The following is a 144179-nucleotide window of genomic DNA, read 5'->3' as shown; positions in this document are numbered from 1 at the left end:
TAGTAGGTCCTGCCACCTCGTAGACGTTCAGAAATGAATTTTGTGTCCAAGAAGCTGAAAATTTGGATTTTGTGAGGTGTGCCTTTCCCCGTAGAAAGACCACAGTCTCACAGAAGCATTCCCAAAACGTTATTAGTAGGGCAATGTGGATTCTGGGAAGGTTTGTTTGTATTTTCTGCATACATAAGGGGCAAGCAAGAATTCAGGGCAACCCTTTATTCTGTTAATTGATTTATGATCCCCTGAGAGTTGATTTATAGCCCACTGGTGACAATCCATCCTTCTGAGAAACCTGTCACCCTTCCCCATTCCTCTCCTCCAGCTATACCTCTGGGAAATCCCAACCCAAGTTTTTTTTTTAAAAAAAAACATTACAGCCATATTTATTAATGCACAAATCTAAAATTTTGGATGTGTAAAGCAAAAAAGCTATGTTTTGACGGAAAAATACACTAGAATATGCAAGATTAATATTTTGCCAGAAATTTGAATTTTTAGTTTTGTTTATTCTCTTTTTTTTATAAAAAGCCATAGCTCAAATTCTAATCATGCAATTAATCTGAAAATTTTATTCTAGTATTCTGAGAGGGTTAGAAGACCACTGAACTACAGTTATTAATTTATAGCACAAATTGTATCATTAACAGTGTTTTTAATTTTGCACATCCAAAATTAACTTTTTTACTACATACAAACATCTAAAATCTCGAATGTAATTGCAGCATCTCGTATTTTTTAGTTCCAGTTGCTGAAACTTTCATAGCGTTAGCGCATTTACTTATTGATAAAAGACTTCTAATAACGTATAAAATGCAAAACAGAGAAAATGAGGTTCCAAGATTTTCTTCTCATACTTCTACATGTAATAAGCTTACCTCAATTTTAAAATCCTCCATACTGATACTCTTCATCCTGCAGGATTCTCTTCTCTCCTCTACGAATCTGCCTGGCCTGTATTTGTAGGTAAGACACTGATCTGTTAGCATTCTTGACCCTGTTCTCATTGATGGAGTAAAATGCTTTTGTTGTAAACACACCAGGATTTATACCAACTCTCTCCAGCACTTCAATTCTACCATTATTTCCGTTATTGTAACATAAAGGTGCATCATAGACACCTATTTTGAGTACTTCAAGCCCACTGAATCAGTTTCTTTCAGAGTATGCCTGTCTTTTCCTCCTAGTGATTTTCCAACCTCAAGAACTTCATCTATTTTCTCTTTCAGCAAGCGACGAAACCTACCGCGAAGCCTCTTTTGGATGTGGCCAACACATTACTACTTTTCTATTGTTGTATTGTATCGATTTTTATCTGTTACAGTTTTGTACGAAGAGGATTCCGCATCATCAAGGTATTTAGTGTACCTAAAACCATACTGGTCCTCAGATGTGGAGAACATCCTCACAACTGTAGCAGCCTCCATGCCCCCACTTGAGCCACTATCATTTTTAGAGCATGCTACTACATGCTTTTCTTGCCACAGTTTCTCACTGTCTTCATTGTTGGACGTTTTCCTTGTTGCACACTGGTGGCAGTATTTAGACATAATTTCTACTTCTAAAACTTTACCTGAGTCGATACCAATAACAGATGCAACTATATACAGAGATGTGTGATCCCTTTTCATCCAGGTCCCATCTACAGACACACACAGTTCAGTAACATTTGTAAGAGATTCACTGTCACGAATATCTACCCCAGGATCTATTTCTTTGTGGTTTGTTTTCATCAATTTCTCCTCTGCTTTCTTCATAGAATCTTTGGCAGTATCACATACAGCATCAGACATTTCTTTATTTATTTTTTCAAACATTGCTCAAGGTGAAGGCACGTTCAGAAAATCACACAGTAAATTACCTCCTTTCCTGCCCTGTCGAAGGCACCTCAGAGCATATGCTAATCTAAAATTGCTTTCATTGGTGCCAGTGTCAATTTTTTTGGAGGAGGAAACTGAAAATTCATTGCCACACGAATTACAAATTAATTCAAAATCACAAGCTATTCACACTCTTCTTTCTTCAACAACAATCATGCATTCCGTATTTTTACAGCTGACACATGAACATGAAGACTTTACAGCCTGGCAGAGAAGCTATAAATCAATAAGTCTGAATCCAGTGGAATCCATATCAACATCATTCACCCACCTGTACAGTTCCTCTGTCCAAACTTTCGATGCTGAAGCTGAGAGCTTATGTTCTTCATTTCGAGCTGCTTCCTCTTTCTTTGTTAGTAAACGGATTTCCATGAAACCTCCATTGGGTCTAGTGAAGCAGGGGATACAACCCGTCAGCTTTGACCAATGACGTCATACATTACTCATAGATAGTAATATCTTCACTTTCAGCCATAGATAATAAAACAGTTCTGTGTTCCGGATAAGCGCTATCATTGTACATTAAAATGATTGAGTCTGATTTTAAAAGAGATAGCTACATATTGTTCAAAATATTCTTTGTGTGCATTTATTTAAATAATTGGATGTTTGCAATTCATTCGGTACTTAATTTCATTCTTAGTGATACTGAGGTAATTTGGACTATTAGTTTTATGGATTTATCTGTTTCGATGAACCTGGATGATTTGAGAGAGGCTATGGGCATAGACATGTTGCCCAAGATTTGTTTTTTACAAATGTGTGGTCTCATTGCCGAGTATGTTGGTTGTCGTGAGTGCGGCGAACATACGCGCCTCACAAGTGTATCTCGACGCCGTACTCACGACTTATTCATATGGCGCAGCAGCAAAGATCGGTTGTGGCGGTCCATAGACGAGGGATGCGGTTTGAAAAGTCTAAGCTCACCTTGAGAGACATTATGAAAATCACGTACTGTTGGTGTTTGAGATATCCTGTGTGGCTGTGTGTCCATGAATATCTACATCTACATGATTACTCTGCAATTCACATTTAAGTGCTTGGCAGAGGGTTCATCGAACCACAATCATACTATCTCTCTACCATTCCACTCCCGAACAGCGCGCGGGAAAAACGAACACCTAAACCTTTCTGTTCGAGCTCTGATTTCTCTTATTTTATTTCGATGATCATTCCTACCTATGTAGGTTGGGCTCAACAAAATATTTTCGCATTCGGAAGAGAAAGTTGGTGACTGAAATTTCGTAAATAGATCTCGCCACGACGAAAAACGTCTTTGCTTTAATGACTTCCACCCGAACTCGCGTATCATATCTGTCACACTCTCTCCCCTATTACGTGATAATACAAAACGAGCTGCCCTTTTTTACACCCCTTCAATGCCCTCCGTCAATCCCACCTGGTAAGGATCCCACACCGCGCAGCAATATTCTAACAGAGGACGAACGAGTGTAGTGTAAGCCGTCTCTTCAGTGGACTTGTTGCATCTTCTAAGTGTCCTGCCGATGAAACACAACCTTTGGCTCGCCTTCCCCACAATATTATCTATGTTGTTTTTCCAACTGAAGTTGTTCGTAGTTTTAACACCCAGGTACTTAATTGAATTGACAGCCTTGAGAATTATACTATTTATCGAGTAATCGAATTCCAACGGATTTCTTTTGGAACTCACGTGGATCACTTCATTCTTTTCGTTATTTATCGTCAACTGCCACCTGCCACACCATACAGCAATCTTTTCTAAATCGCTTTGCAACAGATACTGGTCTTCGGATGACCTTACTAGACGGTAAATTACAGCATCATCTGCGAACAACCTAAGAGAAATGCTCAGATTGTCAGCCAGGTCATTTATATAGATCAGGAACAGCAGAGGCCCCAAGACGCTTCCCTGGGAACACCTGATATCATTTCAGTTTTACTCGATGATTTGACGTTTGTTACTACGAACTGCGACCTTCCTGGCAGGAAATCACGAATCCAGTCGCACAACTGAGACGATACCCCATAGGCTCGCAGCTTGATTAGAAGTCGCTTGTGAGGAACGGTGTCAAAAGCTTTCCGGAAATCTTGAAATACGGAATCAACTTGAGATCCCCTGTCGATAGCGGCCATTATTTCGTGTGAATAACGAACGATGTTTTCTGAAACCATGTTGATTACGTATCAATAGGTCGTTCCCTTCGAGGTAATTTATAATGTTTGAATACAGTATATGCTCCAAAACCCTATTGCAAACCGACGTCAATGATATAGGTCTGTAGTTCGATGGATTACTCCTACTACCCTTCTTATCACTGGTGCGACCTGCGCAATTTTCCAATCTGTAGGTACAGATCTATCGGTGAGCGAGCAGTTATATATGATTGCTAAGTTGCTAAGCGTACAGTTGTGGATTGGTACCCTTTTTGTAGGGAAACACATGAAATATAGGGAGCCGTTGGGGCCGGGAGGCGGGTGTTATGGTCGAAATTGACGAGTCGCATTTTGGCAAAAGGAAGTACAACAGGGGGGAACCTCCGATGGGTTTATGGATTTGGGGGGGGGGGGGGGCTGTAGTTTCATGACAAGAGTGTGACGATGTAATGTTTAAAGTAGTACCCAATCGAAGGAAGTTTTGGTCAGCTTAATTGAAGATCACATTGCAGAGGGATTCATTGTAATTTCAGATGGTTTTTCTTCATATAGGGATTTAGGGGAAAGGGGTTATCAACATCTTGTAGTTAATCACAATACTGAGTTCAGATCATTATCCACAGGGGCTTGCACAAATAGCATAGAGGGTTATTGGTCAGGTGTGAAATCTCTTGTAGGGAAGGGGAAACGCTGGATTTCTACACTTCAAAGTCACTTAGACGAATATTCATGGAGGCGTAGTATTCCCCAAACATATTGCTCGTTTAAATGTTCATTATGTATGTTTTCGTGGTACTCCAGTATGTAATGGAAATTTCGTAGTTGTCGTTCTTCTTTCGTTTCCCTGCACTACTATCAGTACGATTTTTTCGAATCTGTACTAGCAATATTAATGGCGAAACACCCGACACAACTCAAATTTGTATCCCGTCCTTCATTTGACCTTCACACTGATACTACCTACTCGAAAAGAACGACATATGTAACATTGATGAGATTTACTTATACAGGGTGAAAAGTATTTAAACCGACAAACTCTGGGAGGTTGTAAGGGACATCAAAACAAATATTTTTCCTTAATGTCATTTTTTCCTATGAGTAGTATTTAAACCGGTAGAGAAAGATTTCTCTGGTGGCAAATTTATTAAACCAACAAACACTTTTCCATTTTTTTAAGACCAAGAGGCAACACATTAACACAACCCAATTTCAGTTACAGTAGATTTTCAAAAATGCCTCCAGTAACACGTAAACAAAGGTTACACCGTCGAACCATGTTCTGTCTGACACGGACAAAAACCCCAGGAGTATCCTGAATTGTTCCTGCTGCTGCTACTATCCGGGCAATCAGATCCTCTTCTGATGCAACAGAATATAGGGGACTCTCTCCCCATACAAAAAAAGTCCAGAGGAGACATATCTGGGGATCGAGCAGGCCATGGTACAGAACCACCTCTGCCAATCCACGTTTCTGGGAACCGTCGGTGCAGGAATCGACGCATACGATGACTGAAATGTGCTGGCGCCCCGTCATGTTGGAGCCACATGCGTTGTCTTGTAGGGAGCGGGACGTCTTCCAGCAATTCTGGCAATGCTCTGGAGAGAAAATTGTAATACTGCCTGCCATTTAATGGCCTAGGTAGCAGATACGCCCAATTAAACAGTCCCCAACAACACCGACCCACACATTAACGAAGAACCGCATTTGATGAGCGATAGTAACTGTGGCGTGTGTGTTATCTCACTCCAAACATGAGAATTGTGCATGTTGAAGACTCCATCACGCCTGAACGTTGCTTCATCGGTAAACAACACAGAGGATGGAAATGTAGGATGCATTTCACACTGTACCAGGTACCACTGCGAAAACTGTCCTCTGGATGGATAATCAACTGGTTCCCACTTGTGGACACTGTATGTGAAATGGACGTAACAATTGGTCTCGAAGGACTGCTCTTACATTCGTCTGATTCGTCTCCGCGTTACGTGCAATTGCACGAGTGCTGATTGAAGGATCGCGCTCCACATGCTGCAAGACAGCTTCCTCAAATTGCAGCGTTCTTACCGTGCGACGACTTCCCTGTCCAGGTAATCTGCTAAGTGACCCGGTCTCACACATACGTTGGTACACAGCAGCAAAGGCCATATGATGCGGGATGCGGCGATTAGGATATTGTTGTTGATAAATCCGCTGTGCAGCTCGTCCGTTGTGGTGCGCTACGTAGTACGCACCAACCGTAACAGTGTACTCACTTCAGGTGTATCGCTCCATTAGTAAACAGAGACAATGCACTACTACTACACTGGTGGAAAGCAGTTGCCTACAACTGAAGAGCGTAATACGCCCTCTAACAACAGAAGATCGTAATACGGCCTCTAACAACTGAAGAGCGTAATACGGCCTCCACCGGTTCAAATAATCCTCATAGGAAAAAATGACATTAGGGAAAAATATTTGTTTTGATGTCCCCAACAACCTCCCAGAGTTTGTCGGTTTAAATACTTTTCACCCTGTATATGTGAACTGGAAAGCAGGGTACAAATGTTGTGTATAGCTGTACAGCTCAACTAAAGAATGGGATACTATTGTCACTCCTGTGATCAAAACTATAACTTTCAGTCGATACTATTAGCATCGAAGGCGAAGAAAAAACTGTACACAATAGTGAAGTACGGGATACAAATTGTATACGTGTCGTATTATTGCCTCTTCACGTAGTTCAACTGAGGTACAGGTTGCAAATGTAATGTACGTCCATTTCCACGTTTTCGTTAGCAGTGTATATACATGTAAGAACATACTATTAGTGGTAACGGAGGCGAAAGAAACAACACATGTAAAATTTTTATCCCGTGCTTCAGTTGCCCTGAACAACAGGACGTTCATACTAACGAAAACGAAGAAATCGACTTACGCTAAACTTGTATCCCATACTACTTGTATCCCAATACAGTTTGAATGAGGTTCGAGATACAGCCCATATATATGTGACGTGAAGTATTCTATGCTACCAATATTTCCATCCATTTTTCCCCTTCATTTTCCACAGAAATAATACGATACAAACGCGCGATGTCCTTAACATGAAAATACTACTTGCCTTGATAGCCTATATGTCAACTATATTTTTCATCTCTCGCATTCCTTTGTTTCTGAACAGTCTTGTCAGCTCTTTCATAAGTGTAATAAATACTCTCTGGCCAATACTGACGTCATTGGTCAAATCCGATGGGTACAATTCTCCTGTCCAAACTTTCGATGCTGAAGCTGAGAGCTTATGTTCATTTCAAGCTGCTTTCTCTCTTTTGTTGGTAAACGGAGTTCCATGAAACCTCCATTTTCTAAACACAGTCTTTCCACCACCCATTATGACTTCCATGTAAACGGTTGCGAATTCAACATACTAATATGTGTTAGTATTGTCAAAACGTAAATAAACCATTTGCAAGAAAGATTTCAGGCAAAGATATAGAAGTAAGCCAGAGATATAGATGTCAGCCAAAGATATCGAAAGAAAATAGCCTTCACACTGACAAAAATTCCACTGAAGCAAGCAGTTTCGCAAATGTCAGAAAAGGTGAGAGTGGCCGCCAATGCAGAGTTAATCAGTTTAACAATTTAAAGGCATTTCTAAAGCTGCTAGGACGATAAATGGAAATTTGTGGGAAACGCTCAGTCTGTGATGAGCTACTGGATTGGGAGATGCAAGCATTAACTTGTCCAGCAATTACCTTCCCTAAATACATAATTAAACTGATAGGGATTGAGGTGTTGTCTTGTTAGAAAACTTTCGTGCGTGTGTGTGTGTGTGTGTGTGTGTGTGTGTGTGTGTGTGTGTGTGTATGTGTGCGTGTGTTCACCTTGATGTGCAGGGATTGACTGCACAATGCCATTACCAGAGTACGTCCCAATCCCCACCCCTCGTACCCTCCCTCCCAGAAAAAACTGGAGGAAAATCGATGAGCTGGTGGACTGGAAGGATCCCAAGACATGAAATTCAGCTGCAGTGCAGAGGACATAATAATATATTCTTTATTTATAAGTTCTACTGTAGTCGGTTCCACACTCTTGCTATATATTAAAACAATCCCGCGATTTATTTGAATGACTATGAAAACAAAAGTTGTCATTTTTATTTCCTCTTATTAAACGTGCCATTCGTCGTGTTTCAACAGTCGACATCGCAAAGCTGTACCAAAGATCGGCGCGATTTGTATATCTATATACTCTCTCTAAGTCATTGCCCAGTATGGGATAAACATATCTGCGGGACATTTGCGACGATAGCATTGTTCTCTAGTATTCGAATCTTCGATTTCTCAGTAATATACTTACGTAGGGAAGCGTATCTGGTACCCAGCCTGTTTCTGTGAACGTCAAATAGTAGGACTGCTACTACATAGTACAGAGAGCATTATTTGCAAACCGATCCGCCAATAGCATTTCTGTCTTATCACGCAACATTGCATATATCGATCCTGGAAATGTGCTTATAACCACAGCCATCCTCTCGCTTAATGGCAAGGGCTACGGCAAACAGTGGCCGGTGCCAAGACATCCCCTAACTCTGTGCACAGCGGTGTGAATGGGTCTTAATAGTCTTTGAGAAGTTTTGCCGCCGTGCCTAAACGCCTAAAGCTTTTGGTGAAATATGTTTGCAACAGCGCCCATCTCGCACTTCTTTCCACAACGAGAGTAATCCCGATTGCTTAATAAATCAGCTATGTACGCTTCACTGACCGTGCACGAGACTTTTGAGCGTTCCTCTACCTCCAATCTCCTCCTCACCCTCCACATCATGGCTCCACTGGCGTCTGCCAGGATTCCGTACTCTCCACCATCTGTTAATGTCTCCACCTCGTATTACGCAAAGACTGATAAGTCTGCTTCGTCAAGGGCATCTGCATTGTAGAGACCACGCGTGCAAAAATTATGAAGCTCGGGACATCGACCTTTGCTCACTATAGCAAAGCCGATTACTGTTTAACATGTAAACACATGATTAGAGAAATACTGTTTCCGAAATTTTGCTCATCTGAATGTTATGTTCCGTTTTGTCCTCGTCTCTGTCGTATCGTTCATCTTGACTGCTCAATACAAACATGGAAACTTGCTGCAGGTATCAGATTCCTACATGGAGGACTTCAGGCAAATTTCACATTTCAGTACAGTCAAAACCGTAAATAAATAGAATATAGTTCGCCTTTGCCAGAAGAACAAATCAGGGAAACTTGGTCTCATAGGTTACTGTGTCGCAGGTATATATCGAGATACAGAGAGCAGTTGATATCAGACTATTCATCGGTCTCTGAGTCATCACTTCCACATCACAGAAACTATAAAATTAGTTCGTCTCTACTCACGATGAGCAATGCGACCAACGCCATTAAAAGTTGTGTTTCATTTTCAGTGCATTGGGAACCGAGCAATGGTGCATTGTCTCTCTCGTTCCATTAATACCGATGCTGTAGGGGCTCATAATATGATGCCCCATAATAATGTGCCAGATGCTTTTCTCGTGACATTTATACATTTACTACTTTAGTCGAGGACTTTTTGTAATTTTACATCTTACGTAGTAGCACTTTGGTTAAACGTATCGCATTTTCTTTGACGTACTTACCGTCTACTAAATTTTATAGTTCTATATCGCTACCAACGCATTCCGTCATTTTGTTGTTTCCAGCACTTTCTATGGAGTCGTGAGAGTTCGACTATCATTATGTCATTTGCTACGACATACTTACGTTAGTTAAGAAGTGACTCATTTTTCATTTGCTTTCACCTTTTTAAGACATCTTCAAACATTAAACATGGATATGTGATTGTCTTCATTTCTAAGGAAGTATTGTCTGGTACGTCACCTAAGTATGATGAACGTGTATGTGATGTTTTAAGGTATTCTTGTTCTCATCCCGAAGACTGGTTAGTCCAAAGACTGTGTTCACCCGTACATTTTCTATAAATTACCTCTCATTTTGGGTAAAGACGTCCCCATGTCAGATTTTAATTACACTCCTGAAGCGACGAAATTACGCATTTGCAACTCTTACTTGCGGTACTCAAATTCCTATGATTCTTACTGTCTTTCTGCCCTGCACTTTTGGTCAAATTGTTTTCCTGCACCCTGTATAACATTCCTGGATGGCAAACGTCGCTCAGCCAGCACCGTTTTAATTATTCACTTTTTACAGACGCTACACGTATCTCAATCAATGACACCCAGCCAGGTTGTCCCCCTATGTTCCGCCACGTCACTGGAAAGCCGGCATACGATCCACAAAATCACGAAACCAGCACCAGATTCGCATGGTGACACCGTACTGATTGTAAGCACACTCAGACATTAATCGCAAATGCAGATCGTAGTATGTAGAAGCCGAGTTTATCTTTCCGTTACTTCTCCGTCTCCTGCAGCCCACAGAGCTCTGTCGCTGCATCAGCGTTCTATTGTTGCTGTTGGTACCACGGAATGATGGCAGTTAGATCCAGACTTTCTCCGGAGTAGCTGGGATTCTATTAAAGAAATCAAAACAGAAAGGAGTAACGAAAGCGGTAACTAGCAGTCAAACAGTACGTTTCTAGTAGTTTAATGCAATGACAATTTTGAACGATAACGTTCGTGATGCGATTGAGTTACCAGCAATTACAGAAACCCAGGTTTTTAGTTGAGTCCACCACAGACAAACTCAATAAAGATATCGTCCTCGCCACGTTTCATTTTACACACAACTAAAGTAGACTATTTCTTACGAACTATGTACAACTGAGCCTGTAATGCATGACGAAGTTGACTATTAATTTTACTAGTCACGTATTTTTCTTAGGTAAAGAATGAGCAATATGTTCACACGTGATAGCAGTCTTACGTCTATCATGCAATCATGCAGCAGACAATTGCTCCAGCCAGAGCAGGAATGATTTTACAATTACCTCTGCATGTAATTTATATTTTTCTTTATAAACTGAACATTTAGTAATAGGGCGAACCGAATTACATACTGCAAAGTGTGAATAAATGTTTCAATTTTTTTCAGCAACAGTGATAAACAAGAACAAAATACCAAGACTTCGCTACAGATGTCCGCCATCATAGGGCTGTAGTGACAGCTAAGTCGTTCGCGGAATCTTAATGGCGGTCACAGCGGCTGAGGCGCATCTACAGACGTAGCAGCAGCCCACACTGACGTGTGACGTCACATGGCACCCCTGTCTCCGTAGACCACGCGCGACGTGTTTCGCTGTATCTAATCATTTATTTGTCTTTAACCAGCATTTCCATAGTTTATCACCTTTCAACATCAGTATATTTTCTCGCTATCAGTATAATCAATTCAAACGCTCTGTGTAATCATACAATGAAGGCTCTCACGACCGGATGGTCCTGTTGTTGATAATTCTTCCCGGTTATAAGGCCGTGGTCCATGGAATTCTTCAGTTCCTAACGTTTTTCCTCATCTGAATGTTGTTTCCCGTGTAGTAGTCGGCTCTGTCCTACCGTTCATCTTGATGCTCGGTACAAACATGGGAACTCGCAGCAGGCATCAGATACCTTGATGGAGGACTAGAGGCAAAATTCACCACATTTCAGTACAGTCAAAACCGTAAATAAATAGAATATGGTTTGCCTCTGATCAGAAGAAGAAATGCGGGCTGCTTGGTTCCATAGGTTAACGTGTCGGGGGAGTTGATATGACGCTATTCATCGGTCTCTGTCATCACTTACACATCACAGAAGCTATAAAAATACTTCGTCTTTACTTAGGATGATAGGAGCAACGCGACCAACACAGTTAAAAATTGTGTTTCATTTTCAGTGCTTTGGGAACTGACCACCGGTGCACTATCTCTCGTTTCAAGAATACCGATGCTGTAGGGGCTCATATGTTGCTCCATAGTAACGTAACGGAGGCAACTGTCACGACATTTATAGATTCACTACTGCAGTCGAGGACTTTTTGTGTTCAAGAAACGTATTTTACATCTTACATTCCAGCGCCTTGGTTAAACGTATCGCATTTTTTCTACTAATTTTAAGGTTATGTACCGGTACCAACGCGTTCCGTCATTTTGCCGTTTTCAGCACTTCCTATGGACTTCTGAGAAATTGACCATCATTCTGCCACGTCTTGTTTGGCACATACAGTGTGTGAAAAAACAGTCTGACCCAAAGTGTAGGGCAGAAAGACAACATTTAAAAAATTAATCCGAGTATAGCAACTAGAGATCGCTGTTGAATATTTACAGCGCTATGCCAGCATGAAAACGGTGGGAAGTTTGATCATTTACTGCGACATACTTAACGCTAATTATGTGGTGGATCATTTTTCCTTTACTTTGACTTTTGAGGACATCTTGAAACATAAAACATGGACATGTGATTGTCTTCATTTGTAAATAAGTGTTCTCTGGAACGTCGGCTAAGTATTATACACGTGTATGTGATGCTTTGGAGTTTTTCTTGTTATCGTCCTGAGACTGGTTAGTCCATAGGCAGTGATTACGCTTACATTTTCTGTGAATTATCTTTCATTTTGAGTAAAGACGGCCACATGTCAGATTTTAATTACGTTCCTGTAGCGCCGAAAATACGAATTTGCGACCCCAAGTTGTTGCACTGAAATTACTATGTTTCACACTGTCTTTCCGCCCAACACTTTTGGTCAAATTGTTTCTCCGGACCCTGTATAACGATGCTGGATGGCAAAACCTTGCTCAACCAGCACTGCTTAAATTTTTCCTTTTTACGTACGCTACACATATGTCACTGAATGTCTCCCACCCCGGTCTTCCGCCCATATTGCGTCACGTCACTGGAAAGCCAGCACGCGACACACAAAATCACGAAACCAGCATCACATACGCATAATTACTCTGTACTGATTGTCAGCTTATTTAGACGTTAGTCACAAATATAGATAGTAGTAATGTAGAATTTGAATATATTTTTCTGTTAATTTTCCGTCTCCTGCAACCGACAGAGCTTTGTCGCTGCGTCAGAGACCGATTGTTGCTGCCAGCACCGCGGAATGTTGCGAGTTGTGACTCTCCAGCGAGTAATACGGTTTTCGGAAATAAGCGGAAACGGGAGAAAAATTTAGATGCAGGTGTTTATCATCGAAATGAGAGTGAATCCCTACTTGACGCATGTCTACCCACAGCGGGCCTCGCGTAGGCGTGTGTCCTTCCCCACATGTGAATCACACTCCTAGTCGCTGGCCAGTTGTACCACTGTAATGAATCCGAACTGTGCTGTTTGGCACTCCGCACGTTCATGGGTGGCCTTCTGTCACAGCTGCCTCCAGCTGATGTTACCCTACACCCCCGAGAAGGAGGCGATTGAGTGAAAAAAATCTCCCGGTAAACGTGTAAAGAAATCGTAAAGAAGTACCGTCAAAACGTTTTTATCCAAGCCAAATAACTCACTGATGCTGTTTTATTACGCTTGCGTAGATGGCACGCGTCGTGTGAAATATGTGAAACAGTAACAGGGGGAACATATTTACACTCCACGGTTTTGAAGACGTATAATGGATAGAAAAATTGCTCTAGAGTCATTGCGAAATTTTAATCGTGTACGTAGAATTAGCGAATGTGTTGTCACCAGGCATCGCTTATGATGACGTAATTAAATAGTTGACAGCATCATCTGCTTTGTATCGATGTGAAATTAAACCTCAGTGTGAGAACCTGTATTACTTCCTGCCAACGTGTCCAACAGTTCGCCTTCTGTTTCTACAAACTGCATTCGTTAAATGGTAACAGATAAAAAAGGATTCGTCGAGGGTTTTTACACACTGCACATGAGAGGAGGACGACCGCATTCAAATCAACAATTAATTCACAGAAAAGGCAAAGAATAGGAAAAAGCTTGCGTCAGCGATATTATTCTGTCTTGTAGCTGGGTAGGAACCGCGTGACCGCTACGGTCGCAGGTTCGAATCCTGCCTCGGGCATGGATGTGTGTGATGTCCTTAGGTTAGTTAGGTTTAAGTAGTTCTAAGTTCTAGGGGACTGATGACATCAGTAGTTAAGTCCCATAGTGCTCAGAGCCATTTGAACCATTTTTGAACTGACTTGAACATCTGATCTTTTTGTATTAGTGTCACACATCTAGTAGTTAAATTAAACTATTTTCCCAAAGAGTCTCGACGTTAATGCAGTAACTGTCCTTGTTACGTTTGGCCACGTGGAACGACAGCAATCGTTTCAAACACTGTCCTGTAATGTCTTTATTTTCACAAATGGCAGAATTACAGTAAAGCGACCAAGTCCTGTTCTTGTTGGACTGTGGCTCATTTAGCTGGCCGCTTCCACAGAATCGGTTGGCGGGAAGCATATAGTTTTCTGGCGGTTTCCTTACTATTATGTGTCATGTGTGGCATTGTGCTTTAAGAAGTGACATCCGTAACGTCCTATTTTTATACGGAATAAAAAGCTACTACTTCTGCTTGATCTAGTACAGTTGCAGAAACAATATCGAGATAAGAAGCGTGATGTACCAGAAAACGTTGTTTGCAGAGTAAATTCATAACAGTGGGTTAGAGATTAACGCTCTGTCGTATCAAAAATTTTCGCCATTCGTAGAGTTTTAGAAATGACGACCGACATAGCCTACATCCCTACTTTCATCCAACCCAAGGATTTTGGAAAATGTTTACCGCGTAGCTTGTGCTGTCATTTGGGTTGAAATTCCTCCTTTTGAAAGAGAGTGTCCAAACATCCCTCAGTGCTCCGTCAATGGGCAAACTGTAACGACTATTGTTTCACGTGTCTTTGTGATGGTCGCAAGCACCTCCATCATAAGCCATAGCGGGAACTCACCGATGTCAGCCCAGCCCTAGAAACGCATATGCAGATGTGTGACTTGCTGTGGAAAATTTACGTATGTTCCATAGACATCGCGTTCCATGATACACAACCGAGACGTTACAACATCTACACTCGCGTCCTGTTTATTGCGACACATTTTCACACGCCACATATGCAGCCCCTACCCTATCCTCTGTTCACCAAGATGATGCGTTCAGTGTTCCAAAATGTTCCTCCTATTATAAAATTTGAGCGTTTAAAAGGGCTACTCTTTGTTCAGCTAACATCTCATATACTCTTTTAACATACAAATGGCGTATAAATAACAGATCGTTTGGAACATTGCGGGTTACAAGTGCCAAACGCACAAATTTCCATCGCTTTGATTTCTGCCTCGACAATCGAATTGCGCAACTTCTGTTGCCAACGTGTTAACGTTGTAGTTGCATCTTTCTCCGCAAAGTAGTTCTGCTACATCTCATACATTCCGGCCACGTGTCAAATCAGTATCAAAGTTGCCTTCATGACGACACAGAATAAATTACTCATTAATGTCTGCTTTTACAAAATGCGTTGCCCACTCTCCGTCGTGTTTAAATACTCCTTAGTAGAAGATTAGTAGAAATTGGAGCCAGTCGCACATGTACGTAATTTGAAAACTGTGGCCCAATTACGGGAAACACAGTTGCTGTACTAGAATCACTGTGTACTACTGGAATTTTTAGTTTGTCATTGATACACTGACTTTTTCGTAACAAAGCGTCTGTTGTACTCAGCAGATTTGCACAAATAATGCACTCCACGGCTCTTCTGTTTCTTTCAGACCGATGCCTCGACGTAAACATCGAATCTTCCAGTTGCTGGCTAAAATGGCTCTGAGCACTATGGGACTTAACATCTGTGGTCATCAGTCCCCTAGAACTTAGAACTACTTAAACCTAACTAACCTAAGGACATCACACACATCCATGCCCGAGGCAGGATTCGAACCTGCGACCGTAGCAGTCGCGCGGTTCCGGACTGAGCGCCTAGAACCGCTAGACCACCGCGGCCTTTCCAGTTGCTATTAAAGTTTTAGAGCCAGTGCAGATGTGATTCTGGAGGAAGTATTTTGCTCCTTTCAGTTTAGTCAGTATTGGTAACATATGTAGCTACGTTGTCTTCTGGTCAGAAGAAACTGATAGCACCTCTTAATTCCGACAGATTATACTTTACCCTTCCTGCACGTAAAACCACCACGTCACACAGTGTGTGTTACTCTTATGCAGTAGGTTGATAGGGAGACAAAAAAGAAAGAAAAAGACACCTGATATCAGTATATTTAACAGAGTCATTCATTTGTATGTATGTTATCACCTCTCGCTGTGTGCACTGCTCTATTTGGGAACGAAGGAAGCGTCAGTAGCAAACTTTTGTCAACTTCTGAACCTCCATTTTCAAACTGGAGGTCGTCCGTACTAGCGAGATGATAAAGCGATTTGCGAGCTAGGGGTAAATCTGTTGTTTTTTGTTTTTGTTTTGTTTCATTGCATAGGGGAATAGACAGAAACAGCATAGCGTGGTCTCCCCTAATCCACAGAAAACACCATAAGAAATGTTACCTTCTTTCGATTTATCTACAGCTAAGAAAAACCTTCAACTTATCATCGTAATCGCAGTTCCTTCCAGTTCACCGCCGTGTAATTCGGTAGAAACAGATAAACGGACAATTAAAATGACGCGATGTTTACAATAAACTGCTGCGAAAACAGCTGTAGGATGAGAATTCCGTTACAACGGGGAACGGAGTTGCTCGCGGTGGCAGTCTTGCGTCAGACGCTGTCCGTGCTCTTGTCGAGTTGAACTTCAGTAACAGTTGAAACGCGTATGTATTCATTACCAGCGATGGCGAGGCATGACAGAATCTCTGACCAGAGAGTTATTTATCGTTGCTAGTCTGCGCTTGACCGCGCGAGTGTTCAGTTGCAGTCTGTCTGCAGTAGTCAGTAGTTGCGTGTAGTCAGTCGACAGTAGTAGCGAGTGGACGATTGTTCTGAGCGGGCGTCGGCATCGTCGGCGGCGTGCTCTTCTCGCGACTCTGGTCACGGTTCGGGACGATGTATATTGTTATAGAAGGTAATGAAGCAGCATTGCGCAAATCTAATAATGTATGTTAATTGTAATTAATTTGTTCAAAAATGCCCCAATAATAATTTTTTTTATAAAGTAACTTTTTTAAAGAAAAACATTCATTTCAATTTAAAGAATATTTCCTATGCATTTCCTCCAAGAATCAAAATTAAATATAAGCCAGCATTGCACGAAGCTGTGTAGAAGAGTGGATAAATAAGAGCAGATATAGAGATGCAGTTTTTTTATTGAGGTAAGGATATTTTCTTTTTTTTGTTTTGAATACAGGGCCGAAGGTCAGCGCTGCTGTCATAAAATTTATCAGGTTTAATTAATTGTGTTCAGATGTTACATTCAGTTCATGATTCATTATTTGATTAAAATTATTGAGGGTTTATGATCAATCATCATTCTTTAATTTTGTAGGGAAGTTAACATTCTGGCACATTTTTATAATCATTGATTTTTTTACTATTTCTGCGGGGAGGTTATATTTGGCTCCATTTCCATTTACATTTATTATTGATACACATTATTTGCTGGGAGGTTACACTTGGCGACATCGGGACCAGGATCGTATTTCTTTGTGAATCTTCTGAGAAGTAGTCATATATCTGCTCTTACTTACTTAAATATAATTAGGATTTGGTGCAACGCATTTACTAATTTTGTCACTTTCTTCCACAGATCATCGGCAATTCGTTGCTTCTTGTTGTATTTGTGTTTGTTGCTTTTTGCATTGTGCTTATTTCATTTGTGAATAATTGTGATTTGTGTAAAAATGCCGCGAAAAACTGTTAATAGTACATCGCGAGGTATAATGAGTGAAATAGCCGACTTAAACAACTTGACCGATAGTACTTGTGACACGCAGTGTAATGATGACAATCCTCCGTTTACTGACAATCAGTGCGTACCGACCACTAATGATGATTTTTATCTTAACGATGAACAAACGAATTCAATTGCGTCCTCTGTTAATTTGACGACAATCGATGAGGCGGGACGTTCTGTTGCAATGAGCGCTGCGCAGCTTAATACAACCGCTTTGCAAAATTCACGTGACGAACAGACAAATTTTTCTAACGAAAGTGAACAGGATACTCAAAGTAGGTCAGATTTATTTAATTCCGATTTAGTGACCAACAGTGCATATTCGTCTGGCAAACCTTTTCAAGAATCACAGAATATCCAAATGGATACACAAAACGTGACAATTGCAGGTACGCCATCAAACAGTACAGAGAATAGAGTAGGTAATATTGGGTTGGATCAAATTATTGCACTATTGCGACAACTGAGTGAAGATAACAAACAAGTTAAGGAAAGTTTGAAACAACTTAATGAAAATTCCAAACAACAGAATGAAAGGCAAGACGACAATCTTAAACAACTTAGTGAAGATTTCAAACAACAACTTAATGAAAATTCTAAACAACAGAATGAAAGACAAGACAACTATCATAAACAACTTAGTGAACAGAACAAACAGCTTAATGAAAAATTAGACAACAATTCCAGACAGCTTAGTGAACAGATTAGAGCCGTTGCCGCGCAGTGTCATGATACTAAGGAACAATTACGTGAGGAAATTGAGGCTTGTGCTAGGAAAAGTAGTGAAGAAATTAGATCTGTTGCGCAAGAATTAAGGGATATGTAAACAGCTACAACAGAAACACTTAGAGACGAAATTAGTGCAGTTGGTAAACAATGCTCTAAAAAAGCAACACAATTACGCGAGGAGTTTAAATTAATGACAGCAGAACTTTCGCGCACAATGGATGCAAAGATAGACGCGAAATTTGAACAACAGAACAGTCAGACTGACGAGCGTTTTAATCATCACGTACAAATCAGTGATACGCGTTTCCGTAAATTTATACAGGAACAGAATAAAGTAAAACGACAAGTCATGGAAACAATCACCGCACAGAGACAGGAAGATAAACGTAAATTGTTTGCGAAAGCAAAAACATACGTAGACAACAATATTGCTACACTATCGGACAAAATTAATACCATCGAACAGTTGAACACCGAATTGCGTGATGAAATTTCCGATCTTAAATCAAAAACAGATACACACACAGTAGATTTTTCAAACAGTGACCGACAGACTCGAACAATTAGAACTAACACAGGATTCCGATCTCATCAAAGCCGACGTTAAAAAATTGAATGAAACCACACGTAAATTACAAAAACAGATTAATGCTTCTGACACTAAAAACGATGATCAGGTAAAAATACTGACTGAAAAATATGATGAATTGGCCAGTCGTATTGACGTTATTGAAAATAATAATGACAGCAAATCAGACGATACTGCACCGATTTTGTTTAACCAAACACCTGTATTCCAAAATTTACAGCAGACGATCAATGAGATAGATTCGTCTAATAATAAATTACGTAGAAAATTGTCAAGTTTACAGCAAGAGGTAACAGAGATAAAAAATATTTCAGTTAATAACACGTCACAGCATACGGCGAAATCCGAACATTTCTCACACTCACACAGCCAGTATAATTTAGGTAATCTACAGAGAGTACGTGAGTTAGATTCCGAACAGTCACAGTCAAACAGATTCCCATACAATCCTGAACCTGTTCCGTCATACAGAGACGATAATTTTGATTACAAACATTTTCTATCAGTGAGAAAATTTAAAGTATTTAAAAATGACAGAACACAGATTCACCCACTGGATTGGATACAGCAATTTAGCTTTGCTTTTCTACCGACTTGGCCCGTAACACATAAACTTGAATTTATTTACAGTTTTTTGGAAGGCGAACCAGCAACTCGTATGAGACCGATCGCGAGGCAATGCTATTCGGTAGAAGAGTTTCAGAATGCTTTTCTGTCAGCGTATTGGTCGAAGACGACACAGCGCGGAATTAAGGATCAACTAATTAGTTTACCGAATTATGAGAACTCAAATTTTCCCAGTGTCACGCAATTTTTTGAGCACATGGTCCAACAAAATCAGTACTTAAGTGAACCATACAGTGAATCTGCACTTATACAATTATGCATTTCTAAATTACCACGGTCATTAAGAGTGTCACTTTTATCGGGTCAACAGAAGGAAAATATTTCGGCATTCAGAGATCTGCTACAGCTTTTGGAAGTACAGCAGTCGGATTATTCCTTTATAAACAAAAATGTTTCTTATAATAACCAAGGTCAACAAACGTACAGCAATTACGATAAGCCACGCAATTTCAATAGCAAAGGTAATAGACGCTTTAGGAACGACAACCACCAGAACTTTAATAACAGGCAAAATTTTAATTATCAGTATCGTCAAAATTATCAGCAACAGGAACCCCATTTTGGTAACAATAGACTTTTTTCACCGCAACAGCGTGAAAGCCAGCCGGTTAGCATACCTAACCAACAATGCAGTCTACAAGGTCAACCAAACTTTAATGTTTCGCCGCGTGAACGTATAGTCTCAGCTCCAACAAATAGTAACGCACGGCAGCAAGGAAATAACTACGTACAGAAAACACAGTATTTGAATTCCTATCGCAATGCGCCGTATAGAAATGACTATCACGACAGACGTAAAAACAATGAGCACAATTATCAACATACGTTTAATAATAGTCGGTCTTACCAGCAGCAAAATGATCAGCAACAACATATTCTCATGAATGAACCAGACAGTAGGTATCATCCAGAACGTAATACGTCAGGAAGAAATAATAGAACAGTTCAAATAGTCGAAATGCCACAGCATCCTCCTGAAAATAATAACACGTCTGATAGAATTTGACTAGATACTATACAGGTCGCATCTTCCAGTAACACAAGCACTACTTTAGACACGCAGAATGTTGTTCACGAAAATGTTATTACTTTTGACGACATCAGAGACACTCTTTTGCAGGAAAGACCAATTGTTCAAAAAACCGTTTTACACCCTGTCATCGAAATTAAAATTGGATCATCGAAATTTTCGGCAGTAATCGATTCTGGATCACCTATGTCAGTTATAAATAAAGAAACTTTCAACGAGTGTAACAAAGAGAATACCTATCCTTCATTACCATTAGGCAAAACGAAAGTGAAGGGAGCAGTATCGAGTAAAGGAGTAGACGTTAAATTACAGACACATTTATCATTTTGTATTCCAGGTCACACATTTCACTCAAATTTTTGGATTGTTCCTTTATTGACAACAGACGTTATTTTAGGTATTAATTTTCTGGTACAACACGATGCAGTTATTGACTTTCAAAATTCCTATTTAATGTTGAAGGATGAAAATGTACAACTGGCTTTAGAATTTCAGCACTCATTATCTGCGGAAGAACAAACAATTAATCGCACAGAGGTCATTTCCGAATCACGTAACATAGATTGTAATTCCACATTGTTCACAGATACGTACGTACATAACTATAATACTCCAGACGAAGCTGACTATGACGTTATGCAGATGATTTCTGATAAAGTTAAACAGAGTAGTGCAAATACAGACGACGAACGCACGCAACTACACAAAATTCTTTTACAGCAAGCTCCAGTTTTTGACAACGTTCCTGGTACTATGTCCGGTTTTATATATGAATTTAGAGTTAAGCAGCATGACACATTTAAAGCCAAGCATTATCCCATTCCATATATCCATAGAGAACAAGTTAAGAAAGAATTGCAAGCTATGCTTGACCAAGGTATTATTGAACCGGCAGTTAGTCCGTACATAAACCCGCTCCATATTGTTAAGAAAAAAGATGGTTCACTTCGCCGCGTACTTGATTCGCGTCACATCAATGACATTATTATTAATGAAACAGATCGCCCACAGACACTAGAAGAACTTCTACAGAAATTTCATGGTACTGCTATTTATTCTACATTAGATTTGAAATCGGGATTTTGGCAAATTCAACTCCATCCGAACTGCAGAAAGTACATAGCTTTTCTCTGTTTTGGTGACTGTTATCAATTTTGTAAATTACCATTCGGTTTAACAATTTCTTCAGCAGCGTTTATTCGCGGATTGAATACAATACTTCCGACAGAACTTAAAGACAGAATCACAACGTACGTAGACGACATTCTTATTGCAGAAGCTAACTGGTCTGAACACAATCTGATTCTTGAACAACTGTTGCAAACTTTTCGTGCACAAGGACTCACAGTTAATCTCAGTAAATCGCACTTTGGCAAAACTTCTATAAAATTTCTTGGACATGTAATTTCAGCAGAGGGCATTACGCCTGACCCGGAAAAACTTCAAGCTCTACGTGACATTATTGTTCCTACGACGAAGAAACAACTACGTAGCTTTTTGGGTTTAATTAACTTTTTTCGTAAATTTATTCATTACTCTGCTTTAGACACCCCTAGATTATGTCAATTGACAGGTAAAAACACTATTTGGTCCTGGGATAAGCAAGCACATTCTGAATTTGTGAACCTGAAACAAGCTTTGTTGAATGCTCCACTTTTATCGCACCCAGATCTTACCAGAAATTTTTCTATTGCCACCAACAGTTCTAACACCGCTTTAGGCATACATATTTTTAAGGAAATTGAAGAAGATGGTTGTACTGTGATTAAGAACATCGCATTTGCAAGTCGCATTTTGTCGCCTGCTGAACGAAATTATTCTGTTACAGAGCTTGAAACATTATGTGTTGTATGGGCATTTACGAGATTTCGGCATTTCCTTTACGGAAGACATACGACCGTTTACACAGACCACAGAGCTATACAATTTTTACTTTCGGCTAAATTTACTCACGACAGATTAAGCAGATGGAAACTTTACTTGCAGGAATTTAATTTCACAATTGTTCACATTCCCGGCACACAAAATATTGTAGCAGACGCACTATCCCATTCTCTCAGCAACAATCAGCAAGACATCGCAACCAACTTCTGCAAAGCAAATTTCAGCGTCATCTACATTCAACAAGTAGCATTTGAACATTTTATTTCGTCGTCATTACAGGACATAGCACAAGAGCAAAGTAAAGACAACGTGTGGAAAGAGATTAAACACCTCTGGCAAGATAAGAATAATGTTACTATTAGAAACGATTACACTGTACGCAATGACATTCTGTTTCGCCGCTCTCATCCTGACAGCAACAATTGGTTATTATGCATTCCTGACGAGCTTGTTAACAAATTAATCTGGCATACTCATTTAAGTTACGCACATTACGGAGCCAGAAAATGTTTTCTTATACTGAGACAGAACTGTTATTTTACCAACATGGAGAAACGTATACGACGAGTTTTAGCGTCATGTAAAATCTGCCAGAAAGCTAAGTCAGACACAACTTCACATATTCCTCCATTATATCCCATTGTACCTGTTAAATTGAGACATATGGCCGCTGTAGACATTTTTGGTCCGATTCCCAGAACTAATAGAGGTTTTTGCTACATCTTTGTCGCTGTTGAACTCACTTCAAAATTTGTTACCTTCACTCTGTTACGCAAAGCTACTGCTAAAACTGTTTCGAAAGCATTTGTAAAACATTTTCTGTTTCATGTAGGGCATGTATTGAAAGTAATTTCCGACAATGGTTCTCAGTTTCGATCTGCTATATGGACACGTATGTTACGAGCTAGAAACATTTCTCCGATCTATATATCCAGGTACCATGCTTCTTCGAACCCTTGTGAATGATTAATAAAAGAAATTGGTAAACTGTGTAGAATATACTGCCATAAAAGACATATTGATTGGGACACACACATACTCTCATTCCAAGATGTAATTAATTCCATACCAAATGAATCCACTATGCTATCTCCGTCTGTTATACTGAAAAATGTTGAACCACCTAACAAAATTAAAGAATTAGTAAACTTTCCTACATCTCGTCGACTACAACACCATGAAATAATTGACATTGCGCTGAACAACATCAAACGTGCCACAGAGCGCCGGAAAAGACAGCAAAAACAGGTTTGTACACGCCGTGACTTTCACATTGGACAGATGATATTAGTACGTACACACTATTTATCCAACAGAGCAAAAGGTAGGTGCAGTAAATTTGAACTTCTATACGCAGATCCATATCGGATTCGCAGCATTCCTCACCCCAATGTTGTACACGTTGAAACTTTGAGAACCAGAAAAACCAAAGGAAACCACCACATATCGAATATCAAACCTTTTATTGAATGAAGATATTTATGATTTAGCATGCTGTAATGCCATTTGCTAATTTTTATGATCACGTATGCAATTATATTCACATGAATACTTACTGATGATTATCGTATTTTTTCTTGGCAAGTGCCCGGGCAAGGTAAGGTTAGCAGGTCGCTCTTCTTGTCGCTACACATTAGACTGCATATTTTCCATTTTTTTATGTATGTACGATTGTTTTCCTGTTTTGTTTGATTGCATTATGAAATAGTTAAGATATAGCAAACACCAGTTGACTTTGACATTTTGCCTTACGATATCTCAACATCATGACTACTTTACCTTTTTTTTTTCTTTCCTGCTACATTGTGATACACTGGGTACATTTTTGCCTCTGAACACTATGTATGTTTTTCACATATTACGTTTTCTGTCATGCTATGCTGTATGCTCAATTATGTTACTATAAACCAATTTTTATTTAGTGAGTATATGATTTAAATGCAAGACATTAATCTTTGTTCATCATTTTCAGAAAGAAATAACGTGTAAAAGAAATAAATTAAACAGAAATGGGAATTTCATCTTCGGAATGAACGAAAGAAGATGCAAAAACCTCGTGAGGAAGAGTAAATGGATCAGAATTAACAAGCATTAACAAGAATATACTATACACATCATAGAATAGCAGTCTTAACTAATTTTTTCTTTCAGAATACAAGGCGATTGATGCAGGCTGTCAAACAGAAGTACACATCTTAGTTTTAGTAATGAAATATGCTAGAAATAAGGAATAATTGTATAATGAATAATGAAGTGACTTTTTTGCAGATGATAATGAATGATGAATATGGATAATGAAGTTTTTCTTTGCAGATGAGGATATGGATAATGAAGTTTTTCTTTACAGGTGATGATAATAATGGAGTTACGATAATATGGTTAAAGTTATGTATTTATGCTATGTAGTTATTTTAGTATTTGTTGCAGTTCGTTTTGACAGTATGTCTTATATCGTTTAGTATGATGACTGAAGATTTTGGAAAGGACAGCTAGAGAACACATATATTTTTTATACACATTCCACTACCTGTTAATTCGAAGTTCACTACTTTTCAGCTTAATATGCGTTTCTTCTTTCAGTTTAATAATCCATTTTTGTATTTTGCAGGAGAAATTATTTATGAAATTAATGTGCTATAAGCAGTCGTTCATTAAACCTATGTCATTTATGAATGTGATTACATATACTCTACTTGTTTCATAATTTTGCTACAGCTCACTCATGACGAATGACGTTTCACATCTTTATTTGCAGCAACAACTCAAAAGCAAATATTTTCAATCTCCCAGTAATTACCCAACACAATGAATTGCTAGCAAAAAAAAGAAAAAAAATGTTTTGTAACTGGTCAGTGAATGCCAAAGATTACTATAATTAGATTAATTATGAACATTATTATGTAATACTATGTCATTTATTAGCTCCTATTTTCAATGATGACTTTTGATGATTTATAATTAGGCAATGAGTGCCAATGTTCTGTGTAAAAACAATTCCTGAACATTATTCTGTAATACTATGTCATTTATTACCTCCTGTTTTCAATGATGACTTCTGATAATTTGTAATTAGGCAATGAGTGCCAATATTCTGTGTAAAAACAATTTATGAATATTATTCTGTAATACTATGTCATTTATTAGCTCCTGTTTTTAATGATGACATTTGATGATTTATAATTAGGCAATGAGTGCCAATGTTCTCTGTAAAACGCTTCATGAATATTATTCTGTAATACTATGTCATTTATTAGCTCCTGTCTTCAATGATGTCTTTTGATGGTTTATAATTAGGCAATGAGTGCCAATGTTCTCTGTAAAACGACGCATGAACATTATTCTGTAATACTACATACATGGTACAGTAATGTTCAATGAGTGCCACCAACTACTAGTGTAAATCTCAATGAAGACTAGTATGTGACTTAGTGTCCTTCACCTTCTGACCTAATTACCTGGAATTACTGCAATATCCATTTGTCCTGTATATCCTCTTGATCATGGAGCACTATATTTGGTTTGTGCACTAATTCTACGTTGATGTATCTTACAAGAACGTGGTGTTGACACGACATGCTGTCCACCATCGTGAACGATGGAGATGTTATTATGGTCCCACTGTTTGGTGTACCTAATGTACTGCCAAAATGATAACATGGAATATTACTACGACATTTCAGTGTCTTGGCTATGCTGATTAACACTTCTGGGAAAAGAACTGCAGATTGTCTCACTTGGTGTTGTGCTTCTGTAGAAAGATATGGACTTTCAGTGCAGCTGCGTGCAACCTAAAGTGCTACAACCATGATGCAATCCTTCCCTTTCCTATCCTAATTCTTGTAACATAGTGAAAATCATTTTTTTGCTAACATGATTTGTATTCATGACCTATACATTTTTTGTGATTTGTTGATATGTTCTGAACTACAATGCGTGTGCACCTTCGTCATTTTTTTTAACATGATTTCTACTCATTCCATATACATTTTTTTGATTTGCTGATATGTTCTGAACTACAGTGCATGTGCACTTATGTCATTTGTCAATATGATTTGTACTCATTATGTTTATTTGTTGTGAAATGCTAAAGAATTTTTCAGTGTGTGTGCACTTATGTCATTTGTTAATATACTTTGTACTCATTGTATATATATTTTGTTATTGCCAGATATGTTCTGTACTCGGTGCATGTGCACTATATTTACTTCATGTTCTACATCTGTATATTCTGTGATTGTAAAGTTAGTTAGTTAAGAAAAATTTGTTGCTCATGGCAAGTCCAAATGACTCACCATCGCTGCCAAATTTTTGCCCCCCCCCCCCCCACCCCCCCAGTGGAGGGTTATGAAACGCGTATGTATTCATTACCAGCGATGGTGAGGCATGACACAATCTGCCCTGAAGGTTTCTCTGCAGACCTTGCCCGAATAACATTTTTATGAAAAGTGGTAAGATACCATAATCCGTTGCACACTACAAGTACGGTAAATGAAATTTGATTTTTGACAGCTTCATCATTACCTTAATAGTAAGAGGTTGCAGAACAGGTGAGTCTTCCGTGCGAACAGGTCGGCCAACAAATTTAATTACCGTCAAAGTTCATGTACGCTGTAAGGTAGAGTGATTGTCAGAATGTGTCTGTCGAAATACCACATCACTTCAGAGGTTTGAAATCGGTAAATGACTTCGAAAAGGTGTTATCTTGTGAATTTTCAAGCAATTTTGACACGAAGTTAAATTTTATTTTCTTTTTCTCTATAATTAAAATAACAGTTCTAATACAGTCATTGTCTGCACGTCTAAAGATGAAGATTAACGGCACGTTAATATTCGCTTTAATTGTACCAAACATAACAAGAAACGTACTTTAACAGTACTACATATGGCTAGCAAAAGTGTTTCTCATAAGGCGGTCTGTGAGTACGACTTCTGGTTCGTCATGTGAGCACTTCCGAGTCGATTATCGAAATGCGTTTTCAGATGCCGGATTTGTTATTGCATTTTACAAGTGGAAGTCGATACCACAGCAGTCCATCACTATGCGGTTTTGAAATACGTTCCATATTGATAAACACCAAGTACTGAACTTCTGAGAATGCGGTTAACACTCTTGTTACGTCATGTCCGGCATATGTGACGGTACTCGATGGCCAGCCTCGCTCAATCAGCACTACTGAAGTTACTCCTTTTTTTGACGTCCGTTACACGTATATGTGACCATTGCTTTTCGCAATATATATAAATGACCTAGTAGATAGTGCCGGAAGTTCCATGCGGCTTTTCGCGGATGATGCTGTAGTATACAGAGAAGTTGCAGCATTAGAAAATTGTAGCCAAATGCAGGAAGATCTGCAGCGGATAGGCACTTGGTGCAGGGAGTGGCAACTGATCCTTAACATAGACAAATGTAATGTATTGCGAATACATAGAAAGAAGGATCCTTTATTGTATGATTATATGATAGCGGAACAAACACTGGTAGCAGTTACTTCTGTAAAATATCTGGGAGTATGCGTGCGGAGCGATTTGAAGTGGAATGATCATATAAAATTAATTGTTGGTAAGGCGGGTACCAGGTTGATTCATTGGAATAGTCCTTAGAAAATGTAGTCTATCAACAAAGGAGGTGGCTTACAAAACACTCATTCGACCTATACTTGAGTATTGCTCATCAGTGTGGGATCCGTACCAGATCGGGTTTACGGAGGAGATAGAGAAGATCCAAAGAAGAGCGGCGCGTTTCGTCACAGGGTTATTTGGTAACCGTGATAGCGTTACGGAGATGTTTAACAAACTCAAGTGGCAGACTCTGCAAGAGAGGCGCTCTGCATCGCGGTGTAGCTTGCTCGCCAGGTTTTGAGAGCGTGCGTTTCTGGATGAGGTATCGAATATATTGTTTCCCCCTCTTATACCTCCCGAGGAGATCACGAATGTAAAATTAGAGAGATTAGAGCGCCCACGGAGGCTTTATGACAGTCGTTCTTCCCGCGAACCATAAGCGACTGAAACAGGAAAGGGAGGTAATGACAGTGGCACGTAAAGTGCCCTCCGCCACACATTGTTGGGTGGCTTGCGGAGTATAAATGTAGATGTAGATGTAGATATCACTCAATGACTTGGAAACGGGTCGTCGACCACTGTTCCGCCACGTCAGTCGAACGAAAGCACGGGTTACACAGAATCGTGAAACCGTCTTCGGTTTCGCATATTAACGCTGTATTGATTCTGTTGTCAGATCGGTTACTGGTGCTACAGTGGCAGGTTATTAAGATTTAAAGAGTTTGAACGGGGTGTTACAGTCGGCGCACGAGCAACGGGACACATGATCTCCGCGGTAGCGATAAAGTGGGGATTTTCCCGTAATACCATTTCACGAGTGTACCGTGAATATCAGGAATCTGGTAAGACGTGAAATCTCCGACATCGCTGCGGCCGGAAAAAGATCCTGCAAGATCGGGACTAACGACGACTGAAGAGAGTCGTTCAACGTGACAGATGTGCAACCTTCCGCAAATTGCTGCAGATTTCAATGCTGGGCCATCAACAAGTGTCAGCGCGCAAACCAGTCGACGGAACTTCATCGATATGGGCTTTCGGAGCGGAAGGCCAATTCGTGTGCGTAAATGACTGCACGACGCAAAGCTTTACGCCTCGCCTGGGCCTGTCAAGACCGATATTCCACTGTTAATGACTGGAAAGATGTTGCCTGGTCGGTTGAGTCTCGTTTCAAAGCTTCATCGGATTCTCACTGCCGCTACCAGTTTTACGCCCAATCGGACCTTACTTTCCGACCAGTCCTCGAGTGATTGTGAGAGTTGGGGACCTGTCTGAAGTGAGGCTCAAGTTTTCCTCGAACCTTTCAGAATATACAGCGTCACTGTCCGGGGGTCGATGCGAAAATGTATTTTCGCTGTGAATGTCGAGTAGTATTGAGAGTTTATGACAGATGGCTTTGGGTACACGAGCTGCTAACGGGTATCCGTCGACGCGTTGTGGTACTGAACCGATAAACGCGGTCGTTTGGTGGGAGTGAATGAGAGTTCGGTTTGCGTAGATCACGCGGGCGACAACTACGTCACCAGACCGTGACAGAGAGGTGTCCATCCAGTATCGATGTACCGGCCGTGTAAGGACGTGTTCAATGTTTAGAGAGAATCTACTGTCGCAGCGTCGCGGTTTCTCGCTGCCAAGTGGTATTTGCGGAACTGTATCACTGCGGATGTGCGACAGGAATACTCCACGTGTTTACATGTGTGTGGGAAGTGCGGCCACAAGTGCTGGCGTCATATCCAGCCGGGTAGCGGTTAGCGGCCAGCCGACAAACTGTCCGCTGTCCCTGGAGCCGCTTCCCGCTGCCGCCAGTCCGGCTGTGGGCCCACCGTACGGGCCGACCCACAACCACACGTGGCTGCAGCTGACGCTTACCGGTACATCAGTAAGCGTTGCAGAGGACGTAAATGAAAGTTCAAAATTTCCATTGTTGGACAAGACCCAGTGAATGGACGTTTCCCAAAACGTCTAATCCCTCGTACCGTCTGTGACGACGCTGTGTTTTCTGCCGCCTTCATCTCTGGGCCTGACACTCGAGGACTCATCTTCGTGGGGTTATGCGAAAGACCTTGTGTATGCGCCTCCTTTGCCGAAAACTGTCCCAGAACACAATCGCACACTTCTGATGCACTCGCCTCGCTAGCTCCACATGCGCTTCTAAGTGTTTAGCCGCCCGGTCTGGGCGTGGGTGTGTGCGCTATCCTTAGCGTAAGTTAGTTTAAGTTAGATTAAGTAGTGTGTAAGCCTAGGGATCGATGACCTTAGCAATTTGGTCCCATAAGATCTTACTACAAATTTCCAAATTTCTAAATGTGTCACTTACATGTTGTGTGCGTCACTATGGCTTTCATGCAAAATACCTGCACACAATCTAAAATACATTTCCTCTGCATCGAATAGCTACCGCCATTGGTAATCGCTTCATTCGAGTTGAATTGCCCTGTACATATTTCATTGGCAGGACACTTAGAAGATGCAACAAGTCCACTAAAGAGACAGCTCACACTACACTCGTTCGTCCTCTGTTAGAATATTGCTGCACGGTGTGGGATCCTTACCAGGTGGGATTGACGGAGGACATCGAAAGGGTGCAAAAAAGGGCAGCTCGTTTTGTATTATCACGTAATAGGGGAGAGAGTGTGGCAGATATGATACGCGAGTTGGGATGGAAGTCATTAAAGCAAAGACGTTTTTCTTCGCGGCGAGATCTATTTACGAAATTTCAGTCACCAACTTTCTCTTCCGAATGCGAAAATATTTTGTTGTGCCCAACCTACATAGGTAGGAATGATCATCAAAATAAAATAAGAGAAATCAGAGCTCGAACAGAAAGGTTTAGGTGTTCGTTTTTCCCGCACGCTGTTCGGGAATGGAATGGTAGAGAGATAGTATGAGTGTGGTTCGATGAACCCTCTGCCAAGCACTTAAATGTGAATTGCAGAGTAATCATGTAGATGTAGATGTACATATCATCGTCATCATTGGCTTAGGGCCTTTGCCCAACTTCAACGCAGGGTCGGCCTTGTTACTGTGGATTTTATGTTAGTGTCAGAGGGAGGCCAGGGAGGCCAGTCTGCGTCTAGTGTAAGCCACAGTGCGAACATATTCAAGTGTCTACGAGTCGTGCAACTGAGGCTGGACGTGGATATTCACCTAGTGGGATATGGAAAACCGCCTAAAAACCACATCCAGGCTGGCCGGCATACCGGCCCTCGTCATTAATCCACCAGGCGGATTCGATCCGCGGCCGGCGCGCTTACCCGAGTCCTGCTCGGTAATTGCCCTATACATCCACAGATACAACTATGTACCTTAAAACTTCTGTTCAAGAAGAGGCAGAAATAATGAGCAGAAAATGATTCAATAGATGTATAAATATTAGAGTAGCCAGCGTTACCTGGCTATTATCAGTGCAAGGAACAATCCAGAGAAACTGTGATACCCTCACATCATTTGTGCACTAGGTGAAAACATTCTTCAGTGTAAACTGAAATACTCCAATCTCATCTTGGCCTCCACTGTTCAGCACCAAGGCCTTGTCGCAGTGGGTGGACATAACAGTACGTGCCTCAGGGATGCAGACAGCCGTTTCGTTGATGCAGCAACACGTGATCAGAGACTGTGGGTAGCCCAGACCAACATACAGTTCCCGAAGAGGGGCAGCAGCGTTTTCTGGGGTCAGAGCGGAGCAGTGCAGTAGACTGACAGAACGACTGGAGTTGCAACATTAGCCTACATGCCCTTCCCATGTTAGTGTTCTGGACGGATGAAAGCGGGGTAAAGGGGGGGGGGCGTGGGGAATACAACTGTTATGCTCCCAACGAGTGCACCTTGTGAAACGTGATAAAGACTACTGGTGAGTATAAGACAGGGCAGATTGCGTACTTAATGATGGGATACTCCGTCAAACAGACGAAAAACAATTTTGCACAGTTTGACCAATATAACGAATCGGTTGAAAGGATGGAGCCTGAGTTATCAAGGAATCGTTACTCAGGTAACGTTAATGAAGCGTGTGGCAGTACAGAAAATGTGGGAAATGTTGAATCCTGCCTAGTTGTCAAAGATGGAGTGTCTAGAAAACCTGCTTCTCGGATCGTTAGACAAGAATTCAAGCAAATCGTACGAACGAATTTTATTATAAAAGGAAATGATGAGAATACTTTGTATTTATAGATGTGTCGCAAGCAAAGGGCGACAGACAAAGTGTTCTTCAGTGTATATAATTCCTACGTAGCTGGTCTTGCAGTGCCTAATCTTGATGCTGCTGCAGAACTGGGCCCCGACCAGTCAGCGTGGCGCTTATGTTCTCTTCGCATACAGGCCGCTACTGTCGCGTTGTCATCCTGGAGAGGGGTCATTCAGTGAGCAGTAGGCTGACGTCTTCTTCGCAGTCCTCCCTGCTCTCTCGTTTCCGACTGGCGGGCCGGGCCACTCCTGGTGCGTAAGTCACTTTGCAAAACATGGTTCATGTTTTCCACTTCTGTTCACTACAAAGGACTGCACAAAGTTTCCCTCAGACGACAATCGCCCGGCCATCCAGATTCAGGTTTTGCGTGATTTCCCTAAATCGGTCCACGCAAATGCCGGGATGGCTCCTTTGAAAAGACACGGACGATTTCCTTCCCTATCCGTGACAGAATCCGAGCTTGTCTTCCGTTTCTAATGAACTCGAATGTCGATGGGACGTTAAGCCCAATCTACCGTCCTCCCATCCTTCCTCAGGCAACTCGAACGTGTTTCACAGGACGTAAGTAAACCAAAGAGTATGACTAAAGTTAATGCTGGAAACTTTTGCGCTGCACGAGAGTTTTTCTTTGAACAATACGCTATTTCAGTGTCTGCGTTGTTCAGAAGTACGATGCCATGTTTCCTCGGACATGGATACAGGTATACAAGCACGCGTGAGCAAAGGAACATCGCATCGTACTTCTGAACAAGACCAGCACTGTAAGATCGCATTTATCCGCCGACACCAGACAAGCGACTTTCAAGTACGAGTAAAATGTCACCGCTGTACAGGAATGTACATAAGGGATGTACGAGTACAGGCTGTAGACACATGGCTGACGACATACGGAAGTTGGGGGAGCGTGCTCGGATCGCCGAAGCAGTGAAGGCGACCGCTCGCGATAAGCGGCAAGTGCGCTTTCGAGTCCCGGTCCAGCGCAAATTTTCATTTTCGTCATTCCATCAAATAGTAGACGGATGTCCATATTCGCAACTGCGTATTCTTTTCATGCATTTCTTCGGTCTACGCTCGTATTATCGAAAGTTGCACGTTGGCGACAGCTCTCGTTGTCTTCCTCGTTAACGGGGCGGAAGACGGCCGACAATACGCGATCAACACCTCACACTCAAGTCTGTATTGCCACACAGCGTAGCAATGGAGTTGTATTTGCGGAAGTATAATGTTAAAGACCAATCTATTGTTACGTAAAAGTGCGTGCGAATGAAAAAGTAGTAATAATCAGCTTATAACTGCTGTGATGAAGAAAACCAAATGAATCTACGCTAGTGGGCCTGCTTTTACGCATCATCTCGTCACATAAGGTTTCAGCTGTCAACTATTAAGTTTTAAAACACTCGCCTTTTTTCCCATGCTTGTCAGCGATTGAAATTTTGTATTTTTTTGACTTTTTCCCGCTGTCCGTCCAGCTCTTACTTCAGGTTCAACTTTCTCCTGAGCGTGAATGTGTCGCTTCAGTTTCTTTCGAAAAACTGAACGCAAGTACACACGTCGAGATGAGGACAGCAGATGGAAAAGCGGCGTACGGTGTGCAACTAGACAGAGGCGCAACACAGCATCAAAGGAAGAAATAAAGAATTATCTTTCGCACTGCGTAATTTCGTAATTAGTACTGCAAACTAATAGACGGCATAGGCTGACAGCAATCAGAAACAAAGTGAAATGTACCGAAGTCTATATTTTGTATATGGCTGCACGTCACCAAAGGCGCAACACAGCATCAAAGGAAGAAATAAAGAATTATCTTTCGCACTGCGTAATTTCGTAATTAGTACTGCAAACTAATAGACGGCATAGGCTGACAGCAATCAGAAACAAAGTGAAATGTACCGAAGTCTATATTTTGTATATGGCTGCACGTCACCAACGGTTATACAATAGCAGGCGAATAAGATAGCTAACCAGTTGAAACAGATGGTGGTATTCAGTTAACCTTAACATGGTTACAACAGGTTTAAACGGTCTTCTTAGCAGGACAAGAAACAAACTTCACATTATCAGACAGTCAGTCAGTTAAGCGATCTAATATTCCACGTGAAATATGTCGACAACCGTCTGAAGATCCGTGAGTAAAAGTTGATGCCCCTAAGGTGGTGGTTAAGTTCCAGTGGGACCAAACTGCTGAGGTCATCGGTCGCTAGGCTTACACACTGCTTAATCTAACCTAAACTAACTTACGCTAAGGACAACACACACACCCATGCACGAGGGAGGAATCGAACCTCCGACAGGGGGAGCCGCGCGAACCTTGGCAAGGCGCCCATGACCACGCGGCTACCCCGCGCTGCTAGGCCCCTAAAATGAAGGGTTTGTCACGTCGGTAAAATCAATCACATAAAATGCCAGACCATGTTCAGAGCTCCATACCGACGTGACGCCCCTTATTTTGCCAGAAGATAAACGCGATGTAGCAGGGACTCTGTCGCTGGTATTTCCACCTGGATACCAATTTCTTTCACTTTATTCGCTGCCAAATTAATGATGCTATATTTTTGACCAGTCATTCCAGGAATTCCACGTCTTGCGCTCAACCAAAGCTTCTCTCAACAAATATCATATTGCTCAAATATGTTTCCTAAGCAAGAAAATACGAGGTCTGTTCCAAAAATTCTGGAATTTCGCCCACAGAGTTTTTCTACGCTTACCTTCCACTTGTTGGGCACGGTCTCCTCCGAAATACTCTCATCCACAGTTGATACTCGGCACGACTATTGCTGGATCGCGCGAAGCGCCGTCTGTGAATTTTCTTTTATTTCGCCCATCGCTCAAAATCTTCGTCCTTTCAACTGCATTTTCAATTTTTTAAATAAAAAAGAGTCTTCAGGGGCCAGGTTTTGGAGAGTACGGAGGATGAGGCAGCACAGAGATTTTGCTTTTTGTGCGAGAGTCACGCTCCAAAAGCGACGAATATGCGGGTGCGTTACCGTGATGCAAGAGCCACCCACTGTCTCGCCCCATTTCAGATCGTCTCCCTCTCACATTTTCTCGCAGGCGTCGCAACACATACCGATAGTACCACCGAGTAACAATTTCTCGCTGTGGCACGAATTCGTGAAGGACTCATCCTTCAAAGTCAAAGAAAACTATCAGCACGGCTTTGAAATTTGACCTGACCTGACGTGACGACCTTTTCTTGGGCTTGGTGAACCTTTCCCGACCCACTGTGAATTTAGAACCTCGGTCTCAACATCATAACCGTAGACACACGTCTCATCACTAATTATGATTCCCTTAAGGAACATCTCGTTCTCATTCGCGCGACCCAAAATCTCTTCGCAGATTTCGAGGCGAAGGTTGTAAGAGGTATGTGCTGCCTGCGATATGTAAGCTGTAAGAGAATCTGAGACCAAAGAGTAGTGTTGACTGCAGTACGAACTGTGTAGCAGTAGCAGTAAGTTGTTGCTAGCGAGCAGTCGCCTGTCTGCTCTGGTCTGGTGTATCATGTTGGCTGGGCCGGTCGCGGTGCAGCGATGCCGAAGCCTGAGTATTATTGTATAAGGTAAAAAGCAGCCTCGCGCATATCTAGTAATGTTATGTAAAGTCCCATGTAAATCTTTTAAAAATGTCCTAATAATAATCTTCGTGATATAAAGTAATTTCTAAAAAACATTCATTTCAATTTAAAGAATTTACTAATTTCTTCAATCCATGATCATTCCTATTGTTACAAAAGGAAAATCAGTTGCTTCCTTTCATAAATGACAAATCTATCGGCCAGCATTGCACAGAGCTGTCCCAGAAAATTTTTATATAAGAGTAGATATGTTCGCCGTTTTTATTGAGGTAAAAATTTTTCCTTTTTTTTTTTTTTTTTTTTATTCAGAATGATCTTACAGGCCCATGACGCAGCGCTGCTGTCGTCCAAATTCTACTAGGCTACTGAATTTAATTTTTATTACGAGGTTTAGGAATTTTTCTGTTTCGAACTTACATTAAATGGGAAACAAATTTTGTGTGGAGGTTAAATGTGAATGAATTTCTGTAGGGAGGTTACAAATGTGAAAGGAATGAATTTTGTGGGGACGTTACACTTAAATTAGAATCATTAACCAAATAATATTTTTATTTTTTGTGTGGGGAGGTTACACTTGGCGACATCCGGCCAGGATCGTATTTCTTTGTGAATCTTTTGATAAGTAGTCATATATCTGCTCTTATTTACTTAAATGTAGTTTGCATCTGGCGCAACGCATTTACTAACTTGTCACTTTTTCTTTCACAGATCATCAGCAATTTATTGCTCTTTGTTGTACTTGTGTTTGTTCCATTTTTGCTTTGCCTTTGTTTCATTTTTGTGCTTAATTTTGATTTGTGAAAAATGCCGCGAAAAACTGTTAACAGTACATCGCGATGTGCAATGAGTGAAATAGCCGACTCGAATAGTTTGACCGATAATATTTGCGACACTCAGTGTAATAGTGATAATCCCCTAATTACAGATAATCAGTGCCTACCGATCACTAATAATGATTTTAATGCTAATGATGAGCAAACAAATTCAATGATGTCCACAGAAAATGTAACAATTGATGACGCGGCACGTTCCGTTACAATGAACGCTGACCAGTTTGACACACCCGGTTTGCAAAATTAGCATAGTGAACAGATATATTTTTCTAACGAAGGTGAACAATGTACTCAAAGTACGTCAAATTTATTTGATTCCGATTTAGCGACCAATAGTGCACATCTGATTAGCAAACCTTTCCAAGAATCAGAGAATGACCAAATGGTTACACAAAACGCGACAAAAGCAGATACACCATTAAACCGCACAGAGAATAGAGTAGGTACTATTGGCTTGGATCAAGTTATGGCATTATTGCTACACATTAATGAAAATAATGAAAATCTCAAACAACAACTTAATGAAAACAATGAAAAACAAGACAACAATTATAAACAAATTAATGATTGTCTTAAACAGTCGAATGATAAGCAAGACAACAATTACAAACAACTTCATGAAAAACTAGATAACAATTCCAAACAGCTTAGTGAACAGATTACAGCTGTTGCCGTGCAACGTCATGATACTAAGGAACTATTACGTGAGGAAATTAAGGCTTGTGCAAGGAGCAGTAGTGAAGAAATTAGATCTGTGGCACAAGGATTAAGTAATACACATGCAGCCACAACTAAAATACTTAGAGACGAAATTAGTGCAGTCGCTAAACAATGCTCTGAAAACGCAACACAGTTACGCGACGAGTTTAAATAAATGTCAGCAGAACTTTCACACACACTGGACGCGAAAGTAGACGCGAAATTTGACCAACAGAACAGCCAAATTGACGAACGTTTTAATCACCACCTACAAAATAGTGAAACGCGTTACCGTAAATTTATACAGGAACACAATAAAGTAAAGCGACAAGTCATGGAAACAATTACTGCACAGAGACAGGAAGATAAGCGTAAATTGTTTACGAAAGCAAAAACCTACGTAGACAACAATATTGCTACAGTATCGGACGAAATCAAACAGTTGAACATCGAATTTCATGATGAAATCTCCGATCTTAAAACAAAAACAGACACACACACATTAGACTTCCAGACAATGACCAACAGACTTGAAAAGTTGGAACTAATACAGGATCCCGATGCCATCAAAGCAGACGCTAAAAAATTGAACGAAACCACACGTAAAATACAAAAACAAATTAATGCTTGTGACAATAAAAACGATGATCAGGTAAAAGCACTGACTGAAAAATGTGATGAATTGGCCAGTCGTGTTGATGTTATCGAAAATAATAATGACACCAAATCAGACGATACGTCACCAGTTTCGTTTAATCAAACACCCGAATTCCAAAATTTACAGCAGACGATCAGTGAGATAGGTTCGTCCAATAATACATTACGTAGAAAATTGTCATCTTTACAGCACGAAGTGACGGAGATGGAAAATATTTCAGCCTTTAGCACATCACAGCATACGCCACTTTGCGGGCATTTGTCGGACTCGCGCAGCCAGTATGGTTTGGGTGATTTGCAGAGGGTGCGTGAGTTGGATTCCGAGCAGTCGCGGACAGATGGATTCTCGTACAATCCTGAACCTGTTCAGGCATACAGAGACGATAATTTTGATTACAAGCACTTTCTATCCGTAAAAAAATTTAAGGTACTTATTGATGACAGAACACAGATTCACGCTTTGGACAGGATACGACAATTTGCTTTTATATTTTCATCAGCTTGGCCTGTAATGCAGAAACTAGCATTGGACTGGATACGACAATTTGTTTTTGAATTTTCACCGGCATTGCCTGTAACGCAGAAACTAAAATTTATTTGCAGCGCGTAATTGACCTCAGGGGATTCATTACACTTTGATGAATATGTGCCGTAGCGTGCACAGGGCCCTGAGCCGTAGTAGTGCTGTTTCATCTGTAGTTTTCTGCACTGCTGCCTTCTCTTCTACTATCCTTTATATCTATCAAAACAGCTCTTCAACTATCGAACTATCTAGAATTAAGAAGGAGTAAAGAAAACCTGATATGACGAATTTTACCTGAAAGTGACAGATTTCATTAGACTCTCTCGAGATGACAAGAAATACCAGTGTAATTTTAATAACAAACAAAATTTTAATCATCAGTATCCTCAAAATTATCAGCAACAGGAACCACATTTTGGTAACAATAGACGCTTTTCACCGCAACAGTATCAAAGCCAGCCGGTTAGCATACCTAACCAACAATGTAATGTACAAGGTCAACCAAGCTTTAATGTTTCGCCGCTACGCGTATAGCGTCGGCTCCACCAAATAGCAACGCACCGCAACAAGGAAATAACTACGTACAGAAAACACATCATTTTAATTCGTATCGCAACGCGCCGTATAGCAATGATTATAATGGCAGACGTAAAAGTAATGAGCTCAATTTTCAGCGTACGTTTAATAAGAGTCGGTCTTATCAGCAGCAAAATCATCCGCAACAACTTATTATCATGAATGAACCAGACAGTAGATATCATCCCGAACGTAATACGTCAGGAAGAAATAACAGAACAGTACAAATAGTGGAAATGCCACAGCATCCTCCCGAAAATAATAGCACGTCAGATAGAATTTGACTAGATACAGCACAGGTTGCATCTTCCATCAACGCAAGCAATACTTCAGATACGCAGAATCTTGTTCACGAAGATGTTATTACTTTTGACGACATCTGAGACACACTTTTACATGAAAAACTAATAGTCTGAATTTGCTAATCTGAAACAAGCTTTGTTGAATGCACCACTTTTATCACATCCAGATCTTACTAGAAATTTTTCCATTGCCACCGATAGTTCTAACACCGCTTTAGGCGCACACATTTTTCAGGAAATTGAAGAAGATGGTTGTACAGTAATTAAAAACTTCGCCTTTGCGAGTCGCATTCTGTCACCTGCTGAACGCAATTATTCTGTTACAGAACTTGAAACATTATGTGTTGTATGGGCATTTACGAGATTTCGGCATTTTCTTTATGGAAGACACACTACCGTTTACTCTGATCATAGAGCTATACAGTTTTTACTTTACGCAAAATTTACACACGACAGGTTAAGCAGATGGAAACTTTATTTACAGGAATTTAATTTTACAATTGTTCACATTCCCGGTACACAAAATATTATAGCAGACGCACTATCCCGTTCTCTCAGCAACAATCAGCAAGACATCACAACCAACTTCTGCAAAGCAAATTTCAGCGTCATGTATATTCAACAAGTTGCATTTGAAAATTTCATTTCGTCGTCATTACGAGACATAGCACAAGAGCAGAGTAAAGACAACGTATGGAAAGAAATTAAACACCTTTGGCATGATAGGAATAATGTTACCATTAGAAACCATTACATTGTACGCAATAATATTCTGTTTCGCCGCTCTCACCCTGACAGCAACAACTGGTTACTATGCATTCCTGACGAACTTGTTAACAAATTAATTAGGTATACTCATTTAAGTTACGCACATTACGGAGCCAGAAAATGTTTTCTTATACTGAGACAGAACTGTTATTTTACCAACATGGAAAAACGTATTCGACGAGTTTTAGCGTCATGTAAAATCTGCCAGAAAGCTAAGTCAGATACGACTTCACATATTCCTCCATTACATCCCATTGTACCTGTTAAATTGAGACACATGACCGCTGTAGACATTTTGGTCCGATTCCCAGATCTAATAGAGGTTTTTGCTACATTTTTGTCGCTGTTGAACTCACTTCGAAATTTGTTACGTTCACTCCGTTACGCAAAGCTACTGCTAAATCTGTTTCGAATGCATTTTTAAACATTTTTTATTTCATGTAGGGCATGTATTGAAAGTAATTTCCGACAATGGATCACAGTTTCGATCTGCTATATGGACACGTATGTTACGAGCTAGAAACATTTCTCTGATACATATATATATCCAGGTACCACGCTTCTTCGAATCCTTGTGAACGACTAATGAAAGAAATTGGTAATCTGTGTAGAATATACTGCCATAAAAAACATATTGATTGGGATACACACATACTGTCATTCCAGGATGTAATTAACTCGATACCAAATGAATCTACTATGCTATCTCTGTCTGTTATAATGAAAAATGTAGAACCACCTAACAAAATTAAAGAATTAGTATCCTTTCCTACATCTCGTCGACTACGACACTATGAAATAATTGACATTGCACAGAACAACATCAAACGTGCCGCAGAGCGCCGGAGAAGACAGCAAAAACAGGTTTGTACACGCCATGACTTTCACATTGGATAGAAGATATTAGTACATACACACTATCTATCCAACAGAGGAAAGAATAGATGTAGTAAATTTGAGCTTCTATATGCAGGTCCATATCGAATTCGCAGCATTTCTCACCCCAATGTAGTACACGTCGAAATTCTGAGAACCAGAAAAAGTAAAGGCAATCACCATGTCTCCAATATTAAACCCTTTATTGAATGAACATACTTTATGATTTATCACACTGTAATGCCATTTCCTGATTTTTATATGACCACTTATGCAATTATGTTTATGTGACTACTTACTGATGATTATCGTATTTTTTCTTGGCAAGTGCCCGGCAAGGTAAGGTTAGCAGGTCGCTTTTCTTGTCGTTACGCATCAGACCGAGCACATTTTTCCAGATAAACTTACACATATTATGACCACTTATGCAATTATATTTATGTGACTACTTACTGATGATTATCGTATTTTTTCTTGGCAAGTGCCCGGCAAGGTAAGGTTAGCAGGTCGCTTTTCTTGTCGTTACACATCAGACCGAGCACATTTTTCCAGATAAACTTACACATATTATGACCACTTATGCAATTATATTTATGTGACTACTTACTGATGATTATCGTATTTTTTTCTTGGCAAGTGCCCGGCAAGGTAAGGTTAGCAGGTCGCTTTTCTTGTCGTTACGCATCAGACCGAGCACATTTTTCCAGATAAACTTACACATATTATGACCACTTATGCAATTATATTTATGTGACTACTTACTGATGATTATCGTATTTTTTCTTGGCAAGTGCCCGGCAAGGTAAGGTTAGCAGGTCGCTTTTTTTGTCGTTACGCATCAGACCGAGCACATTTTTCCAGATAAACTTACACATATTATGACCACTTATGCAATTATATTTATGTGACTACTTACTGATGATTATCGTATTTTTTCTTGGCAAGTGCCCGGCAAGGTAAGGTTAGCAGGTCGCTTTTCTTGTCGTTACGCATCAGACCGAGCACATTTTTCCAGATAAACTTACACATATTATGACCAATTATGCAATTATATTTATGTGACTACTTACTGATGATTATCGTATTTTTTCTTGGCAAGTGCCCGGCAAGGTAAGGTTAGCAGGTCGCTTTTCTTGTCGTTACACATCAGACCGAGCACATTTTCCATTTTTCATGTATGTATGATTGTTTTCCTGTTTGTTTGTATGCGCTATGAAATGTTTAAGATGTATCAAACACCAGTTGACTTTGACATTTTGTCTTATCATATCTCAACATCGTGACTATTTTACATTTTTTGCTACTACATTATGATACTCTGTGTACATTTTTTTGCACTTAAAAACTGTCTATGTTTTTGACATAATACGTTTTCTGTCATGCTATGCTGTATGCTTAATTATAGCACTAGAAACCAGTTTTTATTTAATGGGTATATGATTTAAATGAAAGACATCAATCATTGTTCATCGTTTTCAGAAAGCAATAACGTGTAAAAGAAATAAATTAAACAAACCACAGTGGATTACTATGAAATGGGAATTTCACCTTCGGAATGAACGAAAGAAGATGCAATACCTCGTCACGAAGAGTAAATGGATCAGAATTAACAAACATTAACAAGAATATACTATACACATCGTATGATAGCAGTCTTTACTAATTATTTTTCTTTCAGAATACGAGGCGATTGATGCAGGCTGTCAGACAGAACTACACATCTTAGTTTTAGTGATGAAATATGCTAGAAATAAGAAACTCTATACTATGATTAGTTATATGAAGTAAATGGTAATATGAATAATGGATAATGAAGTGTCTTTTTGCAGATGATAATGAATGGTGATGAATAGTTATATGAAGAATATGCTAATATGAATAATGAAGTTTTTCTTTGCAGGTGATGATAGTAATGAAGTTATGGTAATATGAATAATGAAGTTTTTTCTTTGCAGATGAGAATATGATAGTAATGAAGTTGTGGTAATATGAATAATGTTTTTCGCTGCAGATGAGAATAATGATGAAGTTTATATATTTACTATTAGTTAAGAGATGCTATGTAGTTATTTAAGTATTTGTTGCAGTTCGTTTTGACAGTATGTCTTATATCGCATGGTATAATGACTGAATGTTTTGGAAAGGACAGCTAGAGTACATACATATTGAGTACACATTTCATTACCTGTTAATTCGGAGTTCACTACCTTTCAGCATAATATGCGTTTTTTCTTTCAGCTTAATAATCCATTTTGTATTTTTCCTAGGAGAAGCTATTCATGAAATTAATGTGCTATAAGCAGTTAGTCGTTAAACCTGTTCTAGTACTTGCATTTTTTTACCCATTTGTGTGTGTCATTCATGAATGTGATCACATATACTCTACTTGTTTCATAACCTTGCTACAGCTGACTCATGACGAATGACGTTACCTATCCTCATTTGTAGCAGTAAGTCAAAAGCAAATATTTTCATGCCCCAGCAATTAATTATCGATCCAAACGCAATGCATTACTAGCACAAAAAAATGTATTACCAGTCCCAAATAATGCTACCAGTTTAAGAGAGTTCTGAATAATACTGAATGATGTTTATTAACCACAAACCTTGAGTAATAGTTACAGTGTGTTACATTATAAATATGTCCTATGTCACTTGAATGATGAGTTCTGAGTAATAGCGAATGACATTTTGTAATAATGCAAACATGCTATGCCAATAATTTCTGTAAATAATATTTTTGTTATACTCTATAAATGCTATGCCAATATTTAACTCTCATTTTGAATGATGACTTCTGATGGTTAGTCACTGGCCAAAGAGTGCCAATAATTATTTTAAATATGTCATATGTCACTTGAATGATGAAAAATGTTTTGTAATATTCAATACTTGCTATACGGTTTGTAACTGGCCAATGAGTGTCAATGATTACTATAACTAGGTGAATTATGTTAATACTATGCCATTCGTTAGCTCCTGTTTTGAATGATGACTTCTGATGGTTTGTAACTGGCGAATGAATGCCAATAATCACTATAACTAGGTGAATAATGTTAATACTATGCCATTCATTAGCTCCTGTTTTGAATGATGACTTCTGATGATTTATAACTGGCCAATGATTACTATAACTAGGTGAATTATGTTAATACTATGCTATTCGTTAGCTCCTGTTTTGAATGATGACTTCTGATGGTTTGTAACTGGCGCATGAGTGCCAATGATTACTATAACTAGATGAATTATGTAAATGGAATGCCATTAATGATGTATAAAAAATGGTTTTTAACTGGCCAATGAGTGCCAATGTTCACTGTAATCAGATGATTTATGAACATTATTCTGTAATACTTCATACATAGTACAGAAATGTTCAATTACTAGGTGATGAGTGCCAACAATTAGTCAAATTGGTTGATAGACTAGTGTAATTCTCAATGATGACTAGCATGAGACTTAATGTCCTTCACCTTCTGACCTAATTATCAGAAATTACTGCAATATACGTTTGTCCTGTCTATCCTTATGATCATGGAGCACTATATTTGGTTTCTGCACTAATTCTACGTTGGTGAATGAGTGTGGTGTTGACACATCATGGTGTCCACCACCTTGAACAATGGAGATGTTATTATGGTTCCACTGTTTGGTGTACCTAATGTACTACCAAAATGATAACATGGAATATTAATACGACATTTCAGTGTCTTGGCTACACTGATTAATACTTCAGGGAAGAGAACTTCAGATTGTCTCACTTGGTGTTGTGCTTCTGTAGAAAGATATGGACTTTCAGTGCATCTACGTGCAACCTAACGTGCTACAACCATGATGCAATCCTTCCCTTTCCTATCCTAGTTCTAGTAAAAAAAATTACTACGGTGCGTGTGCACTTTATGTCATTTGTTAATATTTTTTGTACTCATTGCGTATACATTTTGTCATTGCTTGATATGTTCTGTACTACAGTGTGTATGCACTTTATGCCATTTGTTAACATGATTTGTACTCATTGCGTATACATTTTGTCATTGCTTGATATGTTCTGTAGTCAGTGCATGTGCACTATATTTCATTTCATGTTATGCACTTATACGTATATAAATATGTATATACTCTGTGACTGTAAACTTAGTTAATTAAGAAAAATTGCGTATATATTTTATGATTTCTTGATACGTTCTGTACTCAGTGCATGTGCACTCTATTTCATTTTATGTTCTGTACTTATATATATGTATATACTCTGTAACTGTCAACTTAGTTAATTAAGTAGATTTTAGAAAAATTTGTTGCTCATGGCATGTCCAATTGACTCACCATCGCTGCCAAATTTTTGCCCCCCCCCCCCCCCCCGCCAGTGGAGGGTTATGTAAGAGGTATGTGCTGCCTGCGATATGTAAGCTATAAGAGAATCTGAGACCAAAGAGCAGTGTTGACTGCAGTACGTACTGTGTAGCAGTAGCAGTAAGTTGCTAGCGAGCAGTCGCCTGTCTGCTCTGGTCTGGTGTATCACGTTGGCTGGGCCGGTCGTGGTGCAGCGATGCCGAAGCCTGAGTATTATTGTATAAGGTAAAAAGCAGCCTCGTGCATATCTAATAATGTTATGTAAAGTCCCAAGTAAATCTTTTAAAAATGTCCTAATAATAATCTTCGTGATATAAAGTAATTTCTAATAAACATTCATTTCAGTTTCAAGAATTTACTAATTTCTTCAATCCATGATCATTCCTATTGTTACAAAAGGAAAATCAGTTGCTTCCTTTCATAAATGACAAATCTATCGGCCAGCATTGCACAGAGCTGTCCCAGAAAAATTTTATATAAGAGTAGATATATTCGCCGTTTTTATTGAGGTAAGAATTTTTCCTTTTTTTTTTATTCAGAATGATCTTACAGGGCCATGACGCAGCGCTGCTGTCGTCCAAATTCTACTAGGTTACTGAATTTAATTTTTATTACGAGGTTTAGGAATTTTTCTGTTTCGAACTTACATTAAATGGGAAACAAATTTTGTGTGGAGGTTAAATGTGAATGAATTTCTGTAGGGAGGTTACAAATGTGAAAGGAATGAATTTTGTGGGGACGTTACACTTAAATTAGAATCATTAACCAAATAATATTTTTATTTTTTGTGTGGGGAGGTTACAAGGTCTTTCTGGTCTTGAACCACAAGGCGGACGACCATCTTGCCAGCTACAGGATATGTTCCAAAATGCTGTGTCGCGATTTCATGAGATGATCCAATTGAAATGTTAAATTCTTCTGAAATCTCTCGAACAGTCACTCTTGGACTGGCAAGCGCAATTTCGTCGACGTTCCTGTCATGAGCGTCGTCGGTAGTCGTCCAAGGGCGTCCTGAACGAGGGTCATGACTTCCGTCCGGCCGGTTTTAAACCATGTGAACCATTCGTAACACCGAGTACGGCTTACGCACGCATCACCGTAGGCTTCCTGCATCATTTGGTGTGTCACTGTAAAGGTTTCCTGGGGTTTAACTCAAAATTTAAAGCAGGCGCATCGTCCCTCTAACACCGCCATCTTGAAACTCAAAAAATGGCTCTGAGCATTATGGGACTCAACATCTTAGGTCATAAGTCCCCTAGAACTTAGAACTACTTAAACCTAACTAACCTAAGGACATCACACACACCCATGCACGAGGCAGGATTCGAACCTGCGACCGTAGCAGTCCCGCGGTTCTGGACTGCAGCGCCAGAACCGCTAGACCACCGCGGCCGGCCCATCTCGAAACTCACGAACTGTGCAACACAACGTTCTACTCAGTACAGACGTACAACAACGAAGCATTAGACACAGGCGTGTGCAGGGAAGCCAGCCGCATTTCGCTCTAACACACCACTGGGGCGAAATTAGGAATGTTGCGGAATTTTTTTGAACAGGCCTCGCATGCTGTCGGCGGTAGTCATATCGTGCACTGGCATTAAATCAAAGAGTTCCTCCATCAACACGAACTGAGCGTCAACATTTCTCACAAATACAGCACATCTGTGGCGTCAAACAAAGCCAAAGACAAAAAACCAAATCTTTAGTCTTATCTTTCAGTCGGTTTTCCACGTCGTTTGCCGTGTTTTCGATGCATCTGCTAACTGTTCCCTTGAAAGGGAAAGCGTTTCGAAATGTGGAAAAGTCGCTACACGCAACTCTATCGCGGCAGCAGTAAAATCCTGTTTAACGTACTCTCCGTCGCTGCAGGAACGCGCCGGTTTGGCCTTTTTAAGAGCTGTGTGATGGCCCACTGTCACTGCAGCATCAGTGTGGACTACGTGGTTCCCTTCCCGTAAACGGGCTACAAAGAAAAAATCGAGGGCCAAACTCCACAATAAACAATAATAACATTTTCGAGGAAAGACGTACACCTGCATGAACTTCCTTCTTTTTGTGTGTCCTGTTCTGGCTCGAGAAGCTTGACCTCGCTTTCCGCAGAATCCAAGTGATCACGAGTTTCTCACGAAGCAGCAGAAAATGTCGGTTCGCGTTTTTTTTTCTTCCACACCAGTACAACAGTACTGTAAAAAATTCACAGAAGGCCGCTTTGTCTTTCAATAAAAAAAGTCCATCTTACCACTGTGCGTGCAAGCGTAGGTATTCGACCGTTTTTCGTTTTGAGTGTCTTAACTCCACCTCTCACGTTGCGATTGAGTTTTCTTCAGTCTTGCTTCAATTACAATTGAAGCAAGACTGAAGAAAGCTCAAGACACGTTCATAGGATTTGTCGACATGCAAAAGACGTTAGACAATGTAAAATGGTGCGAGATGTTCGAAATTCTGAGAAAAATAGCGGTAAACTTGGGGAGAGACGGCTTGTATACAAAATGTGAAAGAGCCAGGAGGGATTAATAAGAGTGTGTGAGCAAGAACGAAGAGCTCGGATTGAAACAGGAGTAAGAGAGGAATGTAGTCTTTCGCCCCTGCTGTTGAGTCTGTTCAGCGAAGAAGCAATGATGGAAATAAAATAAAGGTTCAGGAGTGGAATTGAAATTGGTGAAAGGATATCAGTGATACGATTCGCTAATGACATGCCATCCTGAGTAAAAGTGAAGAAGAATTACATGATCTGCTGAATGGAAAGACCGGTATAATGAGTACAGAATGGGGACTGAGAGTGAACGAAACTAATGAGAAGTAGCAGAAATGGGAACAGCGAGAAACTTAACATCAGGATTCATGATCGGCAAGTGGATGAAGTTAAGGAATTCTGCTACCTAGGCAGCGAAATAACCAACGACGGACCGAACGAAGAGGACATAAAGAGCAGACTAGCAATGGCCAAAAGGGCCATCGCAGCAGACTAAGTCTACTACTATCAAACACAGGCCTTAATTTCAGGGAAAAAATTTCTGAGAATCTACGTTTGGAGCGCTGCATTGTATGGACTGATAAGATAAGGAATGAGGTGGTTTTCCGCAGAATCGGAGAGGGAAGGAATATGTCGAAAACACTCATAAGGAGAAGGGACAGCATGATGCGATATCTGTTAAAGACATCTGGGTATAACCTTGATAGCACTATACTCCGTTCATCATAAGAATAAACCTGATGTAAACAAACACATACGCAATGATTGGTCAGAAGCCGTAGAACACGTACACTGGTATTGTTACTCTCTTGCAAATGGTTCAAATGGCTCTGAGCACTATGGGACTCAACATCTTAGGTCATAAGTCCCCTAGAACTTAGAACTACTTAAACCTAACTAACCTAGGGACATCACACACACCCATGCCCGAGGCAGGATTCGAACCTGCGACCGTAGCAGCCCTACGGTTCCGGACTGCAGCGCCAGAACCGCACGGCCACCGCGGCCGGCACTCTCTTGCAAGTAGGTCGTACTTGTGTATTACATATATCATTACTAAGTTACATTGAATGAAACATTAAGATACTCAAATGTATTAACATCCATCAACGTTTTTGTTAAGCACGATTTAGCTATGTGCTTTTTATTTCAAAGATCGTGTACAGTTATAGTCTCTGTACTGTTGTGCTCTGATTGTCGTGCTGTTAATACGCAGTATGAAAATGGCTTTGGATACTTCCTGATCCGCAGTAAAACACGCGAGTGGAACACGGTTGAAAAGTGCCGACAAATAGGTTGTTGTTAATGTTTTTCATAAATTTACCGAGATAAGCGGCTTTTAAGTTTCCCGCGGTACTGTATTACATACAGTTGAAACACAACTGCACTCTAATGTATAGCAAAATCAGTAGCGTAACAGCTTGAAAACTGAATGCAATCCATGGTTCGCTGGTTCAAGTCTCGCGTGATTTAGTTTTTTCTTCTCATTCAATTTGAAATACTTACACCTCGTAACTGTAAAATTCTTCATAATGTTTTATGAGTAATGCACGTCGTCTTGTTTTTAATTGCATATTGCATGCGAAATTCCTGTTTTCATTTCAAATATAAATTCTCAATTATCAATATTTAGCGAAAGACTGTCAATAGTGGTTGCTTAAATTAAGAAAACATAACAATTTAATTTTTAAGCAAAAATGAAAAAGCAATATTTATTTTGGCTATGTCCATTGTTTTATATCACAGATGTAGATATGTGTCGTAGAAACGCGGAAAACAATCATTTTCACGGCATCGAGCACATCATACAAATGCTGCATTTTTTTGCATTTGCCGCTGTACCATTACAATGTGGACCCAGCAGAACTGATGTGGAGCCAAGTTACAGGATTTGACCCAACAAATAACGAGGCTGTTAAGCTGCCATACGTACTGGAACTAACGCACGTAGCTTTTTCACACGTTACAGCCGAGCACTGGCGGAACATTTAACGGCACGTCATAAAAGAAGAGGAGAAAATGCGGCACTGCGTGGCTTCGTGTATTCTGTTGTTGATCGAATCGTTATCTACGTCGCAGATGGCAGTTCCGGAGCTGAAATGTGTTTCTTGGTTTCGGATAAGGAAAGAGCTGAGAGATTTCCAGATGACTGACTGTAATTAGTACTTTCAGTGCCTTCGGTATTCAACAATACGGGGATGTGCATGCAGTATGGTCTTGCGTCAAGCATAGCTCGCTCACAAAAAATACCCTGTGTTTAAGTTAGGTTTTTCATCACTCCTGTTTGTAATTAGAACATGATGGCAGGTGAGGACGAGAGCATTTTATGCTTTCCGTCTGGTCACCTAAGAAGCACGCGGTAGTGCTGGAGCTTTGCCGAATATTATTTCATTCACTTTAAAAATTAAATGTCATTCGAAGCTATATTTTTTCTTTGTCCGTCTCTTTTTACGCCAGAACCTGAACTGCACACCCAAAAATAAGTGAGGACGTAGTTGCAAACTTTGCTCTGAGGTGAAGAGGTTGGGACAAGAGAGGAATTTGTGGCAGGTCGCATTAAAACCAGTCACAAGAGTGATGACTAAAAAAAAAAACACTCCAATGCTGTTGCGTAGCTCTAAGCTACATGCAGTTGCCTCACCAAAGAACTTATAGACAGTCTCACTTAAAGATAAAACACTCCTCCAAGAGAGAGAGGGACACAGGCAGTGCCACTGATAAGAGTTTGCGAGCGCAGCGCAGCGATTTAAAGTTACTTCCTGTCCTCGCCCATAAGAATAACATGGGCGGAAGTGAGATAAGATTTGATTTTAGTGCCCTGGGGCTCTAGTTAAAGTTATATAGGGGCTTCCCTAACAGGCGTTGAAGTCTCCAAAATCACAAACTGAGATAATTACACCATCTTAAAGAGAATAAAGAGGGCCGAGTAGGGGCTGGCGGCGAGCAGTGTGGACGTCCACGAGGTGGACCACTGGAGAGTTGCGCCGCAAGTACTTCCACAAGGAGAGGTGCAGCTGACACGTGCATGTCACAGACTGACACGTGCATGTCGCAGACTGACATGTACATGTCACAGACTGACACACGCATGTCGCAGACTTACACGTGCATGTCACAGACTGACACACGCATGTTGCAGACTGACACGCGCATGTCGCAGACTGACACACGCATGTCGCAGACTGACACGCGCATGTTGCAGACTGACATGTGCATGTCGCAGACTGACACAGGCATGTCACAGACTGACATGTGCATGTCGCAGACTGACAGCTGCATGTCGCAGACTGACTCGTGCATGTCACAGACTGACACGCACATGTCCCACACTGACACTTGCATGTCGCAGATTGACATGTGCATGTCGCAGACTGACAGCTGCATGTTGCAGACTGACACGTGCATGTCACAGACTGACACGTGCATGTCACAGACTGACACGTGGATGTCACAGACTGGACCGGTAGGCGGGGGCCGCCTGTACAGGCCATACACTGGCTGTTACGAGTTTCAGATCTGTGACTTTTTAAAAAAAAGGTACAGTACCGCAATCAAAGTAGACTAAATTAGGACGTCAGTGCTGCTTATGAAGGGAGTCTAGTACAAATAACGTGGGAGATAACGTAGACTGAACGTTGTAATCACCAACAGCCGTTTGTTCACTGTTGTAGCACAAATGAATGTGAATTTCAAATGGGTGCACATGTGTGTGTCCAGATGTTAATAAGTCGTAATTTCCAGTGTTTATTTTTCTTCTGTTCTTACTGAATATAAACGTGTAATTTCAGTGTACGTACACTAAGTGATCAAAAGTATCCGGACACCCCCAAAAACATAATTTTTCATATTAGGTCCATTGTGCTGCCACCTACTGCCAGCTACTCCATATCAGCGACCTCAGTAGTCTAGACATAGTGGGAGAGCAGAATGGGGTGCTCTGCGGAAGTCATGGACTTCGAACGTGGTCAGGTGATTGGCTGTCACTGGTGTCATACATCTGTACGTGAGATTTCCACACTCCTAAATATCCCTTGCTCCACTATTTCCGATGTGATAGTGAAGTGGAAACTTGAAGGGACACGTACAGCACAAAAGCGCATAGGCTCTGTTGACTGACAGAGCCGGAATGTGTAACAAGCAGACGTCTATCCAGACCATCACACATGAATTCCAAACTGCATCAGGATCCACTGCAAGTACTATCACAGTTGGGCGGGAGGTGAGAAAACTTGGATTTCACGGTCGAGTCTCACATCACGCCGGTAAATGCCAAACAACGCCTCGCTTGGTGTGAGGAACGTAAATATTGGACGATTGAACAATGGAAAAACGTTGTGTGGAGTGTCGAATAACGGTACACAATGTGGCGATTCGACGGCAGGGCGTGGGTATGGCGAATGCCTGGTGAACGTCATCTGCCAGCGTGTGTAGAGCTAACAGTAAAATTCGGAGGCTGTGGTGTTATGGTGTGGTTGTGTTTTTCGTGGAGGGGGCTTGCAGCCCTTGTTGTTTTGCGTGGCGCTATCACATCACAGGCCCACATTGATGTTTTGAGCACCTTCTTGCTTCCCACTGTTGAAGAGCAATTCGGGGATGGCGACTGCATCTTTCAACACGATCTGGCACCTGTTCATAATGCACGGCCTATGGTGGAGTGTTACACGACAATAACATCCCTCTAATGGTCCGGCCTGCACAGAGTCCTGACCTGAATCCTATAGAACACCTTTGGGATATTTTGGAACGCCGACTTCGTGCCAGGCCTCACCTATGGACATCGATACCTCTTCTCAGTTCACCACTCCGTGAGGAATGAGCTGCCATACCCCAACAAACCTTCCAGCAGCTGATTGAACGTATGCCTGCGAGACTGGAAGCTGTCATGAAGGCTAAGGGTGGGCCAACACCATATTGCATTCCAGCATTACCGATGGAGGGCGCCACGAACTTGTACGTCATTCTCAGCCATGTGTCCGGATCCTTTTGATGTCATAGTGTATGTACCGCGAAAGTGGATGACGCTGCTTCCTGCTTCGTAGTGAAACACGCACTCAGAACACCTTTAGCGGCTAGAAACAAATTGTTCTTAATGTGTTTCACAACATTACAGAGAAAAATGAGCTTTGGCGTTTATTGACAGATACGATGTAATAAAAATAAGAGAGGCAGAAGTAACAGTTGAAAGGTCTCTGTTGGATTGCTTTCATGTTAATTTCTTAAATCTGTTGTCATTTACGGCATAAATTCCTCTTCTAAATGTACTGTGGTGTTTCTGACTATCTGGGAGGAGACTGAGCAGTGAAACGTGTTACTTTTACACATAAACAAGAACAAGCTGTCACATTACTACACTATAAACACAGTTTATATGTAATTCATGTCACACAGTCTCATACGGAACCTACATCCGCTTTCTTTTATATACTGTATATGATAAGATACTGTCATCCCTCTTCCCTTCTGTGTGAGAGGAAGAATGAGCAAATGTATTTCTAGTTGCATGCTTGATGGTAGCAGACAAGCCTGTCTGCTAGAGAACAGTAGGACCAACGTCGGAACAGGTAGCTACGCTTTCTAAAAGCAGAAAGGTTTCCATTCTTAGTATGTTCCTGTCCGTCCCTTGTCATGTTGGCATAGGAAGCTGTCTCTCTGGTCACTTCCGTTTGTATCTGGGAAGCACGCTCAGTAGGAGCGCAGGTCAGTCTGTCCCCGGCGAGCGTCTGAAGTGGTAAGATCTCCGGCTAAGCGCATGTCTGCTAAGTCCTTAGGACAATGGATTTCTTAAGTTCAGCCTAACTGAAAATTTAATCACCTTTATTTCAAGTTTAGCTCTAAAATATCTAATGTTATCTTAAATTGCAACGCAGTGTATTGCAAGTGAGAACTTCAGAATATCTTCCAGTAATTGCTTTGTCACTACTTTGTGAGTAAAGTGGAACCACGTGTTAATCAGTAACTCTAACTAAGATCATCAATCTTAAATGCAAATGTGCGTGAGATTATAACGTCTCGCCTTGACAATATTTTTCAATATAGCAACTTTTCTTTATGTTCAACCCACGTGGGGTGTACTTTGTGAGACCAGTACCACGTGCTTATACAATTGTTTGACCCATCAGGTTAGTAGTAAGACGATAGTAATCAGTTCGAGGTTTTTCTTTTGTAAATTGCTTTTCGATCTAATTTATTTTAATTATCAAAATTATTGTGGAGTACACTCTTTGTGTAAACCAAGTTGACCACGTGAAGCATGTGGTGTAATCATCAAAGTAGCCCTCAGCTATTCTTTTCGGGAAGATTTCACAGGGAGTTAGTATGAATTTAGTATACCAGTGTGTGGTAATTACATGACAGACAGGATAGCGCTACGAACGTAACTTCTTTGGGTGAAAATTGAATCGGTTGGTTGTGGTTAATTTCCTCTTGCATATGTTTCAACGTTCTTCGTGTGTTATTTTATGAATGCAGTGTTGTATGCAGTCTCCCAATCTTGGCTCCATATTTAATGTGTTCTGTAAGATTACAAACTCACATTTTCATAATCCTAAATAAGGCACCAGTTTAGTTATGAATCAAGTTTAATATGCTGAAATTTCAATGATCAATGTTAAAATAAATTTCCAAATATAAACTGATTTATTTCTTTCTATTTAAATCCTCTTTTATATATATATATATCACCGGTTGTCGTATGACGTTTAAAACATTATAATTAATTTTAGTCTGGTTGGGAATTTGGTAAGCTAGACTGGATACCTGGTGAAACAGTTGCTCAGTAATGCAAGGTTAACTTCCCCAGACAGCTCACAGTTTTTAACCCAATTTTATGGTCTTGAATACCAGCACCGCTTGCAGAATAAAATAAAGTAACAACATTACACATGGCGACCCTGTTCTGTGATTCCGCTAGACTCTGGAATCTCTGGAACGTTAGATTGCAAGCGTTGTATAATCTTAATTTTTTTCCCCTGTAGCGCTCAAACAACTTCTGCGTTGTTTCTGAGCAGACTTTCAAAAGATTCACGGCGTTGTTGAGCGGCGTTGTGTTGTTTGTCTTGTTTTGTTTTCTATATTTGTGTGTTTTGTATGTATGTGTTTGTTTTTTCTCGCTTGTAAATTGCACTGACTTCGATCAAAGATATAAATTTGTTTTGCGTGTGAAAAAGTGTGTACTAGGTTGGGTACCTTTCGTGTAACTGTCGTAATTTTTGGGGGATACATTTATTGTGATTAGTGTGTTGCATACCGGGTATAAATTGAACGAATGCAGACACGTAACCAAGTGAAAAGTAGGCGGTCCAACAACTTAAGCAACATGGACCAAGGGGGTAATTTGATTTCGAATATTAACGCGTCGGACGGTTCCGAAAATGCAATGGAGAATACTTCAGACGAAATGCAAAACAGGGCGAATGGGCTCACAGCAGAGCCAGAAATTAATTTGCCTCCTACTAACCAAATTGATTTGGCAGAACTCATGAAAGCCTTATTGCAACAAAATAAAGAAAACGCAGAGAAATCAGAAAAATCGTTCCGAGAACAAAAAGAATCATCTGAAAAATCGATCCGAGTGCTAGGCGAACAAATGACGCAGAAATCTGAAAAATCGATCTGCGAGCTAGCCGAACAAATAGACGAAAAACTAATCCAGCAGACAAATAAAGTCGACAAGTCGATGCAGAGAGTGTCCGATGATATCTCACAAAGAATAAACAATCTGGCAAGTGAAATAAAAAGTGATATTATGAAAGTATTAGGCCGTACATTTGAACAAATCGATGACCGTCTGCAAGCCTTAGAACAGGGCAAGCGGTGTCGCGATGCGGAATCGAAAGAGAGAGAGGAACAGCTACTTAGGAATTTCCAAGCACTGAGAGAAGAATGCCAAAGGGAACGCCAGCAGGTACTCTTGAGGGTCCAGGAGGCGGAAACGCATTGTCCCGCGTCCGTTAGCAACACAGTAGTGGACAACAGTCAAGCGATTCACGCACTCGAACAGCAACTAGAACAATTGAAGCAGACTGGGGCGGAGGACAACAGACAAATACATGATAAGAGTGGGGCATTAGGTTACATCATAGGCACGATGAAGGTGACGGAGAGCGATAACAATACTACACAGGTAGCGGTCGCAGAGACCGAAGAAGTGCGTTCGCTTCTGAGATTTCAGAAGGGACAGTTCGAAGTGAACAGGCGGCACAAAAGCTGTAACAGGCGAATTACAAGAACGCGTGGCGAATCTGGAAAGCCGCATTGGGTGTGATTCCGAACTCGCCAATAGCACTAAAAATAGCCGTACGAACAGTGCAGAGAGGGACTCCGGCCACGAGGGAGATTTTGACGACAGGGAAGAATGTATTTTGAGGGGCAGACATGAAAAAAATAGAAACATTCAAGGGCCTCGCCGGGAGGAAATGCGGGGAATTGATTTCAAACATTTCCTTACAGTGAGAAAGTTTGAGATATTTCGAAATTCGCAAAAAGGAATACATCCACGAGCATGGCTTGAGCAGTTTGAATTCTGTCTTCCCCCCGACTGGGCAAGTTCACATAAGATAGAACATATGTGTGGCTATTTGGAAGGCGAACCAGCGATTCGTATGAGGTCAGCAGCGCGTCACTGCAACTCCACTGGGGAGTTTCGACAAGCCTTTCTGTCCGCCTATTGGTCGGAAGCGGCACAAGATAGAGTCAAGCGTGGCATAATTATGCTGCCAAATTTGAACCAGTCTGGTTTCGGCAGCCCAGCACGCCTATTCGACCACATGCTGCAGGCAAATCAATTTCTATACGACCCATACGGGCCTGCGGAACTAATTAGGATATGCATCACCAAATTGCCGATGCACTTGCGCCACGTCATTCTTGCGGGACGATGCAAAGAGGACGTGGAAACGTTTAAGACACTTCTCCAAGAGTTGGAATACAATACAGGAGAATGCCCGCCTAATCAGGCACAAAGTTATTACGGGGCACAGCAGCGCAATCGCAGCCGTGGCCGTAGTACTAATCAACAGTGTGACTGGTCGTCGCGACTCGAACGGAACAATAATCAGGACCGGCCGTATAGAAACTGGGGTAACAGTCACGAACACAGGTGGAACAACGGAAATGATCGAGGACGTGGACAGGATCGTGAACGCAACAGTTACGGCAACCAGAATCGATACTATGGTGAACACGGTGGGAATAGGACTGTAGGCGGAGCACCACGTGATGTTGAAATTCGGCCGGCTAACCCTAGACATAATCCAGCAAATGGAAATGAACAAAACCGGCAATGACAAACGATCAGGGCAGAAGGCGCCCAATCGGAACAAATGAGCGACGTGGCAAATGAGTACATAGGGTTTATAGAGAGGAGAATGAATTAATTAGTTTACATTTGTGACACATGCATTTTGAATAATATGTTGGTAAAAAATAATGATAAAGGTGTTTCTATGTGATTGATTGAAGTGATGTTTTTAGTTTTTTTTTTCTTGTGCAATTAGGATTCAGGTTGGTTCAAATGTAAAGATAAAAGGTTTCTTTGTGAATGAGTGAAATACTGTTTATAGTTTTTTGTGTAAATTGAAAAGAGTCGCTCCTGAGAGAAGCAAGATCTGTGTTGAATTAATGCAAAACTCAGGGGAATATCCGATCTGTGGGTATTATGGGTCTGGCAAACCCAGGTCCCCAGCTGTTAGTAGCCTTGTTTCCGATTTTCTGCTTTCAGTGCTACTACCTATCTATTACTATTCTATATCTGTCAGTATAAATGAGGATCTCTTACTATAGTATGCGTGCTGCATGAATATTTTAAGATAGGAGAACTCTGAGAAAGGAAAGAGTAAGTTTGGAATCTTGAAAACAGGATGCGATAATACAATTGTTTAACCAATGGTTTCCCAATATGCGCTAATATGTTAATATTGATTATATATCTTTTTTGTTCTTTATAGCTGAGTACGTAAAGTGCTGTATGTGGATTTCATCAGTATATTGATTACCTTCAAGGTGAAAGAAGAATTGTGGTTTGTGTAATTTAACGTCGCCCTGAAGTATTATTGTGGTAGTCAAATACGAGCAGTTTTTCAGCAAATGGAGAATGGAACGGAAATATGGATCCTTTTTGTAGTCTTGACTGATGTTGAGCCAGAGCCTGAAAAATTATTCTGCTTTAATATTTGTCCTAGAAAAATGACGTTTATGTGTTTTGCTGATGCTGTGTGCATTACAGCTTACTGTTTTCGCTGGTGCGGGATGCACTGCAGCCTATATGAGTTGTACTGAAGAAATTTCCCTCTTGAAGGTAGAGAAAGATTAAATAATTTTGATTATGGAACCGAATGAAAGCTTCGTTCAATGTAATAAGGATGAAGCAAAACATTTGTCATTTAAACTGCAGGAGGATTCGGATCTTTTGTGTCAGTTGTAAGTCCAATAGGATGTTAAGATGAAACCGTTTTACAGAATAGAGGAGACCACAATTTTGCCATTCATGAGAAATGAATCCAGAATAACCACCAAAGGCGAAACAGTTGATTTGGAAGCGAAAGGTAACTTAAAGAAGGAACGATATTGGAGCAAAATGGGTATGAAAATGTAGTATAACCTGTAGGATGAAAATATTTTTACCCTTCTCAGAGTCATCTGTGTGATTAATTCTTGTGATAACGTAATCTTAGATGAAATTGTCTTACTGTTTTATGTATGAACATATGAGTATGATAAATGTATATTTGCGAGTCTCTTATCAGGTGTGTCAACTGGTATAAATGTTTTGGCATGTAAATAACCATCGTTCTTTTTACTGTGTATGTTTAAGGAAAGTTTCTCCATATTTATCATGTGACAAGACATATGCCACGAGCATCAGGAAGAGGACGAATTAGAACAATGTTGTAGTGGTATAAACACTGTGTTGAAGTAGCATTGAAGTAGCTTGTTGGATTAACTAGTAGTGGATTGAAGAAGTAGAATTTTGAGTAATACATGTTTATAGGTAGTTAGTTTGTAGTATAGACAACAGGTGTGCATGTGCGTGTGTGAAAATAACATGTGAACCCTATGCTGTCCTGGCCTATACTTCCACAAGGCATAATCCTATTCATTTTAGTGAATTAATAAGTAGCATATGATTTATTAAAACGCAAGTGAACCACATTAGTGATGTGGATTTAGATATTGTATTGTCAGTTCATTTAATTTTTATTTTTTACATTGTCAGGTCATTTCACTTTTATTTTTTACATTGTCAAGTCATTTAACTTTTATTTTTATATTGTCGATTCATCTAACTTTTTTATTTAAAAAAATTAAGTCTCACTTTTGTTCTTAAAAATTGTGAAAGACAATACTAAGTGGTATTATGTATGACATTTTGTAATCACATAACTGTGATGAATAATTTCTGTGAATGCAGTTGAGAACGTGAAAGCGAACCGGCTAAACTCGTACGAGACAGCAGGAGCAGCTGGACTAGTTGTAAACAGGCGGGTTTCCCAGCAGGACACAGTGTCAACCGAGCCACTTCGGGAGCGCGGTCGACAACAAAAGAAGGGGACGGGACAAACACTTTCCCTTGCACCCGGAGCTAATGGCCGGCCGCACCAGTGCGACCCTTCGTGGTGGCGATGACCTGAGATGGCCGAGCAGTCCACCGCGCGGAAATCCATCTGCTGGCAACGCACCACACGCACGCGACCGTGACGAGACGGCCGCGGTGAAACGACAGAAGACAGGGGATAAAGGGGTGTGGAGCCTTTTGACAGGTACTGTCCAGAGAAACTTGCAGACGTCAACGACGACTATCAACATTTCTTGGCGGAAGCCCACTGTCAAGCGACAGTAAATCATGGTTCGATGTTCTATGGTTGCTAAGGGTAGCACAAAGAAGAGCCAATAAGTGTCATCCTTGCCCAGGAATATCAAACCGGCGAGCCAGTTGAGGATAACTCAAGAATTTAACAACACAAGGGGCGTGGAGCCTTTTGACACATACTGTCCAGAGAAACTGGCAGACTTCAACGACGCCTATCAACATTTCCTGGCGGATGCCCACTGTCAAGCGACAGTAAATCATAGTTCGATGTTCTCTGGTAGCTAAGGGTGGCACAAAGAAGAGCCATTAAGTGTCATCCTTGCCCAGGAATATCAACCTGGCGTGTCAAACGAGGATACCGCAAGAATTTGGCAACACAAACATGGAACCAAATCGAGATGTACGTGATACGGGCCACCAAGAGAAACTTCATGAGAGGGCAGAGACGGCGGGATTGCACGCAACAGATGGACAAAATTCCCTACTGACAGCTGCGGCGACGAACCCTCCCCCCTTATATTGTGCCTCGGAACAGTGGAACTACTGAGTGTGCCAGTGAACAGTGATTATACCATTCTTAGTCCAATGCATATACGTGTGTTCTTTCAGAGAAACTTTGATCGTGTATTTTGCAGGGGTTCGATTTATTGGTGTTTTTTTTTTAGTAGACTGACTCTTGTATTTTGCAGGTGTTTTATTACATGACGGACAGGATAGCGCTACGAACGTAACTTCTTTGGGTGAAAATTGAATTGGTTGGTTGTGGTTAATTTCCTCTTGCATATGTTTCAACGTTCTTCATGTGTTATTTTATGAATGCAGTGTTGTATGCAGTCTCCCAATCTTGGCTCCATATTTAATGTGTTCTGTAAGATTACAAACTCACATTCTCATAATCCTAAATAAGGCACCAGTTTAGTTATGAATCATATATATATATATATATATATATATATATATATATATATATATATATATATATATATACACACACACATACACATATATATATATATATATATATATATATATATATATATATATCACCAGTTGTCGTATGATGATTAAAACATTATAATTAATGTTAGTCTGGTTGGGAATTTGGTAAGCTAGACTGGATACCTGGTGAAACAGTTGCTCAGTAATGCAAGGTTAACTTCCCCAGACAGCTCACAGCTTTTAACCCACTTTTATGGTCTTGAATACCAGCACCGCTTGCAGAACGAATTAGTGTAACAACATTACACAGTGATCCTGGGTTAATCGGTCATGTCGTTGTTTGATAATCGGGCAGGTTAGTAGGCGGTAGCTCGAAGCCCGTTGTCATCATCAGTTTTTTTGTTCCGTTTGATTACCTAAATGATTTAAATACAAAATCTGTCAATATGTGGTGATTATTTCATACTTAACCATGATGTTTTTCAAGAAACATGCACGTCTTCTGGTTTCTAATTACATACCACACGGAGAATTTTGGTTTGCGTTGCAAATACACATTCTTAATTATCGATATGTTATAAAAGATTGTTACAGATTTTGAACTTAAGAAAACATTACACAGTTAAATTTTTAGGAGCAAAACGAAAAATCAAATACTCTTTGTTTGAGAATGCCCGCTGTTTTATAGGACAGATGTGTTGTCACACGAGCCAGAGCGATAAACGTCGCAGAAACACGGAAAACAATTTTCACGGAGTCGAGCACGCTGTACAAATGTCGCATTTTTACAGTTGTAGCCGCACCTCTGCTATCTGAACCCAATAGAATTGTTCTGCATCCAAGTTAAGTGATTTGTCGCAAGAAAGAACAAGACGTTGAAGCTGCAAAACATACTGGAACTAATGCACGAAGCTTTCTGACACGTCACTGCCGTAAGATGGCGAAAAGCGAAAATGACGTCACAAAAGAGGAGGAAGAGGAAATGTGGACTTTATGGTGGCTTGGGATTCTGTCGTTGATCGCCTAGGTATCAGCGTGGCAATACTGAAACGTACCGCATTCCTCTGAGTCCGTTATGGAAGCAGATCAGAGATTACCAGACTACTGGCTGTAATACCTTCAGTGGCTTCAATGTTTAACTACACGGTGAGATCACAGGAGTCCGCTTTTACGCCGCTCATAGCTCCCGCAGGACAGTTAGCCTTGTTGAAGTCAGGAATTTTCATCGCTCTCGTTTTTATCACAATACTACGTTAGCTAAGATCGAGAGCATGTTTTCCTTCAGATCACCTAAGAAGCGTATCGCCTCAGTTTTACTATTCTTTCCTTCTGTTCAAAAATAAAATGACATTCGCGACTATATGGTGCTCTGCTCGTCTCCCTTTACGCCTTTACTGCAACTGTTCACATCACTGCAGGTTAGTTGGACAAGGTGGCTCGCCAGCGCTGTCCAACTTTAACGCGCAGGTAAACCTGTTGCCTCGTACTATCGCTGAGTCGACGAACGCGTAACGTACAGCGTGAAACGTATCCTCATCACAGTACTTGACTGTACTCGAGACAGATTGGCTTGTGCTCCATGTGGAACGAAATCTAGTCAGGTTCCAGCAAACGCGGAAGAATACATAGTGTAATATTTACATGAGTTTTATTCTTATGATGAACGGAGTATATCTACATAATGTGTGCAGCATCAGTCATTGTGATCGACAAATTTATCTTTACAATAAGCGCAGTTACCTACAGTCTGTCTCAGTTCCGACTTCAGTACTGAAGAAGGGCAAGTCTGGCGACTTTTCTTCTTCTTCTTTTTTTTTTTTTTATCCATCACTTGTAGACATCTTCTACAAATCTTTTAGTGGAACTTGCCATCGTCCTAAACACATGTGGCGAGTGTTCATCAGAGACAAGGGTGTCATCATGAGTGCCCCAGGGGAGTGTGGTAGGACCACTGTTGTTCTCTATATACATAAATGATTTGGCAGACAGGGTGGACAGCAAATATCCGCTGGTCTGCTGATGATACCGTGGTGTAGGGTAAGGTGTCGGAGTTGAGTGACTGTAGGAAGATACAATACGACTTAGACAAAATGTGCAGTTGGTGTCTTGAATGGTCGTCGTCGTCGGCTGATACTCGTATCCGAGTTTTCATTTCTCTCCTGAGATTTCTTTTCTCATGGTTCAGGTGTGGAAGTGTCGTTGATGGCTTAGCAATTCAATCCTAGCGTGGAACAGGCGGCCACAGACATTACAGCTGATGGAAGGTGAAGGACGTGGCTGAGCCTGGAAGAGTTTACGTCTCCGGCGTTTGTCATTCTCCATTCTTCGACGTTCCAGCTCAAAGTTTTGAAGAGCATTTCAGGTAACTGAGCGCCAGCGACTTCGATCTTCTGCTATTGTGGACCAGTTACTCGGATCGATGTTCAAGTTTTTCAGATTTTTCTTGTACTGATCCTTATAACGTTTGAGAGGGGCACCTCGTGGCCTTTTACCTCTGCTCACTTCGCTGTACAGCATTTGGCGTGGAAGTCTGTCATATTTCATCCGCTGGACATGTCCGACCCATCTGAGTCGATGCCCAATGATAAGAGCTTCCACGCTATACATTTTTGCTTTCTCAAGAACAGCCGTGTTGGATATGAAGTCATCCCATTTCAGGTTCATGATATATCTTAGCTTCTGTTGGTTGAAGCGTTCTAGTTTCTTCAGATCACAGCAATATAACGTCTAGGTTTCGCAACCATATAGCAGGGTGGAAATGACTACAGCTTTGTACACCATCAGTTTGGTGTACAGTGTTACGTCTTTATTCAGGAAGACACGCTTTGTAAGACGTCCAAATGATACATGGGCAGCACGTAATCTATTCTCCACATCTTTTCCAGATGAGCAGTTAGATGACAGTATACTTCCTAGGTATAGGAAATGGTCCACTTGTTCCAAGGGTGTATCATAAATGGATATGCTGAAATCAGGAACGGAGGAGCCAGGAGTTGGCTGCGCCATCACCTTTGTCTTTGGAATATTGATGGAGAGACCAAATCGTTCGTAAGCCCTGCTGAAGGAATCAACTGACAGCTGCAACTCTGCAGGTGAATGAGCTGGAGAAGCATTGTCATCAGCATACTGCAGCTCTGTCACACGAGTGGTACTGGTGAACCTTTTTGGATGGAGTCTGGCGTGGTTGAATAATCCTCCATCGAACCTGTTCTTTAGTTCTATTCCTGCATTGTTTACGGACGTCTCGTAACGCATAGCTGCCAGATACAATGCAAATAATGTTGGTGCCAGAACGCATCCTTGTTTAAGCCCACTTGTTATTGGTAATTCACCAGTCTTGAATGGTAGCAGCCCCAAATGCGGAAAACCGTAAGTTGATGCAGATGAATAGGAACATCAAACATGTACTGTTCGGACACAGCCAAGTTCAAATGGTTCAAATGGGTCTGAGCACTATGGGACTTAACTTCTGAGGTCATCAGTTCCCTAGAACTTAGAAATACTTAAACCTAACTAACCTAAGGACATCACACACATCCATGCCCGAGGCAGCATTCGAACCTGCGACCGTAGCGGTCGCGCGGTTCCAGACTGCAGCGCCTAGAACCGCTCGGCCACCACAGCCAAGTCCTTTTAGACACAGTCAGGTTGTTTAAATACCTGGGTGAAACAATACAACGCCATATGATCTAACATTCTGCGTGGTGTCTGTTTGTTCTAAGTCGTGTCTCCCTACCACTTTCGCACAACCGACGCTCTGAGCGTGTTTTTTTAAGGAATTGACTAGTTTGAACCTGGGACCTGTTGCTGGTAAGGAGACCACACATGACATGTAGAGTTCAGAAGAGTTCAGTGAGACTAGCGATGATATAATCAAATACTTAATGATTTCAGCGTCAGCTCCACTGCACTTCCTGTAAGAGAATCTTAATACTAACTAAATTTAGTGGAAGGGGTTCAAGGCTTTCCTAATTTTAGTTAGCTGGTAAAATAACGTCGAGAAAGTAGTTAAGTTTACCATTGGAATTTTTATTCTACTCACAAAACATTGTTTATAAATTGCACTATTGATAAAAGGAAATATTTTAATACAGAATGATAAAAACCAACTGCGTTCTACAAAAATGTGAACGAATGTTCCCTGAATGGGTTTCCAAGTTTTATAAGAGAAAACTATCAATAATTGTCTGCAGTGACCCTCAATTATCTTTAATTACTTATTTAACTTGTCGTAAATTACAGTGGCTGATGTGGCTTTTCAATAATTATATAACAGAAAAATCATCGCGTTTCAGATTTTTAACTTCTAATAGCAAATGTGAATACTATGAGCTTTAATTGACGATCGACACTAGTATTACGCAAAAAGGGGATGTAACAGATGAGACTTCTGCAGTTATGAGTGAAGCCTTATGACTCTTATGTGGCATCGCGTGCGTTCATTACCTTGTCGGTGGTCAGTCAGCGTCAGGGGGCGGCGGGCGGCGCGGCTCCACGCACCTCGCCGTCTCGGAAGCAACTCTTCTCTAACTTCTCTTTACTACAATTTACCGAAGTTGGTCTAAGAAAAGCTATCTGGCTGTGTTTTCAACTGACCAATCTCGGTCTCAATGTTAACCTTAAGTTCCGCCTACAAAAATCTGTCTATTCAATGAGAAACGTTATACTTTTCTTGGTGGGGCAATGTTTTTAATGTTTGCTATGTAACAGAGACGCGAAAAAGTCTCACGCTAAAACTTGCAGCTGGTGTGGCCCTTTTAGTGTTATCGTAAGATCTATACTGTTCTTCTGGAGGGCTCTATCTTTTAACATGGGCTGGGGGGTGGTCTTGGCGGTGGGTCGGAGATGTGGGTGTCCGTCTCTTATCGTAGGGCCTTCTAGCTTAACACGGTTCTGCTCTCGGCTTCTGTTCTCGTTTCTCCCCTCGGAACTGCGTCTGTTTCACGGTGGGAAGGTATGACATGCATTTAGGCGTTCTTGTGTTATTCTGTGGTATTCCATTTGCTCACTCGTTGATCGTATTACTTTGGTTAATTTAATGTCAGGATTCATTCGGAGCTATGTGACATACTGCCGGATTTGCTATCATGTCAGGGTTTTCATGGAAGGTGTTGGATTTGCCTGACACCTTACAATGAAACTGAATGAGCATGTGAGAACTATAGTAGGGAAGGCGAATGGTCGATATTGGTTTATTGGGAGAATTTTAGGAAGGAGTTGTTCACCTGTAAAGGAGACCGCATACAGGACGCTGGTGCGACCTGTTCTTGAGCACTAAGAGAGTGTTTGCGATCCGTACCACCTCGGATTGAAGGGAGACATCAAACCAATTCAGAGGCGGGCTGATATATTTGTTTACCGGTAGGTTCGAGGAGCCCGCAAGTATTACGGAGACGCTTCGGGAACTCAGATGGGAAGACGACGTTCTGTTCGAGAAACACCGTTGAGGTAATTTAGAGAACCGGTATTTAAAGCTGACTGCCAAATGATCCTACCGCCGCCAACATACGTTGCGCGTAAGAACCACGAAGATAGGAGAAATACATACAGTCGTTTTTCCCTGGTTCTGTTTGCGAGTGGAACAGGAAACAGAATGACAAGTATCTACATCTACATCTACATCTACATCTACATGGATACTCTGCAAATCACATTTAAGTGCCTGGCATAGGATTCATCGGACCACCTTCACAATTCTCTATTATTCTAATCTCGTATAGCGCGCGGAAACAATGAACACCTATATCGTTCCGTGCGGGCTCTGATTTCCCTTATTTTACCGTGGTGATCGTTCCTCTCTATGTAGGACAGTGTCAGCAAAATATTTTCGCATTCGGAGGAGAAAGTTGGTGATTGGAATTTCGTGAGAAGATTCCGTCGCAACGAAAAACGCCTTTCTTTTAATGATGTCCAGCCCAAATCCTGTATCATTTCTGTGACACTCTCTCCCTTATTTCGCGATAATACAAAAGGTGCTGCCTTTCTTTGAACTTTTTCGATGTACTCCGTCAGTCGTATCTGGTAAGGATCCCACACCGCGCAGCAGTATTCTAAAAGAGGGCGGACAAGTGTAGTGTAGGCAGTCTCCTTAGTAGGTCTGTTAAATTTCCTGTGTCCTGCAGTCTTTGGTTAGCCTTCCCCACAACATTTTCTATGTGTTCCTTCCAACTTAAGTTGGTCGTAATTGTAATTCCTAGGTATTTAATTGAATTTACGGCTTTTAGATTAGACTGATTTATCGTGTAACCGAAGCTTAACGAGTTCCTTTTAGCACTCATGTGGATCACCTCACACTTTTCGTTATTTAGGGTCAACTGCCACTTTTCGCACCATTCAGATATTTTTTCTAAATAGTTTTGCAGTTTGTTTTGACCTTCTGATGACTTTATTAGTCGACAAACGACAGCGTCGTCTGCAAACAACCGAAGACGGCTGCTCAGATTGTCTCCCAAATCGTTTATACAGATAAGGAACAGCAAAGGGCCTATAACACTACCTTGGGGAACGCCAGAAATCACTTCTGTTTTACTCGATGACTTTCCGTCAGTGACTAAGAACTGTGACCTCTCTGACTGGAAATCAGAAATCCAGTCACCTAACTGAGACGATATTCCATAAGCACGCAATTTCACTACTAGCCGCTTGTGAGGTACAGTGTCAAAAGTAATGGTAGACGGTACCCTCAGCCACGCACCGTACGGTGGCTTGCGCTGTCTGTATATAGATGTAGCTGTAGACGCACTCGTAAATCGAACGAATAATGTTATGTGACGGATGTCTGTGGACGGCTGTGACTCGCTGCGGTCTGCACGTCCTGCGGGAAGACTTCGCCACGCGTGTCGCTATATATATAGGGCCCATGCTCTGCGCGATACGCACTGTGTGTTTTCTGAGTTTTCAGTCCCAACAGCTAATCATGAATTCAGGAGGCGTAGTTGCATCGTTGGTGATTTTGCTGGTAGCAAATGACAACGAGTTGCTCGATTGTGTCTGTAAACAAATCAAATTCGCCGGAGAACAAGCGGGTAGAGTCTCAGTCAGCCCTGGTTTGTCAGAGGTCTGGAGTACGTACTGCATACATCGCGGTGAGTACCTCTTCGTACTTCACGGATCTGCACGACGTTAAGCGCTATGCGGTTCTGAACACCTGAGAACTGGCTTGCTTTGCACATAATGTTGTCAAGAAAGGTAATACCTTCTCAACCTCGCAGTGAAAGTCTATACTTATTTCGGAAAAATGTACTTAATTTTCAACCTTTTAGGTCAGTGGACTTTTTCAGCCCTTTTTCGACCGAGGAGATATCATGTGGCACAGTTTCAAAAAACTGTAAATTAACCACTGACAGTTTAGAAAAATGGCCTAACTCACCTTACAATATCTGACGCTGACGAAACTCCACCATTTACTTGAAATCAGTAATACTGTCTACAGAATGAGTAATAAGTGTGTTGCTTCCCTGCAACTTGCGATTAAGTTTATTCACGTGGGATGTGATGCCGGTGAGAAATGCTGCCTCATTAATCCGTTTAGGATCAGTGAATTCATGGACGGGAGGACCCTTCTTTTCCACGAATAAAACTATTTCGTCCAACAAATCAAAAACGCCCAACAACATATTACCTCTACTGAACCAACGAACTTCAAAAAATTGCCCCATATCATCAAATTGAAACTTTTAAATTATGTATGGTTCAGTCCATGACTCTCAATAAAATTAACTGCTGTCACTACTACGATTATTACATTTGCGGTTGTGACGTGTTTTGCGCACGGGTTTTGCTGATGAATCAAACAACGCACAGGTACGAAACTCACCTCGTGTTGCAGTAGTTTGCCTCTCAGACGACTTATGAGCCCTGCTCTACAGCTGGGCATGCAGGGTGCTCCGCCAGTGGCGACCGAAACGAGCTCTCCCCACGGCAGGCCAAACATGATAAACACATCTTCCACTCACTGCAGTACGTCTCCACCTGTCACATGGCGTTTTTGAGAGGACGTGAATTAAGGGCTTTCTCCCTTACTGCTAAGTTTGTATCGACACCGCCAATAAATGTATCCAGCTGGGCTGTGTCCGATAAGTCGGTTCTCTCATCTAATGCAACAGGAAATACCAAAACATTCGAAGTAACATCCTGCAACTGTTCCACAGTATCAGCTGACGAACTCCGATACGACGCGACAGCTTCAAACTTGCGAAAGAACGTGATAATTGTGGACATTGTTCGTCTGCTACGACTTCCAAACTGTGCTTCACAAAATGGTTGGGAAGAACGGGCGATCAGCAAAGCTATTCTGTAACTAACACGAACAGCTGCACTGGCAGAGGAGGTATATACATTCCTGTGTAAGAAATTAGCGGATTTTTCATTTAAAACAAAAATTTGGTTCATTAGGTGCCGTTATTCACTTATACCGTACGTAGGTACAACAGTATAATACACACCTCTACTTTAGTCCCTTTCTCGCGTAGATTATTGAGAACTGTGTTTCACCCTCTACTCTTCCGTACAGGTCGAAATGGTGTTTTATGTAGCGACATTCTAAATTGTACTTTTATGCCTAATATTTTATCACATACTAAACATTGTGCTCCTCCTTCGCTTTCGGTGAACAACTAATCACACTCCCAACTATTGAACTGTGAAATACACTGAAGAGCCAAAGAAACTGCTGCGCCTGCCTAATATCGTGTAGGGCCCCAGCGAGCACGCAGAAGTGCCGCAACACGGCGTGGCATCGACTCGATTAATGTCTGAAGTAGTGCTGGAGGGAAATGGAACCATGAATCCCGCAGGGGTGTCAATAAATGCGTAAGAATACGAGGGGGTGGAGATCTCTTCTGAACAGCACGTTGCAAGGCAGCCCAGGTATGCAAAATGATGTCCTTGTCTGAGGAGTTTGGTGGCCAGCGGATGTGTTTAAACTTAGAAGAGTGTTCCTGGAGCCACTGCAGGAATTCCAGACGTTTGGGGTATCGCATTGTCCTGCTGGAATTGCCCGAGTCCGTCAGAATGCACAGTGGTCATGAATGGATGCAGATGATCAGACAGGATGCTTACGTACGTTTCACCTGTCAGTCGTATCAAGACGTATCAGTGCTCCCATATCACTCCAACTGCACACGCCCCACACCATTGCAGAGCCTCCACCAGCTTGAACAGTCCTGAGCTGACATACAGAGTTTGTGGATTCATACCCGTACACGTCCATCCGCTCGATACTATTTGATACGACACTCGTCCAACCAGGCAACATGTTTCCAGTCATCAACAGTCCTATGTCGGTGTTGACGGGCCCAGGAGGGCGTAAACCTTTGTGTCGTGCAGTCATTAACGGAATACGAGTGGGCCTTCGGCTGCGAAAGCCCATATCGATGATGTTTTGTCGAATGGTTCGTACGTTGACACTTGTTGATGGCCCAGCATTTAAATCTGTAGCAGTTTGTGGAAGGGTCGCACTTCTGTCACATTCAACGATTCTCTTCAGTCGTCGTTGGTCCCGTTCTTGCAGGATCTTTCTCCTGCCGCGGCGATGTGGGAGACTTGATGTTTTACCGGATTCCCGATATTCACGATACACTCCTAAAATAGTCGTTCGGGAAAATCCCACTTCATCGCCGCCTCGGAGATGCTGGTCCTATCGGTCGTGCGCCACGTTCAAACTCACCTAAATCTTGACAACCTGCCATTGTAGCAGCAGTAACCGATCTAACAACTGCGCCAGGCACTTGTTGTCTTACACAAGCGTTGCCAACCGCAGCGCCATATTTTGCCTCTTTATATATCTGTATTTGAATACGCTTGCCAATACCAGTTGCTTTGGCGCTTTTAGAGTAGAAGGCCGCTATACCGCACTGCGTTGACTGGCCATTTCAACTCCACAATGCATTGTACCGCAACTTATTATATTCAACAAGGTTCGTTTCTGTGGCTACTCTTGCGCCTTTACTGCGCATAACGCCATCTAGTCTTTACAGCACGTGTTTCTTTAAGTAAGTACCATTTTCAAATTAAAAAAAGACTTGGTAAGATATCTCAATAATTTTATTTTTACATGAAAGCCTGTACCTTAATCTACTTTTCTACATAATATCCGTCAATATTGATGCACTTGTCATAACTTTGTACCTGTTTTTGAATACCATTGTCATGGAAGTCTGCCGCCTGACTTGTTAACCACTGCATCACCACTGTTTTGACTTCGTCATCGTCTTGAAGACGCTGACCGCCCAACTGTTTCTTCAGGTGCAGGAACAGATGGTAGTCACTGGGCGCAAGACCGGGGCTGTACGGAGGATGATCTAGAGTTTCCCATCGAAAAGATGTGATGAGATCTTTGGTCTGATTCGCCACATGCGGACGGGCATTGTCTTGCAGCAAAACGATGCCCTTGCTCAACTTCCATGGACTGTTGCTTTGATTCTGGTGTGACATAGGCCACTCATCTTTCATCGCCCGTAACAATTTGGCTTAACAAATCATCACCGTCGTTGTGGTACCGTTCAAGGAAAGTCAATTCACTGTCTAAACGTTTGGTTTTGTGCACATCCGTCAACATTTTCGGTACCCAACGTGCGCACAATTTTCGGTAATTCAAGTGCTCGGTCACAATGCCATACAAAACACTGCGAGAAACATTAGGAAAGTCATCCCGCAAGGAGGAAATCGTAAAGCGTCTGTTTTCTCTCACCTTATTGTCCACTTCCTGCACCAAACTTTCATTACCGACCGAAGGACGTCTACTCCGTTGTTCATCATACACATTTGTGCGGCCATCTTTAAATGCTCTCACCCACTTTCTTACCATTCCATCATTCATAATGTTTTCTCCGTAAACTGCACAGATCTCACGATGAATATCGATCGCTTTTAGGCCTTTAGCACTGAGAAATCTTATAACAGCCCGTACTTCACAGTCGGCGGGACTCACGACTATCGGAGGCACCTTAAACACTCAGTACACAACGTAAACAAGGAAGAAGAATAAGACTGTGCGTAGATTAAGGTACTGGCTTTCACGTAAAAATACAATTATCGAGATATATTAGCACGTCTTTTTTTAATTTCAAAACGGCACTTACTTAAAAAACACGCCTCGTATTAGAGAGACGTCAGCTGGTCTCGGCTGCTCGGCTCATGCAGCTGGTTGCGGGAATGGGGCTGTCTCATTGCCGACCTCTGGTTTAGATGTTGTCCGTTTGACCGAGAGGACTCCCATAGAACACCTGTTACGTACGTAAAGTTGTTTTGAACTTTCTTTCGTGTTCTCTTCAGCTCTTATCGCTGAATCATTATGAGTTAAATAGCTGTAGCCTTTCGTAATCGTTGTACTCATTTCGAAATGCCGTACAGTGAGGTTCTTGCAACAGGTCGGTGTTGCGGGCGAGGATCGCTTCTCGAGGAGACACCGTGAACCTGCAGCCGGTCACGTACCTGGAGAATGGGCGCCGTACAGTCGTAACAAAGCTACAAATATTAGTAACAACAATTCATTTTGGTGATAGAAAAGGACAGACAAAGTTTCTCAGCCACTGGCCGCAACTGTGACACTATTCCAATTCAGTTAAAGTTTAGGTAAACAAATGTCAGGGACACAGCCTACAAGAATATACGAGAAGGCACGAAGTCATCAGAAATTACATATATTGAGGAAAGAAAACGATGTGTGTTCGTTATATTAACGAGGGTACGACGCCAAACGGGGCGACTTGGAGCAGGAGAGGTACCACAGGACATTTTCATTTCCACTGCCTATACTTTTACAAATAAATTGATAAAACTTTGTCAGCATGACCAGGAAGGATTCACGATTCACACTCATAGTAGTGGACTTTCAAAACCATAACAAAATATTTTTTTACATGTGAAATTTCATCATTTTTTCACTTACTAATGGCTGTATTTGTTGCTATAGATACACTTTTCTTCATTAGTAAGAGAGATTCTTCGATGAATTTTGCACAGCATGCAAACCATACTTACAGGTGTATGAAACCCTACAATTTTCCAAATTTATTAAAAACTGTCGTAAAATTGAGATAATTAATTATAAAATTCGAGTTTTTTTCTAAACATGAAGTTTAAAATGTAACAGCTCATTCATTTTTTCATAAATTAAATAAATTCTAGAGTTTCATACACCTGTAAGTATGGTTTGTATACTACTCCGCCCGAGCAGGACATGAAGGTCCGTCGGTACCGACCGGCCGCCGTGTCATCCTCAACCTCATAGTCATCACCGTATGCGGGTATGGAGGGGCATGTGGTCAGCATACCGCTCTCCCGGCCGTATGTCAGTTTCTGGGACCGGAGCCGCTACTTCTTAGTCAAGTAGCTCCTCAGTTTGCCTTACAAGGGCTGAGTGCGTCCCTCTTGCCAACAGCGCTCGGCAGACCGAGTGGCCACCCATCCAAGTGCTAGCCCAGTCCGACAGACATTAACTTCGGTGATCCGACAGGAACCGGTGTTACTTCTGCGGCAAAGCTGTGCGAAATTCGTCGGAGAATCTCTCTCAATTACGAAGAAAATTGGACTTATACCAACAAATGCAGCCAATAGTAAGTGAAAAAATGATGAAATTTTTACATGTAAAAAAAAGTTATTTTGTTATGTTGTTGAACTTCCACTGCGATGAGTGTGAATCCTGAATCCTTCCTGCTGATGCTGACACAGTTTTTTGAATTTATTTGCAAAATTATAGACAGTAGAAATTTAAATGTCCTGTGGTGCCTCTCCAGTTCGACCCCTGTGACGTCCTGCCCCCTTTAATGAGGTCATAACTCTGAGAAAAACATTGGCAGGCAATGATGAGGGAGATAAAGTATGTGTCATTTCAGAAGATGAGAGTCGGTGTGGAGGCATGTGGGGAGTCGCTGGCCGCTGTTGGATGTCTACTGGAGCCGCGGCCTCAGCAGTAGAGACTCTCACTGACTGTCACTGCACTGAGGGGCGGGTCTAAAAAAAAAAAAAAAAAAGGTTCAAATGGCTCTGAGCACTATGGGACTCGACATCTTAGGTCATAAGTCCCTTAGAACTTAGAACTACTTAAACCTAACTAACCTAAGGACATCACACACACCCATGCCCGAGGCAGGATTCGAACCTGCGATCGTAGCAGTCCCGCGGTTCCGGACTGCAGCGCCAGAACCGCTAGACCACATGAGGGGCGGGTCTCGGGCCACCTGCGAGCAGCTGTTCAAAACTGCCTCACATCGAGGCAAGCGTCTCTCGTGAAGTGTCGCAGTGACGTCTCCCACACGAACGTAAGAGTGTCTCTCCCCTAGCAGACTGCAATGTTTTACATAGGCGTGTTCATGCATCTGATTGGTAAGCTCACGTACTCGATCTCACTAATGAAATCATTTTAGAAGTGCATTTTTTTTACTTGAAAAACCTCTCTGTGACTAGCCGAGTACATTCCACGTTGCTATGGTAGGACGTGTTTGGGCAATGATGAATTCCACAACTTAATGATGCTGAGTTACTTAAGGCTCTATGGATTGCTCGCCGAACTGCCCACGGTCTGTGCGATCCCATTTAGTAACAAAAGTGTTTAATGTTCCAATTATCTGTCTCTCTCCGCCGTCCGCTGTGGACGAGCGGTTCTAGGCCCTCCAGTCCAGAGCCGAGCTGATGCTACGGTCGCAGGTTCGAATGCTGCCTAGGGCATGGATGTGTGTGATGTCCTTTGGTTAGTTAGGTTTAACTAGTTGTAAGTCTAGGGGACTGATGACCTCAGATGTTAAGTCCTATCGTGCTCAGAGCCATTTGAACCATTTTTTGTCTGTCTCATATTTGTTGCATACTGTGTTGGAAACCCGAAGTACCTTCAACACTCTTCCACGCCAACCATGTTAGATTCTGCAAAACACATACTTACACTTTTGACATGCGTCATGTCAAAGGCCACGTTGAAGGCAATCAGGTAGAGTTGTTTAATTGGTTTTCTAATAGAATGTGACTAATTATCAGGCCAATGCTTACTAAATGGATTATCAAATGAGATATCAAATCAAATTCGTGGCTTGATTCTGGTAGAGATGACATGGCATGGAAAGAGTGTCGTCTCACAGATGTACAGGTAACCACAGGGAAGTAAGTTGGGACCCTTACTGTTAGTGATGGTTGTCAGTTATCCAGTAGAAAATTTTAATAGTGACCTCAAGTGATTGTTTCATCTGTAATGGAGTGTTAAGTCGAAAAAGCCGCACAAATATCCGGACAGATACTGATGCAATCTCTATATAGTCCAAAGAATGTCATCTTACTTCAAATGTTAAGAAACAAAAAATCGTGCACTTCACAAATTGGATCAGTCACATCGTAGAAATATCTGGTGTAACTATTTACAAATCGAACGATCACATAGGTTGAATGAGAGGTGGAGCACGTGGTAGAATACTGGGGAAATAAGACATGCCTGTGTGACCCCTTCCACAATATTGGCCAAGTGCATGCTGTCCATATTAAGTAGGACTAAGAGGGAATATCGAGTGAACATATACACATACAAAGAGGGTGACAAGAATGGTCACAGGTTTTCCTCAGTCTCATAGAAGGTAACAGGGAAGTTTTAAAACCTAGAAGGAAGCAGACGTTAGCTATCCTCTGAGAGCCTACAAAGTATCAAGAACGGGCATTAAGCGAGGAATCAACGCTTGTACTACAGCTACTTACATATCGGTCCCTGGGACACCTTGGAGACAAGGTTCGACCAACTGCTGCATGCACATAGTAACCTTAGGAGACATTCTTTCCTTACATCTGTGCACAAAGTGCTAGAATGTTGGGAAGACACCCTAGTGTATAGTACAATGGAAAGTACCCCTCCCAAGCACTTCACAGTGATTGCTATATTGTGGATTTAGGAGTACACTCCTGACCGTTACAGTAATTGTAACACCAGAAAAGACTGGAGCTATCGAAATTTGTAGCATGTATACAATATGGTAGGCAGAAAGCGACTCTTAACATTCACAGTTGGTTGGGGTATACAGGATGCAAAATTTAGTACTTAGTGCTGCCACCTGTATCACCAAGAACAGTCCTTATCTGGCTGGGCATCGGGTCACATCGCACTAGGATGGCAGGACACGGGTATGCCGCCTGCTGCTGCGTCACCTCTGTGCCAGGGTTCTGTGGGTGCTGAGTGGAGGCGTGACGGTCTCTCGGCAACCACTGACCAGTTGTTTACTGAGTGAGAGATTTGGAGGAACTTCTGCTCAGGGTAACGGCCCTGCATCTTGATGTAGTTCATGACACGATGGACAACGTGCAACCTCGAGCTATTCTGTTGAAAGATAGCGCCACAGAGATCCTGAAGACACAACAGAGACACCAGTCTTAAGAACTGAGGCATGTAATGGCCGGGGTCCACGTTACCGACTGTACACTGCGTACCAAATGACAGTCGGCACAACGACAGCAAGTGTCGCCTGGGCACGACGAATGCAACCTTTGCTCTTCTTGGAGCCTCCATACTTTGTCACGTCTACAGTGACGCTATGACCAGGACTGGGACTCATCTGAAAAGATGATGCGATGCAACTCGTGTGTCCGATGTTGTCATCAACTACACCACTGTCGGCTTCAATGGAAGCCGCAACAATGGTGTTAACAACCACCTCAAATGTTAATCATTTCTCTGTGTAAGCGTGTAGCACACACCGTGTAATGTGTCATTTCTTGGTTACTACTTTCACAGTCTTGCGATTCCAATGGTGAGCAGTGTTGATGCAGATTGAAAGCTGATGACAGCGTCTCCGAGCAGTCAGTTTGCAGACCACAAGGTGAATGAAACGCGTTTTGCAGATGATTACCAGCTGTACGAAACGTGCGACAACCTCGACAAGTCGTCCCCCACGTTGCCAGCTGTTGGACGCCTGGTACCGACCACCTGGGACATGAAACCTTACCGGTATGCAGACGAGTTGAAGTGCGGCTTCGTCACAGAGAAGATCCGTGGCCTGACGGTGGACGCTGCCGTGCAACTCTCCAGGGAGCTGAGTTGCCACATCGCTGCCAACTGCATCAACTCCTACTCTGTACAGGGGTACGTACGCCACCGAAGGCCACGAGCACTAATCGTACGTCTAATCCTCTCCTCCTCCTCTTAAATTTGTTCCGTATATTATCTTTTACTTTTCGTTTTGCGTGAGACTAATGTCCATCAGCAACCACACTGAACACAACATTGGTCAGCCCCTAGGAGACAGTATGCCAGCACCTTCAGAACCTATTCTGATCTTAATAATGACCTCAACTATAGTTCAAATCTTTTATCTTGGCGGTTCGCGCATGCCCGCCCAGACGCGGGAGATTGCTGCGTTGCCAGTTGTACGCGCCAAGAGAAGCAGCGCCATAGTATAGTTCGCAAACTTACGTTTAGGGGGGAACGCGCAGTTTATGAAGTAAAGCCACCACGACCGCATTAACCCTTTCGCTGCCACAGAGACGTGCTCCCCGCATTCCGTGATGTGCGCGATTTTGTCATCATTGCACTGCTCGCCTGTGCAGACAAATGGTGTTTCGACTGCTTTGACACACTTTATCATTCGATTTCATAAAAACTATTTGGCCCAAAAATTTGATTTTTACACATCTTCTTGACTGATACCTTCCCCCCATAAATGACTTAATTTTGTTTCGATGTTCAACGCAGTTATTGTGCAACATTAGATGTAGTAAACCACTGCACGAAATTTTGAAGAGTTTGCAGAGGTAAAAGTCCATAGCGTATACTTTCTGTATGGTCGATTTTAGTTGCCACTAGAAATTTCAAAAAATTGCATTCAAACGAATAAAATTCATGAAATAAGACACTTCGATATTGTTTTTAAATAAAGAAAATATTAATCACCGATCAAGGTTTGAACTCAGAAGCTTTCACTTAGCTGCCATTCACTTTAACCATTACGCTAACACAGCTCGTCATTCAATATATCTCCCGGAGGACTTTAAAATATCACGCAAAATACCGACAAACACTGTTGGTATGATTATGAATTACTCACGTTTCGTCGAAGTACAATAGGAAATAAACAATTTCCGCTGTTCTTTATTGTGAAAAAGCGGTTAGTGAGAATGATACAAACACCTTTCCTTGCTATCGCCTGAATTAGGAGGCTTATTGCTTGTTTGGTTTAATTAATTAATAGAATATGAAGCAGTTGGTATAAAGAATGCTTTTTCCAAACTTTCTATAAAAGAAAGTCTGCTATCAAGACATTGCTTTTGTTTAATTACTTTATTTATGACTGAACGTTTCTAAAAGACACTCGTCCGTGCTCTGCAGTTGAGCAGTTGAGCTCTGGCAACGTCGTTCTCTGTTCATTGGCTGACTGTTTTGTGATGTCAGATGCGCAGAACGAACCTAAACTCGGCCGCCGTCATAAATGACGCGCGCTTTAGATGACCAGGAGAGTCCATTATATAATGGCCTCAGCTATACGAGCCGATAGTCCATCACTTTCTTGAGGTATGGCCTGTACAGCTGAAGTCATGCAGCTGGCAACTGTAGCTGAGCGGTTCTAGGCACTTCAGTCTGGAACCGCGCTGCTGCTATGGTCGCAGGTTCGAATACTGCCTCGGGCATGGATGTGTGTGATGTCCTTAGGTTAGTTAAGTTTGAGTAGGTCTAAGTCTAGGGGACTGATGACCTCAGATGTTAAGTCCCACAGTGCTTAGAGCCATTTGAACCATTTTTTGAAGTCATTCATTGATGAATAGATCCTGTAGAGCTACCAGCCTACGAGAATGTTGACTGCCAAGTCTCACACACTTGCAAATTAATCCCACATCGTTTATATAGGTTTAGCGGACCAATCCAGGAGTGATACACCATCTCAGTTTATCTGTAGAGCCATGTGAACACGGCTTTTGTTATCTTGTGAGATGGAAATGTATATAGCATACTTGTCACAAACATGAAGATGATAGGGAAACACTCATTGATCCTCTTGAAATGAGCATCCTGGTTCAGATTCATGGAAGCCCGAATGTGTGGAACCAAGACGTGGTACAAAAAACACCCTCATAACAACTCAGAACTATCTCTGGCCTGAACTACACCATGTACACAACGCATGCCAAATGCCTCACTGCAACGTCGGAAGATTTACAAAGAAGCAAAATCGACACTTGTTGGCGCCCCTCAATGAACCGCTGTCCAGTTTCTGTGTTGTCTGGCCTAATGAACGCGTGCAGCTCTACCTACCGCTGCGAGCAACAGCCTTTTGCAACATACCTGACTACAAATCTCCAATCTATGCAGTTCTCTCTGACAAGGAACCCCTTGAGTGCGAGGTCACAAGTTCAATCTTTTGTAAGGCTCATTTGAAAGTGTTGTGTTAATAATTATGACAGCAAAAATATTGGCTGCCAATGACTCGCCATGTGCATCAGGAGGGTCATAGAAAATGAGTCCCTGGGAGGTGTAGATATCAGCTATGTATGGGATGTATGTATTACACTTCAAAACACGGACATTGTTGACATTCGAGAAATGTTCAAAAGAAACCATTAATTTGGACCATGAACACCGAATGAAAAATGGCGCGCCGCAGTGATCACAAAGGTTCGCCCCATCGAGATCGAAGGCATGCAGGACTTCAGCTAGGTACCCACCCTTAAAGAATGTGTACAGAGTAATATGGAATGTGAATCGCATGCACACAAATGCGGAACAGTCTGTCTTGCAGCTTATCATCAAACTGGCTATCCTTTAACACGTAGCTGCGGGTAGTGTGATAATATGTTTTATAATCACCGAAAAAACAAACATCCAGAGGATGAATTGTCCAGCGGTTCCAGGTTGTATGAATAGCAACGTCACACAGTTTTCAGGAGGGACAGTTTGCTCTAAAGGTGTATGATTTTTGTCTGGAGACCGGGAATCAAGTTATTTTGGCCAGATATTACCCAGAAGCAGTGCTCATACTGTGGTTGTAGTTCGCTTATGCCCATTTTGCCACACTTGTTTGCTGTGACGTAAATATTCCCTTCTGCCCTTATAAGATCATACGCACGTGAAAGAATCGTAGGGGGGGAGCAGAGGACCTCCAGCTTCTAGGAGCACAATAAATAGCTTTCCAGACAATTTACCATCCAGATTAACAGTCTGCATAATGGTATACGGATGCGTTAAGGCATTGACCTTAGTTGATCTTTATACAGCTCTCTTGGTACCTTCAATTTCCAAGGTTTGTTTCATATGCATTTTCTATTCAAATCCAGATTGGTCGGAGCTGAAAACATATTGAACGATCGGATAAGTTTGTTCATCTGAATTGTAAATTTTCGAGACGATTCTACAGTTCGTTCTGCATCATGAAATTGACGCTTTGCCTGAAATTTCACTGTCTTCTGGTTCCAGTTCTATGGCACTTTTTTCAATCTAGACAAACGCCCACTGTTTCCCTTGGGATCACTGTAATATATGTCGCACGCAATTTGGTGTGCGTAATGTAGTAGATCAGCATCATGCACATCTTGTAAATCGCACCTAGCATCCCTGAAAAGTGCAAGCACCATTTTTTGTCCTCTCTTGAATGCCTGTAGTTTTCCTTATACCCTAGACGTTCACACTGCTGTGGACTTATTGGAAACTGTTCATACACTACCAGCCATTAAAATTGCTACACCAAGAAGAAATGCAGATGATAAACGGGTATTCATTGGACAAATATATTATACTAGTACTGACATGTGATTTCATTTTCACGCAATTTGGGTGCATAGATCCAGAGAAATCAGTACCCAGAACAACCACCTCTCGCCGTAATAACGGCCATGATACGCCTGGGAATTGAGTCAAACAGAGATCGGATGGCGTGTACAGGTACAGCTGTCCATGCAGCTTCAACACGATACCACAGTTCATCAAGAGTAGTGACTGGCGTATTGTGACGAGCTAGTTGCTCGGCCACCATTGACCAGACGTTTTCAATTGGTGAGAGATCTGGAGAATGTGCTGGCCAGGGCAGCAGTCGAAATTTTCTGTATCCAGAAAGGCCCGAACATGACCTGAACATGCGGTCGTGCATTATCCTGCCGAAATGTAGGGTTTCGCAGAGATCGAATGAAGGGTAGAGCCACGGGTCGTAACACACCTGAAATGTAACGTACACTGTTCAAAGTGCCGTCAATGCGAACAAGAGGTGACCGAGACGTGTAACCAATGACACCCCATACCGTCACGCTTCCAATGTGCGTTCACCACGATGTCGCCAAACAAGGATGCGACCATCGTGATGCAGTAAACAGAACCTGGATTCATCCGAAAAAATGACGTTTTGCCATTCGTGCACCCAGGTTCGTCGTTGAGTACACCATTGCAGGCGCTCCTGTCTGTGATGCAGCTTCAAGGGTAACCACAGCCATGGTCTCCGAGCTGACAGTCTTTGCTGCTGCAAACGTCGTCGAACTGTTCGTGCAGATGGTTGTTGTCTTGCAAACGTCCCCATCTGTTGACTCAGTGATCGAGACGTGGCTGTACGATCCGTTACAGCCATGCGGATAAGATGCCTGTCATCTCGACTGCTACTGATACGAGGCCGTTGGGATCCAGTACGGCGTTCCGTATTACCCTCCTGAGCCCACCGATTCCATATTCTGCTAACAGTCATTGAATCTCGACCAACGCGAGCAGCAATGTCGCGATACGATAAACCGCAATCGCGAAAGGCTACAATCCGACCTTTATCAAAGTCGGAAACGTGATGGTACGCATTTCTCTTCCTTACACGAGGCATCACAACAACGCATCACCAGGCAACGCCGGTCAACTACTGTTTGTGTATGAGAAATCGGTTGGAAACTTTCCTCATATCAGCACGTTGTAGATGTCGCCACCGGCGCCAACCTTGTGTGAATGCTCTGAAAAGCTAATCATTTGCATATCGCAGCATCTTCTTCCTGTCGGTCAAATTTCGCGTCTGCAGCACGTCATCTTCGTGTTGTAGCAGCTAAACACGATCAGGTAGGCTGAATGCTTCAGCATCAATATTGAAGTATGGAATTTTGCCTTGAATACATTTTATTTCCTCTACATTAGATACTGCTAAATTCCCATGTGTCAAGTGTGTGTACAAGAACGAATCTTTCAAAATCGACAAATCGCTACATTTTCAAATGCATCAACGGCAGTATATGTAATTTATAGTTGCTGTCACGCAGTGCCATCAAAACTAATGAAAATATTTCTGTAAGTGTAATAAAATGATACTCTGATGCATGTGTAGCTCCAACAATATGACGAAAGTTTGAAGCCTCTGCGTCGCTTGCGGAAGGCATCGCTCTGCAAAAAATGGTTCAAATGGTTCTGAGCACTATGGGACTTAACTGCTGTGGTCATCAGTCCCCCTAGAACTTACAAATACTTAAACCTAACTAACCTAAGGACAGCACACACACCCATGCCCGAGGCAGGATTCGAACCTGCGACCGTAGCGGTCGTGCGGTTCCAGACTGTAACGCCCAGAACCGCTCGGCCACATCGCTCTGCAAACTCATTGCACAGTTTGGCTGACTGCAGCTGTTCCCAGCCGAGAGCCACGGTGAATACCAGCGAAAGAGCATCCAGAAGCCAGATAGTTAAAACACTACATACGTATCTTTGTAGGTCTGATGTTGGAAAAGAAATGGAAAAATCTGACATATGGACTTGTGAAAGAGTATCGGAAAGCCTGCAGTTCGAAAAGCTACTCAGGTGCTACACGAAATTTCACTTATACACTCCTGGAAATGGAAAAAAGAACACATTGACACCGGTGTGTCAGACCCACCATACTTGCTCCGGACACTGCGAGAGGGCTGTACAAGCAATGATCACACGCACGGCACAGCGGACGCACCAGGAACCGCGGTGTTGGCCGTCGAATGGCGCTAGCTGCGCAGCATTTGTGCACCGCCGCCGTCAGTGTCAGCCAGTTTGCCGTGGCATACGGAGCTCCATCGCAGTCTTCAACACTGGTAGCATGCCGCGACAGCGTGGACGTGAACCGTATGTGCAGTTGACGGACTTTGAGCGAGGGCGTATAGTGGGCATGCGGGAGGCCGGGTGGACGTACCGCCGAATTGCTCAACACGTGGGGCGTGAGGTCTCCACAGTACATCGATGTTGTCGCCAGTGGTCGGCGGAAGGTGCACGTGCCCGTCGACCTGGGACCGGACCGCAGCGACGCACGGATGCACGCCAAGACCGTAGGATCCTACGCAGTGCCGTAGGGGACCGCACCGTCACTTCCCAGCAAATTAGGGACACTGTTGCTCCTGGGGTATCGGCGAGGACCATTCGCAACCGTCTCCATGAAGCTGGGCTACGGTCCCGCACACCGTTAGGCCGTCTTCCGCTCACGCCCCAACATCGTGCAGCCCGCCTCCAGTGGTGTCGCGACAGGCGTGAATGGAGGGACGAATGGAGACGTGTCGTCTTCAGCGATGAGAGTCGCTTCTGCCTTGGTGCCAATGATGGTCGTATGCGTGTTTGGCGCCGTGCAGGTGAGCGCCACAATCAGGACTGCATACGACCGAGGCACACAGGGCCAACACCCGGCATCATGGTGTGGGGAGCGATCTCCTACACTGGCCGTACACCACTGGTGATCGTCGAGGGGACACTGAATAGTGCACGGTACATCCAAACCGTCATCGAACCCATCGTTCTACCATTCCTAGACCGGCAAGGGAACTTGCTGTTCCAACAGGACAATGCACGTCCGCATGTATCCCGTGCCACCCAACGTGCTCTAGAAGGTGTAAGTCAACTACCCTGGCCAGCAAGATCTCCGGATCTGTCCCCCATTGAGCATGTTTGGGACTGGATGAAGCGTCGTCTCACGCGGTCTGCACGTCCAGCACGAACGCTGGTCCAACTGAGGCGCCAGGTGGAAATGGCATGGCAAGCCGTTCCACAGGACTACATCCAGCATCTCTACGATCGTCTCCATGGGAGAATAGCAGCCTGCATTGCTGCGAAAGGTGGATATACACTGTACTAGTGCCGACATTGTGCATGCTCTGTTGCCTGTGTCTATGTGCCTGTGGTTCTGTCAGTGTGATCATGTGATGTATCTGACCCCAGGAATGTGTCAATAAAGTTTCCCCTTCCTGGGACAATGAATTCACGGTGTTCTACTTCGAGCAGCAAGCCCAAGAATTGAGCATACTGAAGAACTAAATTGAGACTCGGATATTAAAGCCCTTGAGGCTGAAGAAGACAAAGGGTAATGACACAGGAACTGAGAACAGTGAACTATAGTTTGTATGGGTATTGAAAGAAATTCCGGCAAAAAATGATGATGATCCAGACCATTACTTTGTTTTTGCTCAACCATTTAAAAAAAGCACCTGACAGTCTAGGGGCAGTAACCAAAATTATTATGAAAGCCATCACAGATGATTCTTGTCAACTCAACCTGTCACCCCAGATCCCTCCACGGAACAGCAATTTCATTAGTACCGTCCAGCCATGCACAAGCTGTACAAATACACATGAAAATGTGGAAAACGTGGTGTCTCCGGAAACTTCAGCACACACATCACATCATTCACAAGAGTTGACCATTATGAACTGTCTAACATTCGTAATAATGTAGGCAATTAGTATGAAGCTACAATGAAAATGTGTGTATTACCTATCTTTGTATTTAGTTATATGATACCCTATGGTATTTGGTAAGGTGTTAAACAGAGCCTTGTAAGACGTCGTGGTCTCCTGACCTTCATTGCTTACATATTCCGCCCTCACAATTATATTCCGCACATCAAGATGCTTCATTCGAACCCAAACTCGATAAGATAAAGTCAATGTTGTATGAATTCGTGTAAACGATATGTAATTAACAAGTAAGCACACCGTGGTTGAAATACTCGAGGCTGGCGTACACACATACATTCCAGACACGACGGTCAAAGAAGATTTTAGTTTGGGAAATAAACCGCACAACGGGACGCCAATCCCTTCAGAGGACGACCCAGCCTATGTCGGCCGGTGACAACCTGTGTAGCGGACAGCATGGGCTCGAGTAAAAGAGGGGAACAACCCCGTGTTCGGCTTAAAAGCAAATTCCGCTACATTGTGTGGGAGCGGCCAGTCTACGCATTCTTTACACATAGCACGCAGTTTCAGAGATTTTCACAGGGAGACAGCAAACGCCAAACGCCAATGCTACAGTTTTCCGGATTGGTCGCCTTAAACGAAACGTCATTCTCCCGTTTTAGAAGATCAATGCTGATTGGCAGACGATATTTCTGACGCCTTGAGCTGAAGGAATAACGGAAGAGACCGAAAGATATACCCCTTCACGTCTGGCGTGGAGAGGCGCCGTTCCGTCGTCGCTCTTGGAGCGAGGAACAAGTCTCTCCTCAGAACTTCACTGGGAGAGCAACTCTGTCGAGAGTGAATCGAAGTGCTACTCTATATTGAGTCCTTGTGATTAAGCATTGTTCACTGTGTTGGCCGACACACTTACTGTGCGGTGTGAACGGACAGAGTTATAGTTAAACGCCTGCGAGCTAATTTTGAGTGGCATTGCGGTGGACTGGTTATCTGACCGGTGTACCACGCCAGTAGTTAGACTAGGGGCGAATAGGAGTCCTTGACTTCATCAACGCATAGGGAGAGTTTGATTGGCGAAGGTCAATCCAGATAGAACGAGAGTTATCTTATTTGTCAGCAGCGAGCGGCGCAGACAGCAGTCATCGCAGCTTATGGTATTGTGCGCTACAGTTATTGTGAGCCCCGTATTTCCTCCACAACAGTACACTTCACTGCATTTCACATGTGACAGCCTCGACCGTACCTAGCAACATTCTAAAGGATAATTATTCAAGTTGAGTAGGCGCGCCTCTCAGCCATTCTGCCAAGTCAACAACCATCTTAAACTTTGTATAGAAATTTCATTAGCGAATCCTACGCTTGAGAGGTAACTTCACATTCCGAAAAGAATGCCATTGTGATTTCTCAGAATTTTTTCAAAATAAATAATAACTTTCGTTAGTTTCATGTTTTTCTTACACTAACTAGCACTACTCCAGTACCCAAGTATCCCACTAGTTACGTAAAAAATTTTGTAAATTTTTGCGTCATTTCCTTACAGTGGACGACTCCAGAAGATATTTATCGCTGAAAGTTTTTCAGGCATTTCTCTTTAGAGCGTTAGGAGCGTCTGTCTGACTTCTGTAGTAGTGTGGGGGAGGAATTGGATCTTGCAGAAGCCACAGGGTAAAGGCTACATCTCAGATTAATCCATTGCGCAGAATAACAGAATAACAGATCAACCCCACACCTCAGAGCCTGTGCTGAGCGGCGATTGCCTCCGCAGCCCAGTTCCGCTCGCCGTCCCCGCAGTACACCGAGCGCCTACTGACTACTCGGGGAGCTCCGCGCGCCGGCTTCCCTCTCTCACTGCCGCCGACCGAGTTTGTTGAGCCAAGCGAGCGGCAGCCGTCCTAAGCAGAGGGCGCTGGACAAGCAGCACACCGCGAAACGCGTAACTTGGACAGAGAAAGTATCCTGCCAAGTTGCCCCCCGCCCTTTAATGCGGAACTGGAGGGGAACAATTCTCATTCTCGTGACTGGATCCCTTATGTGTGTCACCTTAATCTGGCTGAGATGTGCCCTGGTTTTACATTCCTCAGTAGGAAGTTCACCGGTGGTGGTGCCACAAATCTCGGCAACAACTTCTCTGCAATCCCTCCGCTGCCCTGAGCTTGCCTGTGGAAGTTTTTCAAAAAATACTCTATCCCCTGCTTCCAATCCATCCACCCTCCTAGCTTTATTATACCTTTCCCTATTCTGATGTTCCTTTTGGCTGCCTCTCACGACCGCTTACAGTCGTGAAGACTAATTTGGCGGGAGTCGTCCTGTACGCCTCGTGATTTGCGGTGTTGAACGCGGACAACCAATTAAAAGCTGAATATTAAATTATTTAAATAGGATACGAACAAGCGTACCTGATCGTTACAACTAGCTTTCGTTCAGGGTTATACAGGGTGTTACAAAAAGGTACGGCCAAACTTTCAGGAAACATTCCTCACACACAAATAAAGAAAAGATGTTATGTGGACATGTGTCCGGAAACACTTAATGTCCATGTTAGAGCTCATTTTAGTTTCGTCAGCATGTACTGTACTTACTCTATTCACCGCCAGTTGGCCCAATTGAAGGAAGGTAATGTTGACTTCGGTGCTAGTGTTGACATGCGACTCATTGCTCTACAGCACTAGCATCAAGCACATCAGTACGTAGCATCAACAGGTTAGTGTTCATCACGGACGTGGTTTTGCAGTCAGTGCAATGTTTACAAATGCGGAGTTGACAGATGCCCATTTGATGTATGGATTAGCACGGGGCAATAGCCGTGGCGCGGTACGTTTGTATCGAGACAGATTTCCAGAACGAAGGTGTCCCGACAGGAAGACGTTCGAAGCAATTGATCGGCGTCTTATGGAGCACGGAATATTCCAGCCTATGACTCGCGACTGGGGAAGACCTAGAACGACGAGGACACCTGCAATGGACGACGGAATCCTTCGTGCAGTTGACGATAACCCTAATGTCAGCGTCAGAGAAGTTTCTGCTGTACAAGGTAACGTTGACCCCGTCACTGTATGGAGAGTGCTACGGGAAAACCAGTTGTTTCCGTACCATGTACAGCGTGTGCAGGCACTATCAGCAGCTGATTGGCCTCCACGGGTACACATCTGCGAATGGTTCATCCAACAATGTGTCAATCCTAATTTCAGTGCAAATGTTCTCATTTCAACGTTATCAAATTGTAAATTTTCACAATCAGCATGTGTGCGCTGACGAGAATCCGCACGCAATTGTGCAATCACGTCATCAACACAGATTTTCTGTGAACGTTTGGGCAGGCATTGTTGGTGAGGTCTTGATTGGGCCCCATGTTCTTCCACCTACGCTCAATGGAGCACGTTATCATGATTTCATACGGGATACTCTACCTGTGCAGCTAGAACATGTGCCTTTACAGGTACGACACAACATGTGGTTCTTGCACAATTGAGCTCCTTCACATTTCCGTCGAAGTGTTCGTAAGCTTCTCAACAACAGATTCGGTGACCGATGGATTGGTAGATGCGGACCAATTCCATGGCCTCCACGCTCTCCTGACCTCAACCCTCTTGACTTTCATTTATGGGGGCATTTGAAAGCTCTTGTCTACGCAACCCCGGTACCAAATGTAGAGACTCTTCGTGCTCGTATTGTGGACGGCTGTGATACAATACGCCATACTCCAGGGCTGCATCAGCGCATCAGGGATTCCATGCGACGGAGGATGGATGCATGTATCCTCGCTAACGCAGGACATTTTGAACATTTCCTGTAACAAAGTGTTTGAAGTCACGCTGATAGGTTATGTTGCTGTGTGTTTCCATTCCATGATTAATGTGATTTGAAGAGAAGTAATAAAATGAGCTCTAACATGGAAAGTAAGCGTCTCCGGACACATGTCCACATAAGATATTTTCTTTCTTTGTGTGTGAGGAATGTTTCCTGAAAGTTTGGCCGTACCTTTTTGTAACACCCTGTATATGATCGCATTTTTGCTGTCGCTCCAGTTACTAAAGAAAGTTCCGAAAGTAATTCGTCGAAGCAAGATCCTCGAATTCTGGTGTAGTTAAAAAATTTATCCTCTTATACCCTTAACTCCTTGTACGGTCTCCATTCGTATTTCTCTTATCCAGGAAAGGCTGCACCGACTGTGTGTGTTCTCAGGTTCTGCGGCGCCTTTCCTTCTTCAAATGGCGTACAAAGAGCCAAATAGCCACAGCATCCTCTGCAGACACTTACGTTTATTGTTACCAGCAGTCTGAATAAACACATTGCGCCCGTCCGCATATTCTGAGCGAAGCGACTGACAGAGTTAAGGGCTGGCACGCTAAGCGCAGAACAACCCACTGACCTGGTCCACACACCGCGGCATTCGGTGGGCCAGTGCGTTGTTCCTCTTATAGGTGGTCTGAAGGACTTGCGTGAAGAGACGCGCTGTGGTTGGCAAATCTAAAAGTTAACCTGTCACTACCCTGTGCGCGTGCGTCTGTGTGTCCTGTGAAGCCATGCAGTATTAGTGGCCCTCCTGTGCGAGATCGTATCCTTGTTCTGACAACTGTGGACGATGTGTGCGCAGGGTTTGTTGTGTTTCAACCGAATGCGTCGGCAGACTCACATGGCACTCAAATTTATTGCGGAATGAGGCAGTCTGATATCCTGATTCAACTTGGAAGACTTAGGCAGGTCTATCAAAGGAAAACGTAAAAACTGAGGAAGGGTCTACTTCTACATATACATGATTACTCTGAAATTCACATTTAAGTGCTTGGCAGAGGGTTCATCGAACCACAATCATACCATCTCTCTACCATTCCACTCCAGAACAGCGCGCGGGAAAAACGAACACCTAAACCTTTCTGTTAGAGCTCTTATTTCTCTTATTTTATTTTGATGATCATTCCTACCTATGTAGGATGGGCTCAACAAAATATTTTCGCATTCGGAAGAGAAAGTTGGTGACTGAAATTTCGTAAATAGATCTCGCCGCGACGAAAAACGTCTTTGCTTTAATGACTTCCATCCCAACTCGAGTATCATATCTGCCACACTCTCTCCCCTATTACGTGATAATACAAAACGAGCTGCCCTTTTTTGCACCCTTTCGATGTCCTCCGTCAATCCCACCTGGTAAGGTTCCCACACCGCGCAGCAATATTCTAACAGAGTACGAACGACTGTAGTGTTAGCTGTCTATTTAGTGGACTTGTTGCATCTTCTAAGTGTCCTGCCAATGAAACGCAACCTTTGGCTCGCCTTCCCCACAATATTATCTATGTGGTCTTTCCAACTGAAGTTGTTCGTAATTTTTACACCCAGGTACTTAGTTGAATTGACAGCCTTGAGAATTGTACTGTTTATCGAGTAATCGAATTCCAACGGATTTCTTTTGGGACTCGTGTGGATCACCTCACAGTTTTCGTTATTTAGCGTCAACTGCCACATGCCACACCATACAGCAATGCAGCTGATACTGGTCTTCGGATGACCTTACTAGACGGTAAATTACAGAATCATCTGCGAACAACCTGAGAGAACTGCTCAGATTGTCAGCCAGGTCATTTATATAGATCAGGAACAGCAGAGGTCCCAGGGCGCTTCCCTGGGGAACACCTGATATCACTTCAGTTTTACTCGATGTCTCACTCCCTTCCCAACCACTGCTTTCCTTTCGTGCCCCTCGACTCTTATAACTGCCATCTGGTTTCTGTACAAATTGTAAATAGCTTTTCGCTCCCTGTATTTGAATTTGAAAGAGTTTATCCCAGTCAGACTTCCACAGTGCTGCCCTAGAATATGCAGTCCAGTTCCGGGATGTCATTTGTCACATCGTGTGACTCCGTTTCATTTTGTTAGGTCGAACGACACGGAATGGAACCTGACGACGCTGGAAACGCACACTCTGTGGGATCCTATCATCTGGGAGTCACTGGAGGCCGTTCAGCGCATCACAAGGGCGACGACTGCCAGGGATATGTGTTATCTCCGACATCCAATCAACTTGCCCGAGCTGTCTTCCAAGCAACCTGGTGAGTATCTTATTTGTATGTGTGTTATTGTTGACTGAAGCTTTAATATTCTCATTAAGGTATGCTACCAAGAAAAATTTCGTTCAAGGCAGTGAACAAGTAGATGAGTAGGCAATGGAGGCACTGACAACTCCGTCCTGATCAGTGTACATAGATAACAACAAACTCAGAATTAAATAATACCCACTTGGGAAGAAAAAAGAGATTCAGATAGCACCCAAGCTCTTAACATTCTGCGTGGTGTCTGTTTGTTCTAAGTCGTGTCTCCCTACCACTTTTGCGCAACCGTCGATCTGAGCGTGTTTTTTAGGGAATTGACTAGTTTGAACCTGGGACCTGTTGCTGGTAAGGAGACACCAGACCACACATGACATGTAGAGTTCAGAAGAGTTCAGTGAGACTAGCGATGATATAACCAAATACTTAATGATTTCAGCGTCAGCTCCACTGCACTCCCTGTAAAAGAATCTTAATATTAACTAAATTTAGAGGAAGGGGTTCAAGGCTTTCCTATTTTTAGTTAGCTGGTAAAATAACGTCGTAAAATCAGTTAAGTTTACCATTGGAAATTTTATTCTACTCACAAAACATTGTTTATAAATTTCACTATTGATAAAAGGAAATGTTTTAATACGGGATGATAAAAACCAACTGCGTTCAACAAAAATGTGAACGAATATTCCCTGAGTGGGTTTCCAAGTTCTACAATGGATCGAAGGATGACCTATGCCATATCACATCTATAATCTAGGTTGAAATTAAGTTTCACAAGAGAGAAAACTATCAAAACGGTCTACAGTGACCCTCAATTATCTTTAATTACTTACCTAACTTGTCGTAAATTACAGTGGCTGATGTGGCTTCTCAATAACTATATAACAGAAAAATCATCGTGTTTCAGATTTTTACTTCAAGTGGCAAATGTGAACACCATGAGCTTTAATTGACGATCGACATTAGTATTACGCAAAAAGGGGGGTGTAACAGATGAGACTTCTGCAGTTCTGAGTGAAGCTTTATGCGCTGTTATGCGGCATCGCGTGTGTTCATTGCCTTGTCGGTGTTCGTCAAGGGGCGGTGGGCAGCACAGCTCCGCTCACCTCGCCGTCTCGGGAGCAACTTTTTTCTAACTTCTCCTTACTACAATTTACCGAAGTTGGTTTAAAAAAACTATCTGGTTGTGTTTTCATCTGACCAATCAAGGTCTCAATGTTAACCTTAAGCTCCGCCTACAAAAATTCTGTCTATCCAATGAGAAACGTTATACTTTTCCTGGTGGGGCAATGTTTTTAAAGTTTGCAACGTAACAGAGACGCGAAAAAGTCTCACGCTAAAACTTGCAGCTGGTGTGGACCTTTTAGTGTTATCGTAAGATCTATACTGTTCTTCTGGAGGGCTCTATCTTTTAACATGGGCTGGGGGGGGGGTGGTCCTGACGTAACAGAGACGCGTAAAAGTCTCACGCTAAAACTTGCGGTTGGGGTGGCCCTTTTTGTGTTATCGTAAGATCTATACTGTTCCTTCGGAGGGCTCTAGCTTTTAACATGGGCTGGGGGGTGGTCCTAGCGGTTATCTGGCGACGTGGGTGTCCGTCCCTTATCGTAGGGCCTTCCAGCTTAACACGGTTCTGCTCCCGGCTTCTGTTCTCGTTTCTCCCCTCGGAACAGCGTCTGTCTCACCGTGGGAAGGTATGACATGCATTTAGGCATTCTTGTGTTAGTCTGTGGTATTCCATTTGCTCACTTGTTACTCGTATTGCTTTGGTTAATTTAATGTCACGGTTTATTCGGAGCTATGTGACATACTACTGGATTTGCTTATCATGTCAGGGTTTTCATGGAAGGTGTTGGATTTGCCTGACACCTTACAAAGCTATCACTCAGAATTATCAACACGAACGCTGGGGACGGATTTCGATTGATCTCAGATAAACACACCAGACAAAAAAACGGTCCTGGCGCTGAAGCCGCAGGACAGTACAGTCTGCTGGCCCTGACAGTGGTCTGAGTCTGGAGTCGGAGTCCAGAAGTCTCTCCAGACAGGGCACGTCCATCCGAAGCCACTGGCCAGGTCCCACGGAGCTGCCAGATTGCGGCGATGTCGACTCGCACGTTTCACATACCGGCCTGGACGTTAGCTGTTGTTCTGGTCTTCATTCCAGAGACTGGCCTCATGCAGTTCTCCATGCTACCTTATCCTGCGCAAGCTTCTTCATCTCCAAGTACCTGCTGCTACCTACAACCTTCTGAATCTGCTTACTGTATTCATCTCTTGGTCTCCCTCTACGATTTTTACCCTCTACACTGCCCTCCAATACTAAATTCGTGATCTCTCGATGCCTCAGAACACGTCCTACCAAGCGATCCCTTCTTCTAAACAATTTGTGCCACAAATTCCTCTTCTCTATTTAGTACCTCCTCATTAGTTACGTAATCTAGCCCTCTAATCTTCTTCTGTAGCACCACATTTCGAAAGCTTCCATTCTCTTGTCTAAACTATTTATCGCCCATGTTTCACTTACATACATGGCTACACTCCATACAAATACCTTCAGAAAAGACTTCCTGATACTTCAATCTATACTAGATGTTAACAATTTTCTCTTCTTCAGAAACACTTTCCTTGCCATTGCCAGTCTACATTTTATATCCTCTCTACTTCGACCATCATCAGTTACTTTGCTCCCCAAATAGCAAAACTCATTTACAACTTTAAGTGTCTCATTTCCTAATCTAATATCCTCAGCATCACCCTTTTTAATTCGACTACATTCCATTATCCTCGTTTCCCTTTTGTTGATGTTCAGGTCCTTTGATGTCTCTGATAGAATTACAATGTCATCGGCACACCTCAAAATTTTTTATTTCGTCTCCACGAATTTAATTCCTACTCCAAATTTTTCTTTTGTTTTCTTTACTGCTTGCTCAATATACAGGTTGAACAACATCGGGGATAGGCTACAACGCTGCCGTGACTTATTAAACTGATTGTTCGGTAATTTTCACAGCTGTCAACACCTGCTGTCTTTGGGATTGGTATTATTATATTCTTCTTGAAGTCCGAGGGATTTCGCCTGTCTCATACATCTTGCTCACCAGATGGTACAGTTTTGAAAGGGCTGGCTCTCCCAAGGCTATCAGTAGTTCTAATGGAATGTTGTGTACTTCCAGGGCCTTGTTTCAACTTACGTCTTTCAGTGCTCTGTCAAACTCTTCACTCAGTATCATATCTCCAATTTCATCTTCACTTACCTCCTTTTACATTTCCATAATATTGCTCTCAACTACGTCGCCCCTGCATAGACCCTCTAGACCGGACGTTGTCTAAGAGATTAAAATCGGATGACTTAGCGGCCCAGTCGAGGCGCCATAGGACGCCTAAATGGACGTCAAACAAGGAACGCGTCCACACGCCCCTGTGAACATGGCCGTTGACTTGGAAGACGTGAATGTCCTCAGCACACTCGGCACTCAGGCGTGGAGAAAGAGTGGAATTCACAATTACTACGCGATGTTATGCAGTCTACGCTGGACGTACACAAAACTTCTGTGCCAAGCTGCGACACATGGCATTCTAAGACTTTCTCCCATTGTCGTTCTGATAACAGTGAAAACGCAGAAAGGTGATGTATGGTAACACCGAAATTTCTGGAGCTTTGAGTCCATCTGCTGCCTGAGTGGCCAGTCTACAAGGTTATCGGGACCTGCTGTCACACACACGGTGCAGAGGCTACGAGCTGTAAGCAGTAAGCCGAGAGACACTGTGGCCCACGATAAAGAACACTGCGTGGTCCCGAAACAAGTATATCATAAATGTTTACGTGACATGTCTGAGAACCTTTGAAATGCCAATATACATTGATGCGCCAAAGAAAGTGGTAGAGGCATGCGTGTTCAAATACAAAGATATGTAAACAGGCAGAATGCGGCGCTGCGTTCGGCAACGCCTGTACAAGACAAGAAGTGCCTCTCGCAGTCGTTAGATCAGTTACTGCTAAGTAAGTGAAACCCTTCCGCAAGCTGCTGCAGATTTCAGTGCTGGATTATTAACAAATGTCAGCGTGCGAACGATTCAACGAAACATCATCGATATGAGCTTTCGCAGCCGAAGGCCCACTCGTATACTCTGACTGCTCGACTCTCGCCTGGGCTCATTAACACCGACTTTGGACTATTAATAACTGGAAACATGTTGGTTGGTAGGACGATTCCCGTTTAAAATTGTATCGAGCGGATGGACGTCTACAGGTTTGGAGACAACCTCATGAATTCATGGGCGCTGCATGGCATCAGGGGACTGTTCAAGTTTTTGGAGGCTCTGTTAAGCTGTGGGGCGTGTGCAGTTGGAGTGATATGGGACCCTGATAAGTGTTGATACAACTCTGATATGTGACACGTACGTAAGCATCCTGTTTGGTCACCTGCATCCATTCATGTCCATTCAGCATTTCGACGGAGTCGGGCAACTCCAGCAGGACAATGCGACTTCCCACATGTCGAGAATTGCTACTGAGTGGCTGCAGGAACGCTCTTCTGAGTCTAAACACTTCCGCTGGCCACCAAACTCCTCAGAAATGAACATTATTGAGCATATCTGTGATACCTTGCAACATGCTGTTCAGAAGAGATCTCCATCCCTCGTTCTCTTCTGGATAGCATGGATAGCCCTGCAGGATTCATGATGTCAGTTCCTTCCAGCACTACTTTAGACGTTAGTCGAGTCCATGCCACGTCGTGTTGCGGCATTTCTGCCTTCTCGCGGAGCCCTACACGATATTAGGTAGGTGTACCAATTTCTTTGGTTCCCCTCTATATTATATAGCAGAATAATTTAGACATATAATGGGGATGACACAGAAATACACAAGGCTATGCATGATAGATATACTGATTTTGAAGCGCAGGAAGAGCCTGAATCTGAAGGTGGCTCTCCAAACAGTAGACGATGTTCAGCTCCAGAGAATCAGGAACAGTCCAGTCAAAGTGAGTACGAACTGACTCCACCCGAACAGTCGAGGGAAAGTGTATTACAAGACATTGGCGACAACCTCCTAGAGAACATTTGGCTTCATTTCCTATAGCAAACTTGTGAGGCGTTATAGATGCATTAAAAGTAAGTAAAATTGGAGATTAAATGTAAATTAGATGTCTATCAAAACGTGAGTACGAGATCGTTTCGAAGCAAACAGACTGTCGCAATTACAAACTATGAATGAGCTTGTAATATCGCAGTTTGAGAGAAAGAGGTAGTATGGATCTTTAGTCCACTATTGGAGTCTGCAGATGTGGGCTCTGGAAGCTTACGAAACGGTTAGCTTGGACAGTTTCAATGACTTTTGGAAGGCGGCCAAGATCCTGATGTTCAGGAAGCCAGGGAAAGACCACTCCCTCCCACAGAATCACCGACCCGTCAGTCTGCTGTGCTCGCTCAGCAAGATTGTTGAGAAGGTAATACTTGAAAGCATCAATAGGCACTGCATCGCCAATGACATCCTAAGAACGGAGCAATGGCCTTATGCGCAAACTAAGCGATGCTGGTTTCCCCGACGGAATCATACGTCTCATACACTCATATCTCACGAACAGATGTTTTAACACCGACGTGCAGGGAAAACAATCGACACAACACAGTATCCAAGCTGGAGTACCCTAGGAAAGCATTCTGGAGCCGATCTTATTCACCCCATACATTAATGACTTTCCAGTAACACAAAACACGACGTTAGGCGCTTACGTGGATGACACAGCCATCCTTGCGCAAGACTGGAAACCGTCAAACATAAATTCACGAATACAGAAGGTACTCAAAACTGCCGAGACTTGGTTGGAACGATGGCGTATTAAAGTGACTGTCGACAAGTGCGAAGCAGTTCTGTTCACACGCAGACCGAAGCTACTGCGCAAACATCAACACTGTCGACAGGTAAGACTACATACTGGCTCCATACGTTTCCGAGAGAAAGTCAGATATCTCGGTGTCTGGCTGGACCGGAAACTTACATGTGGGGCCCACATAGAACACGTTGCCAACAGAGCGCGCGTGTGGCTCAAACAACTCTACCCAATGCTCAACAGGGAAAGTACACTGAATAGGAGGGTGCCGAGGTCCATGTACATGAGACTGATTAGACCTCTGATGACGTACGCAGCTCCCGTCTGGGGATACGCAGCTCCTACACGCCTGCGCCGACCGCAGATCATACAGAACAAAGTGCTACGCATCATTAGCAAAGCTCAGCGATACACACGCACCGTGGATCTTCATAAAGAATACCGCCTTGAAACCCTGAATTAAGTATTCAGAAAAACACGCCACACGACTATACAGGAACTCGAGACCCTCGAACAGTCCTTTCACCCTTACTCTGGGAAACTATGATCACAACCATAGGTGGAAGCATAAGCGGCCAAAGACTCTACTAGCTGGGGCATAATCACCTATGGCAAGCTAACATACACGCACAAGCGACAACATCGGCAAGCCCCTGCATATCAGCAACGTTGGCTGGATGTGCCAGCTGCTACTAAAGCCAACCGACAGGCTACAGCAGGGAAACCGACGAGCTCGCACACTGACACACAAACAAACCGCCTTCACTGTGAATCTGATGTATGACCTATCGGACACAAAACGATGATGAACCTTTCTGTTACAGGTATGCTGACGCTGACCAAGAAATCAAAACTGGCACCCATCGGCAGCCGCCGAGTAACAGCACCGTACGACGTCAAAGGTATCGACCTGCATGATACCCACTACTAACAGAGTCCACCCTTGCATGTCCTGTCGCAGGCAGCAAGAAAACCGCTACTGCTCTTACAACCTGACCCACCTATCGCAGAGGTCTTTTCCCCTTGGCTCTTGCCTTGGCACTTTCTTTCCTCTGCCCTTCAAACCGCTACCCTTCGTTCAATTATCGACCGAATCTATCTCCAAATGAGCGCGCATTAGTAGTTAACCTTAACCAGACGTATGCGAACATCGCGGTTCCCACATCCTGCGAGACCTCACTGCAGCGAAACTAAACACGGTGCGTGTGTAGTAATAGACGGCAAATCATCGAGTAAAACTGAAGTGATATCAGGTGTTCCCCAGGGAAGCGTCCTGGGACCTCTGCTGTTCCTGATCTATATAAATGACCTGGGTGACAATCTCAGCAGTTCTCTTAGGTTGATCGCAGATGATGCTGTAATTTACCGTCTAGTAAGGTCATCCGAAGACCAGTATCAGTTGCAAAGCGATTTAGAAAAGATTCCTGTATGGTGTGGCAGGTGGCAGTTGACGCTAAATAACGAAAACTGTGAGGTGATCCACACGAGTCCCAAAACAAATCCGTTGAAATTCGATTACTCGATAAACAGTACAATTCTCAAGGCTGTCAATTCAACTAAGTACCTGGGTGTAAAAATTACGAACAACTTCAGTTGGAAAGACCACATAGATAATATTGTGGGGAAGGCGAGCCAAAGGTTGCGTTTCATTGGCAGGACACTTAGAAGATGCAACAAGTCCACTAAATAGACAGCTTACACTACAGTCGTTCGTACTCTGTTAGAATATTGCTGCGCGGTGTGGGAACCTTACCAGGTGGGATTGACGGAGGACATCGAAAGGGTGCAAAAAAGGGCAGCTCGTTTTGTATTATCACGTAATAGGGGAGAGAGTGTGGCAGATATGATACTCGAGTTGGGATGGAAGTCATTAAAGCAAAGACGTTTTTCGTCGCGGCGAGATCTATTTACGAAATTTCAGTCACCAACTTTCTCTTCCGAATGCGAAAATATTTTGTTGAGCCCAACCTACATAGGTAGGAATGATCATCAAAATAAAATAAGAGAAATCAGAGCTCGAACAGAAAGGTTTAGGTGTTCGTTTTTCCCGCGCGCTGTTCGGGAGTGGAATGGTAGAGAGATAGTATGATTGTGGTTCGATGAACCCTCTGCCAAGCACTTAAATGTGAATTGCAGAGTAATCATGTAGATGTAGATGTAGAACCCTTATGCAGAGATGGCAGTAGATCTTTTGTGCTCGTGTGTACGTGGAGGGGCTCCACCTCTTATTAAAAAAAATTAAAGCAAAGTTTTGATTTCTTTCTTCAGCAATCTTAAGACTGAATAAGGCATTTCATCGAGGTATATTACTTTTGTCACAGAAGACGGTAATAGTATACATCATAAGGTACAACACTTTGTGGAGGAAGTCATTGTGAGACACCAGGGTGTGGAGAAAGGAAATGTTTCGAACAGTGAGCAGAGTCAGTTCCAGTATGAAATGTCTTCATCATCAACACTGTCTCACAGAGGAGGGGAAACTGTAGCTAGTGTGTTGCAGTCTGTAAATGGCTCTACACACAACTACACAATTGATGTGATGTTATCAATGACAGGCAGACTATCAAACAAGTTGTACATCTGTCTTCAAGAGGCACTTTCGGCCCAAATATTTCAAGGATACCTGAAAAAACCGCCCACGAAGCACGCATGTGACGGCAAGAAAAGTGGAAAAATGACTAAAGAACACATGTAACGTTTTCTAATGTTATTGCTTGGCGAACACGTAACAACTGAAAAGAATCCACTGGTCTGCTCATACGGGTCGTACATTTCTAGATGCAAGTTTTCCAAACAAATCTGTTATGCTGAAGAGATTGCCACCGAAAACAAATAAATATTGTCAACCCCCTTTAATGTTTACTTCTTTCGGCAATATAAGTCCTATATCAGAAAGACTGCTGATTTTTTTCAGACTACAATTAGCCAAACCACAAGTGAAGAAACGTGATGGTTATTTCACCATCTGACTTCGCTATGTAATTCACAATTACCTTTCTGCACAAAAGTATCCGCCTGTATTGCAAAATTCTTGGCGAAAGGCAGGCTATGACATTTACATACTCATGTGATCATCTGAAAATGTAATTAGTGTGGTTTTTGATACTGGACTGCTTGAAAGCGAAAGTGATTTCGAATGTAAAAACGTGGCTTTAGTGAGATGTGCACATTGTTCTATTCCGATTTGTTTTAACCACTTCATCAAAATCCCACATCTGTACTATGAGGACTAATAAAGCACTATTAGGACTGTAGGATATGTGTTTTGCGCTATTATAATCACTTCAAGCAGAGGATTTTTGGCACTATTCATTGAAAATGTGATGATATTCTGACGTCACTGAATGACGTAAAATGTCCCTCCTATGGTACTGATATCTTGTTACTTTGTTTACCTCTATTTAAATGTCACTCGTGGTTGAATGGAAATTTTACCATCAAAAAGACACAGACCACTAGTTTCTTTTTATGATCGAGTGTTGTTCTAAATTAGATTCCATGTGGTTCGGAGCGTTCCAGGTCAAAGATGTCCCTTGCTAATATGTCAACATTATAACATGCATAGCACATGAGAAGTACGTAGTTATAACCAGTGATGACCAGTTATCGTGTGCTAATGTGCTACAGCACACTATAAATATCACCCTAAAATTATGCCGTTTCTCCTTGAATGAGAGCTGAAATCACATTAAAATTGCACCATTTCTCTTCGAATGCAGACCTCTAACCACAATAAAATTATCCATTTCCCTTCGAATGGGAGCTGGTATGCAAATGAAACAGACGAAAACAGGTTTTATAGTGCCCTCTCTGCGATTACTAGAAATAGGTGTCGAGGGATGTAAATGATGATCAGCCACACTATGATCAACTGTGAAAGGGACTCATTGGCTGTTTTCGATTGCACGTGGTCTGATGTGACGTCATCCCTTCCAGAACTGCAAGTGCAACATTGGTCACAGCGTCAGCGTATTTTTCTTTGAAACTGCGTTTGGCGGATTGTGCGAGCGTAGGGTATGAGGGGTTTTTTGAGTAGCTGTTGTTGTAATGTCGCCGTGGCTTAGCGGTCTAGCACACAGACTCGAATGAAAATTTCGAAATCATTGCAAAATATTTTCATCAGCTTGTTAACTGTCCAGAACCACTCCATAAGTTCGAATTCTTGAACACTCGTGAAAATCTAGAAGACGATTTATCCCAGCTACCAAGAAATTGAAGAGTTTATTAAAATCTTATTGTAAAGCTAGTGGAGAAGACTCTATTAGAGCAGAACTTTTGAACTGGTCTCTGTTGTTGTTGTGATCTCCAATCCGGAGACTGGTTTGATGCTACCTTATCCTGAGCAAGCCTCTTCATCTTCAAGTAACTACTACAGCCTATATCGTTCCTAATCTGCTTAGCGTATTCATCTCTTGGTCTCCCTCTACGATTTCTACCCTCCACGCTTCCCTCCAGTACTAAATTGGTGATCCCTTAATGTCTCAGAACGTGTCCTACCAACCGATCCCTTCGTCTAGTCAAGTCGCGGCACAGATTCCTCTTCTCCCCAGTTCAATACTTCATTAGTTACGTGATCTACCCATCTAATCTTCAGCATTCTTCTGTAGCACCACATTTCGAAGGCTTCTATTCTGTTCTTGTCTAAACTATTTATCGTTCATGTTTCACTGCCTCGCATTACTACCCTCCATACAACTGCTTTCAGAAGAGTTCCTGACACTTAATTCTATATTCGATCGTGACAAATTTCTCTTCTTCAGAAACGGTTTCCTTGCCATTGCCAGCCTCCATTTTGTGTCCTCTCTACTTCGACCATCATCATTTATTTTGCCTCCGAAATAGCAAAACTCATGTACTACTTTAACTGTCTCATTTCCAAATCTAATTCCCTCAGCATCACCTGATTTAATTCGACTACATTCCAGACGGTCTGTACCAAAAGCAAAAGCCTAGAGAGGCTATCGAAATTCGTACCAGGGACGGACTCATCAACCGAGATTGCGGCTATAACCTCAGAAAGGCATGGGGACCAGCATTGAGTCCAATTAAAAAGACGCTCAGCAAAGAAAACGAACGGGCGACCACAGCAGACGAGGTAATTTCGCCGACGCCGCCGCAGACGCCGACGCCAGCGTCTTAGCGACCGAAGACGCGCGGGCGCGGGCGCGGACGGCGGAGAGAACGTCTAGCAGGAGGAGGGGATTTAAGATGGTTGCCCGCCCTCAGCAGCTCAGTTCGTCAACGCACCTGACAAAGGCGACATGTCTGATCGCCGTAATATTGTGCCTGTTGGACACTATGGACCGGCAGTACACCCGTGGACTGTTCAAGTGAATGTCCCATGCTTCTAGCTCCAACTACTATTCCACGTTCAGAGTTTGTTAATTCCCATGCTGCGGCCATAGTCGCATCGAACACCTTTCCACATGAATCACCTGACAGCTCTGCCAATGGACTGCTCTTTTATACCCTGTGTATGCGATACAGGCTCAGATGGTTCAAACTATGGGACTTAACATCTGAGGTCATCAGTCCCTTAGAACGCAGAACTACTTAAACCTAACTAACTTAAGGACTTCACATACATCCATGCCCGAGGCAGGACTTGAACCTGCGACCGTAGCGGTCGCGCGGTTCCAGACTGAAGCGCCTAGAACCGCTCGGCCACACCAACTGGCGCGATACTAGCGCCATCTGTATGTGTGTGTACCGCTGTCCTATGATTTTTTGTCACCTCAGTGCATTAAAAAAGGAATTAAGATTTTTGCCATATCCTGGAGAGCATTCAGCCTTCCCTTCAATACACCCAAAATCAGTCCTACTGTCATATCTGACAGCTCGCCAAACCATGACTCCCTGAGTTGGAGAGATGTGCGTATAGAGCTCTCTGAGAGTGGTCAGCATGTCGTCTACAGACAAAACAGCGCCGACCAGTCAGCTACAAACAGAACCGATTCGAATCGCCACATAACGCCACTCAGTGTGCCAGTTCAGTCTGGCCATGCACTGGTACCAGTGGTGAACGACACACTCCGGATGTCAGCCCAGCTTCAACTTACCTGTTCCCGACGGTCAGTGGTCTCCTAGCCACACTCTTCGCCAGAATCCATCTCGCCACCACACATTCTTCAGTCATTCCGCTGCAGATGGCTGTGTGTGCGGCCTGTCGCTGTGATGTTCTCAGGTCCCTCGTGCCGATTATTCGGCCTTCCACAAAGTCAGAAACACAACAATAAACTCCACGTGCACCTGTATTGGGCATGCTCTCTTGCGGTCTGCCCCTGAACATTTGCAGTAGCGTTAGATACACACAGTACCCGTTATACACTCACACCACTCTGCATCTCTGAGAATGAACTTTAAATTTTTTTTTTTTTTTTTTTTTTTTTTTTTTTTTTTTTTTTTTCAGAAGTATGTTCACATAAGGTTCGGTCAGCATATCGAGCAGGCATACAAATAATGAAGCGTGGATTTGATAACGGTCGATAAAGGTGTCCATCCTCTAACTGTAGCCATTGTATATTGATCTATGCTGAAGAACCAAAGATTCTGGTACACCTGACTACTATCGTTTAGGGCCCCCACGAGCACACTGAACTGCCACACGACGTGACATGTCTGAAATAGTGCTGGAGGGAATTTTCATCATGAATCCTGCAGAGCTGTCCATAAATCAGTAAGAGTACGAGGGGATGGAGATCTCTTCTGAACAGTACGCGGCAAGGCATCCCAGATATGCTCAGTAATGTTCATGTACGGGTAGTCTGGTGGCTAGCGTATGTGTTTAAACTCAGAAGAGTGTTCCTATAGCCATTCTGTAGCTAGTCACGACGTGTGGGGTGTCGCATTGTCCTGCTGAAATTGCTCAAGTCCATTGGAATGCTCGATGGACATGAATGGATGCATTGATCAGACAGGACATTTACGTACGTGTCACCTGTCAGAGTCAACCACTCCAACTGCACACGCCCCACACTACTACAGAGCTCGAACAGTCTCCTGCTGACATGCAGGGTCCATGGATTCATGAGGTTGACTCCATACCCGTACTCCTCAATCCGCTCGATGCAATTTGAAACAAAACTCGTCCAAACAGGCAACATGTTGTCAGTCATCAGCCATCCAATGTCGGTGTTGACTGGCCCTGCCGAGGCATAAAGTTTTATGTCGTGCAGTCATCAAGGGTATACGAGTGGGCCTTCAGCTCCGAAAGCCCATGTGGATGATGTTTCGTTGAATGGTTCGCATGCTGGCACTTGTTAATGTCACAGCATTGATATCTTCAGCAATTTGCGGAAGAATTGCACTTCTGTCACGTTGAACGATTGGCTTCAGTCGTCGCTGATCCCGTTCTTACCGAATCTTTTTCCGGTCTCATTGAAATCGGAGATTTGATGTGTACCTCGGACATGCTGTGTCCCATCGCTCGTGCGTCGACCATAGCGTGACGTCCAAACTCACTTAAATCTTGATAACCTACCATTGTAGCAGCCGTAACTGATCTAATAGCAGCGCGAGAACTTGGTGTATTTTATAGGCGTTGCCGACAGCAGCGCCGAATTCTGCGTGTTTACACATCTCTGTATTCGAATACATATGCCTATAACAGTCTCTTTGGCGCTTCAGTGTAGTTTCTAAACGTTGATTCTACTTTCATACAGTCTGTGAGCTGGTGGACGTCGAGGTTGAATGTTGTGCTTCTACAGACAACTGGCGCATGTGATTGTTCACTAGTATCTGTTCTGTTTTCTTACACAGAATACCAGGCGGTCGTCCTGGAAGAGCTCTCCAACTACTGGAGAGACAATGCACAGCTGCTGGCATCTGGAGTGACGCACGTCTCGCGACTGCTCATTCCCCTCGCATTCAAATACCTGGTAAGTGTCTTTGTTTGCCCTCCTTTGAGCTGTGTTATATGTACGAGTACTGAGAAAACTACAAGAAATTTGCCCGTATCTTTTTTTTCGTATTTTTCTTACAATATCCTCAGTAGATTTGGGTTCTTCGTTTCAGATCCTGCATACAAGCCCTGGCATCTTGACTGTTGTTGTTGTTGTTGTTGTCTTCAGTCCTGAGACTGGTTTGATGCAGCTCTCCATGCTACCCTATCCTGTACAAGCTTCTTCATCTCCCAGTACCTACATCCTTCTGAATCTGCTTAGTGTATTCATCTCTTGGTCTCCCTCTACGAATTTTACCCTCCACGCTGCCCTCCAATGCTAAATTTGTGATCCCTTGATGCCTCAGAACATGTGCTACCAACCGACCCCTTCTTCTAGTCAAGTTGTGCCACAAACTTCTCTTCTCCCCAATCCTATTCAATACCTCCTCATTAGTTACGTGATCTATCCACCTAATCTTCAACATTCTATTCTCTTCTTGTGCAAACTGTTTGGCATCTTGACTACACATTTATTTAAGAGAATACTATATTTCACGATTTTACATTTATTTTATTAGCTATTTTCTTCCAGTCTGTTATCTACATAAAAGAACAGGCCAAATCTTGCACACGGATTGGCATGAAAGTAGCACATAATATTTTAACATAATTTCAAATTTGTTATTAGTAACAAAGCAGTATGTTGTTTACGAGGGAAAAAATTCTACATAGAATATCTGTATAAAGAAAAATAATAGCAAAAGTAAATCTACGTAGTACCATCTGCCCATGTGGCACACTGATATCTGTTCATCCGGAATCTCGAAGGCACATGCTACTGGTCTGTTACACTATTCTGGACTACACTACTAAACAACACTACACTACACAGCAGTACAAAACACTACACAACACTACGCTACACAAAGGGGCAAAACATACGCCATAAAGTAATTTTGCACATAAAAAATCAAGATATTTAAAGGATCGTCTGGTACAATTTGCGAATTGCGGTGAATTTTTTTTTGTGTTGTGCTGTCCATCGTGTTTATTATGTGAAGAAATTTCGTCTATTTTATGTGCATGGTGTAGAAAAACATTGTTTTAAGCATTTATTTACAGATAATCATTATTGTAATCATTTTTATCATAAGATGAGATATTTTTTATTTTCACTTAATGAAATTCACGAATATGAAACGATAATCTAAAAAAACCAAACAAAAAACGTAAAATAAAAAAATTAAAATATAAAACTAAATAAGTAGAACGTGTAACTTGGATAGTAATGAACATTTAGATGTTTCAATTAGGAATGTTGAAAATACACTGACAGTACATTGTGTAAAACTTACTTTCCAACAATGATATTTCTGAAACCAGCGTTATTACACATGGATGGATGTTGGGCTGAAGGCTTATTTAATTGTTCCTGTAACAAGAGTTTCCATTTTTCTAAACTGAATAGGAGTGCTTGAGTATTTTGGAAAATTTCAGGTGACTACAAAAGTTGGAGATACAGTTTTGAAGAACGTTAATTACGTTTCAATTTTTGCATGGAATACAGTTTTTATATATCATGGTTTTGGAGATATGCACTTTAAACTTAATATGCTAAGTTACCTTTCAAGAATGTACCCCTGGTAGCTGAGTGGTCAACGCGACAGATGTTAATCCTAAGGGCCCGGAATCGATTCCCGGTTGGGTCGGAGATTTTCTCCGCTCAGGGACTGGGTGTTGTATTGTCCTAATCGTCATCATTTCATGCCCATCGACGAGCAAGTCACCGAAGTGGCGTCAAAACGAAAGACTTGCACCCGGCGAACGGTCTACCCGACGGGAGGCCCTAGTCACACGACATTTATTTATTTTACCTTTCAAGAAGTGTTTTACCCACTTCAAAAAATACGTATTGCATTATTTTGATCCCTCTACATACCCGCCAAGTGTCATCAATATTGCTCATTTGCACTTGTGAGTCATGTGAGTCTGAGTGCAGGCTCTGTGGTCTTTAAGGTGGTAGAATCTGCTCTGTGCATTATGCCCCTCGGACTTCTCACGCTACTATACATGAAAAGCAAAATAACGCAGTATGATCCGTGTATTACTGCAACTTTTTGTGTTGTCTGTGAAAATTTCTCAGTCTCTGAAGTGTTGTGAATGGGTCAAAAAATGGTTCAAATGGCTCTGAGCACTATGGGACTCAACTGCTGTGGTCATAAGTCCCCTAGAACTTAGAACTACTTAAACCTAACTAACCTAAGGACATCACACACATCCATGCCCGAGGCAGGATTCGAACCTGCGACCGTAGCGGTCGTGCGGTTCCAGACTGTAGCGCCTTTAACCGCTCGGCCATGTGAATGGGTCAGCTTGGGTCGTTTGTGAACAATATTTGGGGGTCTTGGCGCAATGAATTGATAAGTTAATGGGCAGACAAACCTTTTTTGCCATAAATGCTATTGACTTTTTTCTGGATAGTATAATCTCTTGCTAGAAACTGGTCCTTTCGTTTCAGGCATTCGATAAAGAATTTAACACACACTCCTTTATGTCCAGTGGTCCTTCCTCTGGTGGACATCTTGAGCTGATTTTCAGTCCGGTGCTTGTTTATTTGCTTGTCTGTCGTCTTAACTTGTTTGCGGCGATAGGAAATGTGTACCATTTCGGTGAAGCAATTTCTGAAGACGGACTTTAGTATTTGATCCTTTGTCCCGGCATCTTCCATGCAAATGTCATCATGATCAGATGTATAGACGACTTTGCTGAGTTCAGCAATTTCACGTACGACCAAAACTTTGTAGTGTTGATAGACAATTCCGTAGATACAATTTTGCTTTGAAATTCACATAACGAGTCCAACAAAGTTGTCCTTACACATGGTTTCACAGCGTTCAGATTGAGCGGCTGGTTGTCATGAGTGGTGAGTTACTGGCGGGTCAAGTAAACGAATGTGAAGGGTAACAAGTTTCATTAACTTTTATGTTGAAAAAATTAGGAACTAGCTACACGAAAGAAATTTTATTTCTTTACCAGTTTCAGGCACCTAGTGCTCTTCTTCAGTAGAATTATCTCATAATTACGAAGTGTCAAAAATAAGGAGGTTATACAAAATAGTATTGTAGTTATGGACAAATAAGATATAAGGACATCAAAAAACTCGTGCAGACATGCAAGAGTTCTTATTGTTTGGTGCCCTTATACAGGGTGTTACAAAAAGGTACGGCCAAACTTTCAGGAAACATTCCTCACACACAAATAAAGAAAAGATGTTATGTGGACATGTGTCCGGAAACGCTTAATTTCCATGTTAGAGCTCATTTTAGTTTGTTCTTCCACCTACGCTCAATGAAGCACGTTATCATGATTTCATACGGGATACTCTACCTGTGCTGCTAGAAATGTGCCTTTACACGTACGACACAACATGTGGTTCATGCACGATGGAGCTCCTGCACATTTCCGTCGAAGTGTTCGTACGCTTCTCAACAACAGATTCGGTGACCGATGGATTGGTAGAGGCGGACCAATTCCATGGCCTCCACGCTCTCCTGACCTCAACCCTCTTGACTTTCATTTATGGGGGCATTTGAAAGCTATTGTCTACGCAACCCCGGTACCAAATGTAGAGACTCTTCGTGCTCGTATTGTGGACGGCTGTGATACAATACGCCATTCTCCAGGGCTGCATCAGCGCATCAGGGATTCCATGCGACGGAGGGTGGATGCATGTATCCTCGCTGAAGGAGGACATTTTGAACATTTCCTGTAACAAAGTGTTTGAAGTCACGCTGGTACGTTATGTTGCTGTGTGTTTCCATTCCATGATTAATGTGATTTGAAGAGAAGTAATAAAATGAGCTCTAACATGGAAAGTAAGCGTTTCCGGACACATGTCCACATAACATATTTTCTTTCTTTGTGTGTGAGGAATGTTTCCTGAAAGTTTGGCCGTACCTTTCCGTAACACCCTGTATAATGTTTATACATGACTACGATACTATGTTGCATAACCCTGTCTATTTTTGATGCTCGCTAATTATGAGATAATTGTAATCTTCTAAGGGGACTAGATGCCTGAAGCCCATTTACAAATAAAATTTCTTTTGAACAAGTGGTCATTGATTTTTTTTAAATATACCTGCAGTTGCTGAACAGAGATAAAGTACTAAATTTCATTAACACGCATGAACCACAACTGCTGTGTCTCTGCCCGACAACCTTCCTTAATTGCAGTTAGTCATTACACCTCTGCATCACTCCTTGTATGACTTAAGTTTCTTTAGAGTGTATGAAGAGTCACTTGTCGAGCTCAATAATGTGTACATCTTAAGCACTATGTACCACAGTTCGTAACACTACTTGTATGTATTTGTACATAACTTTTCCATTTCACACTTCCAACCTCTGTGCTTTGTGCATGATTAGTGAACTAGGCTCCTGAGATCTGAACTACCGGGTGCTCACTTGGGTGGACGACTCTCTGCCTCAGGTAGAAGAAGGCTGCACAGAACAGGGCCAGAGCCGGCATAGTGCCTGCTATGGTGACACTCGAGGTCACTACCATATTACGCTGCTTTACTGTTACTGCTAAATGTGTTGACACATCTGTTCCTCTGAATACGTCCTTCTTGGTTAGCTATGAGTTGGTTGAGGGAGATGATTAGGTCTGGCTTCTAGGTGTTGTTGAAATATTTCAGATCGTGCTCTGGAAGCACTCCTACGGATTTCATTGGCCAGTGGAGTTCTAGTCATGTCACGTTCAACTTGGTAACCCCTGAATCAGTGCCTGACAGAAGAAGTGTCTGTCCAGTTATGTTTCAAGCTATGCCATTAATTAGCAACCCACAGTCACACAGTTCCACTCTCTTTGCCCTGGTGGGTCCAACCTTGTAGCAATTAGCTACCAGCGTTAGGGTGTCATACTGTAGTAAATCCAGTGTAGTCCTGCTTTCTGAAAGTAAGGTTGTGGGTCAAAGATGGGTAAGCATGATACGCATGATATTTATGTGCCTTCAAACTCCTCAAAACAGTCGATTTCGGTATTCCAAATTGTCTCTGAATCGCACAACTACTCATTTTGGGATCCAGTTGAACACAGGCGAGAACAGTAAGGGTACTATCATCATTTTCATTGTAATCGCGATGACGAGGTGGATGGTGCATGTATCCATTCCGAGCTCATTGAGTGCAATTTCAAATAATGTTTTCGCTTTGATGTCATCCGTTTGGGAAACGATCCACATACAACTGCGCCGCTGCAGCGTAATTGTTATGGCATTCACCTAAAATTAACATCATATCGACAATCTCTGTAGGAGGATAGTGAGCCATGTTTCGCTAAAGAATAATTTACCTTCGTCGGTTGATGTTTACGGTTCACAATCTGAAACTGAAGTGATATCTGATCGCATTGTACCAACCTTTATACTGAGCCATTGTTCGCAGTTTGGCCATGGTAGCCCCACAGTCTGGTGAGTAATGCAATTGGGAAGAGTTCCCTAACGAGATTTTAATACCATTCCTCCTCCCTCCACCAAAAACTGTGGCGGGTAGGATATATTTTGTAAAAAAATAGCTTAATTTGATGTAATGAAAGAATTGGTGCACATTTTGTATCAATTTGATGTGTCCTTCTCGGATCATTCTAAATAAATCGGAGTTCTTCCCCAATTTTAATTTTTCCCAATTTCAGTGCCATCTGTCAATTGTTTAAAAAAATGTTTCAGACAAAACTTGATTACTTTTTTATGGAGAATTTGAATCTGCAGTAAAAAATGGGGGTTTCCATTTAAAATTTAAAAGTTTCCCCCCGCCCCGCCCAAGGGGGCTGGGGGTCACGTGTAGTATCATTTGATGTCCCCCTTTTAACTTACGAACTTGTCTTCACTTGGAACTGGGATCCTAATCAGTGCATTTACTTTTGTCTAGTCTGTACTAACTTCCATAGTTGCTCTTTGGTAGTACACAGAAAAATTCCGATCATTCGTTTCTGCGAAGATTATAAGATTACAACTCAGGTGGTAGCTGTTTGTCCTTTCTGTAACTGAATGAGAAATTGTTCTGGTGTTTTAATGTTGTACTTAATTGTCCATGTCCTGCATGGAGAATGGCTTCTTGCGAACTTGCCATTTCGACTCAGGCAACCCAAATGCTATCAGCGGATGTCTCCAGCAACCTTGCAACTGTAACTCTTTCGTCTAATGCACTCACATGAGACTGCATCATTCCCAGATCTTGGTGCAAGATATCAGCTGACGACTACACATACTCCATCACCTCTGTAGTGAGGAAGTATTATTCGAAACTTCTTTCTCCAGGCCCACCAAGTGCATTGTATGCCACTTTATCACCTCAGTCTACCACTGTCTTCTTGTCTTTTGTCATCTTTCGCACTCCTTCCATGGTACTATTTAGTTCTCTGATGCCATACTTATCTGCAACTCGGAACACAGTTTTAATATCTGTCCTCCAGCGTCCAACCAACTCCTATTGCATCACTGCAAGGTGAATGGCACCACATCTTCTGCTCCTTGCATCTCCCCCATAAATGATGTACAATTATTGAAGTCTGTCATACTCTCCCTATTCTTCATTCGCTATGTCCTTACTCTCTATTTCTTTTTGCAACCCTGCAAACACCTCTTCCACTCTCCTTACTTGGTTTCACATTTCCCATGAACTGAAATCTATCATCTGATTCCATTGACGACTGGTGAGAACCACATCTTCTTGTTTAGTGAAGAGCACTCCACTGTACGTAGTGATCCCACAGCCCTCCCCCTTCTGTCATGGGTAAACAGGTGCAGCAAGGCACACAGAAACCTGGGAACAGGAGCCTTCATTATTCGCTGACCCCCATTCGAAAGAAATGCAGTCACCTGATAAACTTCTTAAACATACACTATACATAAGTCTTATAGGTAATAACAAAAACAGTGACAAACGAACTAATTTTGTACATTTTGCATAAAACCAAATTGGTCACTGACAAACACACCTTCCTTATCTTAATGCTACCTTATGCCATTATCTGAACACAACATAATGCGGAAAACACAACTATTCCCTATTCTTTTGGTCTCAATCCATGATGTATTTCTTGTACCAATCGTGCAACATCTTTGCACTCAGCTTTCGTCTTACTTCTCAGCCTTTTCTCTTTCTCCATGATTGATTCTTGTGGTAATGCACTTGGCATGTCTTGAAATGGTCAAAGTATCTGAAATGAACTATTGCTGTTCTCACTGGTAAATTAACTTTGATGGTGATTGGCGATGTCTCTACTACTTGATAAATTTATTTGTAACTCATTACAAACGTCCTTGTTTTACTCTTCAGTGTATAAGGGCTAAACCGCATTACCTGCCCCCATATCCTGTACTGCAGTGAAGTGCCTCTTGCCATTCCAGAGCTTTGGTGTTAGTTTTCTGCACATGCCTCTGCATCTCTTCAGCATCTTTGCAAAATTGCAGACTGCCTCTCTGTCTTGAAGCTTATCAGTCTAACCATATCAATTGGCAATGGCATCTTCCTTCCATAGACTACCTGATAATCGGATATCCCAGTACCACTTGAACCTTTGAATTGTACGCTCACACAAAGAATGACAAACATGTATCCCAGTCACTGTAGTGATAGTGAATACAGCAGCTCAGCACTGCACCAATAGCACGATGAACTCGCTCCATTCTACCATTTCCTACTGGATGCAGTGGACTAGAATGTAATTTCTTGAAGCGTAGCAAACGATATATTTGTTTCACTGAGTCCGACAGGTAGGTCTCCTTTGATTGTTGTACAATGTCTCAGGTACTCCAAACTCGGGGAACTGGTTGTCAACTACAGTTTGGGCGCCATAATTGCTCTCTGATTGAAGATGTTAATTATTTTCACATATCATGAGAGGTGGCAGTAATCATTAAAACGAAATCGTTTCCATCTTTAATTCATTAAATGGACCGAGAAGATCCATCTTAATCATTTCAAATGGTTTTGTGGCTTCTGGTAACCAGATGTACCACGTGCATTCATTCTGTCAATAGTTCATAGACTTCAATCTTTGTGCACAGTACAATTTCGTACTCAAATGGTGAATGCGCAGATCTGCAGTTCCTTTATGGCTCAGCAGAAGACAATGTATGATCAGCAGGACGACGGTACATGGAATGTTTCCAAACGGAAGAGTACCAAACCATCAGACTTTCATAGCTGTGGACAGCCGTTTCAGGGAATATGGCATTCATGGTGCACTGCAGGACAGGCTGGCCTCAACACGGTGGAGTGGGTATTGTGGAGATCCTGGAATTGGTGGATGAGGATTCGACCACAAGTAATCGCCATATAAGTACCACTGTAGGGATTCCTCAATCAACTGCATTGCATTTGTTCCAGAGATGGCAGTTCCGCCCATGTCGCCTACAGTAGGTACAGGAGCTGACATCTGTAGACAGTCCTAGACGTCAGGATTTCTGTCAGTGGTTGCTCGAGCACCATGCACTTGATCCATTGTTTGGTCGTAGGGTACTGTTTATGGATGAGAGCTTCTTTACCTGTGTGGTTATCGTGAACCGTCATAAAAAGCTCATTCAATTGTATGAGAATGCTTGTGTATCTACAGTATCAGGATATGAATATCGTTTTGCAGTGAAATTTGGTGTGGCATAGTGGATGATCAGTCGCTCGTACGGCATGTTATTTCACAAGGTCTGACTGTCAGAGTGTATCAACAGTTTTTGGAACATGCATTGGGTGATCTGCTTTATGGCAGCCCACTCGCTACCCGAACCAACTTACGGCTTATGTGCGATGCTGCTGCTGCACATTTCAGAGAGAATCTCAGTGTTGGTTGTGCCAACACGTGGACAGGTCGTGCAGGGTCGGTTGCTTGGCCCGCCATATCACCAGATGTTAACGCTCTGCACGTCTACTTTTCGGGCCATCTCAAGGAGCTCCTGTATGATGTTGCAGCTGAGAATGTAGCACAACTACAGCAGCGAACGGAAAACGGCTGTACAGCTATGCAGGATGAGTTGAAAGTAGCCTGAAAAAGTCCCAGAGTGGTGAGACGTCGAGCGCGTCACTGTCACATGCACATCAGTTTGCACACGTTCTGGGGTAAATATGCAGTACTTAGTTGCGCTGAATTTTGGGCACCCTCGTGTCGTTGCTTTCTGACAATTTATTTTGTGTTGATTGTCGTGATCCCTACTCTGCTGCCTAACTCGGAAATAAAACATTTTCAGTGAAAACTTTATTTAATATTTTACTCTTGTTTTTGATGCATACATTACACCTACAAAGTGTGTACAGTCACTTTTGAGTCACATCGTATGCACAGAGAGAACAAGGGCGCTCCTAGCAAACCTCTCTGGGGCACTCCTGACCATACCTTTGTCTGTGCTCAACATTCTCTGCTCCATGTGTTTATAAACCGCCATTCCACTGTATTCTCTTTATAAGCAACGAAGATATTTCGACATATATTCTCCGACTTTGCTTCTGTGTTAACATCAGCTACACCATCTCTGATGGGTTCATTTTTCCCCATCTGAAACTCGTGAGATCCGTAAAATTTGCTACGTGCCTTCAAATTTGCTAGATCCGAGACATGTTCAGAAAAAGACGATCGCGTCAAACGACGAACAGCAAACGAATATTTGCAGCGAAAGCGAGCAGCGAGACAATAGGCAAATGATGATGTTTGATATGCGCAGCACTAATTAAGATAATATTTAAGAAAAAAGCTTACTTATTTACAACTATTCATGACGTCGCCTTTCCGGCTTAGATTTTTTTTAAAAATATGACTTGTAAGTACTGCATCTCTTTCCAATCAGTACACACTTTAGTTTATTAATGTCTTATATACCTATTATGTTTTAGAACAGTTAGTTTAATTCTGAAGACGACGCTCATAGTAGCGGCTAAACCTGGTCAATTTTGACTTAATACGTGTGACCGAAGGCTTATTTGTTCTAATATAAGATAATATTTCTGATAGAGAGTGCTTGTTACATATCATTACGTATGCAAACGGTCCCTACATGTACCCACCTTTTCCGCAGCATTTGTAACAAGCAAGAATTTGACACAGTAGTCAACGGTCTCAGGACCGTCATTTCGAAAACCGTTGAAAAGTTTGCACGAAATTTGCTTGGTCTCCCAGCCACGTTAGGCGGCTACAAATGTCGGAGCTTGACTCTGCCCGCAGCCCTAGGGGATTTAATTCATATGCAATGCTGCAACAGCACGCATTCACACATTCAAACATTTGTGCTGTAACTATCTCGAAATATCTACAGGTCTCTTATTTGACGTTACAGGCTGACAACTGTTTGTGAATTATACAAGGGGCGATGAAATGTTTCCCTTTGGTGGCGTAGCTACAACGTTTGTGCAATGTAGCGTGACTGCAGTGCTGGTATATAATCACTGACATGTAGACAAGGGATTAGTGTGGCATTCGCGTCTTTGTGATGTGAGTCTGACAAATGAACTGCGCCAACATTATTACCAAATGCACCCAAATAGAACCAACGTGCTGTTTGTTAGTCTTTTCTTGGCTGACAAACACCAGTAGACATCTATCAGAGAATTATGGGGCAGCACGTCTGTCGAAAACCACCGCTGTGGAATGGTGCACCAAGTTCCGCGCTGCCTGCGGTTCGGCACGAGTCGCTGGTCGGTGGTCTGGGAGGCCAGCCTCATCCGTTGTGGATGACTCGTGTGGGAGACACGCGGGCACCCATCCTACAGTCCTGATGTTTCCCTGTGTGACTGTCTCGCCATCGGTCGGTCCATTAAGAAAGGCCTCGAATGGTCGGCGATTCCTGTAGGTTGAGGATGTGCAGCAAGCAGCTGCGGACTTCTTCACGCAACAGAATGCGGTGATCTACCAAACGGTTAACTTCAGCCTCGTGTGTCGGGGAAATGATTGCGTCGATACTCAGATCGATTTTGCCTGATTGGCATATCGTTTCTGGACCGTACTGCCTTTGAACAGAGACGTTTTCATTGTCCCTTATAACACATCGTTATATACTTACTTTGCTTTAATGCTGTGCTGGCTGTACAAAACTGAATGTGTGGTCCCCCACGTGCAATACTTTAAATGTTATGTAATAACTGTGCCTACAAATGTAAGTTAAGATTGGCTGCCGCTGTCTGTATTACAAAAGTAATTTTAACTACTTTCTGTGTGTTTCAGAGTAAAAACGTCAGTAATGAGCAGCTCGATCGATGGATTGAGGACATGAAACATGTGAGAGACATGCTGCACACGAAATTAAGGGGTTGGGAACGCGATGTTCAGTACATCAGAAAGCAGATAGCGAACTATACGCTGGAAGAAGACAAGGAGACGCCTGGAAGCTATATACTTAGGTACTGTAAAGGCCATGTACATTTGACCTATTCTCCAACTCTTTATAATTCGGGAATATTTACTTTACTTATCTCCATGGGTCTCATTCTTTATTGTTATAAAAATTACTGACATCATTTAATTCACGATAGAGTAAAAATGAGGCTTGTTGATCATGGTGAAGGAGACGGTTACAGCATCAACTTATTTACAAAGTCCTGCCACTCCGTATAGTCTTCAGTAATTGCATTTGTCTCTTGTCTTAAAATGGGCCGCATATTCCGCACCAGATGAGCGGAGCAGACCGTTTCAGTGAACAGTGGTACCACCAGTAAGGCAGCCAGGCGTCTCAGTGAATGTGAGTGACTAACGTCAGTGCGTTTCCTTACACTGAAGCGCCAAACAAATTGTTGTAGGCATGCGTATTCAAACACCGAGACATGTAAACAGGCACAATACGGCGCAGCGGTCGGCATCGCCTATATAAGACAACAAGTATCTGGCGCAGTTGTTAGATCAGTTACTGCTACTACACTGGCAGGTTATCAAGATGTGAGTGAGTTTGAACGTGGTTTTATAGTCGGTCAACGAGTGATCGGAGACAGCATCTCCGAGGTAGCGAAGAAGTGGGGATTTTCCCGTAGGACCATTTCACGAGTATACTGTGAATATCTGGAATCCGATAAAACATCAAACCTCCGACATCGTTGCGGCGGGAAAAGGGTCCTTGAAGAACGGTACCAACGAAGACTCAAGAGAATCTTTGAAGTGACAGAAAGTGCAACTCTTGCTCAAATTGCTGCACATTTCAATGCTGGGGCATCAGCAAGTGTCACCGTGCAGACCATTCAAGGAAACGTCGTCGATGAGGGCTTTCGGAGCCGAAGTCCCACTCGTGTGCCCTTGATGCTTATACGACACAGAGGCTTTCGCCTCGCCAAGGCCCGGCAAGACCGACATTGGACTGTTGATGACTGGAAACATGTTGCCTGGTCGGACAAGTCTCGTTTCAAATAGTATCGAGCGGATGGACGTGTACGAGTATGGAGACAACCTCGAAAATCCATGGAACCTGCTTGTCAGTAGGGACTGTTCAAGCTGGTGGAGACACTGTAATGGTTTGGGGCAGTATGCAGTTGGAGTGATATGGGACCTCTGGTACTAGAGGCGATTCTGACAGGTGACATATACGCAACAATCTTGTCTGATCGCCTGTATCCATTAGTGTTCATTGTGCATTCCTAGGGACTTGGACTCTTCCCGCAGGACAATGCGACACCCACACGACCAGAATTGCTACAGCGTGGCTCCAGGACACTCGTATGGGTTAAAAACACTTCCGCTGGCCACCAAACTCTCAAGGCATGAAGATTATTGAAAACATCTGCGATGCCTCGCAACGTGCTGTTCAGAAGACATCTCTTACGGATTTATGGGAAGCCCTGCATGATTATTGGTGTCAGTCCCCTCCAGCACTGATTCAGACATTAGTGGAGTCCAAGCCACGCCGTACTGCCGAACTTCTGCGTGCTCGCGGGGGCCATCCACGATATTAGCCAGGAGTACCAGTTTTTTTGGCTCTTCAGTGTATATCGAATGCCTTCCAGAAGTAAAGGAACCCTGAGCCTATCCAGGCGGCTCTATTTACTGCTTTCGGAGTCTCGTGGACGAACAAAGCGAGCTGGGTTTCAGAAGATAACCCAATACTGGTTCCTGCTAGAGGAAATTTTCGGCCTCCAGAAATATTATAATTTGTGAGCATAAAACAATTTCCAAAATTCTACAAGCGACCGATGGCGACCTGTGGCTCTGTGCGTCTGTTTGACGACCTTTCTTCAGCACGGGAGTGACCTGTGCTGGTTGCCAGTCATCAGCAACGCTTGGCTCCTCCAGACACTTACGACACACTACTGCAGGATGAGAAGCCAGCCCTTTCCCATACTCAGCGTTCCCTCTGTCGAATGATGTCAGTTGTTTTTTTGTCATCCGGCCGTTGTGGCCGAGCGGTTCTAGGCGCTTCAGTCTGGAACCGCGCGACCGCTACGGTCGCAGATTCGAATCTTGCCTCGGGAATGGATTTGTATGGTATCCTTAGTTTAGTTAGGTTTAAGTAGTTCTAAGTTCTAGGGGACTGATGACCTCAGATGTTAAGTCCCATAGTGCTCAGAGCCACTTGAACCATTTGTTTTTCTGTCCTATGGTCTCTTTCTCCGATATGTGTCATTTTGCCGTTGGTGCTGTGATTTTAAGGAGGTATTACACTGCAACCTGCCTCTGTGCAACAGGTTCGGAAAAAGGCAGTTGGTATTTCGGCTTTTGCTCTGTCGTCAACCGTTTCACGTCCGTTATGGTCACAGAGTGCTTCGAAAGGTGACTTCGATCCGTTTACCGATTTAACATAAGACCAGGACATCTTAGCATTGTCTCTCAAGTCACGTTGGAGGCTTCACGAATGGCTCTCCAAACGCTAATTTTGGCTTCATTCTATGTTTTTTTTTCTTTTCTTTTTGGTTTGTGAGGCCTTGGCTACGGTTTTATTTACAGTCGAGCTCTCTTTGTTTTCGGAGCCGTTTCCTAACACGTCTGTCAAGCTACAGCGAGTCTTTTCCTTTCCTCAGATCTTTGCTCAGCACATATCTGTATAAGGCGTATGGTGGAATGCTCTTGAACTTTTATCTGTTGATAATATTGTTTGGGCTGGAGATGAAGTTTTCGTGCTGACTGCTCAAGTTATCTTAAATTTGTTTCTTGTCGCTCTTGCTAATTACAACGATATTCCTGCCTCTTTTTCTATTCCTATTAATAGCCGTATTGGTTCAAATGGCTCTAAGCACTATGGGACTTAACTTCTGAGGTCATCAGTCCCCTAGAACTTAGAACTACTTAAACCTAACTAACCTAAGGACATCACACACATCCATGCCCGAGGCAGGATTCGAACCTGCGACCGTAGCGGTCGCGCGGTTCCAGACTGAAGCGCCTAGAACCACTCGGCCACTCTTATAGCCGTATTCCCTGATGCTATAACCGCCCTGTTTCCCTCTTCTTCGCTACACAAGTCGAAAAGTTCCGATCTGTTTGTCACCAACAGAACTAAGAACGAGTCAGTGCTCTGTTTAACTGTCTAACATTCTGCGCGGTGTCTGTCTGTTCTAAGTCGTGCCTCCCTACCACTTTCGTGCAACGACGCTCTGAGCGTGTTTTTTAGGGAATTGACTAGTTTGAACCCGGGACCTGTTGCTGGTAAGGAGACACCAGACTTCACATGACATGTAGAGTTCAGAAGAATTCAGTGAGACTAGAGATGATATAGTGAAATACTTAATGATTTCAGCATCAGCTCCACTGCACTCCCTGTAAAAGAATCTTAATACTAACTAAATTTAGTTGAAGGGGTTCAAGGCTTTCCTATTTTTAGTTAGCTGGTAATATAACGTCGAAAAAGCAGTTAAGTTTACCATTGGAAATTTTATTCTACTCACAAAACATTGTTTATAAATTGCACTATTGGTAAAAGGAAATATTTTAATACAGGATGATAAAAACCAACTGCGTTCAACAAAAATGTGAACGAATATTCCATGAATGGGTTTCCAAGTTCTACAATGGATCGAAGGATGACCTATGCCATATCACATCTATAATCTAGGTTTAAATTAAGTTTCATAAAAGAGAAAACTATTAAAAATGGTCTACAGTGACCCTCAATTATCTTTAATTACTTATTTAACTTGTTGTTAATTACAGTGGCTGATGTGGCTTCTCAATAATTATATAACAGAAAAATCATTGCATTTCAGATTTTAACTACTAATAGCAAATGTGAATACCATGAAGTTTAATTGACGATCGACACTAGTATTACATGAAAAGGGGGTGTAACAGATGAGACTTCTGCAGTTGTGAGTCAAGCCTTATGGCGGCAGCTGTAGTGTCCCTTTTGCGATATTCACCCTTATCAAGGTGAAACATAAATAAAACAGACAGTATGTGACGCAAAATTAATTGCAAACATTGATTTAACTGTATATATATCTATAAATGCAGAAAAGACATTATTTTTATTGTATGAGATTATAATGTGATTATCTTTGTTAGAGTATAAAATACAATGCAATGCTCATTCTTCTGTCTAGTCTGTTTTGTTCTGTTCGTTCTGGTGTGAGCTGGAATAAGGTACGCAAGCTATTGTGCTGCGCTAGCATTTGTTTCTGTCGTAACGTAATTGCAAATATTTAATGGTGTAAACTGTGTCCTAGTACGAATATATTAGTATAAAGTGATCTCCGTGTGTTATTTCAAGAACTTACGCCACATTTATCTTATGAAATGAATATTTAATGAAAATTATTTAGCATGTTTCCAGCTGCTGCGGAGCGAGTAACAGTAATCTCTGACTGTTAACAATTAGCCGCCATTACGCAGTACATTTAAAAATATTTTTTCACAGCACAATGTCTGATAGCCGGAGCGGAAGAAATTATGTAAAAATATTCTGTGAGATTAATTGAAGTAATCCAGTGGAATAATTTTATTAAAACTTGTCTATTTTCTGTGATAGTAATAATTTCAGAGCTGAGTACTACTACGCTATTGTATTTACAGTAATTTGTAGGGAGCCTGGCGCTCGATAAAACCAGATATAATACGTAATTGGCAACCTACGAAATTCATTATTTTGCTTATTATATCTCTATGGTATTTTCAAACAAATTTACGAGGAGAGTGTTTCCGCTAAATAAATAAACAACATAGCATTATTTTTTCTTTTAAGAGATATAATACAGCGCGTGCGTTGATTACCTTGTTGGTGTTTAGGCAGCGTCAGGGGGCAGCGGGCGGCGCAGCTCCACGCACCTCACCGTCTCGGAAGCAACTCTCTCTAACTACTCCTTACTACAATTTACTGAAGTTGGCATAAGAAAAGCTATCTGGCTGTGTTTTCAACTGACCAATCAGGGTCTCAATGTTAACCTTAAGCTCCGCCTACAAAAATCTATCCAATGGGAAACGTTATACTTTTCTTGGTGAGGTAATGGTTTTAATGATTGTAACGTAACAGAGACGCATATAGTCTCACGCTAAAACTTTCAGCTGGTGTGGTCCTTTTAGTGTTATCGTAAGATCTATACTGTTCTTCTGGAGGGATCTATCGTATAACATGGGCTGGGCGGTGGTCCTGGCGGTCGGCTGGCGACGTGGGTGTCCATCCCTTATCGTAGGGCCTCCTAGCCTACACGACTCTGCTCTCGGCTTCTGTTCTCGTTTCTTCCCTCGGAACTGCGTCTGTTTCACGGTGGAAAGGTATGACATGCATTTAAGCGTTCTTGTGTTAGCCTGTGGTATTCCATTTGCTCACTCGTTGATCGTATTACGTTTTGGATTTGCCTGACACCTTACATATCACCACCCTTCGAACTTAATTTTTGCACTGAAGTTAGACAATGATTGAATTGCTGTCTAAGTCAGTCAAAAATTATTCCTTTATCTAAATTTTGTTGCCTACTGTTCAGCCACGTTATTCTAGTTCTATGCTAGTTTGTATTACTAATTTATATTTTTATATTCTTCCGCATTATTCTCAAAAATATGATTATATTGACAAGTGAAGAATATTTTTGTGCTATTATCATTATTAATTTTTAATTATTTTCTTTCTTTATTTAAGTTTGAAGTTTGTTTTTTAAGAACTTTGTTATCGAAAGTGAAAAGTCTTCACATCGATTTTCTTGGAAATATTTTCTTTTTTAAAATAAATGTAGTAATTAAGAAAAATCTATTCCTAACACATTTTCTAAATATCATGTACACGCAAATACTACGAATATTGTTGCTCATTAAAAAATGTTTTTGTTTCTAGATATTCATTTCAACATTGTTACATTAACAAATAAAATTATTTCCAAGAATTGCTTTGTCAAAGAAATATGCATACACATGTATTGAGATATTATCCTAACAAATGGTACAAATGTTAAAAAGGGAAAACATCCAACAAGATATTTTTTTATTCTTTATTTTTATAAGGAGAAAATAAGTAAAATATAGTTATTCTTTTATTTTTATGAGGAGAAAATAAGTAGCATATAGTTTTAGTGTTTATTATGTCTTACTTTTGTTCTTTATACACTGTCCATTTCAGAACTAATGACTTATTTTTATCGATAGTCTATTTTTACTTAAGTCCATAGTCAATGAGTGTTATTTTGTAGCTTATTAGCTGTCTGGTGTGCTTTACTTATTTAGTTTCTCACACGTGTCTTTTGCACAATTCCTACATCACCATTTTCATGATCCTATGAATGTTTATGCATGAGGTCGACAAATGTTTTTGCACAAAGTTGATGGACTTGAGCGAGATGGATGTGGGCAAGTATTTGATGTACAGCTTCGTTCGTCGTTCCTTGTTGGCTTTGCAATGGTGTATTGCTGTTGTGGAGGTCCCATAATGGAATGGAGCTGTGAGTGTGGAAACTCGTGGTTTACTGGCTTTGTATGTGTGAAAGTCATCGTTATATGTCGCTGAAAGCGGTTGCTTTTCGTTGTAATACTTTGCAGATGACTAGTTTACAATAGGATAGGGATTTGGGAAGGTATGTCGTCTATTCTTCACCCATCTTCTTTCTTGGTCTCAATCTTGCGAATCTTCAACTTCTGTTCTTCCTGCTTTTTCTCTGCTTCTTACTTGATTCTTGCTTCTTCTCTGGGTAGGATATGGGAATATTTATTGATAACTAGTCGCTTTGAAGTTCTCCTCTTAGTAACAGTTTGATAAATTGTTTGGAGATGTCATTTCTACTTTGTGGAAGTTTTCTTCAGTTTCGTGCATCAGTGTGCTGTTTAATAGCAGTAGTGTGACTTTTACACGTATTTTTACCAATGGTGGCTTGCCCAAGCGGTCTTTTCGTCGGGCCGTTTTTTGCCCACTCTGCTGAGTCGGGGTGTCCCGGGACCTTTCTGGCCTTCCGTGTCATGTCGTGTCCTGGCAGGGATCGCCTTAGCTGTAGATTTACTGCCGACTTTGGATACAAGTGCCCTTTGTTGGTTTCACTGTCCTTTCCCTTTTCTCGACACTTCTGTCTTGTAGGAATTGTGTCTTGCTAATTACGTCTTTTCCTTTCTTGATACTTCTCTCGTTGCAACTTGTGGGTCGTTGCATTTGCTTCTTGCTGGAGTTTTTACAATGGTTCTTCCAAAAAGTTTTACTTATAATCATCTAACGTATGTCTAGTACCTACATTGTTTTATGCCTTTCTAAAAAGCTTTACATATTTCGGCGCCCTTTCCATGTTTCAATTCTAAGATATTTTAAGTCTTAACTTCTACAAGGATCCTCAAATTCGTTTTTTATTTTTGTGTAGTGTCGCGGTGTATAGGATTTTAGTATTTCATGCTGTTAGACTATCTACACTTTATCCCTTCACCTTAATCTATGCTACTATTGGTGTTATTTTTGTTTTTGTTTTTATTGAAACTACTTTCTTTTCCCCACCTTCCTCTCTCTTCATTCTTCTTTCTCCTGACGATCTTATCTGCAACATGAACTTGAAATATTGTGCTAATTATTTACCAGTAAAAAAATTAATCTTCAAACTTTTTGATATGGCTCACATGGTAAAGTCCTAAGGTTTTGCCTGTTTTTGGGTTCATTAGTTCCACAGCATTATCATGAGCAATTCGGCTAATTATAACCAGTCCTTTGTATGCAGCGTAAAACTTACGTATTTTGTGTTTCTGTTTGCTGGAGAGATGGTGTGTTTTTACAAATACTTCCTGGCCTACTCAGAATGTTTCTTTTAATTGCTGTTCTATCTCCTCTTCCTTTTCGTTTAATGGCTGCCTTTCTGATGTTGGAGAGTGCTGTTGCTATGACTTGTTTGTGCTGTCTACGTGGTAAAATAGGTTATGTTTGGGGGTTCAATATTTTTAAGTACAGTAATTGGAGGTAGTAGTGTAGTGCTATTCTTGAAAATCTTTAAGGTATATATCTCAAGTGTTGTGTCTTTTGCTTGCATATAATCGGCATAAAGTGCCTATGTCCTTCATAGATCATTGTGCTGGATTTACGTTAAGTTTGTACTTAGATATGTAGATGGGTTTTATTTTGCGTTGTTTTAAAGTGTTCTGCCATTGCACTGATTTGTATTGTGGGCCATTTTCCGAAATTATTCGTTCCACTCGACCTACTTGTCTGAGAAAATCTTGTCTAAATGCTTTACTTATAATAAGACCTGTTGCCCGTTTTAATGGTCTCAAGGTAACATATTTAGAAGTAAGTTCCAAAACGACAAATATGAAAATATATACATTTTTTGTGCGTGGGAGGAGCCCCATCAAATCTGTTGCAGCTATTTGTTTTAATTTTTTAGGGATTATTGGAAACATAGGTGGTTTGGTTTGGAAAGTGACTTTTTTGCATTTGACTAATACTGTTCTAATTCGTCTTTCCATATTAGGAAAATGGCTTTAAAAAAAAAAATGCATTTCTTTGGTCCAAAGTGGCCATTACTTAAATGTGTATACCATATGTACTTATTAATTAGTTCATATGGGATATAAATTAACCATTCATTCGTTGCAACATTTCGTCTAAAAAATAAAACTTTTTTTTACGAGACAGTGCTGTCGAATGTCTGGAAAATCCTTATTTCTCCACTTGTGTTTGATTCCTAGTATTTCGGGATCCTTGTCCTGTTCTTTGCCTATGTTTTTCAATGCTGTCGTAATGTAGTTTTCGAAAGGTAATTGTTTCATATAGTACATTGTAAATTGGTCTTCTGATGCTTCCAAACCTATGTTATTCGATGCACCCTGTGGACATCGTGATAAAGCATCTGCTAATACATTCGCTGGTCCTGGTATGTGTGTAATATTGAAGTCAAATTCTTGTAGTATTAACATCCATCTGGCTAACCTCCCATGAGTTTGTTTGGTAGATAACAGAAATTCTAATGCTTTGTGGTCAGTGTATACTTTTGTTTTTCTTCCGAATAGGAAGTATCGAAAATGTTGGAAGCCCCATACAATGGCCAATGCTTTCAGCTCCGCGACTGAATAGTTTTTCTCGGTTTTTGTGAGTACACGAGAGGCAAATGCAATTGTTCTGTATGATATTAGCCCTGCCTGTTCGTATTCTTGGAATAAAACATTTCCTAAACCTGTTTTCGCGCTATCAGTAGCCATACAAAAATTTTGTGTTAGATCCGGATGTGCTAAAATCGGTGTTGTTGTTAGTGCGTTTTTCACTTTTAAAAATTCTTCATTGGCTTGTTGATCCAATACCCATGGCGTGTTTTTTCCAGTCAATGCACATACGCGTGGTGTTGCGAGAGAGTCGATCCAAATAAATTTTTTATATAATCCGGCGAGACCTAGAAATCCTCTGAGAGTTTTCTTATTATATGGAGTACAGAATTCTTTGATTGTCTTTAGTTTTTCTGGATCGGGCATTACCCCTTTCTCTGAAATTATGTGTCCTAGGAATTTGACCTCTCGCCTTCTAAATTTGGATTTTGTTATATTTACTGTGACCCCATGCTCTTTCATGATCTGTAAAAACTGATTTAATGTGTCATTGTGATGTTCCCAAGAGGGTTCTGCTATAATCACATCATCAACATAACATGTAATTTTTTGTAAAATTTCAGGACTGAGTATAGTAATAAATCCCCTAATAAACGCTGCTGATGATATGTTTAAACCAAATGGCAATCGTTTAAATTGGTAACATCTACCGAATACGATAAATGCTGTAAATTTTCTTCATTCTGGGGCCAATTATATTTGCCAGAAACTAATACGTAAATCAATTGATGAAAATATCTTAGCACCGTGGAAGTTTTGTATCAATTCCTCTAATTTTTCTGGGCAATCTGTCTCAGTGATTATGATTGTGTTGATCTGTCTGGAATCAAGCACTAACCTGATGCTCCCATCTTGTTTTTGTACAATATGGAGCAGACTGTTAGATGTGGAGGTAGCTGATTCAATAATATCATCATCTAAAGTTTTAGATATCTCCTGGAATGCTTTATTCCTATAGCTTAATGGGATTGTATGGGGTGGTACTCTAAATGGTTTGTGCTGTTTTACTTCAAACTTGTACTGAAAGTGTTTAATACTGCCAGTCTTAGGTGAAAATACCTCCGCTTTATCTCGTAAAATACCCTCTAATTATCTTTTACTGTGTTCTGAAATGCCTTGAACTTCTTGCAATTTTTGGTCGATTTCTTTATGGACTTCTAACAAGTTGAGGCGATTCCCCCTTTTGTGCATACGATTCTAATTTTTCATCCTCTTTATCTCGCACCATTCTTAATTGTTTGTTTATAACTGGTATTTCTTCTAATTTTAGCTTTTGCTCAAAGAGAAGTGTGGCATTCCCGAATGTTACGCTACCTTTCCCCATATCTATTATCGCTCGTCTCTCATTTAAAAAATCTGCACCTATAATCAAATCTACAATTAGTTTAGGTATAATCACGAAATTGGCTTCGATCTTTTGACCTTGGTACGAAAGAGTTAACCTTGTTTGTCTCGTAACTTCCGCAGCATTGTTTCTAATAGGACCTCTTACTTTAATCTTACGTGTTTTCAGAATGGGCAATTCCTCATTGGCATTGCACTGCATGAATAAATTTTCTGAGATCGCGGTCAGTTCACTTCCGCTATCAATTACAATATTGACTGGGATATGCTTTACGATGGCCTTCACAATTGGTTGAAATTGGAAGGGTTGGTTCAGTTCTTCTTCTTCTTGCATCAACGAATCCTCCACTGAATCATACATGAGTCTTTTCAGGAATTTCCCTTGTGAATTCGAACTTTCTGTAGGATAAATTTCGACTGCTACTTCCCTCTCTTTTATTTCCTCTTCTCTATTTCTTCCTTCATTTACGCTTTCTTCAACGTCCTCTACTTTTTCCTCATCCTCGTCTATCTTCTCCTTCTTCGTCGCTACTTCCACATAATCGCATTTAAATGCTCTAATTATCGCTTCATAACTTCCTTCATTATATACGTTGGGTTGTGTGCCCACTAGTAACTTATTTTCAAGTTCTGTCGACTGCGCATTATCCTCATTGAATTCGCTTTCCCTGGTTTCCATCTCAAATAGATCTGTAATACTCATTACTTCGTCCTTTCCTCCCTCTGGTAATTCATCTTCCTCGTCAGTATTCTCCCAATTATTTTCGTCCCAACACGATATTGTTATTTTCCTGTCTTCGTTTTCATCTGGTCCCTGTGGTTTTGTTTCTTCCTTCTTCTCTTCTCGTGATAAGGTATTTACTTTTCTGTTCAAGGTGCTGCAATTATCCTGGGTCGGTGCGTCATTCTTTTTGGCTTGGGCGCTTAGCTGTCAATTCGAACGTTTTTCGGGGTTTGGAGGTCTTAGCTCCACTTCTTCTATATGTATTCTCTTTTCTTGCTCCGCTTGTTGATATTGGTTTCTTTGTTGATAATTTGTTGGTCTATTGGTTCTCCAATACCCGTTCCGGTTGTCATTGTTCCCTCTGTAATAGTTGCCGTTCCTGGGTGAATTATAGTTACTGCCGTATTCTCTTCTAAATCCATAACCGTTTCTTTGTTGAAATCTGTTGTCGTTTCTTGGTGCGAAGTTATCATGTGGTTCGTAATTATTGTTTCTTCGTACTTCGTCTTGTGGATTCCATTGCTTTTTGCTTTCGTTTTCACGTGCGCTTCGTCTTTTTCTTGCGTCATCTTCCGAAAATATAAACTCTAGTTCCCTTAGAATTCCTTTAAATGCTTCGACGTCATTGCCTTCGCGACCTACTATTGATTGCTGGTATTTCAATGGTAACTTCATCGCGCATAATTTAATCAACTCTCCGTCACTGTATGGTACATCTAAGCATTGATTTTTCTTTGCCGTTACTTCGAAAAATTTCACGGGACTCTTCTCTCCTGAATTTTCAAAATATGGTTTCTGTAATAATTCGTACTTCACTCTGTTCTGTGCTTCGCTGGACCAATATCGTGAGAGAAACTTCTCTCTGAAATCTTCGTACGACCGGCATGTCGCTGCAACATTCTGCATGGTTTCTGCGACTGTTCCTGACGTGTGTGCACATATAAAGTCTAATTTGTGCTAGCGTCCAGTGTTCTGGTAATCCTACTCGGAATTGATCAATAAAGGTCGTGGATGTAATGAGTTTACTTCTCGAAAGTGTTGAAATTTTCTGACTGTGAGGAAATGATCGTTGTCGTACTTCGTCATAGTTCCATATGAAATTCGCGATTCTTCGCCGCTTTTGTTTCTGATCATTTCTCCCGTCGTTCTTTCCGGTTGTGGTAGATCCATTGGATATTGTCCACTGTAACTTTCGCCTACTCTTGCGTAGTATCGTTGGAGTGATACGCAATAATTTTCTTCTATCGGTTGTGAACGTGTAGCTGAATGCATTGCACTGTACTCTTCGCGACCTGGCTTTCCATTGTCACGTATTGGTTCGGTATCTTGTCTGGCTAACCTCGCCGCTTCATTGCACGATCCAGACTGTCTTGAAAGATACATTTGTGGTTCTGCATGTGTTTGTGATGCCGTTTGTTCATCAAGAATTTCGAAACGTGTTTGTTGCTGTGCAGGCTGTCTGATTTCACGTATGTTACTTTCCGCCTGTGATTGGAATCGCAAATGCGTAATATCTTCGTTAATTGCTTGTTTTTCCGGTGCTGTTACAGATACGGATGTGGTTGCAGACTCAGTGCTTGTTTGATCCTGTTCACTACGCTCTTCAATGGTTTGCAACAACTCTGTTCACAATTTCTGAAATTGTTGCTTCGTTTGCGCTTCTATTTTGACTATGCGATTATCATATCTTTTCAGCGTTGCTTTTGTGATACGTTTGTGTAACACACTGTTTTCAACAATTTCACGCCCTGTACCTGCTGCTTGTCTAGTAATTACGTTTATCTGTTTCTCTAGTTTCGTGACTTTTCCCTGGGTGTTGTTACGTAATGTCTTGATCTCGTCCTGAATGTCATTACGCAATGTTTGTACGTCTGCTTGTACCTTGGCAATGTCTGTTCTCAATTGATTGTGACCTGTTATTAAGTTTCCTACCACTTCTCGAGATTCTTTTGTCTCGTCTTCAATATGACTTAAGTGTAACTGAATTTTTTTGTTTTGTTCTTTAATCTCACGCATTTGTCTCGTGGTTTCTGCAATTTGTTTCGTCGTTTCTGCATTCTGAATTTTAATTTGGTTCGCAATTTCTTTATTTTGTCTTGTCATGGTTTCCGTCATTTGTTGTAATAATTCTGCCAGATTGGTGGGTCCTATTGCTTTTTCTTCCGACGTCCTACGCTCTGTACTTTTGCCCAAGTGTTGGTTTGCAACCGATTGCATTGAACTGTGCGGTGACACGTATCTGCTCGAATTCCTTGTACTCTGTGGTGAGGGAGCTCTGATTACTTGTACTATGGGTTCTACGTATTCAAGACGCAAGTTAGAGTCCTCATCGACTGTCTCTCTACTTTCCTGCTCCTCTGTCGTATGCTGACCTACGTTTTCTATGCCTTGGCGTACATCATCCTCGTTATGATGCGTTATCTGTCCTATTTCTCGTGATACTGCATCGTCTGTTGTACTGTCCTCTATTGTCTGTCCATCTTCATGCTGGGTCTCTACCTCAATTCGGTCAATGTCTCGATCTGCCATTGCTAATCCTTCCGAAACCCTTATTTTCTGTTTTAAAAGCAATTCACGCGCCCTACTTCACGTCAACATGCGCTCATACGATCTCACGCGTTTCATAAACTTTTTGCTCACACGACTTGACACTTATTATACCCAAGACTGACAATCCATTCACTTACTTGTTGGGTCAGAAACAACTTGTCAACGATGTATCCGCCACCTGTGCGCTTGCATTGGAGAGAAAACTTAATTCTAACAATATTAAAATTCCTAACTTAATTATGCTATTGTCTCTGATAGAATGTCTCGCTTTCTATTGAATACTGTCTTACTATCTATCGCTGCAGCTACTGTTTACGACTGTTTATAACTTCCAGAAAAAAATTTTTGTTACAAAAATTTTTCAACAGGATATTTTTCTGACCTAGTTGGGCATGTGGTCGACCTTCAATCATGGTATTTTACCATCCTGGCAGGGTCGCCATTCTCTAACATTGTTCTAAGTCGTGTCTCCCTACCACTTTCGCGCAACGACGCTCTGAGCGTGTTTTTTAGGGAATTGACTAGTTTGAACATGGGACCTGTTGCTGGTAAGGAGACACCAGACCACACATGACAAGTAGAGTTCAGAAGAGTTCAGTGAGACTAGAGATGATATAGTGAAATACTTAATGATTTCAGCGTCAGCTCCACTGCACTCCCTGTAAAAAAATCTTAATACTAACTAAATTTAGTGGAAGGGGTTCAAGGCTTTCCTATTTTTAGTTAGCTGGTAAAATAACGTCGAAAAAGCAGTTACGTTTACCATTGGAAATTTTATTCTACTCACAAAATATTGTTTATAAATTGCACTATTGGTAAAAGGAAATATTTTAATACAGGATGATAAAAACCAACTGCGTTCAACAAAAATGTGAACGAATATTCCATGAATGGGTTTCCAAGTTCTACAATGGATCGGAGGATGACCTATGCCATATCACATCTATAATCTAGGTTTAAATTAAGTTTCATAAAAGAGAAAACTATTAAAAATGGTCTACAGTGACCCTCAATTATCTTTAATTACTTATTTAACTTGTTGTTAATTACAGTGGCTGATGTGGCTTCTCAATAATTATATAACAGAAAAATCATTGCATTTCAGATTTTAACTTCTAATAGCAAATGTGAATACCTCGAAGTTTAATTGACTATCGACACTAGTATTACATGAAAAGGGGGTGTAACAGATGAGACTTCTGCAGTCCTGAGTGAAGTCTTATGGCGGCACCGCGTGTGTTCATTACCTTGTCAGTGTTTAGGCAGCATCAGGGGGCAGCGGGCGGCGCAGCTCCATGCACCTCACTGTCTCGGAAGCAACTCCCTCTAACTTCTCCTTACTACAATTTACTGAAGTTGGTTTCAGAAATGCTATCTGGCTGTGTTTTCAACTGACCAATCAGGGTCTCAATGTTAACCTTAAGCTCTGCCTACAAAAATTCTGTCTATCCAATGAGAAACATTATACTTTTCTTGGTGAGGCAATGGTTTTAATGGTTGTAACGTAACAGAGACGCATATAGTCTCACGCTTAAACTTTCAACTGGTGTGATCCTTTTAGTGTTATCGTAAGATCTATACTGTTCTTCTGGAGGGCTCTATCTTATAATATGGGCTGGGGGTGGTCCTGGCTGTCGGCTGGCGACGTGGGTGTCTGTCCCTTATCGTAGGGCCTCCTAGCCTACACGACTCTGCTCTCGGCTTCTGTTCTCGTTTCTTCCCTCGGAACTGCGTCTGTTTCACGGTGGGAAGGTATGACATGCATTTAGGCGTTCTTGTGGTAGTCTGTGGTATTCCATTTGCTCATTCGTTGATCGTATTACTTTGGTTAATTTATTGTCAGGATTTATTCGGACTATGTGACATACTGTCCGATTTGCTATCATGTCAGGGTTTTCATGGAACGTGTTGGATTTGCCTGACACCTTACAACTGTTCAAACTATCTTTCGGATAAAACAGGTAAGTTTAGATCTACCTCTGCACCTGCAGCTATAAAATTACCAGGAAACTTAAGACAAATATTCTCTAAGATTCTCCTCAACTGTTGCCCCTCTACTGCTGCTGTGCCAAGGGGTGTATAAACGCATCTGGTGATCGTTTTTGATCCACCTTTAACACTTATCTCGCCCAAATTATTTAGAATTTGGTACCTTTACTAATCCAGCAATATATTATCGCATTTTTATGAGTATAACCACACTTCCACTATCAGCGTTCAAACTATCTTCGCGATATACTCCGAGGAGACATAGAAATTGGTACACCTGCCTAATATCGTGAAGCCCCCCCCCCCCCCCCCCGAGACCATGAATCCTGCAGGGCTGTCCATAAACCTGTAAGAGTACGCGGGGGTGGAGATCTCTTGCACATTGCAAGACATCCCAGAGTGCTCAATAATGTTCACGTTTGGGGAGTTTGGTGGCCAGCAGAAGTGTTTAAACTCAGAACAGTGTTCTCGGAGACACTCTGTAGCAATTCAGGTCGTGTGGATTGTCGCAGTGTCCTGCTGAAATTGCCAAAGTCCGTCGGAATGCACAATGGACATGATATTGCAATGATAAGACAGGATGCTTACGAACGTCTCACCTACACGTATCAGGGGTCCCATATCACTCCAACTGCACACGCCCCACAGCATTACAGAGCCTCCACCAGCTTGAACAGTCCCCTGCTGACATGCAGCGTCCATGCATTCATGAGGTTGTGGGACAGTCTGGACCAACAGTGCCTACATGTACTTGTGGATAGTATGCCACGACGAATACAGGCAAGCATCAAAGCAAGAGGACGTGCTACTGGGTATTAGAGGTACCGGTGTGTACAGCAGTTTGGACCATCACCTCTGAAAGTCTCGCTGTATGGTGGTACAACATGCAATGTGTAGTTTTCATGAGCAATAAGAAGGGCGGAAATGATGTTTATGTTGATCTCTATTCCAATTTTCTGTACAGATTCCGGAACTCTCGGAACCGTTGCGATGCGAAACTTTTTTGATGTGTATATATATTCCGCGCCAGTAAAAAACTTTATTTCCAAAAACGCGGTTGTCCTATGTTTGAGTCCCGGTCCTACAAGCGGTTTTAATATTCTAGGGAGTTTGAAATCAGCGCGCGCTCCGCTGCTGAGCGAAAATTCATGATGCATATTTTTACATTCTTCCACGCGCTGTGGTACATGATTTGGAACGCTGGTTTTAACCTCTCTGTCTGTGTGTTACAGGCGGCCGGTGCTGAGTGACCACCTGCTGGACTTCCAGGAGTGGTACCTCTCCTTTCGCGACGACTTCAGCGCGCAGTGCGAGCAGCAGCAACCAAAGGCATCAGAGATGTTTGGTCTCGCCGACGCGGTGTACTCCTTCTATCGGATCAACTGGCTGAGAACTAAATACAGCCCATCTGTCAGAGACATCATAGGTGAGTTTGATACTCGTGTTCGTCCACTGCAGGTCTGTGCGCTGATGACTTCGGACTGTATTCTGATTTGACGAATGAGGTTCAGAAACCCTTCTCGATTTACGTAATTGCCGTGCAAGGTGTACACCCCACTGTAAGCTTTTCGATTTCTTGGCAGCTCTGTGTCTGGAACTCTTACAAGCCAACTACATGCTACAAGTGGTTTGAATGTTATACTCGTAGAATATTAAGAATAAACCGTTCATTGGGACAGAAGAACTCCTTCATGATTCGCTATTGGAGTTTGTTGAATTTTTTCTTGACATTCTCGTGCTAACGAACAAACGGGTTACGCGATATCTCTAAGCTGAATATACTATACTGAAGTATACTGAAAAGGCGGGAAATCAGAATGAGTCATCCCTCATACAGTGTAGCTGAGCACTATGGGACTTAACTTCTGAGGTCATCAGTCCCTAGAACTTAGAACTACTTAAACCTAACCAACCTAAGGACATCACACACATCCATGCCCGAGGCAGGATTCGAACCTGCGACCGTAGCGGTCTTGCGGTTCCAGACTGTAGCGCCTAGAGCCGCTCGGCCACTCCGGCCGGCTACTAAGTTGTATTTGGACTACTTAGACATAAAAACTACATATTCAGCATATCAATATGTGGACCATCGTGCCTTACACAGAGATCTGTGTGTCTCCACATCCCCTTTGACATCTTGTGAAGTGTCTGTATAGGTACGTTTTAAAAGGTTTCGTCAACAAGTTACGTTGACCTACATGGGCAATAATTATTCCTCATAATGAGTTGTCGGTGTGGTAAAGTTCAGAACACGTGGTGTCCATTTTGATGAGGCCGGACATGTTGCAGAACCACTCCCAGGCGACGGTGACGATGCTCATTGTGCAACCCACACACATGAATAGCAAAGTCTGCCGGAGTTGCGTCGTGCTTGAACCACACACGATCCATGATTGCTTTGCCTTCGAGTTGAGATATTAACCACGTTTGCAATACTTTAAAAGTTTCCATCCATATGTCCTTCAAGGAACTGTGGTCTGAAATGGTGTCATGATGGTATCCTAGACCATATAATGTAAGACGAGTTTTCTCTAGCTCTTGCAAATAATGAGGATTTTCCTTAGACCATAAAACAGTACAACCCTTAACTGCAGTACAGCGCACAATTATTGGAAAACTAGGTACTCGCCTCGGATTCTCAGGGGGTTGCACTAAGGGTCTCTAAGTGGACGACTTGTAAATTATCCACGCAAGCTTTTCCCATGAAACAGTCTAGTCTTCACATACTGACACAAAAACTTGGTGGAGGAAATTGATTTACAATGTTAATGGGTAAAGCACCTGTGGGAAACGTAGCAGACACTGTGACAACAATGTAAGGCGGGGTGCACCTTGTTGTTCCATGTCAAAGACAGGTAATTCATTCACAACCATCGGCCTACATCCTTTCATTTTCAAACTTTTTAGTGTGGTCGCACATTGCTAAGCGCGCTGCCTGATGTTCAGCTCAATATTTGCCAATGGGTTTCAGCTCAGTTGGCTGAGGCACGGTGGCACACGTTTCTACTCACATATGTCGAGTAGGCAGCCTGTCTGTGACACAGCCTGAAAAGAAAAGAACAACAAATTTTCTCAGCCAAGCACGTTTTGCTTTATGAGGTGGGTCATGCCAAATGCTCTCGTTATCTCTGTCACTGTTTGCTCTATCTGTGGACTTTCATACACTTATACATACACCACTAAACGTTCCTTTCTCAGTACGACTGTGTCGGCATTGAATCACAACTGACAGAGCGGACGTTGAAACAAGAGAGTACAGTACCGATGCCAGTGCCTTTTATCAGCCTCAAAACAGAGACACCTATAAAACCTACTTATTTCGTCAGTTATACAAATTTGAAGGGACATGGGGGTCTTCTTTGACGCCGTTTAGATGATAGGAGCTTGAATAGTATTCATTCAATGGATCTCTGATATCTTTCTTTGTGAACACTAAAATTTATGTTCACTTTCCGCCTCACATCATTTCTGACAAAAACACCTGGTTATTTTACAATAAAATGAACATCCTTGGCTGCTTACAGGCGTTGACATACGTCAATGGGGACAGATGAAAATTTGTGCCCCGACCGGGACTCGAACCCGGAATATCCTGCTTACATGGCAGACGCTCTATCCATCTTTTTTTTTTAATCTCATTTTGTTCGTTTTTGTTCGTTGAATCTGATCGGAGCGGATGTCCTAAGACACCCTGTTAAGTTCGTTGTTGATCTATTAACTCAGTTTTTTTTATTACAGAGGGCAGCTAACCATCCATCTGAGCCACCGAGGACACAGAGGACAGCGCGACTGCAGGGATTTATCTCTGGCACGCCTCCCGCGAAACCCACATTCTCAACGTATTGTCCTGCACTACATTCGTAGTGCCCCCGCCCATTACACTCATTACTCGCGGCGCGTTGCCGATTCCCGTAAGAGTTCGGGCACTGTTTGTGCATTCGCACAGAAGAAGAAGATGGTCAAGTGGCCGGTGATCCTTAACTATATATATACACTAAGAAGGTATACCATCGGTGACCATGCAGCTCGTTAGAATGAAATTACAATGAAATGAACACCCTTAGCTGCTTACAGGCGTTGACATACGTCAATGGGGACAGATGAAAATGTGTGCCTCGACCGGGACTCGAACCGAAAGAACAGATACCATCTTAGTATATATATATATATATATATATATATATATATATATATATATATATATAGTTAAGGCTCACCGGCCACTTGACCATTTTCTTCTTCTGTGCGAGTGCACAAACAGTACCCGAACTCTTACGGGAATCGGCAATGAGTATAATGGGCGGGGGCACTACGAATGTAGTGCGGGACAATACGTTGAGAATGCGCGTTTCGCAGGAGGCGTGCCAGAGATAAATCCCTGTAGTCGCGCTGTCCTCTGTGTCCTCGGTGGCTCAGATGGATAGAGCGTCTGCCATGTAAGCAGGAGATCCTGGGTTCGAGTCCCTGTCGGGGCACACATTTTCATCTGTCCCCGTTGACGTATGTCAACGCCTGTAAGCAGCTAAGGGTGTTCATTTCATTGTAATTTCATACTAACGAGCTGCATGGTCATCTGGTTATTTGTTGGTTGTAGCCTACCATAACCACTGATCATCGATGATTTAACTAAACAACACCCAGTCGTATCGTCCAAAGAAGACTTACGGTTTAGCTAGCTACAGTGTACGAGCACCAACTACTTGCTGTCGTTCTTTTCCAGACGAGAAGTGGCAGCTGGAGGACAAAAGCAGCGCCGTGCTCAACGTGGACACTGACTGCCTGCAGCTGCTGGCTGACGTCCTGGAGCACCCCACGTGTCCGCTGGAAGACCTGCCCCCGGAGGCCGTCCGGCAGCGCCTGCAGTGCCGCGAGCGGCTGTGGGCCGACGTGGTGCAGAGGGCGGCCCCCGTGCCCGTCACCAGCTACCTGGCCTACACGCAGAGGGCCAACGTCAACCTCTGCCTGCTGGCCTGGATGGCTGTCAACTCGTTCGGCGTTTGTCAGGACGTCCCATTCAGTATCGTGCAGTCCGTGCACGACGCTCGCTGCTACTTCGACAGTCCCGATGACCAGTCGTGTCTGCAATCGAACACCACAGACGCCATCTGCTCTGTCTCCAGAGCTGTCCTGCTGCTGAAGTGCCGCGAGTTTTCCTTCCATAAATCTCCTGAGCTGTGTGCCGTCAGATATTACGGAGTTGGACTGCCCCGTAGTGGCTTCGAAGTAACGTGGACAGATCCTCTCAGAGGTTATGTAAAGCCAACAGAAAGGACACTGAGTTACAAAGAGAGTTTATACAGTGTCACCTTGAAATACAAGAATTTTAAAATCGAAAGGTTGAAATCTTTAGAAATATCGTTTGTAGTGTTAAATATTGTTTTCCGCCTTTTGACTGCCGGACTATACATGCACCTTCCCCATTTACGTAATCTGCCTGGAAAGATATTCTTGTCCTTTCAGATCACGGGTATAGTCCAGATCCTGTGTTCTGAGGTCGTTTATCGGATGGCAGGCGTCCCCGACTTATCTGTAATGGTACTGATCGATAGCGCCCTCACGTTTCTCAGCTGTATCTGGCTAAACTCATTCTGCTACCACATGTACGCGTGTGTTCGTCATCTGAGGCTTCCTAACGAGCTAGCACCTACTGAAGCGAGCCAGATATTCCGTCGCCAGGTGCTGTATGCACTAATACCCTGGAGTACAGTATGCGCAACGTGTATCGCTTTGGAAAGAACGGACAGGTATTATCTGATCTATAGTCGGATAATATTCCTTGGGGCGATTTCACTATCGATATCTTTTAACTTGGTTTGTCTCGGACTGGTGGGAATCATGTACCTACGAACTCGGAACTCAATGCAGCAACTCAAAATTTATAGGAAGGGTAAATTTGCCTCAAAGAAAGAACTTGTTTTTATGTCAGTTAAAACTGTAATCTTAAGTGGGATTGGGATTATTATTAGAATTGGGTTTCACCAGGTGCAGGGCGTGGCACAGCTTGTGTACTGCGTACATATAGCTACAATGGTGCAGGGGCCACTGCTGTATGTGTTTTTCATTTGTAACGGAACGACGCTCCCCATACTCAAGAACAGGATACGGGCGTGTTTCAACCCAGACATCACCATTCCGGAGCAAGAGCTGTGCTCAGCAGCTGAGAGAAATCTAGCGAGGAGGAAGAAAGAACAGGCTGCCGTTGCAGAATCCTCGTTGTAGCCTCTGTAAGCATTCTTCTCAAAGGATTGTCTTTCACTGTAGACTGTTCTAAACCATGTAATTAGTTATAAAGACAGAATCAAGCAGACGAGACAAAATTAACTGCGACCGATTACACAAAACAGTGCCTCAGATTTATAATTCATTCTTTATTTAGCATTAATTACTTACTTGTACATGGTAGAATAAAAGAGTGTAGTAGTTTTAGTTGTTCAGCGTAATCTGAAGTGAACATAAAGATTTTAAAGGAGAGTTTTACATAGGACTAACGTGCTTTTGTGATGATGACTTGTTGAGCTAGAGGTACATTAAAGTATAATAGAGGACATTAAAAAGTAACGTGTATGCAGTGTTGTGGTCTTAAACAAGGAACAAAATTATTTAAAAAAAACATTTATAGACAGTATCGTGGTAGGAAAGACATGTGCCAGATGTCAAACTAAAAGTACACACGTCTTTCCAGAAGTATAATAGCATACTATGTACTGTTTACTGTGATACATTATTAATAAAAGACCAACCATTTATTGAAATAAAAAATGAGTGAGTGACCAATGGAAATGAAACTGTTACCTGTGTGAATTCAATATGCAGCCCAATTAAACACCTTGCTATAAGTGGTACTATACAGAAGTGATTGGCACATCACAAGGTAGGAGCTAACAAGTAAGTGCACCTTACTCGCACACACCTCTGATCGCAGAGAGACGCTGACAGAAAAGACGACAGCACTGCCGAGGCGGCCCTCCCCTCTCCTCCCTCCCCCCTCATCTCTACATGCCCGTCTCTGCAGTCCTCCCCAACCCCTCCCAACACCAACTCCACTCGTGGAAGCAGCCTTCACTGCTACACATGGTAAGTCAGTCTCACGTAAGGGTCGCCAGCTTCGCTTTGATCTGCGAGACAGGATTAACCCGCCTGTAATGAATAGCCCTGTTGCTACCTAGTTACTGTGAATTAAGTTTCCGAGATCCGATGAGAGGATTGGGAACATCACTGATTCGTCCCCTTTGCTGGGAAGGCGTATACATCGACAGCAGCCTCCAGCCAGAGGCCTGCATCAGCTAAAAACGGCACGTTTCAGACATGGCAAGAAATTCCTCGAGACGACATTCAGAGGCTATATGCTTGCATGAAATAAATACAATGAAGCGCCAAACCAACTTGTACATCTGCCTAATATAGTGTAGGGCCCCCGCGAGCACACAGAAGTGCCACAACACGACGTGGCATGGACTCGAATAATGTCTGAAGTAATGCTGGAGGGAACTGACATCATGAATCCTGCAGGGCTGTCCGTAGATCCGTAAGAGTACGAGCGGGTGGAGATCTCTTCTGTACAGCACATCGCAAGGCATCCCAGATATGCTCAATAATGTTCATGTCCGGGGAGTTGGGTGGACAGGGGAAGTGTTTAAACTCAGAAGAGTGTTCCTGGAGCCACTCTGTAGCAATTCTGGATGCGTGGAGTGTCACCTTCTCCTGCTGGAATTGCCAAGTCCGTCGGAACGCAAATGGACATGAATGGATGCAGGTGATCAGACAGGATGCTTACATACGTTTCAACCGTCAGATTCGTATGTAGATGTATCAGGGGTCACATATCACTCAAACTGAAAGACATCCTACACCATTACAGAGCCTCCACCAGCTTAAATAGTCCCCTGCTGACATGCAGGGTTCATGAATTCATGAGGTTGTCTCCACACCCATACACTTCCGTCCGCTCGATACAATCTGAAACGAGACTCGTCAGACCAGGCAACATGTTTCCAGTCATCAACAGTCCAATGGCGGTGTGAGGGCCCCAGGCGAGGCGTAAAGCTCTGTGTCGTGCAGTCATCAAGGGTACGGGAATGGGCCATGGGCTCCGAAATCTCGTATCGATGATGTTTCGTTGAATAGTTCGCACACTGACACTCGTTGGTGGCCCAGCATTGAAATCTGCAGAAATTTGCTGAAGGGTTGCACTTCTGTCACGTTGAACGATTTTCTTCATTCGCCATTGGTCCCGTTCTTGCAGGATATTTTTCAGGCCGCAGTGATTTCGGAGATTTGATGTTTTCCCGAATTCGTGATATTCACGGTACACTCCTGAAATTGTCGTAATGGAAAATCCCCACTTCATCGCCACCTCAGAGATCCTGTGTCCCATCGCTCGTGCGCCGACTATACCACCACGTTCAAACTCACTTAAATCTTGATAACCTCCTATTATAACAGCAGTAACGGATCTAACAACTGCGCCAGACACTTGTTGTCTCATACAGGCGTATTCTGCGTGTTACGTATCTCTGTATTTGAATACGCATGCCTATACCTGTTTCTTTGGCGCTTCAGTGTATGTGTGTGTGTGTGTGTGTGTGTGTGTGTGTGTGTGTGTGTTTGTGTGTGTGGGTGGGTGGGTGGGTGGGTGTGTGGTAGTGGCTCTTGTGAGAAGTTTAGTGGGGACTACGTAAATCACGTGGAAGATGGGAATTAACTTTGTTTTATGTTCTCTTCAGGAAGGACTAAACACATGTGATATTTTAGTACACAGTATTAATGTTCCACCATAATATTTATTTAGTAGTCTGTTACGAACTTGCTTTCGGCTTCTTAAGCCATCGTCAGTTATCTGACGATCGCCAAAGAAGCCGAAAGCAGGTTCATAACGAACTATTAAATAAATATCATGCTGGAACATAAATACTGTGTGTTAACATGTCTATATTCCCCCAAGAACGAACGGAATATTTCATAAACTACATCAAACATTTGTAGTCAACAAATTTTAGCTACAGTTCGTTGACCCTGTAAGAAACCAAGAGTCCAGTTTGGTAAAATGAATTGTTAGATACAGCTTTTGGATTTAAAGTGGTCGATGCCATGTAGGTTCTGAAGGGTACAATACATTCTACACTTGACAGCAAGATTAGCTCTATTTATTGTCTGTCTTTAATAAGAACATTCCTATCGATCCCAATATGTAAACATTATATTGCGCAAAGTTTGTCATCCTATTAACTTCAAGTTAAATCGAAAAAGAATAAATGGGAGCATAATTTTGAAAATAAATACACGCCTAAGGCACTGTAGCTTTCCAGTATTTAATTTATTCAAGTAATAGCAAATGTCACCAAAACTTGCGAAATCATAAGAATTATGTTTAAGCTGTTCAAGATTATTATTTATTATTCATTATTGAAGCTGTGAGCCTTTTATGTAGAAAATGTAGTTGGCTCTACAAAAACTCCTTTTATTTACTGTATATATCATGTAACTGCAATACATAAACTATGCTTATAGACATTTCTTTGTAGCTAGAGAAAAACAGCCGCTTTCCTCCGGTGCACTGTTGGAGCTTCATCCATCACAACCCAGCGGTACTGCACACTGTCCACTGCTTTGTCGAACTCTGAGGAGTAGAAAGCAGCAGAACATCGAAGTCACAGCCGATGGCCGTGCTCTAGGACGACCACTTTCACTGGCGATCTCGTGTTCAGACGTTCTGTACTGTTATTATTAATGCAGCGCCAACACGAAACACTCGTTCGCAACTCTTGACGACTGTAGGGCACACCAACGCCAGAAAATCACTTTACTACGAGAGCTGATGAACGCAGGTACCTCTAAATCGCGATACCACGTGGCGCTGTCTATCCACGGCTTGTCAACAGGGTCGCTGTACGAAGCGAACTGCCGGTGGCGTGGTAGGGGGAAGCTACTGGTGTTACCTGGGCAACGGCGTCATGTCCCCACCGGTGAGCCAAACGTCGGAAGTCGCAACTAAGTCTAAACGGGCTGTAATAGAGCTCACTGTTAAATGCAAATACTCAAACCTCTGGAAATATTTGTCCATTTCGCATACAGCAAGAGCTAATCGCGACACTGAAAAAGGTTTTCAAGAAATGTTTACAGACTTGTCTCAGTTACTCCCCCAGAGCTTGTGTAAAACTACCTCTTTCGAAACGTTAACGCTTTCAGTACAGCCTGGTGCGCTCTGAGCGACTGCAGTGCCGATGCGCCCACACCTTGTCGGCGTCCGCCTCTGCTGGGTTCTCCGTGTCAAAAACATTCACAAAGTTTTTTTGTCACTGACACCTCTGAGTACGCGCGCGGGCGCTCGCGCACGCTATCACGCACGCACACACACACACACACACACACACACACACGCGCGCGCGCGCGCGCGCGCGCGCACGCAATCCACGTGAAATTGTGAAGGGACAAAACTTGATCGGTAACTCCATTTCCGCCGTTAGATCAGTGAAACGTCAGCAGCGGACCTAAAGCTTGGCCACTGTTCTTGTGTTTCGATACAGTGTATCGATACGTGGAACTGTTTCAGTGTTTCGGAACGGCTGTGGTTCACTGTTTCGAAACAGTGGTGTTTCATTCCGCCCCTGTCTCGGATAACCGGACCAGATTCGATCTCGAGCCAGACACAGAAACTGTATCGTTGTTTCAACATAAGGCTGTTTCTGTCCACCTGTGCTTGGAACGGACTAATTGTATCAAAACAGTGATGTTTAATTCCGCTCTGTTTCGGACGAGATTCGGGCTCGGTACAGGTACTGAAACACAACATACCACTTCATGAAACACTTTCAAGAGTGTCGAAATCTTTTTGACAAACAATAGCATGAAGCTTAAGATATCCGAAAATAAAGCTTCGTTTCTAGCTGACTGTCCTATTCCGAAATGGCGTAACATCTGCTTTATAAACACTAACCAAACAATAAAACAACGCATACTATTCACATTCAAAGTAATAAATATGTGAAAATCATTCAGTTAAATTACACTTTTTTATAACATACGCTTCTCTATTCATGTACAGTAATCATATTAAGAAACGCAAGTAAGCCTACAACATTTTGAATAAAAAAAGGCGTCGAGTGACAGTTATTAGACATATACATAAATTTTGTGTAGGTATAGTTGCAAGCAATCTGTTTGACATATCACTGATAGTGTAATGGTGAACGGGAAGGGCTGGGAAGCATGGTGAATTTATAGTAACGGTTCGAAACATCTTGCATGACAAAATTTTTTGTTATATTTTGTTATTTATTCGAACTATTTGGCGTTATTTGTGAGCCTATAGTCTGTGCGTATTATCCACAATTCCGTTTGTGTGCATGGAAATTAGCAGGATAGGTATATTACCCATACTAACGGAATGTGGGAATCCCAGTAACATATCCGTTGTTTCTGCAGTTTGCTTCCATCTCCAGTTCCGTTCGTGGTGGTTCTTCTGTCTTCAGCTATGGCTGTCCTCAGCCAATTGAAAAGTATGAAAGTCACACGACACGAAAGCAGCGCATTTGCTGCAGGAAATACGAAACTGCCAAGACGCCTAAGTGATAGTTTCATACTGTCTGCGATATGATTAGCGCTCTCGCACCTCATTTGTGTTTATATGGACATACTTATACAGTAGACATTCAAGATGATAAAATGTGTAGGTTTATTAGATTACAAAACACAAACTGTTTCACTGTTTCGAAACAGCGTATCGAAACATTACATTGTACTGTTTCATTTGTTTCGAAACAGTTACGTGTTTCAGTTTGCCCATCTCTATTGGCAACACAGTTTGCAGACAGTATCCAGATACGTCACTGCTGACGAGGTACGATGTAGTAAACAGCGAGATGGGCGAAAAACTCGTCTTCGCTTCAAATGGAGCGCAAACTCCCCTGGCTGTCTCACCCAGCGTTTCATACTTGGCGACCTCCAGTAAACTTTGAACATGATTTCAAATCTTTTCTAAACGCCGAATATTTAACACATTAACTCAATTGCAGTGTAATGAGAAGTTTCAAGCTGCTTTATACAGGGAAGTTTCATTCTTTAAAGACACAACACGTTTCGCTCGTACGATCTCGCGGGATTCTTCGGCGCCACTGATTAGTGGTGAGCCTGCGGCTGTTCCGTCGAGTTGTTGTTTACATTTTCAGCAACTGAAGAACACGGCTGACTCGACAGAAGACGCCGAATCACACCATTGTTTCACTAATATTCACAACGAAGCCCACAGAAACTACAAACCTATTCACTAAACACATATTTTATCGGTTCATCCTGCGTGACGAACACAATTCTAAACAATATATTGACAGAACGGAACTGTTTACAATTACCGCAAAGTGGATTGACTTTGGACACAAGAGCAGGCGGCATTTACCGATGGACAGACGTCTTGGACGTTGCTATGGTCACCAATACGTGGCAGATGATCGCTAAAAGGAAAAAAAAACTCTGTATCTCAAAAGTTACGACTGTATGAACAGCTTTGTCTTGTGGCCTCCTGACAACGCAAGTACACACACACACACACACACACACACACACACACACACAGAATGATCAAATGGTGAGTGGTCTGCCGGTCCCCACTCGACCAAGCCAGATATTGTACAAATTTCCTGTGCATGTTTTCTGACCAATCAAAGGAAGGTATAATAGTTTGCAGCCCAGATAGGGAGACGAGTAGGTAAAGGGTGACGAAAAGTAGTGGTGACACCTCAAAAATTTTGGCCCAGTTTCAGTGAATAATTCTGTAAAACCTGGCATGACAGTTGCACTGTTCATATTGCGCACAACCTTCAAGTTTTATGTAATTTGATTCTCTACTTTTGTTCCAAGCAGACTGACAATATTGTTGCCACAAAATTTGCCCCACGTAATCGGAATACTACGCTCTCGTTTACTGACCTTGATACCTGCTGGCCTGTTTATAAAGCGCGTACGCCAACGACCTGATCCACTAGGAGACGCCTTCCCCTCCCTCCCCCCACCCGCCCTCCAGCAGTGGGAGTGCGAAGACCACCTTCTACGAGCGAGGTCAATGTGCTCTGGA

The 144179-nt window shown here is 42.3% G+C and overlaps 1 protein-coding gene across 1 annotated transcript; it reads left to right on the top strand.

The window, feature by feature from the left end:
* Positions 1-67642: 67642 nt before the first annotated feature.
* Positions 67643-137845, top strand: LOC126188858 (uncharacterized). The gene is made up of 8 exons (XM_049930501.1): positions 67643-67828; positions 76554-76794; positions 90172-90344; positions 97000-97077; positions 103934-104052; positions 115267-115442; positions 132346-132539; positions 135834-137845. Exons 1-8 carry the CDS (start codon positions 67660-67662, stop codon positions 137330-137332), a joined length of 2649 nt encoding a protein of 882 aa, XP_049786458.1. The 5' UTR covers positions 67643-67659; the 3' UTR covers positions 137333-137845.
* The last annotated feature ends 6334 nt before the right edge of the window (positions 137846-144179 follow it).

Source organism: Schistocerca cancellata, chromosome 5 (assembly GCF_023864275.1).
Source record: "Schistocerca cancellata isolate TAMUIC-IGC-003103 chromosome 5, iqSchCanc2.1, whole genome shotgun sequence".
Classification (NCBI taxonomy): domain Eukaryota; kingdom Metazoa; phylum Arthropoda; class Insecta; order Orthoptera; family Acrididae; genus Schistocerca; species Schistocerca cancellata.
The sequence above is the reverse complement of the archived record's forward strand: the minus strand, read 5'-3'. Positions and strand labels throughout refer to the sequence as shown.

Excerpts from the sequence above, each read along its gene's own strand:
- LOC126188858 (XM_049930501.1), top strand. The coding sequence starts at position 67,660 with ATGAATTCAGGAGGCGTAGTTGCATCGTTGGTGATTTTGCTGGTAGCA. Across the intron at positions 67,829-76,553 it reads TACGTACTGCATACATCGCG|ATGATTACCAGCTGTACGAA; the intron begins GTGAGTACCTCT and ends CGCGTTTTGCAG. Across the intron at positions 115,443-132,345 it reads CCTGGAAGCTATATACTTAG|GCGGCCGGTGCTGAGTGACC; the intron begins GTACTGTAAAGG and ends TGTGTGTTACAG.